Consider the following 140,686-nt stretch of genomic DNA (forward strand, 5'->3'; position numbering starts at 1 on the left):
CCTATATATAACTTGCAACTCTGCGTTACCTTCTTCCTCTACCACTGCGTGTGCGTGTGCGCGTGCGTGTGTGTTCCTGTGACTCACCACCAATTCAACATGTCTGAAAATCCCAGGTGACTCCTGCTGTGGAAAGCTGTCGGAGCATTTATTGATAAATTAATTAATTTGATATCCAATTTATGGTCCTTGTGATAGTAAGCACATTGTCCTCACAAGACAATTCCCCGCACTACTTGGGTGCACTAATAAAATTCGGCGCTACTCGTGCCACTCTTGCCCTCTAGTATACAATTAAAGCTTACTAGTAAACTATTGTGCTGAACTAGTAACATCCGTTTGAGCATTTATTCGATATCCATGATACCCAGCTTGAGGTCTATGTGTCAGTATGGTAACGTCTAGCACTTTACTAGTAGTGTTTAGATGTCAACTAGTGCAGTTTTGCCTCACTAATAATATGTAGTTGTTCAACTAGTATGCCAAAGTTGACCTACTAGTGTGCAGAAATGTCATACAGGCAATAATAGTGGGGCTTGGGGGACAACTAGTAAGACACAGTTGTTCTACTAGTGCGCTGAATTGTCTTACTAGTGAGGGAAAAGAGCATATTAGTGCATGGACCTTAAACTGGATATGAAGGATATTAAAGAAATGATCAAACAGCTTTCCATATCCTTCCGTATTGTACAATCCTTTACTTTGTCCCAAGAACGTCATTAACATGCAAGACCGCCCCCTAGTGGAATGTTAGACTCCAACTACTGTGCTCTAAATGAACATGCTGTTGAACAAAGGACAAATTTATTAGAACTGGGCGTAACCATTTGATTTTATTGCAGAATTGCAAGTCATAACAGGTCTGCATGGCCTTTAATTAATCACTCAAAAGAATTGGGCTGTCCTATGCCTCTGTGATCAACTGACTGAAAGTGTTTTCTGTTTTGTTAGATGTCAAGGGCATTATTCTATTTTGCACGGGTGCAATTTGTCCCTGTAACCTTTTTTCTACAAGTTGTTCAAATGTTTATATTGAAACTTACTGACCTACAACAGCAGAAGAGTGAGGAAAATATTTGAATGATAATTCCAAAAGATCATATGCAGCTGTTTTATCGTAATCCTTTATATTGATTTGTTTTGGGTTTTTTCATCCTGTTGAAAAATTTTAAATCCCCTTGACAACTTTGTGATTAAATATTAAATTCAATCCAAATGGTCACTTTTTTAATGCACATGAACAATATACACAAGAGCATTGATTCATCCATTTTCTATTGCGCAGTTGACTTTACTTCTCTTTGTTTACGTCTTTATGTTGTCATCTGCAGAGGTTGAAAAAGTAACAAGCCTATTTTGGGAACGTAGCGAGTAAAAGTAAAAAGTCATCAGAAAAATAAAGACACCAGACCAGATATTTGAAAATTTACACTAGCACATCAAATAAGTACAGTAAGTTTGCCTGTGAACAAAATAATTTTTTTATAGTATAGTACACTATAGAGTGTACAGATGTCAAACTCAAGGCTCGCGGCCCAGATCCAGCCTGCCACACTACTTTGTGGCTCACTAAAGCAATTCAAATGTGTCTACTTCACGTACCTTGCTAAATATGTTTGTTCTTTTCATGCAATCTTTCTTCACTTTTAACAGATATTACAGGCATTTTCTTCACCAAATAATTTCTCAACATAAAGTAAACAATAGTTAACATTTGTGTGCCACATTTTTTCATGAGTTATGATTTTTAAATTCAATTCATTGTTAATAATATAGGTAACAATCAATTGCCAGGAAAATTGTGTTTATGAAATTATATGGTGAGGTGATTATACATGTAGTATATGGTTTTCAAAGTCATAAGGGCCCTCAGAGGGAAACCATAATGATGTGGCCCGTGAACAAATGAGTTTGATACGAGGGGCCGTTAGGGACATTATTTAGGATTAGCTCTCACACTTACTACTCAAATGCTTTCACACACACAAACTACTGAAAGTCTCTCATAAACACTAATCCAACACTCTCATACACACTACTCAAACCATCTCATAAACACGAGTTATAGGCACGAGTGAATAATGTCCCTAACGGCCCCTCATAGTTTGACACCCCTGCATACATTCTGTATCATTCAGTGGTTTGAATTGCACTCAGCGCAGACACACGCCAAAGATGCATTTTGCAGGGAATCTCATTTCTTTGCATGTACGTCCTGTACAGCCAAACATAAGACGGCCACCTGGGACATAATTCAGCATTACCTCTCATTCACACTGCTCAAACCCGCTCATACTGTACACACTACTGAAACGCCCTCGGGAACACTGATTTATTTTATTTTTTTTCGCTGCTGAAACGCGCTCATACACTACTAAAATCCCTGTGTATAATATACTGAAATGTGTGTTTCAGTAGTGTGTATGAGCGTGTTTCAGTACTGAATATGAGCAAAGGAAATCTCTAGTGTGTATGAGACCATTTCAGTAGCACGCATGAGAGTATTTCAGTGTATATGAGAGGAAACAAATCCTGAGTGTACACGAGAACGTTTCAGTAGTGATTTGAGAGTTTCAGTAGTACGAGCAGGGGAAAAATCAGTAGTGAGACTGAGAGCATTTCAATAGTGTTTTAGAGCATTTGATTAGTGATAGGCGTGAAAGAAAATGAGTAATGTGTATGAAAGTATTTCAGTAGTGTATGAGAGTGTTTCAGTAGTTTATATGAGCCGGGGAGACTACACAACACTCCAAACGGTTGTCCCTCGCTCTCTCACGCCCGTTCGTGCATGTTGTGTTAATAAGGTGGGGCCATGCCAAGCCATAAACTCCCCCCCCCAGTCGATCTCAACTGTCTTCCACACACACACCGTAGTAGTGTAAAGTGCAAGAATGTGTGTGTTTGTGTGCCTGCGGGATTAAAAGAGCCCAGAGGTCATCACCTTTTCGCCGTTTGAACGCTGCCTTGATAAGACTGCAAGGTACCGACGCGTCGCTGTTTAAGCAGCACCAGCTGCTATTTACACAGCGTTTCCTCTCCACCACAAGAATACCGGACGTATTTCTGAAAAAGTAATATCCGCTGCATTTTGAGGGGAAACTAAAAGAGCAGTTTTCGGGTTTTATTTTATTTTTTTTGGTACGGTTTTTGCTGCGTTGCTTCTGACAGGAAGTAACAACGCCGTACCTCTCGCGCGTGACGATTTAACTAGCTATTGTCCTCTTTTACGTTCTTTTACTTTTAACTCGTCATTTAACACCACCCCCCACACCAACTCCCGAAATGTGAGTAGTAACGGTGATTTGTGTTTGTTTGACTAAAATTGAAGTAAAACAGGTGGCGGGACTTTTTTCTCCCCCCCAATGGTGTTGGGCGTGTCGAATCGCAGGTGAGTGATTAACTTAATGTTGACTGTTCACATGCTCGGATTAATGCGCTCTCCTTGTGTAGAGGATTTCTGTATGTGGGTCAGTCTGAAAATCACACAAACTATTTCCTGGATATAGTAGCCATTCCCAACCACATTAATGTGCCGTGAGAGATCCAATTTAACTTTATTGGTCTGGAAATTTTTTGAAATTCATTATTTTTATTTTAATTAACCCTTGCTGCTTATCACTCCTCAACTCCATTTTGCAGTTCCTTACAAATAGCACCTAAAAAGTGAATTGCGAAGCAACAGGCTGAATAATGGCAAACACATAGCTATGCCCGCTCGAGGCCAAGGAGATGACGTCAAACTGTGATTGAAAGTTTAATAGATACTCAGCAAGAACTATCACCTCCTGCTCATTTCATGACATAGTTTCTTCCACCAAATTATGAAAAAAGGCCAATATTTCTGAACTGTTGACGACACGGTTGCATCTCGCCATTTTAACACGGCACATAAATCATCGAATGCACAATGTGGGAGCCAAAATGCAGTAAAGCTAATGTGTAGTTATTTTCTTTGGGTAAGTCAGTTGATATTCAGTTGAGTTGTTTATTTTGAGGGTACATTTTACAGTTCTGACCTATGACTTTGTACTTGTATCATTATACTGTATATCCTGAATTTATTGATATCATCTCTTAACAAGTCTGCCTGCAAGGAGATCTGGGTTCGAATCTCTGAATATTTCTCTGTAGACGGTTTTCTCCAGATACTCCGGCTCCCTCCCATATCTGCTAAAAATGCATGTTAGGTTAAGGAGGATTCTAAGGTCACCATTGTTTTGAAAGTGAGAGCTAGCTACCCCTTCTGTGCTGATTAACAATTGTTTTAAGGTAGGAAACAGATCAATCATTATACAACAGTTGAAGTGAAATCAGTTGTATTTGTATTGTGCCATTCCACAACAGAAGTGAACGCAAGGCACTTAGCGTCCCGGGTTTTTAGCTCAGCGGTCACTTCACTCAACTTCCAACCGCTGACACAGGTGCGGCTGGATGGCGCACGATTGCCACTGTTACATTTACACATTGAGCAGGTCAAGAACCACACTCCTCATAAATTATATAGCTATGTACAGTATATAAGAAAACCAACTGAACCCCATATGCGCTAGCACTTGCTGACAGAAGCGAGAAAAAAAAAATCCCTCTGAGGAAGAACAATCGAACAGAACCCAGGCTGTGAGAGATATTAAACAGGATAGAGGGATGGACGAGAGAACAATGGGCGCAACAACAGCCAGAGTAATAAGCCCATTTCTATCAGTTTCTGCAAGTGTTTACGTTTTTAAATGATCACCTACATACAACATTACTAGGAAATCACAATGTCCCATCACTGTTGCTATTTTTAGAACAGGTCAGCAGGCTACTCATGTGGTCCTTGGTGTCCGCAAGCACCATGTTGATGACCCCTGCTATTAATTAGTTATTTGTCATAATTGTCGTAATGTGCCCTGTGATTGACTGGCTACCAGTCCAGGGTGTACCCCTTGTCTCACCCAAAGTCAGCTGGTATAGGCTACAAGCACTATAGAATTTTATAAATGCATTTCTCTCAATACAATATGTATTTAAATTTGGATGCTTACCTGTCAGCATTTTCTTACATACAGTATTTTCAATGTCAACAAGCACATAGTTCTTTTTGCTCATGCCTTAGGACATTTTGAGTAACGAACATGGAAGACAAGGTTGTGCGCGTGTGTGTTCAACAGGGCTGTCTTTGGCCCAACGCCGTAAAAATGTGAACCTTCTTATCAGAACTACATTCTCCGACATGCTGTAGCTCATCAGTGCACCTCTTGGGACAGGCGCCAGCTCACACCCACGCAGCAGGTTGTCGTAATCAGTCAAGACACAGTCACTAGAAACCACATTACTGATTGGCCAACAAGAACTGTGCCTGGGCTTGCACACTCAAATGGAGTGGAATAAAAACAACACAATACAGGAAACCACGGTTGCAAAAGCGCTGTTTCAAACACGCCTCTCACGTATCCTCCAAGCCTTGGCTCGGTGTGTGTGTGTGTGCGTGTGTGTGTGTGTGCGCGCGCGTGTGTGTCTGTGTGTGTGTGTGTGAGAGTGAATCTCTTATTGTGTGTTGGTTTTGCAGGAGAGCTCAAGTTGACACCCTCCTGAATGCTTTCCATTGCCCTGCATTAACATCACTATGGCACTGACAGAATTACTGCCGCGCTGGAGCCTTTCTTTCTTCCATTGTCTTCCCTTTTCCATCTACTTTGTTCGCACGTTTTTCTGTAGATAATTTTTCAGTCCCTGTGTGACAAGAATTGGACGCCTGTACAACTTTGTCTTTCACACCTCCTCAGTCTGCCTCTGTGGTCTGTGCCATCCATCTCACCATGGAGCGCCTGCTGAGCGGCGCCACTAAAGGGGCCCTTCACTCAGCACGGACGTCACCGCTTCACAGATGACACTAGTTGCCTGTAGTACAGGCTGAGTGGAACAGCACAGCTTAAATTGTTCTCACGTGACGAAGCCATGCACCCCCTACTCTGTATCAGCCTTTTTTGGTTCCTACCGCTGGCCTTGATGCTGGATGATGACACGCCCTTGGACTGCGTTCCCCGCAGATATGTGCCCTATCACAGTGAGTGTTGTTGCTGTCTTGTAAACAATTGGAGTACAAGAGTACAGTGGAGCCTCCAAAGTCAAATGCTGTATGTTCAATGGCGCTGGTCAAAAAAAATCCCAAAGGAAATACAGTGGTGCTTTGCTTTATGATTTTACACAGTATCTCAAATCATCTTTCCACATTGAAATGAATGGAAATGACATTAATCTTTTCCATCGCCTTGTGTTCCTTCTGGTGTTGCCCACCTTGGCCTTCAAGGAACTGTACTGTACACAAAGAAGAGTTTCACAACTGACTCGGTAAACTGTGGTAATGTTTTTCGTTTTTAGGGAAGGGAAGAGGATAAAGATTAGGGCTATGCCCGAATGGGTGGTGATTCAAATTGGCATTAGAGTGTGCTGAAAAAAACGACTGTCAAATCAGAATTTTCGATTCAAAGCGCAATGAATCAAAGAATAACATACCTAAGGTACTTTCTGTATTATGACATGAGCTGCAACTGCTGCCGCGCCGGATTTACTTAAAAAAAAATATATATATATTTTACAATTTTTAGCCTTTATGGCCGACACCATTTGGACTTACTGCTCATAGTTTCTGCGCATGTACGCTGTTAGCTGTAGCCCTGCACCGTGATCTCTGTGGAAGGAGATGTCCATTACCCAAGCCCGAGGAGCTGCACGGATATTCATGGCAGCGGCACAACTGAAGCTGAGAAGGAGCCATCGCCGAGGTGGACGGCAACCGTGGCAGAATGAATGGGAGAAAGTTGGTCCAACACAACATGGAAAGGTATCCAGCCAGCTAGCGAGACAGGAGGCAGCTGGTCCAAAGCAGCGAGGATTTATGGCACCGACGGGCACAAAAGCAACCCAGGTTCTACCTTTGGCCACGGTACAGCAAGGGATCCTAGTTAAAGTAAGCCATAAACTAAAAAGAAAAATGAGAAGCGGCAGCCAAAAACACGTCAGCGTACTCTTTCCGGTTCAATGGTTTTCAAATAATCAAACTGGATTTTTCATTTGTTGGACTATTATTTCAGAATAGTAAAAGGAGCAACGATTCGGAAGTCATTCATTACTGTCAAAAGAAATAACGAATCGAGATTTAGAGGGTGAGTTCGAGCCCTAATCAAGAATATATGCATGTATATGCACTTTGCACTGTGTGTTAGCATCATATCTTGAAAAACCCGTATGTCGGGTCACTTGCAAGTCAAGGTACCACTATATTGTAAATTTAATTAATTTATTCCAGACTTAAACTGTTGCAATTGTAAATTGTACAGTAAATGTTACAAGTAACATTTTAACATTCTTAACAGTTACAAAAGTGTGAAGAGAAGCCATGACATTCAAAAGGATAATTTGAACTCCAGGTTTTGTGTACATTTTTTTTCAGAGCATCAACTCGAAATTGGGGCATTTGACTTCAGAGGTTCTACTGAAATGAAGAGAAATGAAACGTGTTTGAGTTTATCCCTATGCATCAGGCAACAACGCTCGCCTTTTTCACGAGGAGGGGGTGTCAAACTACACTGTCATGCTGTTGTGGGAGGACCTGAAGCTACTGCTGTTGGGTGCCAGGGAGGCGCTGTACGCGCTTGACCTTGATAACATCTCCAAGAAACGTGCCTCTGTAAGAACAACCTATGCAGTCAAAGCTTTGATGCCCGTATACTGTTGTCAGATCTATGTCATAAATCTCAATCACTCATTTTATTTTCTCACTCATATTTTCGGAATATAAGTGATAAAGAGAAATCCTTTGCATGACCAAGAGGGTTAGAATTTGAGAAGGTTCTAGCTTCAGCTAGTTGTAAAACACACACCTTGCTCAGTGGAAGCAGGGCAGATTATGCTGATAGTTTGTTCTGCACTCTTGATTTTGAAGCCTCAGTAAAGAATAGTTAAGCATATTCTGGACAAATGCTTATTTGTCTAGTTAATGTAAATTCTTATTCGTTGTGCGTTGGGAGGCGGCACGGTAGACGACTGGTTAGAGCGTCAGCCTCACGGTTCTGAGGACCCGGGTTCAATCCCCGGCCCCGCCTGTGTGGAGTTTGCATGTTCTCCCCGTGCCTGCGTGGGTTTTCTCCGGGCACTCCGGTTTCCTCCCACATCCCAAAAACATGCATGAATTGGAGACTCTAAATTGCCCGTAGGTATGACTGTGAGTGCGAATGGTTGTTTGTTCCTATGTGCCCTGCAATTGGCTGGCAACCAGTTCAGGGTGTACCCCACCTCCTGCCCGATGACAGCTGGGATAGGCTCCAGCACGCCCGCGACCCTAGTGAGGAGAAGCGGCTCAGAAAATGGATGGATGGATGGATGTGCGTTGGTATTGACAAATTATTCATAACCCTGATGCAATGGACAATTTTGGGGGAAACATTCTTTTGCTGCATTCTAAAGAATACTGGTAACTTCTAGGATAATCTGGAGTATTGTTATCAGCTATAAATTCAGAACATTGGAAATGCATGTATTTAGAGGGTATGAAATATTGTTTTGTCGATATATGAAAATAATTTTTTTTAGATAAAACTTGGATCATTTTGAGCTAAGAGATGCACATTAAACAAATTAAGTTCACACAAAAAATCTGGCCAGGGTATGAATAGATTTAAATGTATCACAGATTATCATACCATATACCCATCTGATACCATATTTGAAGTGATGGCCCTCCACCTGATATTAATATTTCACTATTTTCTAAGGTAAAATGGGAGGTGACAGAGCAGCAAAATAATGACTGTCAAAACAAAGGAAGAGATCCTGAAGTGAGTTTAAATTTGTAAGTTTATTTTTGCTTATTTAAAGTCCCTAAAATGTTGAGCTGACATATTTGTTGCTTTTTTTAATACAGAATGATTGCAAGAACTATATCAAGATTCTGCACCTGATGAAGGATAACAGGATCTACGTGTGTGGAACGAATGCTTTTGATCCAGAGTGTGATTACATGGTGAGACCAATTCATATTCCCGCTTAAATGCAGAATGTCTATATGAAAAGAACAAGTCTGGAGTTAAATGATGTGATTATCAATGTAGTCCTATTCAAATGGGAAACTGACGCTGGAGAAAGCGGCTGAAGATGGGAAAGGGAAATGTCCATTTAATCCTTTCCAAAGACATGCCTCCATTATGGTTGGTGAGTAGAGATTGCACGTGAGTGAGAGAAAAGCATCACAAAAAAAATTCCGTGTAAAATTTTGTGTAAATTGTTAATGTATCTGGTTTTTTTGCCAGACGATAACTTGTACTCTGCCACTTCAATGAACTTCCTGGGCTCTGAACTCGTCTTAATGCGCAGCTCTCATCCCATTCGCACTGAGATTAAAACCTCCTGGCTCAATGGTGACATGTGCTTGACCAGTTGGACCTTTTATGTATTTATTTTTCTAAACTGATCCGCTGCCTAAAACTCATATTGTTTTTCTTTTTGTCTCCATGCCAGAGCCCAACTTTGTCTCCCTGGCTCAGATGCCAGAAAGCAACGAGGGCGATGGTGACAAAGTCTACTTGTTTTTCAGTGAGACGGCTGTCGAGTACGACTGCTACAAGAAGCCAGTAGTGGTTTCCCGTGTAGCCCGTGTCTGCAAGGTGAATTAGGAAATGAGCATTGCTGATCTTGTTTCCTAAAACAGTTTCTCAATTTTTTTCAGCTGTTTGGTAGCGCAACCTAGTTTCATTTTTTTTTCCTCCTACTTGGTTCTACCTTGCTTGAAATTCTCTGATTGTTGCAATGATTGTCCTTACATTTTTCTATGCAAGGCTTTATTTAATTAAATCATACGTGCAACAAATAAATCCTTAGCCTAATAGCGTAATTGCCTAAGTCAATTTTTAAACGTTTTCAGAAAACTTGTCCAGTGTGCCTTGATTGGACCCTTGTGGATTACCACAACCTGAATGGCTAAGCCTCTTAACTGTCATAAACAAAAAAAATATTTATAACACACAGCATGTAATTTGTATTTTTTGTTGTTTTTGGTTTTGTGACAGTAGGTTTACAATGGCATAGGAGTGAGTTTCATGAGATAATTTCTCTTGGACTGTTTCATGCTAGTATCATATTTAATGCTCACTATCAAGTACATTCTAAGCTATTAGCAGCAAGTTACTGATAAATAACGGGCGCTGAGATGTTTGAGAACGTATGTGAAAAATGACGAGTTCTTGATTACATTAATGGGTATAGGCTTGTGATTGGCTTCAGTGGAGATGATGGTAACTGCAGTAAAATGCTTGACACTTGTCGGTTTCTGCAATACAACCTTTAGTTTCAACGAGTTTCACATAGTAGGTGTTTGGTTATGCAGTGTTTGGAAATATAACAAACAATTGCATGATAGGTAGGCGTGGCTCTATTTTTGCCCAAATGGCGCTTGTTGGCTTTCGCATTTGAACTCTTCAGTTGTGCAAATCTAAACTTACAAATTACAAAAGAAAAAGTTTTCAAATCTAAACAAATTGAAAGGGTGTTCAGCATCCTTCTTTGCAATTTGGATACATAAAAAAAAAGCTACATTTGGAGATACAAGCTTTTTAGCAACAATATGTGCATGGACCTAAGTGTTTTCCTTTTTAGATTCTACTTTTTATGAAACATAATTTAGATGATTAATAGAATAATACAATACCTTGTGATGAGTGAAATATGTGATCTACTATACAGCTGTAAGGTAAAAAGAAAAGCTAATGTCAGTACGGTGGACCCTCGATATTTGCGGGGAATAGGGCCAGACCGCAAATAGTGAAAATCTGCAGATAATTGACGCTTATTGTAATGGCACTGGGGGATATATATATATATATACATATTCTTTTTCTTTTTTTATTTTATTTATTTATTTATTTTTTTCTTTTTAAACCTGAAAATTCTTGAATAAGCACCATGGCATACCGCCAGTAAGTGTTTTCAGGGGTTTGTTCCCCCCAAACAATAAAAAAAAGAAATTTGGAAAGAAATTTGGAAAGAAAATCTGCGAATAGGTGAATCTGCGGGTGCCAAACCGCAAGTGTGTGCAGTGTGGAAGTGTTGTAGTCCTATGAGCTGCATTTGTGTTCCCAGGGAGACATGGGTGGTCGCAGGACATTGCAGAGAAAGTGGACATCCTTCCTGAAGGCCGGGTTGGAATGTCCTGTCCTAGGCTCACAGCTGCCAAACATCATCCAGAATACATACCGCTGGTGTGAACCCCAGACGCACTGGGAGGATTGTTTGTTCTACGCCATCTTCACCACACAGTCGTATGTTATTTTATTTAGATGGAGTGGTTTGGTTGAGTCTGCATCCATTGGAACGTCCCCAACTTGCTCATATCTTTGTGTATTTCTTCTGCAGCGCCACGTCCGAACTGTCTGCCGTGTGTGTGTACAGCATATCTGACATCAACCGAGTGTTTGCAGAGGGGCAGTTCAAGACGCTGGTCCCTGTCGAGACCTCCTATATTTGGGTGGCATATAGCGGGGAGGTGCCTGACCCTCGACCAGGATCTGTGAGTGCACACAAATCTGTTTGTGCATGTTAGTTCTTTAAAGACTACATACTTTACCAGTGTGTGGTTTTTTTTTTTGTCAGTGTCAAACTCTGTCTCTGGATCTCCCGGACAAAACCCTTCATTTCATCAAAGATAGGCCCCTCATGGACGACATAATCCAGCCAATAGGCAAGAAACCTCTAATGGAGAGAAGGGGAGCCGCCTTTACGTGCATTGTTGTCAACCAAGTGCAGGCTGCAGATGGCCAGAAGTATCATGTGATGTTCATAGGCACAGGTGTGTGACTAGTTACAAGTACCAACTAACTAACTTTATTTTACAAGAACACATTATATATAATTTACGAGAAAAAAAGTATCATTTATTTGAAGGGTGGCAAAAAGTTTAAATAGAATGAGAGTAAAGTCAGATGACGCAAAATGTAAGTCTGCCACCAGCAGCTCCTGTCTTACTCGAGAAACCTGACAAGTATTGGACAGTTGAAGAAACCCAACAAAAGAAGCAATTCCAATCCACGAAGTCTGTGATTGTTTGTGAAATTTAAGATACTCATTAGTTTCATCTTAGTACAGTTAGCTTGGTAGGTTTTTATTTATTTATGTATTTATTTTTTATGATTAATTCGAGTTACGTCCAGATGCAGACATTTTAGGGGCTGGAACACCTTAATGTTACTTCAGTTCATTTTGATTTCAAAAGTAATTTGATATAATAGTAAAATTTAGGAGAAATTAAACTCTTATGTCAGATACCAGTGTATTATGACTACGACTATTTTGTTTTATTGTGTGTGGCGTTAATATACTTTTGTGTCCTGTAAATACAATTATTTTCTATGTTTTCATACAGAGGATGGTACCCTTCTGAAAGCGGTAAACTATGACGGTGAGATATTCATCATTGAGCAAGTTCAGCTCTTCCAATCCCCCGAGTCTGTTAAGGTCCTGAGATTTTCCGACGTCACGGTAATACACAGCTCTGTCATTAGGTGTTTAATTGTGTGTGAAAGCATACATGCATTCATCCCAATCCCATGCTTGTGTCACATATCCATATTCAACAGGGGCAGCTTTACGCAGGCTCCGACTACGGAGCAGTACAGGTGCCTCTCGCCACCTGTGGGAGGTCCTTGTCCTGTATGGACTGCATTCTAGCCAGGGACCCCTACTGTGGATGGGACGCAGATGCTGGAAGTTGCGTAGCCCTTTCCAGTACACCGAGGTAGACATTTTTCCTCACATAGAGTATTGGGACTGCTGGCCAAATCCCAAACTAAGTGAAATTATTATGATCTGCTTTAGACAACTAATCCAGAGTGTGAGGGAAGGAGACGGCTCTCTCTGCCCACCAGCTGGTGAGTTGGTGCATAATGGTGTTGGGATGTCCTTTTTTTCATGATTTGTGTTGTGTTCTAATGAGCTTCAGATACGCCACCACTCGAGTGAAATGAAAAAGAGAGGCTAACATGCCAACTTGGGCATGTGAAGTTTTTGATAGAAATGATATTTCTCCATATTGGCAAATAATTCACTAACAGGTGAAGGAGAGTCATAGAAAACCAACCAAGCCAACATGACCCAACGTATGCATTCTCGTGCGTCTGTGTAATTGTAGTGGATGTGCTCAAAATAATAGCAGTGTGGAGTTCAGTTAGTGAGGTCATTCGTTCTGTGAAAACACTGGTGTAAATCAAGTGGCCTTTGTTGAAGGATGGATCCAGCACATGTTGAACATGCATTTGTTTTCTCTCTCAAACCTGTGAGAATGGGTTGTTCTAGAGATTTTTCAGAAAAACTATACCCCAAACGTTGAATGTTGACTGGAAAGGGGAAAACATTTAAAGAAGTGCAGGAAAATGACTGTTTGGCTAATGAAGTGATTTTTTTTCTGCAGACATTTTTTTGGGTCCAGAACTACACATTAAGGGCCCATATTCACCGCATTAGTTCGAAAACTTATAGGGTGATAAAAATGGCTGTTTCTGAGGCAAAACCAAGAAATGCAGAGGAATTATAGAATGTTGTTAAATCATCCTGGGCTGGAATACATGTTAATTTCTACAGTATTATTTTGAACGCAATTTATTTAATTTAAGAGTAGTTTATTTTTTTTATGTGTGGTTGCATTCAAAAAAGACCTTTAGTTATTTTGTTTTCAGATCCTGTGCACGTTGTAAACACGTCCTTCTTGCCTGGTGGAAGTGTGAAGCTTCTCTGCCCTTCACCGTCCAACCTGGCAACGACCAACTGGGAGCAAGACAGTCGCCGTGTGGCCTCTTCCCTTCGTCATCAGCTCCTACAGGACGGACTCCTCATACTTAACGCCTCAGATTCCGACGCCGGCCGCTACCGCTGCCTGTCGGTAGAGCACTCCAAATCTGGCGAATACACCGCCACTCTCGCAGAGTATCAGCTCAGCTTGAAAGGCGAACCTAGATTACCTCAGGCGCAAAAGGAAGGCTCCTCCACGGTCGGACTGCACGTTGTCATTGGGCTTCTGGTCGTTTCTCTTGTGGCCCTTTTGGCCTGGAATTTTTACAACGGTCATCTTCCTCTTCCCTGGAACTGCAGCAAAATAATGAGAGGAAAATCTTACGACTCAAATGCCCAGGAGGACCCAGGTCCACTGTGAGCCACCGAGATGCACTGGGACCTGGACACCACCAGAAACACTGTTACCATTCGGCAGTTTATCCAAGTACCATATTTTCGCGACCATAAGGCGCACCGTATTAAAAGGTGGAGTCTCATTTACGGGGTCTATTTCTGTATTTATTTAACACATACATAAGTCTCACCGTATTATTGGGCGCAGGCATGGTAAAACATACGGTAGCATGTAGCACACTAAAACATACGCTAGCATGCATGCTAGCGTATGTTTTTAAAAAGGCAGCGGGTGCAAAACTGAGTTCGGTTGTACATTATAGAAGTATTTAACAATGTACTCACGTTTTTTGATCAATCCTCATCCACAAATCCATCAAAGTCCTCATCTTCTGTATCCGAAATGAACAGCTAGGCAAATTCTCCATCAAACATGCTGGGTTCCCTCTCGTCATTGTCTGAGTCAGTCTCGTTGCCGGGGGGGTGGGGGGGGCTGTTCAACAATGATGCTTGCTGGCTTTTGTGAAAAGCAGTCAAAGCAGATACCTTAGCCCAGGTATCCACTGGATTCGTTGAATTCTCTCGCGGCTGCTCGATTCCCATGTTCCTCCGCGTAACTGATAGCTTGCAGTTTAAACTGTGCTTCGTAAGCGTGTCTCTTCGTAGGTGACATTTTCGATGTTATTTTGCACAATGCCCATACTGGGGGCGTGCCTTTAGCGTCCTATTTCACCCGCACCCTTTACGTCTGCATGCTGTCCTCATTCACGGCTGCCTTTCCTCTATATAAGCAGCCTGTCGGCAGCAAATGCTCCCAGTCAGTCAAGCGGCGCGCTCATCAAAGTCACAACAACATTTACAGATTTTGGAACTCAGTGCACACATAAGGCGCGCCGCATTATAAGGCGCCCTGTCCATTTTGGAGAAAATTTAAGACTTTTAAGTGCGCCTTATGGTCGGAAAAATACGGTAGTCTAAACTTTTAAAAGACAATTGCTTACTTGCTCTGGGAACATGTACAGGTGTGAATGTGACTTTTCCAAAAAGCCAAAAGATCAACTTGTGACATTTCAGAACAAAAAAAGGTCAACGCTGGATAAAATTGGTTCTTGGTTTATTGTTTCATGCTATTTTTCTTGGGAAAACTCTTAGCTCCCATGTATTTGTATTGTACTTGTATTTGTTCATGACGCTCCTGGTAGCCCTAGTCTTAATTATTGCAAAGTGGCATTTCCTTTCACAAGATATGTTAAACTTGTACAGTAAACATGGCTAGGGCAACAATGGCCTGTTCTATTTTTATTTTCTGAGCATATGTCTGTATTAAAGCTAATGTTAATTTTTTGGGGTCAGGTCATTTCCGATTCTGTTCTGTATTTTACAGTGTAAGCCCACTGGAGAGAAGGGAATGTGGCGCTAGTAGAAAAATACATTACGCAGATCTAAACTGTTTGGGTTTGGCTACGCTGCTTGGTGTGTGGCGGACTTTATGCTACGTTCATCAGAGACAAAGAACTTTTGCCTCGCGTCTCTTGCGTTTGACCGCCGATTATGTACGTCGAAGGCACATTTGCGTCATTTGTGCTACATTGATACGCTCTTCCCACCTCAAACCTCTTCAGCGGGTCGTCGGCGCTTGCGTCTGTAAATGCAGCCACGGCAGGAAACATCGTACAAGCTATCAGCCGTCATTATGTTTGATTCCTTTTGGCGCATCCATTTGACACGCCCACACTGTCTGAGAGGTGGGGCTTATTATTCAAGTTTTGAAACCAGATTTTATATACTGTACTTAGTGATTATTATTATTATTTTTTTATTCATTCAAATTTGGCAGGCTTGTTAACATTACTCTTGTCTGTGGTGTGTCGAATTTACATGACATTTTTTGGGCCTATTTTGTGGCACTTTAAAGTTGCAGAGGTACACTGAAATGTAAATCTTCCATCCATCTCTTTTCTGAACTGTTCATCCTCACTAGAGTGGCGGGTGTGCTGGCGCCTATCTGTGCTGACTTTGTGAAATAAATAAATAGCAGTTCCAACAGACAGCATTTGAAATTTGCTGCGCTTGACCCAGACATGTTAACAAAACATAGAAGTGCTGCGTGCATAGAGAGCCTAGACATTGGTGTCTATGCAGACATCTGTGGAGCCCGAGCTGCGATATTCGGATGTGACGTCCGTGAGTTTGGGTGCTGGAATGTGGCGCCCCACCTTGGCCCTATCTATTTCATTAATGAGATACTGTGAATGTCAAACCTTTAACCAGTCAATGAATAAAGATGTTTGCGCCCCAAAGCAGATGTTTTGTCACTAAAACAGACAACAGGGCTGAATTAATCGACTTTACTCATCATTACCAATATACTTTTATCTATATAGTTTACAGATATTTTTGTGGTTGTGAGGAGACTTTGATTTCGACTTAACTGTTAACCCAACAATGACCTGCCTTTGGCTTTTTCCATTGTGTTTTCACTTTTACCCTTAAATGAACTGAATGTCTCAGAGGTACTAGATGAACTAGTCAGAAAAACAAACGAGGAATGGTATATATAAAAAAAAAAAGAATATCTCTTTAATGTATGATTTTTTTACTGAACAGATTGCATTAATAAGCACTTTTACAGAGTTGTGGACCCATAACCACCAAGAAAAGAGGTGGGCTTGATTCCATTAAAACAATTACGATAAAGCTACGTGAGCTTCACCGCCTGTAGCGGTACCTCTTGAAGTGGAACCACAGCTGAAAGATCCCGTTAGCGAACTGACAGCGGAAGCCGTGTCGGTGCGAATACTCCCACTCTCTGTTTACTATCTTAAAGGCGATGTCCTCATACGGCGGTCCGGCGTGGAATCTTAGGATCCCAAAGTCCTTGTTATCAGGACTGGGCTCAAGGAAGTACTGCGGGGTGGAGCGCTTGTCTATCAGGTCCGGGTAGAAAATATTAAACTTATAGCCCTGGACGATTTTAGGGGGAGGGTTGTCAAAGTCGTAATGGGTCTGGTTGTATTTGTTCCACTCAAAACCAGTATGGACCCTGTTGAAGAAGCGAGGTTTCCGTGGTCGGTATTTGTCTGCCCACAGGTACATCTTGCCGGTGACGGGAATCTCCACGCTGAACTGGGCCTCGTCGTTGCCCATTCCCTCTTTGGCGCGACGCACGAAGGCATCCTCTGCACTCTCGCTGGCGTCACCTAAGAGAAAGATGAACACTGTACTACTGCCTTCCATTTTGACTCAATTGCTTCAAGATGTGATTAGCCTCCAAACAATCACCCACTTTCATGTGTTGTTCTTGCTCTCATACCTGTGACCTGCAGCTGCCTGCGCGCTAACTGCAGCCTTTGCGCGTCTTCCTCAGGGGTGATAGTGTGAGTGTCCAGTGGCAGCTCAGACGACGTGAGTAGCGTGGGACTGTAGCGGCCCGAATCATACTCTGCCTGGCTCTGCTGAATCAGATCCTCCTCCGTCAAAACGGCCTCAACCTCCTCGCCCTTCTCGTCATCCTTCTTTTGCCCGCGTTTTCCTCTGTCCTCATTCTGGTCGCCGCCTTCCGACGTAGATGTGGACGGGCCGTCTTCTCTTGCTGGTCTCTTGCTGGCGTTTTGGGCTGAGGAGGAAGATGACTGGCCGGGATCTTCTGATGTTGACTCTTCTGATCGGCCTCCTGCTCTGTCATCACTATTGGAAGAAAATAGTGTTAGGTCCTTTAAATGTGTATGCAAATGTTGCAGATAACATGGAACACCTGCCCCAAATGTTCAGCCAAAAATTGCAGGAAAAATTTCAGTCTGAAACATCAGCATGTCAAATTGCGCGAGATGTCAGTTCAATGAACAAAAAAATTACCTTGTGTCTGTGTTTTGCCTTTTCATTGGTTTGTTGAGGATTTTTGTTTGGGGGGCGGGGGGACTTACCAGAATTTATCGTGTACAATGCGCATCATTTTCCCCCCCAATAAATTGTCAAAAGTCGATAGTGTGCATTATACATAGGTTTAGGGGCAAATGGAAAAAAATCTTTCACATTTTATAAATGTATGTCGCCATCTAGTGATTATGAAAAAGCTGTACACTTTCATTCCAAAATGCCACCGCCACCTAGTGGTTATAAAAAAGGTGTAGCCTACACTTTCATTCCAATATGACAGGGGTATGTATGACTGCATAATGTGTACAGTTGTGCTCATAGGTTTACATACGCTGGCAGAATTTGTGAAAATTATTATTATTATTTTTTTAAATATGACTGAAGAACAACCATCATTAATTTCTTTATGGTTATGTTTTGTTTGATGATAATGCTTTTCTGAAATGCTTGACGGTTTAATTTCAATCCCATTAAAATAAAATTTAATGTGTTTTGCCTGGCCCTTCATGTTTTCTTTTAAGAATTGTACCCATCTTACAAATTCTGCCTGGGTAATCAAACACATGAGCACAACTGTGTGTTTTCTCGTTTACTAAATAAAAATAGGGCTGTGAATTTCAAAATAAGAGCAAGTAAATAAAAAAAAAAAAGGATTACGTGTTCAAATAAAGTGCTTAACGTCAGAATAATTCCTTGAAAAAAACTAACAAAATACAGATAATACTTCATTTTGGTCATATGGGTAGAAGCAAAATCATGCATTGTAAAAATGCATTATACATAGGTAGAAGGGTTTTCCAGAATTTTCAGGTCAACTTTGGGGGTGCGGCTTATACATGGGTGCGCATTATACACGAGAAATTGTAGTATTCCCAAAAAAAGTTCACATAATCAGACGGACTGTAGCGATCGATTATTTTAGAATCGATTATGCTACCAATTAATCAAATTATTGAATTCAAAATTTGATTTTGGTTGTACAGCAAAAGGGAATAAAAATCAGGACTTTCTGTATGCCAAATGCCAACGTGAAGGGAGGTATGTTTATTTTGTTACTGTTTGTTCAATAAAGTGATTGTAAGCGCAGCGGCGGCTGTGTCTATCCTTGACCTCATGCAGGGGCATTACAATACGTTCTAAGTAGCGGTGGTAGGCTATATGAAATTAGCTAACATCGATACCTTGTTTTGGCGATCGAAGACTTGCTTTTGTGGTACTTTAATTAGTTCTGCTTTGCAGTAGACACATTGCATATTGTCATTTTTCTTTTTTAAGTGTGAAATGATTTCAAACTTTGAACAGTCGCTATCTTTTACGCACTATTTTCTCCTCGCTCACCGCCATTGAGCAAACTTATTTTTACAAGGAGTAAAATTAGTCCATGTAGAAGAATTATTGCTGCTAAGCTTCGGGGGGGAAACCACTGGTCACGAAGCTTCGCAGCAATAATTTCATAATAATAAATAATAGTTTCAGGCCTCAGCCTACTTTATTCAAGCTTGATCACATGCGTCGTCACATTATCAGAAATCAAGGCAATGTGTTTCGTTGTTTTCTCTCTGTACAGTGGTTAAACGTGAATGGTGAATTTGTGAACAGCAGACTGCGAATAAGCATGGCGGGTTCACTGAGTGGTGACTGACTGTGTGACAATTACTAAAGCTAAACGGAATATCGTGACTCACCTTTGTTTTCTTATTTTATGGCAGTTAAGAATGTTAAAATTGTTAGCCTAATAACATAACTGCCCAAGTAATGTTTAACTTACTGTCAAAATAATTTAAAAAATACTGATTTGCTTGCTAAAAATATAGACAAAATTTTTTTTTGTCTATATGTCAGTGTAGATTCTCAGTCAAAGGTTGAATTGAGGCAAATTTTTTCCCGGTTTTCCGAAACCATTCAAAAACGACTTTTTGTCAATAATGCGCTTAGGCTAATGAAATCTTACTTATAGAGGTTTTGAAATGGGGACAGTTTGACCACAGAATGAAATATTTATTTTGTGTGACAAATTGTTTTGAAATAAGAACAAATGGGAGGTTGACTAAAGTTGTGGGATGAATTACGTCACACATCAGAGATTCAACTTTTTTTGTTGTTGTTGATAGAGTCCACTGATTGACTTACATGTCGTCGCTCCTTGGCTCCTCCTTGATGATGGGGAACAAAGGTTCGCTGTCTACGCCTTGTTCCTGCTTCAGCTTAAACAACTTCTGACGCAGCACATCCTGGTGTCGCTCTCTCAGCCTGTCACACAAACAGATTTTGATATTGTGTGATCATTTCATTTCAGCTGCATAGGGGGAAAAAAAGGAACAACGTCGAGGTCACATTCATACCTGGCTCTTGCCATGTAGACCCGGACCTGCTGCAGCAGACTCTCCCAGTAACCGATGTCAAGGTTGGATCCTCCAGCCCGGATCTTGGTCTCTATGTTGAGGTGGAGAGCCTGCAGCTGGCTGTATGTCTTTCCTTTGAACACGGTCTGGACGTCACTGCTCACGGCTGTGTTGATGCCATCACGGCGGTCACCTGAGGGTCATTCAAACAAATGATACTGAGCTTCTTTTTATACGTGGTAGCTTGTCATACTGCTGTAAAAATATAAAGACATATTCAGAGGGGAAGAGCGGTGAAAAAGAGGAAATAATGTACCTGGTCCCTTTCCAGAGGCCTCCAGTTTCCTCAGCTTGCTGATTTCATCCTCAGTAATGGTGGTCATGTCACGCCAAAAATCTACATTTTTGCCTTGTTCCAACTCCATATAAACCTGCACTTATGATAATTAAGTGTTAATACAGGGTGCCCAGAAAGTCACTACACACTTCCTTTTTGTCTATTTCGTTTCAGAACTCATTCGGAAAGACGCGAGACCATCTGCATTTAACAGCCTAGGCTTTGCAGTTTTTGTAAGCATAACTATTATTCATTCCCTTGTTGCTTGCCAAATGAGATTTGAGCATCGTTGCAAAAGAGGATTTTCTGTCTCTGATTGCAGTTCACTGACAGTTTGAGAAGATTTTTGGCCATCACTACTCCACCACGTAGTTCAATTTATGCTATCCATGGCAAGTTTCTCGAAACATGATCTTTCCTTGACAAATCATGCAGCGGAACGCCTACTATTACCACGACAAAACTACTGCTACAAAACCCTGAACTCTTAGAGCAGGCGTTTGCGCAAAGGCAATTAAGTCTAGCCGGAGGGCTGCACCGGAACGCAGAATCAACAAAAGCTCGATTCAGCGGATGCTTTGGAGAGTCATGAAGCTTTACCCGTACTGACTTCTGGTTGTTGAACATCATAATCTCCCGCTTGAAGCCTTTGAACAACCTGAAGTTGGCACAGGTAAAGTTGTCTTACTCACTGTATCATCCGCTGAATTGAGCTTCTGTTGATGCTAAGTTCCAGTGGAGACTTTACTTGGCTTTGTGTGAATGCCTGCTCTAGGGGTTTAGTTGACATCAGTAGTGGTAGTAACAGGCCTTCAACTGCATGGCTTGTCAAGAACTGATTCTCTTTCACAAAACTTGCCGTGAATACCATAAACTATACAACACACATTGGAGCGGTGTGACGGCCATAAAGCTTCTCAAACTGGCGCTGAACTGCAGTCAAGGACAGAAAAACTTGGCAATGCTGTCAATTAACGGGGCATGCGTATGAAAATGATATGCTTACAAAAACTGCAACCCCAAAGCTCTCAAATGCTGATGGCTTCAAGTTTGCCTGAATGATAACTGAAAGGAAATACAAAAAAATGAAGTGCATTAATGTATTTGTAAAGAAGGGATTTCTTTTTAGGCTCATGTATTTGATCTATTTAAATTCTGCAGGTTTAACTAATATTGTGATTGGTCTGTGGGAAATGCGCAAGAACTGTGTGATTGTAGACGACCACACTGTATCCCACCAAGCATCCTCCGATCGGTTATGATTGCGTAACCCTGGCACCCACCTTAATATCCTCCAGAAGATCATCCATGTCTGTGACTGTCAGCCCATTAAGGAAGGTATACGGTTCATGCATCTCAACAGCGAGATCGTCATCTTCTGCACTGATGTACTTCGCCAGCAGGTCAATGGGCTTTGCGCGGCCATCACGGATTCTAATCTTAGACCTGGCCACAAATATTTTTTTATTACGTTCTTTTGGTCAAATTATTAAATTCAAGATGGATGTTTATTTCAGCTGTGAAAGCTACATACCGTAGTTTGGCCTGATGCAAATGGAAGTTGTCCTCCTGTTCGGCCCAGGTCTTGAAATGCTCCGCTTCTTTCTCTCTTTGCAGCATCTCCAGCTCGGTTTCCCTCATTGCCTTCTCTCGCTCACGCTCCAAACGCAGCTGCTTTACCTACAGCATATACAGACACACACTGGGGTTACAATCAAGTTGAAATAAAACACTTTGCCGTTGTCGCCATGTCCCGACTAAAATATATTGTATCAGGGAATTCTCCAAATTCTGGGCAAGATCTGGTGAGTTGATTTTACAGAACCAGAAAGGTAACTGGCTCAGTCTTTGTAGCTTGGCCATAATTTTAGTTAATTGCTTCTAAGGGGCAACAGTAGATCATCTGTAAGGATTTAGGCATGCCATTAATTTCAGCCCCCCACCACCCCAAAAAAATGGTGAAAAGTAAAATAGCGCTCTAATGTATAAAAACACAATAAATTAGAATGTAAAGAAATAAACCAGTTTCATAAATTGCAATTTCTGTACATACTGTAGTATTTGTGTGTTGGATGTGTGCCTTATAAGGCCGTGGCCCAGTGAGTGACATCAGGAGCTGGAGTTAGTCAGGTTGGACGCGTATTATTTTTTTTTATAAGCTTTGATGTCCGTTTTTCGGTTTTGCAAAATAATTTGGATTGAAAGTGCCCAGAATGTCCTTTCTCAAGCTATTCTAGTTACTTGTTTGTTTTTCCACCTGGCAGTTGAGAGGGCTTGATTTCTCATCAATATGCAAAATGTAAATAAGCTTTACTCTGATTGGATCGCTCATCTTCTCAATGTAACTGTGGAAAACAGCTTCACTCTGATTGGCCATTGTTTTTAATTAGGTACCTTCTGAAGTTCTCTGCGATTTTCCTCCTGGATGCGTTTGTTCCTCTCCTTAAGATCTTTCTCTCCGAGGTGGCCGATACCTTTCTTATCCAAAGCCTGACAAAATACAAACAAGACGAGAGAATAATATATCACATCATAATCATAATAATAACATTAATCATATCCCCTCGGCTTCGAAACATACCTTTTGCCATTTGAATGTACCCAGTAGGTTATTATCACCGAACGGGTTGTCTGCATTGGTGTATCCCATGTACTCTTCGCTCCAACCCATCTTTTCTCTCCTCTTCCTTTCCTTCCCCTCTTTCTTGGCCAACCTCCTGGCCCTCTTCTCTTCTGGTGTCTCCAGAGCCTTCATCATCTCCTTCTGTTTCTTCTTGTCTTCCTTGTCTTTGGTGGTCCTGCTTTGCCGATCGGAGCCCGAGCTGTCAGAGGAGTCTGCCGAACTGGACTGATGCCTCCCTTGGTCTCTGCCTTTCTCGCTCCGCCCTCGCTCCCTTTCGCTACTCTTTTCCCTTTTGTCTCTCTCAGGTTTCCTCTCTCTTTCTCTATCCCACTCCTTCTGTCTCTGTCTGTCTCGGCTGAGGCTTCTCTGTCTTCCTCGCTCTCTTTCACTGCTTCCATCCCGGAAGCCCGAAGGTGATCTTTCCTTCCTCCTTTCTCGAGATGTTCCTCTTCGCATCTTCATGTCGCTTCTTCCTCCTCTCTCTTTAGGATGATCAGAGTCTGATGAACTGAGGCAAAACAAAGGATTAAATAAACATGTTGCATGTTTTAAGAGCTAAAGTCTAAAAATGTTTTCTTGTAATTGACGGGTTTTAGTAACGATTCATTCAATAGGACTTATATTAAGGGCTGCTTGCTGACATGCAGACTTGCCTTCTCAACAAAGGGAGATAATATCAATTACGAGGAAATAAACAGTATAGTTACCGAGACGAATTTCCATTAGATTTGCTCCTGGCACGTTGTATTCTTCTCCTGTCGGTTTCCGAGTCACTTCGGGAACTTGAAGGGCTCCTATGTTTAGGCCGTCGTTTGTCTGGGGAGCTGCTCCCGGAGTCACGGCTGTCGGACCGTCCACAGTCCTGGGTGGAACGTCTTGGGTCCGAAAATTGAGAGCGATTCGTCCTTCTCTCTGGCGATTTAGACCTGCTTGCTCTGGACCTATTTCGCCGGTCCCGGCTACGACTTTTGGACACGGAGCGGGAACGTCGTCTCGATTTCGAACTCATCATGAACTTTACGTTGACGCAGGGTCCTGTTAGGATTTTGTCGCGTTAATTTACCGTAATACACGTTTGTTTTTCTTTTCAGAGTTTATAATAGTTACGCGTTCACACAAATATTAAATATACGAACCAAACGTTAATAATAAAACATAATTCACTAATTTGATCTATATAGTAGGTTGTTATCAAACGTTACATTCAGGCAAAAGTGGGGCAGCTATAAAGGGTACTTTCTGTAACAGTGTCGCATGATAATTACGTTGGGAAAAGCTCGACTATTATAAATATAAATGTAAAAGTTGACAACGCTGAGATTTACACTATTTCACTTCCAAGATCAACTATTCAACACAAAATTTATTTATTGAATAAAAATAATTTCATTGTCAAAATAGGTCAGTGCAGCTTTTCAGAAACGCAAACAACACTCGCGTTCGTACGACATCCTGTAACTGGTGAATGTAGTTCCAAGCGTTATTTCCGTAATGTAAAAATTACATAATATGAGGTATATTTCACTCAATTTAAGTTTGTTCTATTTTTTTGACATAACATAGTATTTTATTGACGGTTTTGTCAAAAACAATGACTGTTTGTAGCATACGATGCAATGTTTACAAACACAAACCGGACTACAACTCCCATAGCAGCCTATTGCACAATTGCCTGTTTTCAGGGAGAGAAAGGACTTCTTTTCAACAACATTCTTCGCTCTGTCCGCATGACATTAAGCTTTAGAGCGCTACATGTATACTTCATAACAGTTTAAAATCGGTCGCTGTGTTTTGTTTTTAAACCTGCCACTCATTTTCGACAACCAGCGCGTTGTTAATCTATTCGCGACAAGGTAAAAAAAAAAAAAAAAAAAAAATCGGCTCCCCTCTGGTTGTGAGGTAGTCTTCGTTAGCTAGCTTATTTAGCCAGGAGCTACCAGTAGATTTACGGCTTATTATCCACGACAAATTTTTCGAGTAGATCACCTAAAGCTTCTGTTACTCGGTGGCCACGATGGTTTGGTTAGTTAACGATAGTGAGCAATTGGACACGAAATAATTGATCCGATTTTGGTAACAAATCAACACAAGTCGCATTCGATCCCGGTCGGGTTGGCCTGTTTTCATTGTATCCTCACAACGTCGGTAGCGTCGGGTTTGTTCGACCGAGTGCGTGCGGCGTCAAATTTAGCTGCGCTGCTGCCGTAAACAAACGAGTCAGCAGCTGTCGAGTGGAGAGCTAACTTCAGGGTAGCCAAGTGTCAAGTATGGCGCAGCACGATTGCTCTCATGTCGCCAGTTCGCAGAAAGCTCTCATGCTGGAAATGAAGAGCCTTCAAGAGGAGCCCGTCGAGGGTTTTAAAATAACGTTGGTGGACGAGGCGGATATGTACAACTGGGAAGTGGCCATTTTCGGACCCCCCAATACTCACTATGAGGGGGGTTATTTCAAGGTAAGACTCATTTCAAGTCTACTTGAAAATACACTTTTAAAAATATGTTGTGTCTATGAAACTTTAAGTGATGTACTTTTTGTTGGCGCTGTATGCTTTAGGCTCGGATCAAATTCCCCATGGACTACCCATATTCCCCACCTTCCTTCAGATTCCTCACTAAGATGTGGCATCCCAACATCTATGAGGTGAGACAATATCACAATAAACAGGCATTGGTGTCCTCATCTGAATCACTCAGTCATCATGAAAATGTAGAATAATGAAACTCTGAGGTCTTGTTAGAAGTAGCTAAACATTTCCACTCAATCGAGTACAAAGATAATACTCCTCATCTGAATCACTCAGTCATCATGAAAATGTAGAATAATGAAACTCTGAGGTCTTGTTAGAAGTAGCTAAACATTTCCACTCAATCGAGTACAAAGATAATACTCTTAAAATATGTAAACATTTTTCCATCGGATCATGTGCGTGATTTAGCATGTCTCATACACTGCTCTACTGACTACAGTGTGTATAATAAGTGATGATGATGATACTAAATCGAGATTGTTTTGCATGATATTGTCTACAACAAGTAATAATGGTGCCTTGAGATAGGACTATAATTGGTTCCTTGACCACGCTCGTAACTCAAAACTAGCAATGGGCCAGTATCGATGCTGATATCGATCTTATTTCAAGGTATCAGGTACTCGTGAAGGCTGCCAATAATATCACCCGCCAATACTTATGGAAAAATTATCTGACATTGCATAAGTCCTCCTTGCCACTAGTTGGCGGTACACTGTGGCGGTTTGACGGATCGGCAAATCATCATGTGCGTCAGGAAGAAAGAAAGATCTTTGTTCACAATTGTGTCAGTTAAAATGTTATGTATTAAAAGTACTAGTGGTATCGGTACTCTGTATCGGTGAGTACTCAAGAGTGACTACTCATACTGGAATTGGTCCAAAAAAGAGGTATCGAACATCCCTACTCAAAACACTTGTATCCAACCCCCTGAAAAGAAACTTTGAGATGTTTTTTTTTTTTTTTTACGAGGAAATATAACACTCTAATTTTCCAATGATTGTAAAAACATCCAAAACATTCAATGGAATCAAAAGCAATTAAACTGTTTTTGTCTCACTTTCATGTTCAATTCAATGCACATTGGGCTGCTCATTCTGGTCTGCATGCCTTGGCCACCCGGAGACAATATAAAGGCCAATTCATGTTTTCCGTCACACTTACTCTCCTGCCTGGATGCAGCTGCCAATCATATTTCAGCAAGGCGTGTCCTGCCTACTTAATACAATTAATATCTCTGTCTCTCTCTTTTTTTTTTTTTTTTTTTTTTTTTATGAAATGGGGAAGTCTCAAAGGCACCTTATGGTGATATTGACTCAGGTGAAGCATCACACACTGTTCACGTATTTGGTTAGCCTAATAGCATAATTCCCTAAGTCGTTTTTGAATGTTTCTGAAAACGAGAAAAAAATCAACAAACAAGAAAAGTCCAGTTGCCTCTATTCAACCTTTGCGGATTACCATAACCTGGAACTGTTTTACTGTTTATCATGTAATCGTGTTATTCAAACACAGTGGTGGGATGTAACAAAGATGATGGATTGTGATCTTGGGGTCTCCAAGGTGTAAAAAAAAAAAAAAAAAAAAAAAAAAAAACAGGGACAGCAATGACATGGAGGAATGTGAACCAGGGAGCATTAGGGTTGATGGCACAACAGTTTCACTGATTCGAGATGTTCCCTATCCATGGCCTTATTCAAGAGAATTATTTGATGTTGTCAGCTTCAAGTTGTAAATGCATTTTGTCTTGTGCCAGCCTAAAAACCAGCAGTTTCTGGCATTCAAGTATCCTCCGTCTTATCTGTAAAAACCTATACAGTAAGGTATATTTTTGTAATTTAGCATTTTTTGTTAGTCACTTCACAACGTACAATGTAAAAAGTAGAGCCATCGCTAGCTAGCTCGTAAAAACACCATCATGAGACAGCTAACTTTATTTTTTTTTCTTTTAAGTACGAGCAGTATGTAAGTTAATAAAACAAGAAAACTTTTGTGTTTGCAAATATTTTATGGTGTTTGTACCAAGTTATCAAAACAGATATTTTATATAATTGACAGTAAAAAAATATTTTTTACTTTCCTAATTAATTAAATTTCAGTATTTTTTACTTAAGTCCAGGAGTTGAATCAGTACTTCTTTTACCAGAAGTTTATGGATTTATACTTGAGTACAAAGTGAGAGTACTTTAGCCACCTCTGATAAAATGGTCTCTGTTAGTTACATGACAGTCTTATCAGTGATCAATTTCCTCTGTTTCAGAATGGAGACGTGTGCATTTCTATATTGCACCCTCCAGTGGATGACCCACAAAGTGGAGAACTGCCTTCAGAGAGATGGAATCCCACCCAGAATGTCCGGTTAGCATGAATTGTCATTATCTGGTTACTGTCTTTGTCTCATACCCTTATCACATGACATTTGTCTTCAGAGGAGTCCGTTCTCATGAGGCGCATGTTGACACCACATCTGGTGATTCAACACCCTCTGTTGAAATCTGATCCCTGTCTCTCAGCTAACGTCTTCTTTTTACCTGCACAATACAGTGGTGCCGCTAAAGTTAAACACAGTCATTTCCGAGACGCTGCTTTCAAAACGCTCCTTTATTGCCCTAGGGAATATTTATAGTAGAAATTAGAGAGTCAAGATGCTGCCATCATAAAACCTTTTATGAACTGTACAGGCAATATTTTAAGTAACATTTTAAGATTAAAAACTGTCATGTCTAGCTGTAAATTAATCTTGAATAAGATGTTAAACCTAGTGATAGTTATATTACATTTGAGTTCACAACTTAAGTTTACAAGCCTGGAAGAATTTATAAGATGTGTACCATTCTTTCAAGAAAACTTATTTTTAATGTTATTCAAATTAAACTACACAGTATAAAGCATTTCAAAATAGCACACGCATTAAACAAAACATAGCAATAAAGAAAATAATGAGACAGTCCCCATTCTGGCATCAGTTAAATTTCCCCAAAATTGCCAAACTTTCACAAGACTCTGCCAGGGTGTGTAAACTCAGGAGCACAAATATAGCCATAAATTGTTAACTTGTCGTTAACTCAACTCACTGCCAGCCTTCCCAGATAACATGGATATTTGACTTCTAAAGCCGCCAATGGCAGTGAATGTATTAAGAATGCTGATTAATCGAGTCTTGAAGCAAATTAGGAAATATGGAGTGCACTACTTGACTGCAACAATCAAGGTGCAGTTGATTCAGTCTCACTCTCAAATAGTTAACTTGCTAAAGAATATCAGCATGACGTCAACTATGGGAAGTTTAGCCAAATCCACAGAGATCACGCAGTGCAATTATCTGCTCATTACAACACAGACATCGAAGCAGGTGTTCGGAACATTTAGCGAGAGATTCAAAGTAGGGTTTATTATGTATTTTATCCATCCGGTTTGTCTTTTTAAAATAAAACACATTTTCATTGCAATTGCAAGACGTAATGGCCTTATCAAGTGTCAGAACTCTTTATCGGCGAGTACTCAAACATAAGTACTTGTACCAATAATCTGTCTGGGGAAAAAAGTGGTATCGGCGCATCTCTACTTTTAATAATGTTGAGATATCACAAGCAACTTTTTTGTTACCAACCCCCTTTTTCAAAGAAATAAAATAGCGTGTGGCCCGTGACAAAAATGAGTTTGACGCCCCTTATTTAGTCTTCAGCTAACCTAACATGCATGTTTTCTAATGTGGGAGGAAGCCGGAGTCACCGGAGAACAGACAAAGTCCGGAGAACAGAAAGGCCAGAGCTGCGATTTAATCCCAGAACCTCTGATCTGGGAGGTTGACGTGCTAAACACTAGATCACCTTGCTGCTCTTTATGCAATTGTGTGGTAAAATCCCTAATCCTGTTCTATGCATATTGATGATTGACAATAAAAGATACCATACCACAGTAATTTCATAGTCAGTTGTAGAATGACATTTAACTAGTGCAAATAATTTGCAGTCTTTGATTAAAAATTGGCTCACATATGCACTTTAACAGTCCAGATATTACATCATAAGTATGTCAAGGTATAATGTTGTGACCCTCCTTTGTGCCTTCAGAACCATTTTGCTGAGTGTGATCTCACTGCTGAATGAGCCAAACACCTTCTCTCCTGCCAATGTGGATGCCTCTGTCATGTATCGCAAATGGCGGGACAGCAAGGGCAAGGACCGTGAATATGTCGAGATCATCAGGTGAACAACCAAATAGTATGAGTTCACGTTAAAACCAAATTTAAAATGGGTAAATGTTGAAAATGTGAATTGGTGTCTGTTTTTGGAAACTAAGCGCGAACACTGGTAGTAGTGTTTATTCGATAATATTTCAATCGGCAGTCATTTCAATGACATCAATATCCATAAAGAAAATTCTAATTTCAGGAACAAAACATGAATAAAGGCACAATGTCACCGCAACACTATTTAAAATGAAAATAGTACATTGGTTGGTTTTATGTAGTTTGAGAGATTGATAATTCGTATAGATCTTTTTTTGTAACTTAAAATGGAGTGAGTGTTGGTTTCATGTGTTACCCCATACCTCCACACAGTAAGTCAAATATAGAAGTAACAGAGCAAAGTGTATACTGTATAATGAAGTATTAGTCAGGACATCCTTAGTTATAGTATAGTATATGAAAAAAAGCTATGGTTTTTGGCATTTGTTTTTCACATCATCTATACGTGGCTTCCAACACATTTTCACATCAATTTTTACTCCAAATATGTAATAACATACACTCCTTCTATTTTAATGGCATTTACCACGATTTTCACAAGTTATGCACCAATTTTTTGGCCACCGAAAATGGCCCAAAAGTCAATTTTCAGTTTTCGGCTGAAAGACTTTCATCGCCAAAACAAAACCGTGTAGAGTTATTTTGGTGTTGTAAAGTCTGTAGCATGCACCCTCCCCCCACACATCCGAAAACAACAAACAAATTGTATCGCAAAAGACACAATACGAGTAACCACGGTTGAAAACAAGGCATTCAAGTGCATGATTAAATTAATGGACCCTTGTTACCAACTTCCTGGGTGTAAATTGGAATTGTAAAACTTGAAAGCTTTTGCATAGTCAGATTATATGTTTATGAATACATACGTTTTTTTTTAATCTTACACAGTTGTATAATTTTCCATGTCATGTTCAACTTTTGACGGAAAACAAACATTTAAATCAAAAGGTTAAGATTAACAGGGAACATTTAAGATTATATTGATATTGACTGATTAAATTGATATTGATTTTGCAGTGGTAAATTGTACATATGTCATTCAGGTATCTTTTCATTCACTTGTATGCCAAACTTCTGACTCCGTATCACTCTAATTTATTCATTAATACACAATGATAAATAGTGCCAAATGCTTTTTTTAGGTCTAAAGTTGCCTAATGATATCTCCTTATAAACTATTAATGTTGAATGTCTCTTGCAGAAAACAAGTATTGGCCACCAAGGTGGAGGCAGAACGTGATGGCGTTCAGGTACCCACCACGCTAGCTGAGTACTGCGTCCGCACACGTGCCCCGCCTCCCGACGAAGGCTCCGACCTCTTCTATGACTATTATTACGACGACGACGACGTGGAGGACGGGGATGGCGACTGCTGCTACGATGAAGACGACTCGGGCAACGAAGAGTCGTGACATGGCTTTTTTCACAGCGTGACCAATCTTTGCTGACATGCGACGACCCCCTTTTACTGCCCGGGTCGTCTGAGAGGTCTGAGGTCTGCAAGTGAGAAATATTTGATGCCTCCTGTTTGTAAACCAATGAAATAAGATGATTTTACCTTAGCTTGCGTGCTGTTTGTTCAAGCTGAATTGACGGGCTCATGAGGATTTGCTGAGATTTGCACCAGCAAAAAAAAAAGAAAAAGAAAAATAAATCATTTTGACTTGAAACCAGAGAGGCTAACTTAACTAGTGCTTCTAATGTCAAAGGTCAAATGGTGGGGGGGGGGGGGGGGGGGGGTGATGCCACTTTGCAATGATGCAAACACAAATCATTCACTTAACAACTTCTTTCATTGTAACTAGTTTCCCTTTCTGATTGTGTTTTCTGCTTACCGGTCGGTATAAAGTCTCAGCAACTTGCTAGAACGGTGAACTACAAAAAAAATCAAAAATGGGATCGGACTTTCCTCAAACTTCATAGTCTGCATGCCAGAAAACCTTGGAATATTTTCTTCCCCCCTCTCTTCTGGGAAACTTTGCAAATGGTGATCTGCTGACAGCTTTGATAACAAAAGAATGAAATTAGAGAGAACCTAGCGAGTTCTCTGAAGTGGACTACTGGTTGGTTCAAACTACCGTTCACCATTTTTACATTAAGAAAATAATCTTTGCTGTGTCTCCTCTGGTTACCAATGGGTGTGTTTTGTCATTTTGAGTGTGGAATTATGATACTTAAGGCTGCGAGATAGTGTAGGATGACCATTGTTTCTGGGGGAGGATAGTACTATCTCATCAGAATTTTTTCTCCTCAGGATTGAAGCCTGACTAAACACTTTTTTTTTTTTTTTTTTTAAATGCCCCTGCAATGTATGCTGTTGTATTCTCGTCTTTATTTTCTGCTTCTTGCAAGCAATATTAGTCTATTTCTATATGGTTAGACTTTAATGCCTGCAACCTTCGCTTAAGAATGTTTTATGTGATGAGATTATTAGGCTTGACAACTAAAACGTGTGTAGAAAATGTGTCAGAGAAATGATGTTGCGGTGTCAGTCAGGATTATAAAAGGATTTTCAGCCCTTGGAAGTCTGTGGAAATGAAAAAGGACAATTCCACCACAATTTATTTTATTGTTTGTGTTAGTAGTGAGTTTAAGTATTTTGATATATTTTTAGTGTTGGTGTGTTTCCTCGTGTGTATTTTTCGTCACCAGTATTGATTGTTTCATCTGCTCAAATTGGACTTCACTGAATTTCTCAGGATTATTCAATTACAGTCCACATATTGGGTCGTTTTCAGAGTTACAGACACCTTGACGGATATGCACATGTAGCTGTACGGATGATCACCTTGTTTTATTCACCTGTTTATTTTTTATTTTTTGGCTATTTAAAAGTAAAAAAATAAAGATTTATTGGAACAAAATCGACGTGGACTAAAGCGATACTTTAAATGTCCTCTATTTCCCCATTCCATTGAACGCGCCTTCGCCTTGTTGGACGCGGAATTATGACGTCACATCACCGAAAGCCAGTCGCTTCAGAGCTGGAAACAATTCTTCCCTGCAGTTTTTTTAAAGCAATTTTATCAAAGAAACAACTGCAATGTCTGTGAATTATGCTGCCGGACTCTCACCGTACGCAGACAAGGGCGTGTGCGGACTTCCAGAGGTAACGTTAAACTACATATCGGCAGGTAGTTTGTTTTCTAACGAGCTTTCGCGAGCGGGTTAGCCGATTTGCTCCTGTAGAGTCTTACCTGGACTTGGTGATGAATGAACTATTTGAAATAAACCTGTGCATTTTTCATTAAACATACAACTATGACAATTGACACCAATTCACATCTGACTTAAAATATTTTAAACAGTACAGTAACCGTAAATAATTTATCATTTCCATTGTCTACCTTACTAAGTGCTGGCGCCTGTATTTACCTCATGCCCCATTCTACATGTAGTTTGTATTTAAAAAAAAAAAAACAGTCGGGATTTTTCATTGTATATTATACTAAAATGTTTTAAGCAAAGACTAAAAAGGGGTAAGACATATTGCATTTATATTTACTCCTTCCTTAAGATGACAGGCTATTTTAACACCGTCTTTACTATGCCTCTTAAAATGCTCCCCCAAAATCTGAACAAATTTGATATGATGACACAGGCATTTGATAGCCCCGAAGAGCTGAAAGCGAAGGTGGCAACCCTTGCTAACCTGGTAAAAGAGTCCAAGTACATGGTCGTGCACTCTGGAGCAGGAATCAGTACTTCAGCGGGCATCCCTGACTTCAGGTAATAAATTATTACTCTAGCGTTTGCATTTATATTTTTATTCATTGACTCCACTTTCGCACACAAGCATCAGTTTTCTCATTTGCAGTGCAAATGTACATGACATGCACTGCTGTTCAAAAGTTGGGGCTCACATAGAAATGTCCAGAACTTTGAAATAAAATGACTTTTTAAAAATATTTTTTGTAACACATTGAGATATATATATATATATATATATATATATATATAATTATTATAATTTTTTTTTTTTTTGAGGACATTTGTAAATGACCTCAAACTTTTGAACAGTAGTGATTTCCAAAATAAGGAGTTTACCATACAAATACATTTTGAGATTTATAATTACAGCTGTCGGTTTATAACTGTCCGATATTTTTAATTCCAAATATTCATAGCCAAACGAGCATCAAGATAATTGTATTTATACAAAATCAATACTATACGCGTTATATTAAAAATATATGACAACACCTAAAATCTAATAATCAAACAGCAATCCAGCCCCTTGTCAGTGCAAATGAATATCAGCTGGCTCAGTACTAATTGATGGCCTACAAAAAGGTGTCATTGCCAAGGTGGGATATATATATTTATATATCCATCCATCCATTTTCTGTACCGCTTTATCCTCACAAGGGTCGATGTGAGTAAATGCTGATGTGTTAAATACTTTCAGCCACTGTGTGTGTAGTATTATATATTAATATGATGGGTTTGGTATTGATTTTGTATAAATACAATTATCTTGACACCCTTTTGGCTATGAATATTTGGAATTAAAAATGTCTGAAAGTTCTAAACCGACAGTTATAATTATCCATCTTCTGTACCGCTTATCCTCACTAGTGTCGTGGGTGTGATGGAGCCTATCCCACCTATCTTCGGGCGAGAGGTGGGGTACCATGCATGATGTTCAATCAACTGAATTTACCACAGGTGGACTCCATTCAGCATCTTAAGGATGATCAGTGGAAATCAGATGCAACTGAGCTTAAGTTTGAGTGTCATAGCAAATGGTGTGAATACTTACAGTATGTACCTATTATGTTTGAATGTTTATTTATTTTTTTATAAATTTGCACAAATGTCTGAAAATGTTTTTACTTTGTCATTATGGGATATTTTATGTAGATTTTTTTAAAAAGAAAACTATACTCAAATCAGTTTAAGAATAAGTCTGTAACATAGTACAATGTGGAAAACGTGAAGGGGTGTGAATGTTTTCTGGTAGCACTGTACATGGGCTTCGTCAAGTCTAACGAATGTGTTTGACCATGTGGCATAAATAGATTTTTCTTTGCTGCAAGTTTTCATTTTCAAATGTTCCTCTTGAAGTTCCACAGTTTGAACAGAAGAGGGTAGCAGATGTTCGATACACACTCAACTAACGATGAGGATGCAGTTTTTGATTACCTCATTATTTTCAGAATCCCAGTCCATTTAGTTGACCCTTCACTTTTCTCTTGAAAAATCACTTATAAAAACACTTTTTAATCCATGTTTACAATTGTCCTCCACCTCTGCTGCTACTCGTACTGGACCAATAAATATTTGAATTGTCCACCTGCTACTCAGTTTGACCTTGGACAGCAACATCATTAAAGCAACACACTCTACAGTATCTATTAGGTCGTCTAATGCTAAATACAGTTGAATACTCCAGTAGAGCGACTAAACAAATTAGCAGCCTTTGAGCATTCTCTTACTAAAGTTGCCAAATGACACAAATGTGGCCCTCACATCGTGTCACATCTCCCTCATGGTGATAAGCAGTAATAAATCAAAAATCAGTTTTGAACTTGAAAGAGAGAGTTGATCTTCAAATGCAAAGACATCAGATATGTTTGCGTTGTGAGGGTTCACATAATGAATTCTCCTTTCTGGTGCATGAAGATAAGTTGTAATAAATGAGCACCTGTGGGGGATGTTACAGTGCAAAATCTTCATTTGAGATGCATGCTCTACTGCTACTTACAGTACAAGGGATGGGACAACATCGATGCGCAGTAAATTATCTTTCTACTACAGCCAAATATAGATTTTTTTTTAAATTATTATTTTTCCCCTCTTAATATGCAATTGCTTATTCCACTGACCTTGTTTGATATATATATATATTTTTTTATTTTTATTTTCTTTTTTGGTGATTATTTTAACGCAGTTGCATTTTGGGCAACACAATGCGGTAGTGGTCAGCACATCTGTCTCACAGTTGAGAGGTCCTGGGTTCGAATCTCAGCTTAGGCCTTCCTGTGTCACGTTTACATGTTCTCACCATACTTATGTGGGTTTTCTTTAGTTACTCTGGCTTTCTCCCACATTACAAAAACATGCCCATCATGTCAGTACAACACTCTAGTTGTCAATAGGTGTGAGTGGTTTGTCTAAAAGTGCCTTACGTTTGGCTGGCGACCAGCTCAGGGTGCGGCCCACCTCTGCACCCGTGACCTAATCGGGGCAAGCGCTGTAGAAAATAGATGGGTTAAATTTTGAATGAAGACCTTGGGCCACTCCGGAAAGGCAAAACCTTCCTCAACCCTTGTGATAAACGTCAAGGTGAGATGAAAACAGACAGAAACAGACAGCACTGTTTAAAATGAATTTGACTCCACTTGTCCTAACCGACCATATCGTGTGACAGCGAGTACTGCATTCCTTCGATCCATGCATTCTTGTCGTATTTATTGCAATTAGGATGTCGCCAACAGTAAGAATCACTTAAGAGGGTAAATTTGTTGTGTGGAATATTACTGCCCTCAGTAGTCTTTCTGAAATGTAAAATAAAATGGATATTTTCCCTGCTTCTTACTCTTGAGCAACTTGCATAGTTGGTAAACTAAACGTTAGTGGCTTGTTGCTTTAAATATTGCTGCTGGAAAGGATTATGGGTAGTATTTTTCATAAAGTAAAGGTTGCACTGTGGCACCTTTTCTAAGCTGTTTCTGAAAACAACTTTTCCTTCTGGGTAATCTCATATGAATAGGAATGGAAGGGAAAGTTCCTAAGCAAAAACTAGAATCTAAAGAGTTCCCTTGTGTGATTGTGTTCCATCTTAAATTAGTTTTTGACACCTTGCAATTAATTGATTGACACATCATATTGTGATACAGTGAACCCTTGCATAGTCATGACTCCACATTCACAGATTTGCATATTCGCTAAGTCTTTTTTTATTTTTTTATTGCAACCAATTAAAAGCAATAAAAAGTATAGTTTTGCGACCATGTAGTGGTGTATGGAAGTGAGTTGAGCGCTTCTTTCAAACAAAAGTAGTGCTTTGCCACCATCGTGTCACATGTATGGTGCCAAGGAACTATGTGGAAATGCTTTGGAGTTTCATTTAGACAAAAGCAGTGCTTTGCCACCATCTTGTGGTATCTTGGTACAAAGGAAATATTCGGAAGTGAGTTGAGGAGCTTCATTTAGACAAAAGCAGTGCTTGGCCGCCATCAGGTGGCATCTTGGTACCAAAGAATTATGCAGAAGTAGTGCCTTGCCACCACCGTGTTGCATATATGGTGCCAAGGAACTACTGTGTGAGTGTCACACGGTCAGAATACTTATGGCTGTGATATTTTGGTTTTTCTTTTTTAATAAATCTGCAAAAATTTCAACAATTCAGTTTTTTTTCTGTCAATATTGGGTGCTGTGTGTACATTTAAGTTACCCCCCCCCACCTCCCCCCATTAATGATTTTAGCAAATGGCTGCAATATAACAAAGAGTGAAAGATTTAAGGGGGTCTGAATACTTTCCGTACCCTCTGTATGTGGAAATGAGTTGAGGAGCTTCATTTAGATAAAAGTAGTGCTTTTCTACCATCTCGTGGCATCTTGGCGCCAAAGAATTGTGCGGAAGTGAGTTGAGGAGGTTCATTTAGACAAAAGCAGTGCTTTGCCACCATCTTGTAGCATCTTGGTCAAATGAACGATGTGCAAGGGAGTTGAGGAGCTTCATTGAGACAAAAATAGTGCTTTGCCGCCTTCATGTGGCATCTTGTCGCCAAGGAACTATGTGGAAGTAAGTTGAGGAGCTTAATTTATTCAAAAGTAGTGTCATCTAAAAGCAATTATAAGCCTTTTATAGAGGAGTAATTCACAGATTTTCACTCTTCGCAGCAGGGCTCAGTCCCTATTCCCCTTGAATTGCGGAGGTTAATTGTGGTTTCCTTTTCACGGTTGTCAAAATATATTTTCTCTCAGGGGTCCAAAGGGTGTGTGGACCTTGGAGGAAAAGGGAGAGACGCCTCATTTTGAGACAACGTTTGAAGAGGCCCGACCCAGCCTGACTCACATGGCCCTGCTGGGACTCCAGCGGGCCGGATACCTCAAGTATCTCATCAGCCAAAATGTGGACGGTCTGCATGTGCGATCTGGTTTCCCAAGGTGACTTTGGTCATAACCTTTACATGCTCAGCAATATGTGGGGGAAAAAAAAAAAACAATTTACTTTTTTGTTCTCCAGTCTTGGTAGTTAATAGTAGCAAACTGGGGATTCTCAGTTTATAACGACAGTTCGTTCATACGCTTGCAATTTAATCCATATTTGTATATGCAGGTCAGAACGTACAGTCATCCAACACTAACCTATGCTAACACAGTATTAGTCATAATTACAGTAAATAATTGTATGAAAAGCACTTCTAGCCCATGATCATAAAACAATCACGCTTTAATCGCAAACTAAAAGTGAGTGTTGAATGTCCCTCTCCTGTCGAAGCATTCTGGCATTCCCTTTCTTTCGGCTTTGATATGGTTCAGATTAGGGCTGCAACTAACAATTGTTTTAATGATCGACTCATCTGTCAATAATTTTTTCAATTAATCAAATGAATCGAATTAAAAAAATAATTTCCATCCCTTTATTACAAAACAGGACATTATTTTAAATTGGCAGTGCAGAAAATGCCAAAACTCCAGTTCAGATACAGTACTACCTCTGGGGCAGGGTACTGCCAGGATGCCATTTATACAGAAGAGCGACCTGGAAAAAAAGGCACATAAATCCTGCCTTTTAAAGGGACTTTCGATGGTAATCCAGTGGTAGGTATTCCAATTAAATTTAGGTTGAAGATCTACATAATGCTGATATAGAAATGTTTTTTTTTTTAACTGCTCAAACAATGGCAGAGAAAGTCTGAAAGGAACAGTTATTGTATTTTCACGACCATAGGGCGCACCGTATAAAAAGGCGCTGTCTTAGTTACGGGGTCTATTTCTGTATTTAACACATACATAAGGCACACCGTATTATTGGGCGCAGGCATGGTAAAACACGCTAGTTTAAAACATAGGGTAGCATGCATGCGCGCTAAAACAATGTTTTTAAAAAGGCAGCGGGAGCAAAACTGAGTTCGGTTGTACTTTATTGAAGTATTTAACAATGTACTCACGTTATTTTTTTGATCAATCCTCATCCACAAATCCATCAAAGTCCTCATGTTCTGTATCCGAAATGAACAGTTGGGCAAGTTCTCAATCAAACACGGCAGGTTCGAGTCAGTCTCGTTGCCGTGCGAAAGCTCGAACAACAGTGCAAGGAGACCCGTTAGCCCAGCATCCACAATCCATTCACAATTGGTGGCGTAACTCGCCCGGCGCTGCCTCCTAGTCTTAGTAAAGCTGTGTTCGCCATCTGTCATCCATCGCTTCCACGCCGCTCGCAACTTCACTTTGAACGCCCTGTTTACACCGATGTCCAGCGGTTCGTCAACCCTCCCGGAATGATGGCAAGCCCTGAGTTATTCTTTGCTCATTAATCCATTGCTCGAGTTGGTCTTCCAAATCGCGCCACCTCGCCTTGTTTCCACGTTTTGTTTTTCTTTTTTTTCCGTGAAAACTCAGCTTCGTCTTCTTGACTTGGCAAAGCTCGTTTTCCTGCTTCCTCCACTTGCGAACCATGGATTCATTGATCTTAAATTCTCTCGCGATGTTGTTTTGCACAATGCACACCCCAGAAATCCTCCCAGTCAGTAAAGCTGTAAAAAATTAATCAATAAATGAATAAAATAAATAAATAAAAAACACCCTGGCGCTGTATCCCTACTGGGGGCGTGGCTTTAGCGTCGTTCGCCTGTCCTCAGCCATGTCCGCTTTTCCTCTGTGTAAGCAGCGTGTCGGCAGGAAATGCTTAAAAAAAAAAAAAAAAAAAGTCTCGCGGAGCGCTCATCACACAACATTTATAGATGTTGGAACTCGGCGGACACATAAGGCACGCTGCATTATAAGGCGCCCTGTCCATTTTAGAGAAAATTTAAGACTTATGTGCGCCTTATGATTGTGAAAATATGGTAAATTTCCAACTTTTATTCCTTTGCAATGCACTGATCAAGCAGCGAATTCAATTTTCCATTCAATCCGAGCATCCAGCCTGTAATGGAAGACCCGCTCTCCCTGGCAGTTCCATACATCTCCTCTTTCCTCCAGTTCGTTTTTCTCCATCTTTTCTAAAAACGAGCACATACAAGAAGAGTGGCTGCACCCATCGGCCTGGTGGAGCGCAGAAATCAATCCTAACAGCGCACAGAATATTCATGAAAGAGCCAGCACAACTGAACTTGTTCGCAGACCTTTTCATATCAAATTTACACACTGTGATCCAAGGGAATGTTGTCTCTGGCTCTTACAGGGACTTGTTGTCAGAGCTTCATGGAAACATGTTTGTGGAGGAGTGCGAGAAGTGTTGCAGGTATGTGCGCAAACACAAAGTTCTTTGATTCTTGTCTTTTTTTGGGGCAGTTTAATTTGATTGTGGCTGTTGCATAACACACGGTTTGTTGACACAGGGTTTCAGTGCACTTTACATTTTACAATTCTCTGTACTAAAGATTTATCGGTTAACCTCACAGGCAGCAGCATAGAGTTATATCTTTAATAAATCAAATTTATGAGACAAAGTGAGGTGGTGTGCTTTCCCAGGCAGTTTGTCAGGGAAAAGGTGATTGGCGTGATGGGCCTCAAACCCACGGGACGGTATTGCGATGTGGTGCGCTCCAGAGGACTCAGAGGCTGCAGGTAAGCACACAAACCAGTATGATCTCCGTTACAAATGAAGCACTTCACTTGTTCAACAGCGTGCTTTGTGTGATCTTCATTAAAACAGAGGGAAATTGATTAGCACTATACTGGACTGGGAAGATGCACTTCCTGACAGAGATCTGAACAAAGCAGACAATGCAAGCAGGTAAAGTTTTCTTCCTTCTTCATTACAATTGTACGTTAATTACCATCGGCCAGCGCTACTGATTCTGAAGGCCCTGGGAAGATTTGATTGACATAGCAACACACAGGCTGAAATCTGATTGGGCAAAAAATTCAGCATAAACACGCCGGAAGCAATGCACAAGAGAAACGCTACAACATTAAGAGAACAGACTGTTGGAACTAGAGTATTACAATTTCATGGAACAAATATTAGAATTTAGGTTTTAAATGTAGGTCAGTGCTTAGAATGGTGTTTAGGCTGGCAGAGAAGGCTTTGCTTGGCTCTGTGAGCTTACCACTGTAAAAACCTTCTTTGTGGTTAATGGATATACATTATCCTATCCACATTTACCATCTGAGTGTCAATATTCAACCTTTTATCCTGGTATAAGTTTTATGTGTCGATAAAAGTGAGTGAGGAACTGTGGACTATTTGTTTGTCCCACTTTATTACATGCACATTTACCAGAAGATGAGTCACACTCCAGCAAGTTCATAAAAATCAAATGTGCAGTTTTTTTGTTTTTTCTTCGGCGCTCCAAATACAACCACTACGTTGGTGTAAGATGGAACCACTTGTATCTGTTGTGCTCTGTATTCTCTAGACAAGCTGACCTGGCACTGACGCTGGGCACCTCCATGCAGATCAAACCCAGCGGAGACCTTCCACTCGTCACCAAGCGCAAAGGCGGCAAAGTCGTCATTGTCAACCTGCAGCCCACCAAGCACGTATGTTTCAGTGCTGCACACTCTAACCTAGGGCTAACAACCATTTTTAAAACTGAAAGCTACTGATATAGAGCTAATTATGTTGTTATTAATAATTAATTATATTCATCTACTGTATGTGAAGACACTTCATGTTAATGGGGTGGACTCCAGATCACCCATGACCTAAAGGACAAGTGGTGTAGAAAATGGATAGATGGATGGGTTAATAATTCATTATTTAACTAACAGCAGTTCAGAGTACCCACCCTTTTTGGAGTCCTTGGAGGGGGTGCTGGAGAGTGCTTCCGCTGGGGACTGCATCGTTCTGCTGGGGGACTTCAATGCTCACGTGGGCAATGACAGTGAGACCTGGAAGGGCGTGATTGGGAGGAACGGCCCCCCCGATCAGAACCCTTCTGTGCTCATCACGGATTGTCCATAACGAACACCATGTTCAAGCATAAGGGTGTCCACAGGTGCACTTGGCACCAGGACTCCCTAGGTCGAAGTTCGATGATCGACTTTGTGGTCGTGCCATCGGACTTGCGGCCGCATGTCTTGGAAACTTGGGTGAAGAGAGCGGCGGAGCTGTCAACTGAACACCACCTGGTGGTGAGTTGGCTCCAATGGTGGGGGAAGATGCCGGTCCGACGTGGCAGGCCCAAGCGTATTGTGAGGGTCTGCTGGGAAGAAAAATTAAAATCACCTTTATTGTCATGAACATGCATGCATGCACAGGAATTTTTTTCTCTGCATTTTACCCATCACAGTGAACACATGCACATGTTAGTGGAACACACTGGAGCAGGGGGCAGCTAAATCGCCCGGGGAGCATTTTTTTTTTAGGGTATCAGTGTCTTGTTCAAGGACACCACAGCCATGCGTCCGGGGAATGTTGGAGGATGCTCCAGTCGGGGTCTTGAATCTAGGTCCCCCACGGTGGCAGGCGATGATCTTATCCGTTGGGCCACGGCTGTGCAAGTGCAGAACGTCTTGCAGAATCCCCTGTCAGAAGGCGTTTCAACTCCCACCTCCGACAGAACTTTGCTCATGTTCTGGGGAAGGCGGGGGACATCGAGTCCAAGTGGACCATGTTCCGCGCCTCCGTTGCTGAGGCTGCCGACTGGAGCTGTGGCCGTAAGGTTGTCTGTGCCTGTCGTGGCGACAATCCCCGAACTCGTTGGTGGACACCAACGGTGAGGGATGCCGTCAAGCAGCAGAAGGAGACCTATCGGGCCTTTTTGGCTTTTTGGCCTGTGGGACTCCTGAGGCAGCTGATGGGTACCGGCTGGCCAAGCGGAATGCCGCTTTGATGGTCGCTGAAGCAAAAACTCTGGTATGGGAGGAGTTTGGTGAGGCCATGGAGAAAGACTTCCAGACAGCTTCAAGGAAATTCTGGTCCACCATCCGGGGTCTCAGAAGGGGGAAGCAGTTCACCATCAACACTGTGTATAGTGGGGATGGGGCACTGCTGACCTCGACTCGGGACATTGTGAGTCAGTGGGGAGAATACTTCGAAGACCTCCGACACGCCTTCCCATGACGAAGCAGAGTCTGGGTTCTCTGAGGCAGGCTCTCCTATCTCTGGGGAGAGGTCACTGAGGTGGTTAAAAAGCTCCTCGGTGGCAAGGCCCCGGGGGTGGATGAGATTCGCCCGGAGTTCCTAAAGGCTCTGGATGTTGTGGGGCTGCCTTGGTTGACACGCCTCTGCAACATCGCATGGACATCGGGGACAGTGCCTCTGGATTGGCAGACTGCGGTGGTGGTCCCCCTATTTAAGAAGGGGGACTGGAGGGTGTGTTCCAACTACAGGGGGATCACACTCCTCAGCCTCCCTGCAGCATCTGCAGTGATGCGGAATTTGTATCGGTCCGTTGTGGTAAAGAAGGAGCTAAGCCAAAAGGCGAAGCTCTCAATTTACCGGTCGATCTCGTTCATACCCTCACTTATGGTCACGAGCTGTGGATCGTGACCGAAAGAACAAGATCCCGGATACAAGCGGCCAAAATGAGTTTCCTCCGCAGGGTGTCCGGACTCTCCCTGGGTGAAAAGCTCGGTCATCCGGGAGGATCTTTGAGTAGAGCCGCTGCTCCTCCACATCGAGAGGAGCCAGATGAGGTGGCTGGGGCATCTGATTCTAATGGCTCCCAGAATCCTCCCTGGTGAGGTGTTCCGGGCACGTCCCACTAGGAGGAGACCCCGGGGACGACCTAGGACACGCTAGAGAGACTGTCTTTCGGCTGGCCTGGGAATGCCTCGGGATCCCCCCCGGAAGAGCTGATGAAGTGGCTGGGGAGAGGGAAGTCTGGGCGTCCCTGCTAAAGCTACTGCCCCCACGACCGAACCTCAGATAACCGGTAGAAAATGGATGGATGGATTTAACTAATAATGAATTGTATCGCTAATATTGTATGTCACACTAAGTTCTGTTTACTGTTCCTTGGTTATCTTCACATTTTGCCTTGATACACTTTTGTGACACAAAAAAAATAGACTACAGAAAAAGCAAAACATACAGTAGTTAATTCCAGCGGTCCCCAACCACAAGACCGTGGACTTGTATTGGGGCCGCACAGAGACTGGGGGGGGGGGGGAAAAAACTGAAAGAAGTTTTGTTTTGAAAATCATTCGCATCTGCTTTTGCCTCTGTACACGAGTCTAACCGTGATACAGTTGTAAAAAAGGGAACCCTAAATGTAGCAAATGAGTAAAAAAAAGAAAAAAATCAGCGTCTGTGGAGAACCTCTTCAAAAGAATGAGACAGAAGAAGAGCCTTCAACTTCAAAGAAAAAGAGCTATATTCAAGCGACAATATCAGCAGTCCTACTTCAAATATAGGTTTATAGCTGCAGGTAATTCACACACACACCAAGCCTGCTCTGTGTACTATGTGGCGACAGGCTCGTAAGTGAGGCATTGAAGCCTTCAAAACTTACAAAAAAAGCACTCAATACCTTGCTTCCATTTCTAACATCCTATCTTTTTGAAGTGGGATTTTGCAATGACTGTGGCCAAAATAAAATTCCAGAGTAGACTGGGCATAAGTTATAAGTTACGTAACTATCATTGTCAAGATGGGAGCAGCTCATTGAAGAGAAACAAGCACAGAGCTCCCACTAATTACAACTACATTCAGTGGAATGGTGAGTTGTATTTTTGATTTTTTTGTTTTTTCTTTTGTTGTTTTGTTGTTGTTTATGCCAGGAGTCAAAATATTGCTTTTTTAAAACCGGAAACCGAACCACTGCTTTAGATCTTCACTGCGTCCCATGAGATTTGTTGTTTTGACTTTTGCGGTAGGCTATATTTTTAAGTGGGTGTTTGACTTTTTGGTGCCAACCTTTTGGGGGCGTTCCACACTAATAACACATTGTTTGCTCACTATGCTCCAACGTGGTGTCTTGCAGGACAAGCATGCACACCTCCGCATCAACGGCTATGTTGATGATGTAATTAAGCAGCTCATGGAGCACCTGGGGTTGGACATCCCAAAGTGGGAGGGGCCAACTGTGTGTGAGAGCTCCACTGCCGCACTGGAGGGCACGCCCGACATCAAGCCCCCGCACTCGCTCAGTCCGGATGTGAAGTTCAAAGGTGAGCTCATTAAGAAGAAGAAACGAGATGCAGAAAGCAACACCATCAAAGAAGAGACGGTTTCGGTAAAGAAGGAGAGGAAAGATCCTCCAGTGGGGATAAAAGATGACAAGTAGCCTCAGGTGCTGTCCTTATCAAAAATATTTCCTGCCTTGAGAAACAAGCTTCTCACCAGTTTGATCACAAAAGATGGAGGTTCTAGTATCCCTTTATGCCCACTGGAGCTTACTATCTTGATCTCCATTCTCCCTTCTCTCAACATTACTTAAGTGAGGACTCCTCAGCTTGTAGCATCATAAAATGACACTCATGGGAGGCAAATACTGTTTGATGGATATAAAAAGTCTATACAACTCTTGGTCAATTGCCAGGTTTTTGTGATATAAAAACATATGCCAAGATAAATTTTAAAAATACTTGTTCACCTCAATTGTAGGGTGTGTAAAAATACAAAAACACAAAAAACTGAGATTGTTGTTGCACCAATGTACGGACCCTTTTATATTGAGGATGCGGCTGTGTTTGGAATTAACCAATCACATTCCAAACCCATGTTAAATGGGAGTTGGCACACACGTGCCACCATTTAACCCTCAGGTTGCGTTGGAATTTAGTAGCCAAATGAAGTTATTCGTTACAAAAAAGACGCAAGCTCTTCAAAGCTCTTCAACCTCTCAAATGTTCAGCAGCTTCTGATCTATCAATAAATAGGTATATATATATATTTTTTTTTTGTTATGCCCTATATGGGAAATAAAAGGAGTATTGTGTTATGACCATAACTCTAAATATGGCATATTTAAAAAAAAAAAAAGAAAATTTCAAAGTGGAGTATTTGATATGAGGTCATTAGAGCCTTGAAGGAGTCAGTAAGTCACAACATTTTTTCCCCCCCCCCCATTATCATTTTGGAGAAATGGCTGTTTAAAAAAAAAAAAAAAAAAAAAACTCCTTAGGACACGTTTGTGGCAAAAAACACACAGGCACTTACATGTCATAACTAAGCCATATATGCTTTATTTTATTTTTTCTTTCAATCTCTCAAAATGTTCAGCAGCTTCTGACCTATCCATAAATAGTTTTTATTTTATTTTATTTATTTATTTATTTTTGTTATGCCCTCAATGGACAATAAAAGCTGTATTGTGTTATGACCAGAACTCTAAATATGCCATATCTTCAAATAAAATTCATTTCAAATTGGAATATTTTATGAGGTAATTAGAGCCTTGAATAAGTCAATAAATCATAACACAGATTTTGATGCAATAAGAAATATTATGTGAAAACAACAACCAACTACAATGAAACAACATGAATAAACAACAGGAAATGAACAAAAGGGAATTAACAACAGGCAATTAACTATTTCAACTAGTTTACAGTTTATTTCTCAAAACAATCCCCACACACCTTTTGTGTGTTTTTTACAAATGTGACATGCACCAATTGAAGACTCTCAGTGGTTTTGCGCACTTTATGCACTGCTTGCGCTTGCTGCTGGGCTGCTGGTCCCCCTCATCAATCTGCTCCTCCCCACGGTGAGCTTGCTCCACCAGGCTGGCTGCAGCCTCTTGCCTGGGGAGATACGTTCACTGCGCAATTGTGGGCGCGATGAGGGCTTTCCCCAACTCCTCCAAAAATAGCCGGCTCCTGTATGTTTTTCTCTCCTTCCATGTAGGTTCCACTGACGTGAATAGGACAAATGCATTGATAAATATATGATAAAACAGGGTCAAGGGCCACCTGAAGGACCACCGGTGGCAGGAGTAAGTGCCACAAACCTGCCAAAAATAAACAAACATCAGATGACAACTACTCAAAGAAAGCTTTGACAGAGACATATTTGACAAAAAAAACAAAAAGTAATTAATGCATAATTGTGCTTACCTGGTCTAGTTGATCCACAGCGCCTTTGCAGGCGTTGTAGTCATCTGGGGCTTTTTCTTCCCATTTTCCTCGACCTGTGGCTCGCGATGCCTTGTGCTTAAAGCAAGTAAATTTTTTCCCCTTTTTAGGGCCATATGACACCAATGTTCTGTTTTTCGTGAATGCAAAAAGTGTTGAAAGAGGCTGTCGATGTCCAATGCTGAGAAGACTTGTCCTCCTCCTCTAACTTGCAAGTGGCTGATGGAAAAATGTAGTCCTCATCAGAAGTTTCTTCTGTTGAATTGCCTGACAAGGAAATTTCCTCATCAGTGTATTCGAGAAGAGCATCTCAGGCTTGCTCACAAGACAGTGTGCGTCGCATGCCTTCTGATTTGAAAATTAACTGACCAAGGTGTTGATATTTGAAAAGCCCAGGGCAGAGGGACATATTCAAACCGGTACACTCTCCTCCCGACCAATGAAAGAAGAACAATACAAACCGGTTTGAAAATAAACACATGCAGAAAATATAGTCATATCTACACACACAATATACTTATCTGCATACTAAGACTTTGTAAGTGTTGTGGTGAAATAAAACTGTAGCTGTAACACAAAAAAGGTTGTCATAATGGTGCCAAACACACACAAGCGCACATACAAGACTGGCGATTGCATTTGGATGTTTTGTTTCTAAATAAAACTTTAAAAACAAAAAACAAAAAAAAGTCCCTCTGCAGCAGTCCAGGCCTGAAAATTATGTCGCGGTCTCTGGCGCCCCTCAGTGGGTGAAAAGTTTAAATATATGCAAATCTATTTCTTTTTTTTCTGGACGAAAACAATCAGAAACGTTGAGAAATAATAGGCAAAAGCATTGTAAGACATCAGCTTTACAGGGTATTAAAAAATATTATTTATAATGGGAGTCAATGGGGCAAAAAAAGGACAGAATCCTGTGTACTGGTGTAATTCATGTAACTCCTATTTCTAATGACTTGGAAATTCGGTGATGGTGCCATTTTAAAGTTTAACTTGGTCAAACATTTGTGGCTAAATTTCATCCCAGTAGCCTTTGTCTTTAAATATGTTGTCTTTGATCAGAATGTCGTCATCAAAGTGTGCTAAAAATGTCATCATTGCAAAGGAAGGGTTTTAAAATGATTATAATTTTTAGTTTTGCTTTCTAGCAGAGGCTTTTGTGCTAACACTCACTGCTATTTAGAATTGCTCATAATTCTCTCCACATTGACTAGAAGGCCTCAGTTCCAACTGACGAAAAACTGCCTAAAGGAATCATGCTGCTGCCACCATACTTCACTGTAGATTTCATTTATTTTTCAATTGAGTTGTACATATTAATATTATGTTGAAAAACATTTTGAACTGATTTATCTTACTCTCATTTTTTGTATGTCAAAACCTAGCATTTGTACAGGGGTGTGTAGACTTTTTGTATCCACTGCATACGAGGAGCTTGGCTCTTTAGATATGGTCATGTTTGCCATGAAGCCCCAACAGGATCCAGAAAACCTGTAAACAGCTTAAAAATGTAGAGCCCCTGGGTATATAGTGAATAAAATTTGTAATCAGCTGCATTGAGGTGTCTGCAACGTATTAAATCTGTTTTAACATTGAGCTCTACTTTTCACTCCTCTGAGAAAAGAAGCATCTTCTTGTATGACCGATGTCTACAGTACAGCCTTAAGGTCAATATTACATTGTAATATAAGATGAAGAAATGTTTTTTTGTTTTAGTTTTTTTTTTGTAAATAGATTACTGTTACACAGCATATTTGTATCTCAGGAAACTTTTATATATATATATATATATTTACACTGTGTCTTGGCAATAAATCGAAGCACAACCTCTACAGTGGTTATTCCGTATGTGCTGTCTGTAGAGGGTTGCCAGTCAATCATGGCCTGCTTTGCACTGAGTGGGCACATTATCAATTATTCAGCTGACATAATGGTATGATTTTTATTCCTTTGCATGGAAGCATCATTAACATGTCTTAGGTCAATGTGTCAACTCTGACATGAGCCCATTATGCACTAATATCACATGACAATCACAATATGCTGCCGTCGTTGTTTTCTAAAATGTAATTTCACCTGACATGAAGAGCACCGGTGTTTCTGTAAGGTTATTGAGTGTGGCTTTTGAATAAGTCATATTTTTTGTACCATTAAGTCAATCATAAAGACTTATAAAAGATGAAACAGCTGGAGCTCAAACACAATCAGTCCGCTGTGCTCTGTAAATGGGTCATTACAGAGTCGTCATTAACATGCAACCGGTGGAGCGTTGGCCAAGTAAGAACATTAAATAGAACAGATTTTGCACAATGTATATACACTGCTGTTCAAAAAATTTGGGGTCAATTAGAAATTATCTTTTTTTTGAAAGAGAAACTAGTTCTTATATAAATATATATACAGTGATGCCTTGAGGTTCGAGTGACCCAACTTACGGGTTTTTCAAGATTCAAGTCATTTGGATGTTTTTTGTCAAACTAAACATAAACTAAAGAATTAAACTTATTTCAAACAACCACACAACTTTCCCTACTGCTAGCTTAATGCCAACACACAACGTAAAACACATTTGACGGGCTAACCAATAGCATCGTTCTGTTATTTCCCTTTAAGCAACAGATATTTGAACACAAACATTGCATCATCACATGGAGACAGACAATATAATAATACTCACAGCTTTATTTTCTTTATCCTCTGGGGTGGAAAAAATAATATTGCAGTTTACTGAGGCACGGTGGAAGACTGGTTAGTGAGGTCCGGGGTTCAATCCCCGGCCTGGCCTCTGTGGAGTTTGCATGTTCTCCCCGTGCCTGCGTGGGTTTTCTCCGGGCACTCAGGTTTCCTTCCACATCCCAAAAACATGCATGGTAGGTTAATTGACGACTCTAAATTGCCCGTAGTTGTGAACGTGAGTGCAAATGGTTGTTTGTTTATATGTGCCCTGCGATTGGCTGGCAACCAATTCAGGGTGTACCCCGCCTCCTGCCCGATGATGGCTGGTTTAGGCTCCAGTACGCCCGCTCAGAAAATGGATGGATGGATGCTGTTTACAGAGTCACACTAGTTCTTAGTCTTCATATGTCTTCATGACTGTATTAGACTACCCCCGGTGGCAAAACACACCAGAAGACGTCACAATGAATTAATCATGATGCACAAAGTGTTTAATTCTTTACATTCATCCATCCATTTTCTGAGCCGCTTCTCCTCATTAGGGTCGCGGGCGTGCTGGAGCCTATCCCAGCTGTCATCGGGCAGGAGGCGGGGTACACCCTGAACTGGTTGCCAGCCAATCGCAGGGCACATTCAAACAAACAACCATCCGCACTCTCATTCGCACCAATGGGCAATTTAGAGTCTCCAATTAATGTAATTCTTTACATTCTCTTTATGTTAATACAATATGTTTTATAAAGTAAATGTAGTTCTATTTTCCTAATTTAAAAAAACTACATAAAATGTTTGGATTTTTTGGGGGAGGTTGGAACGGATGAATGGCATTTACATTCATTTCATTATTTGAGAGATGACTGTTTTGAGTTACAAGTGTGGTCATAGAACAAATTGAACTAACCTCAAGGCACCACTGTACTGTACACTAGAAATGTCCTTATTTTTCAAGATGAGCGTTTTGTTTTTTTTCCAGTGAGGATAACGTTAAAGTAATCTGAAATGCAGTCTAGACCAGTCTTTCCCAACCCTTATGCAGCCAAGGCATTTTGCATCTCAAATTTTTGTATGAATGGCAACACGTGGCTACACAGGTTAATCGTACCTTTTGCCATCTATTTGAAAAGCATGTAATTGTTCTGCCTGTCACTGTACTGTATGTCATTAGCATAGATAGATGAACAAAGAGACATTATTTGCAGCAAATAGTAATTTCTGGTCAAATTAAGTAAAATTGGATAATTTCCCAAGGCACACCTGATGATATGTCATGGCACACTAATGTGCTGCGGCACAGTGGTTGGTAATCAGTGGAAAAGGAAAAATTTTATTTATTTTTATTTTGTTTTTTAATTTATTTTCCCCCTCCCTTCTTCTTTCAAGAATCAGGACATTTCTCAGTGATCCCCAAACCTTTGAATGGTAGTGTACCTTTCATTTGGGATTTAGTTCTCTACGATTTCGCCCTCTTTGCAAGGTTAAGTAGAGAAGGACATTTAATAATAGAGAGCTTTGGCGAAGTTTAGTACTGGAGTAAATTTACTTAATTGTTGTCTTCAATTCATCAGACACAGTAAGACACAGTAAGGCCGCTGAAAACCTGAGCTATTAACTAATTTTTTAAATTGTTGTATGTCTATAACAGTCAAAAAGTCTGTGCATCAGAGTTAGTGTTTCGTCAAGGACGTCAGATTTTCCAGTTGTCTGCAAAGAGACGGATGGGCACAGCAGCTCATTAAACATTTAACAATGCCCACGCTGTGAATTGCTGAGATGGCGGCTTTGTGGTGTTTGCAAAGGCTTTGCTAGCAGCACGTTGCCAAATACACAAAGTTGAGTTGAACCAACAAGGTCAAACAATGTGCTGCTGAGTCAACCACCCTGCTTGATATTGAAGAAAAGTTTCAAGCACAACATGAAGAGCAGATGCAAAGAACAGAAAGCCAGCATTAATGGCACAACCGTGACATAACCAAGAACTGTTCTCCCTCCAAAATTGACGATAAGACAAGAAGGTCAGGGAAGCTGCCAAGAGGCTGACAACTACAGTGAAGGGGCTGCAGATATTTCTGACTCCCAAACCCGTGGGTGAAAATGTTATCGTCCGATGAAACCAGTATTTAACTTTTTGGCCAAAAATCCAAAAGGTATGTTTGGCGCAAACACAACTCTGTTTGTCACCAAAAGAACACAATACCTTGTACTTACAATGAATCATGCTATTGGCAGCATCATATTTTGGGGCTGTTTCTCTTCAGCTATAACAAACAAGGTGGAGGGAATTATGAACAGTTCCAGATATGAGTCAGTCCATCCATCCATCCATTTTCCTCCGCTTGTCTGAGGTCGGGTCGCGGGGGCAGCAGCCTAAGCAGGGAAGCCCAGACTTCCCTCTCCCTAGCCACTTCATCCAGCTCTTCCGGGGGGGATCCCATGGTGTGCCCAGGCCAACCTAGTGATGTAGTCTCTCCAGTGTGTCCTGCCTCATCCCAGGGGCCTCATCAGTGAGTGAGGAATCAGTGTTTTCACAAAACCTCCAGGCTTCTGCTAGAAAGCAAAAAATGTCCATCAGGCTTCTTCTAGAAAGCAAAAACAAATCAGGAAAAGCCTCCTAGAACAACTGAACTTTATTTGGGGTTAATCAGGGGCACTTTAAATGGTGGCAGGTGTTCACATTCAAAGTTTTTGAATTTGATTAGTAAATTCTGAGCGCATCCTCATTTACGTGGGTCTGCACACTTTATTTTTACTTCCCCTTTTTCAACTGAGTTGTACAGGTTATGGGTCACATTCAGGGTGGATCAGATTTTCAACCATGGTCTGATTTTCTTACATCACAAACATCTTGCATTCGAATAAGGGGTGCGTTAACTCTTTTACCACTGTACAAGCATTTTAATTTTCGTGGAGCCGCTTTGTGTGGAAAACTACCTAATGAAATAAAAATCGCATCTGTACATAATTTATTGCCAAGATCAACAGGTCAGAGCTAACCTGAGAATTTCACAGCAGAAGACTGTTGAAGATGATTGTCTACTGAGGCACAGACTGTCAGTCACGCCAGAAAGATGAAACAAATTGCTTCTTTGCATCCTGAACATCAAGTTGGTTTATTTAACCCTGATACTGAATTACATTTGCATCAAATATGCTCTTGTGTGCCGCTGTGATCAAGTTTTCAATCAGCTACATAAAATGCAAAACCATCACTTGGGCATTAATCCCTTATAAAGGTAAAAGCAGGATGTTGTTTTTTAAAAGACTAAAAAAAATCAAAATACTCTGTACACATGAAAACTCATTAACAGGCTGTCTAACGTAAGATGATGCACAGTGTGTCCTCCAAAAGACAAAAAAATAAATAAAAAAAAAACTTTTCCCTTTGTCACCTCCTGGATGAGACGTTGCTGTGCCCTTGTGGTAATTTTTGTCGGCCGGCCATTCTTTCTTGTTTTCTCCATTTGTGGATAATGGCTCTCACTGTGGTTTGTTGGAGCTTTAGAAATGGCTTTCTAAACCTTTCCAGACTGGTAAATGGCAATTACTTGATTTCTCGTCTGTTCTTGAATTTCTTTGGATCGTGGCATTTTGTTGCTGCTTTTTTATATTTTTTGGCCAACTTCATTTTGTCAGACAGGTTCTATTTAAGTGATTTCTTGATAGAAGAAGTCTGACGAGACAAGTTGGATTGAAGTGAGTGAGGTGTGGTTGAACTCTTCATTGGGCATAAAAAATGGTGAGCGATATGAAGATCAAGATTGCAATCAGGAGACTAACTGCATTGGTTTGTAATGAAGCGCATGGGATTTAGGGTAAGATATTGACTGTGAGATAGAGTTGAACTTTAAACCTCAATTCATCTTCTGGCTCGCTGACAAGGTGAGTGTGCGTCCCGACTACAGAGCTTTTTCAACTCCCAACTGATGATGGAAACAGAAGGCGCAGCATTCACTCATCATTTTTATAATACAGCACTCACCCTGTTCTGGGTCAGTGGAAGCTTGAACCATACTGATAGGCACAGAGATACAGTGGGTACGGAAGGTTTTCAGACCCCCTTACATTTTTCCACTCTTTGTTATCTTGCAACCATTTGTTAAAATCATTTAAGTTCATTTTTTTTCCACATTAATGTACACACAGCACCCCATATTGACAAAAAAAACCCATAATTTTTGAAATCTTTACTGATTTATTACACAGCCATAAGTATTCAGACCCTTTGCTGTGACACTCATATATTTAACTCGGTACTGTCCCATTTCTTCTGATCATCCTTAAGAGGGTTCTACACCTTCATTGGAGTCCAGCTGTGTTTGATTGGACTTGATTAGGAAAGCCACACACCTGTCGATATAAGAACTTACAGCTCATAGTGCATGTCAGAGCAAATGAGAATCATGAGGTCAAAGGAACTGCCTGAAGAGCTCAGAGACATAATTGTGGCAAGGCACAGATCTGGCCAAGGTTACAAAAAAAATTCTGCTGCACTTAAGGTTCCTAAGAGCATAGTGGCCTCAATAATCCTGAAATGGAAGACGTTTGGGACGATCAGAACCCTTCCTAGAGCTGGCCATCTGGCCGAACTGAGCAATTGGGGGAGAACAGCCTTGGTGAGAGAGTTAAAAGAAGAACCCAAAGATCACTGTGGCTGAGTTCCAGCGATGCAGTCGGGAGATGGGCGAAAGTTCTAGAAAGTCAACCATCACTGCAGCCCTCCACCAGTCGGGGCTTTATGGCAGAGTATCTCGATGGAAGCCTCTTCTCAGTGCAAGATACATGTAAGCCTGCATGGAGTTTGCAAAAAAAAAAAAAAAAACACCTGAAGGACTCCAGGATGGTGAGAAATAAGATTCTCTGGTCTGATGAGACCAAGATAGAAATTGTTGGCCTTAATTCTAAGTGACGTGTGTGGAGAAAACCAGGCACTGCTCATCACCTGTCCAATACAGTCCCAACAGTGAAGCATAGTGGTGGCAGCATCATGCTGTGGGTGTGTTTTTCAGCTGCAGGGACAGGGAGACTCGTTGCAATCCAAGAAAAGATGAATGCGGCCAAGTACAGGTATATCCTGGACGAAAACCTTCTCCAGAGTGCTCAGACTGGGCCGGAGGTTCACCTTCAAAAAAGACAAATGACCCTAAGCACACAGCTAAAATACCGAAGGAGTGGCTTCAGAACAACTCCGTGACTGTTTTTGAATGGCCCAGACAGAGCCCTGACTTAAACCCAATTGAGCATCTCTGGAAAGACCTGAAAATGGCTGCCCGCCAACATTCACCAGCCAACCTGACAAAACTGGGGAGGATCTGCAAGGAGGAATGGCAGATGATCCCCAATCCAGGTGTGAAAAACTTGTTGCACCATTCCCAAAAAGACTCATGGCTGAGTTCGCTCAAAAGGGTGCTTCTACTAAATACTAAATACTTTTTTCTGTCAATATGGGGTGCTGTGTGTGCATTAATGTAGACAAAAATGAACTTAAATTATTTTAGCAAATGGCTGCAATATAAAAAAAGTGAAAAATTTGAGGGGGTCTGAATACTTTCTGCACCCACTATATGATTTAATGTAAAAGTAACTTGCTCGTCAGTTACTCCCCTCCCCTACTTAAGTTGGGCACACAGTTCACATTTGAAAACTGACATAATGATGGTGGTAGTAGAAGTAGAGCATTTAATTGCTATGCCTGTCACTATATGTCACTGGTATAGATAGATGTACAAAGATACATTTGCTGTATCATAATTTTCAGAATATTATAATAGTGCCATGAAAAGGGTTTTAAAGGTGACATTTCTGAGCAAAATTTTCATGTTGTTCCTTTAAAGAGGGGGGGAAACTGGTAATTGTACATAAAGTTAGAGCCAAGTAATTGTCCAACGTTTATTCTTTTCCTATGAGGAAAACCTGCATCATAAATTGCTGCATTAATGCAGTTCCACAAATTTCTACAAATGATTGTCATCCTTCAACTTTATAGATAGCATCCATGTGGCTGTACAGGAAGTTACTGTTGCAAATTACAAAAAAATCAGTCCAAAAATTATCTTTGATCCATCGTTGCTGGATCGTCAGTTGTTACTGTTTATCATAAAATACTGAGCATGATAGAATTTGGGTGGCACGGTGAACGACTGGTTACCACATCTGTCTCACAGTTCTGAGGACCCGGGTTCAAGTCCGGCCACACCTGTGTAGCGTTTGCATGTTTTCCCTGTGCCTGCGTGGGGTTCCTCCGGGTACTCCGGTTTCCTCCCACATCCCAAAAACATGCATGGTAGGTGAATTGAAGACTCTAAATTGCCCGTAAGTGTGAATGTGAGTGCGAATGATTGTTTGTTTATATGTGCCCTGCGATTGGCTGGCAACCAGTTCAGGGTGTACCCCGCCTCACGCCCGAAGATAGCTGGGCTCGGCTCCAGCACTCCCGTGACCCTTGTGAGAATAAGCGGCTCAGAAGATGGATGGATGGATGTCTTAAAGATAACTTTATCTCAGGAATGTAGACATTTATGCACCGTAAACTGATTATTGAAATGTAGGTACAACTCTGTGTGAGTAGCGGCCAAGTACAGCATCAGGTACAGGGTGGGGTCGTTGCGTGGAACTAAATGCTCACTGATATGGAATTTCTTAAAACTTAGCATTTCGCACAGTGGCGAGTACACTGGATAAGGTGGAATTTTAGTAATAAACGAATTTCCGTTACAGATGCGGGGTTGCGACATTGGAAAATGCATAAGCTTGACCTGGGAAATATGCGTAGGCGTTAAACCTTTGCAGGTGCCTTGTCATGGCTCCCGAGGCAGGGCGTGGTCGTAAGTGACATTATTTAGAGGAATTTGCGAAGACATGTACATGACCTGGGAAATATGTGTAGGCTTGAATCCTTTGCAGCTGCTTTGGCAAAGTCCTCAGGGTGCGGTCACACGCACAATCGACGCGGGGCATGGCCCGAAGGGACAATATTCACTGGTATGATCAGAAATTACCTTTTTTGTTGTTGCCGATATGACATCCCTTGTTTTCCTTTGTTCCTACAGGCATTGGCTTGGGTCCCAGCTGTTCCCAAAGATGCAACATCAATGCTGAGGACAGGCTATCATGATGTCACTTTGTTATCAAATACTACCGGCTGTGGACACAGGTGTCCCTAGAGGTGACATCATCGGGCATGTGCGCTGGCAGCGTGCCAGGAGGTGATGTTAAACGCAAGCCATCATTTTGACTAGAGCAGCATTCTAATCTAGAGCGACATTCTATTACTCTCTAATTGGCTAGCAAGAGTACAGAGTGCACCTTGCCTCTTGTACCTGGAGCTTGAATAGGCTCCAGGTCGCAAATGAAGCGGCATCGAAAATGGATGACTGGATGGATAGAATCATAGAATACAGGTTTTATGGAAGTTCACTCCAGTCTCTCTTCCCTGCATATTATAACACAATTTCACCAATGCTTTAAAGTGATTGATTACACCTTCATCTTTTATTAATTCCTCTGAGGTTATGAAAATGATTATACAAGTATTTAATCCCTTGGAAATTATTTTGTACTCTTGACTGATACCTTGAACAATGAGATCCCTCTGATGCTGTGGAAGGTCTCAGCGGACCATGGCTTGTGCTCTAAGATATGACAACCAAAATGTCAGGAAAAGCCTCCTAAAACATCTGAACTTAACGTAACCATAAATCAGAGGCATTTTAAATGGTGGCTCGCTGACTCCGATTTAACATGTTTGAATGTGATTGGTTAATTCTGAGCATAGCCACATCCCAACCTCTAAGAGGGAGTGTACACTTGTGCAACCACATTATCTCACTTGTTTATTTTTACTTCCATTCTCTAAAGTAATTATTTTTTTTTTCTATTGGGTACAGTACAGGTTTTAGGTCACATTAAAGGTGGAAAATGTTTTGAAAAGATTTTTCTTGGTTTCATTTTTTTGTATCACAAAAACCTGGCGTTTGAGGACAGGCTTGAAGCGCTGTGTGCAGACTTCTCTTGTCCAATGTATCTGTCAATAGTGAACAATGTTTTACGAGTGACCTGACTTAACAGTTGTGAAGAAGGACACCATGATGACGCCATTTCAATTTGGTCAGGTAATTATAGCCATAGTGCACACAATGGAGGAGCAGGCGGTGTGATGTGTGTGTCTAGGTGATATTTACATATCGGCCTCTATCTGTGGGGAGCTATCGACGATTATCCACGTTCAGACTTGAAAGGTTGCAAAAGGGAAATGATAGCTTGGAACGGCTTTCTGCGGACAGAGCGGTCCTTTTTTCCCCTGCTCTTTCGTCATATGGTGAAATCAATTTTCATCACAACACTCGTTTGTCCTTTTATTTAATGTCACGATACATATACATACTCTATGTTTTCACAGGACAAAATCACAGTGTCACGCACGCACACAAACACAGACCAGCTCTTGCCTGCAGTCTAGTATGCATGAGGTAAATGAAGGAGTCAGAGGTCAGACTACAAGTCACACATGTAAAAGCACCATAAAATGCAGTTTTCATCAGGAGTGTTTGAGTCTAAAATAAAAAAATGAAGGGGTGGGGACAACATTCAAATACCTTGAATTTTGCATTTTGCTTGATTGGACTGAGGAAAGAAAAGTGATTGCATTGTTTAAGATTATACCTGCACCTGTAAAAATTGTTTTAATCCAGAACTGGTGAAATGTGCATAGCGACACAAAAATGGATGTGCCAAAGACTAGGTCCCTCTTGAGAGTTCAAACTGATTTTATGCATAAAACAACCAATGGCAACATTAAGGAATACAGTGAACCCCAGCCTATATTCATGGTTTTCTGTTCATAAATTCACATATAATTTTCGCTGTGGAACCTACACTGAAAAAACATCTACTCGGACCGAAGCAACGTCTAATGTAAAAATACAACTTTGATGCCAAGGAACCTCTTTGAAGTGAGGGGACTAGCTTCATTTCGTCAGGCCAGAGCCTTTCTAACAGAAGAAGTACTTTGTTGCTATCTTGTGGGATCTATAGGCAATTACCTATGTGTGTGTCTATCGCTCACAGATTTTTACTGTTCGCAGCATTTCTATAATGCCACAAGATGGCGCCAAACCCCTGCTGATAGGAAAGTAGGAAGTCTACGAAGTACAGTGGGCCCAAGAGATACAAATGACCTGACTTAACAGTTTTTTAGATACAAGCTGTCTTTTGGACGATTTTTTTCTTTGATGTGCGAGCAAAAAATGTAGATATGAGCGCTGTACGGTGGCGGTGAACTCAACAACAAGCAGAAGTTCGGCAGATAATGAAAGGTTGTTCAGAAATGAGGCTTCAAGCTTTTTACTGCCACTCCCAGTTGAAGTTTACTGTCAAACTAAAAATAAAATAAAGAGTTGCACGTTGTGTATTTAAGACAACCACATCGCTTTAAGTCCGCTTAGATGAATGCTAATAAACAATGCAATGTGATGTGTTTTTACTGTGATTGGCTGGCAACCAGTTCAGGGTATATCTCGCCTCTAGCCCCACGTCAGCTTGGACAGGTGCCTGCACACCCGAGTGAGGAGAAGCGGTTCAGGGAATGGATGGACTATGTTTTTAGAAAGTACTATTTTATAGAGTGCTTTCTTATTTTTTATTTAAAATTTTATTTTATTTTTTTCTGGGAGGCTGGAACGGATTCATGGCATTTCCTTTCATTTCAGTGGGGAAAGATGATTCAAGATATGAGTGTTTTGAATAACAAACGTGGCGACGATGCAAATTAAAGTCATATCTCAAGGCACCACTATATGTTGAAGCAATACATCTTGACTGAGAGACTAAAATCTTTGTATGTCGGCGAGGAGGCTAAGTTTAGCCCGAGTTGTTAGCAGAAGTTAAGGTGAGTTTTTGCTCCATCTGTATGCTTTTGCTGTGCTGTTTATTTTTAAGGGGAATGTTGTAAAATGAGTTTGAAATTATATGAAAGTTTCAAGATCACAGTCAGTTTGTGCTATATTTGTGGTTTAGAACTTTATACTATTAATACAGGCAATTATAAAAAAATTCAATTCAAAGAGCGGGCATCAGTTGCGTTTTTTTCACTATTCAGAGCAGGGCTCAGTCCCTATCGCTTGCAAATGGCAGGGGTTTACTGTAGTCCCTTTAAAATAAACCCACTTAATTACATATTGTCTTTATTTAACATGACCAAGCTTGTGGGAGCTACCTCCACTCTCCTCCCCCTCAGAGCCTGGGTGAAAATGTTTTGTATTGGGATGGACACGCGGAGCAGAAGCTTCTTGAGTCCAGCACGATATTCCTGGCGGATGAGGCAGTAAAGGACTGGGTTGAGGCAGCTGTTTGCCTGGGCCAGGCACACGGTCAGGGGGAAGGCATAAGCCTGCGTGTTGTAGAAGGCTTTGCTGAAGGGCACCAGGTCAAACTTGATCAACACGCCCCATAGGGTCAGAGCCTGGTTGGGCAGCCAGCAGACGAAGAAAGACAGAACTACGATGGTGATGGAGCGGGTGACTTTGGAGCGGCGACGGTGGCGACCTCGCTCGCATTCGGACCTCTCTGCGACACCACCGCCTATCACGCTGTCCACCGCACGCTGGCTCAGGATAAATCTCAGGAGGAGGAGGTAACACACGCTAATGATTATCAAAGGAAAGACAAATCCCAGAAGCACTTTTTGCATTTGATAGAGCCCAAGGAGTACTTGAGGATCCAAGTGACCTGAATCTGATGCGGAGAACCTCACCAGGCAAAGCTCATCGTCGGCAGACACCTGTGAACACAAAAGGTGTTGGTGACCTAAATCTGAAATAATGGACACGTCTGTTTCCAACAAGAAGTATAGTTTGATCCATCTATATCTGCAATGTTTTGCATTTCCAACATCCAAACCTTTGAGGACTACCAATATAGCATTTGTTTTCTTGGTATTGTACCCAAGAGGTAAGTCCATTAATTGGTCAATAATTCCTAACCATTGTCCCACAGCTATGGTTGCAAAGTTTCAGTTGGAAACTTTCATCCATCCATGTTCTTCCCCTTATCTAGTTTCGTGTTGCGGGGGCAGCAGCCTGAAACGAGAAACCCAGACTTTCTTCCCCTAAGCAACTTTGTCCAGCTCTTCCTAGGGCATACAGAGATGTTTCCAGGCCATCTGAGAGACATAGTCCCTCCAGCATGTCCTGGGTCTTCCCCGGCGCCGCCTCCAGTGGGATGTGCCAAGGAACACCTCTCCAGGGGGCATCCTAACCAGATGCTCAAGCCAGCTCATCTGGCTCCTCTCGATGCAGAGGAGGAGCGGCTCAACTCTGTGCCCCTCCCGAATGACAGAACCTCTCACTCTACGTAGCTCACACCCTGCGGAGGACACTTGTTTCAGCTGCTTGTATGCGCCATCTTGTTCTTTTGGTCATGACCTACAGCTAGTGACCTTTGGTGAGGGTGCAAACATAGATCAACCAGTAAATCGAGAGCTTTTCCTTTCGGCTCTCCTCTTTAACCACGACAGACCGATGTAGCATCCACATCACTGCATATGCTGCACCAATCCACCAGTCGATATCCCGCTCCATTCTTCCCTCACTCTTGAACATGACCCCAAGATACTTGAACTCATACACTTGGGGCAGGATCTCACTCCCGACCGGGAGAGGACACTCCACTGTTTTCCAACTGAGGACCATGATTTGGAGGCGCTGATTCTCATCCCGGCGGCACGGTTTGCCGACTGGTTAGAGCGTCAGCCTCACAGTTCTGAGGACCCGGGTTCAATCCCCGGCCCCGACTGTGTGGAGTTTGCATGCTCTCCCCGTGCCTGCGTGGGTTTTCTCCGGGCACTCAGGTTTCCTTCCACATCCCAAAAACATGCATGGTAGGTTAATTGATGACTCTAAATTGCCTGTGTATCCACCTATTCCCATTCAAACGACATAGTAATAGGTTTGTGTTCACCTTAACAGGCTCAGCTTTCACATGAAGTAAATTTGTTTGCTGTGAAAACACTTAATTAAGTAGATTTTAGATTGTATGGTGTTTACTACTTTTACCAGAGTCTATTGCACAAGTATCTATACTCATACTTAAGTACACAGTGTGAGTACTTTTCCCACCCCTGACAAATAGGTGAAAGCAAGTTAGGTCAACAAACCTGAACAGTGGTGGAGTAGATGGAATGAGGCAGTGTGACCACCAGCGAGACCACCCAAATAGCCAAACTAGCCCATTTAGCCCGAGCAGCCGCCATCCTCGGAGAGGCAATCTTCAGTGAGGTGACCAGGGAGTGGTATCGGGTCACGCTCATGGCAGTGAGGAAGAACACACTGGCGTACATATTCATGGTGGTGACCGAGCTCACGATCTTACACATGACCCTGCCAAAGGGCCAGCGGAAGTCCAGCACCGTGTCCACGGCCCAGAAGGGCAAGGTGAGGACGAACTGTAGGTCAGTGAGCGCCAGGCTCATCACGAAACAGTCGATGGAGGAGTAGTGGTGACCTCGGCGACGGAAGTGAAGCAAGAAGAGTGCCAGGAGGTTACCCACGAGTCCCAAGACACACACCACCAGGTAGACCAGAGCGATGAGGACTCGTACCTAAAGTACCAAACCAACACATTAAAAAAGACAAACATAACAACCATCTATTTATAATGATCAAAATGTCATGTAACAAATATTTATTTGTACAGTGGTACCTTGACTTACATTACGAGTTTAATTCGTTCAGAAAAATAGCACCATGGTACAAAACAATGAAAGAATTAAAGAAATAAACAGATTTTGTCCAATTGGCCGCTTACTTCAGTGTGAGTGTCTGGGGAAGAGCTGTGGCCTACAGCAGCTCTTTTTGAATGTTCTCATTTTGAATTTGTGTGTTAAACTCTTTGTCCCAGTCGATAAAGGCGCATTGGCGACTGTGGCTCTCCTTGTCCACATGAAAGGGCATCATGGTACCGTAAATGCTCCAGTTTCGCTTCACTTGAGCAGCAGCATACCTGAAGCCTGCTCGTAACTCATTCGGGCTCGCAAAAGAGCCAACAACAACAACAAAAAAACACCAAACAATGATTTGCAACTCAAAATTCATAAGTTGAGGTACCACGGTATGTTGTACCGTCAAACCAACTTCAATTTCATTCTGATCCACATTGCATTTGACGGCAAAGTTAATTTAACACATTTATATTATGAAGTTCAGATACCTAACGTTGAATCGTACTCAGTTTGAACTTCATTGTGTCTGTTGCAGGATCAGAAGCTGTAAAGTGAGAGCCAGGTGCCGGCAAGCTATGCTACAAAAATATGTGTGTTCGGCATGAATGTGTTGCTCTTGTTCCAGTAACCTTGTTGACCCAGGCAACTCCTAATGATTTGAATCGCTCATCCAAGGTATTGGCGTTAAGCGTGAAGGGGCCGGGTCTACCACATCGGACAGGACCCCAGGTGGAGACAGTGGAAAGAAGCCTCAGAGACAGCGCAGCACATCACACAGCAAGGTGTAAAATGCTGGCACGCAAGGCATACATGGAGCGGCATAACCAGGTAACAGGAATAGTGTACCAGAACATCTGTACCAAATATGGACTGGAGGTCCCAGAATCAAGATGGCAGACACCACTGAAGGTGGTTGAGAACAATCAGGCAAATATCCTGTGGGACATCCAGATCGAGACCGACAAACTGGTGATGGCCATTTACAATAATACTGACCTCTATTTATAATTTCATAGGTACCTGTGGTGAAAACGTAAAATCTCGTGTGCAGTCAGTGAATGGGGCAATTGTTCTGGCCTATTTCCTATGCGCTGCTTCTTTGATAAATGTGCCATGTGTAATACATTATCGTATATTGTATGCGGAGCCTCAATACCAGGGTTGCGGTTTTTCCATTGCAGGGTGCCAGTAAAGGTATGGTGTGCGGCTAGGAGCTGCAGACTATTTTTCTCGTTCCCCTGATGGACCACTTTAATCGCATTCGGTCACGACACTTGGTGTGCGGCGCAAAGTCGTCATCTGCAATATATAACCAAGTTTACATTTGGGAACAAATGAAAATCCATTGTGATATGTTTATACAAATCTATCAAATCAAATTATACTAATCTTGCTATGTTTTGTCAGGTCACAATCTGTAACTGGTTTTGATCTGGATCAGAACCAGATTGAGCATTTTGTAGGAAATTAACAAAATTTAACAGCAACTTTGGCAACGGAAGCAAGGAGCTGATTTAAATCCGAACGTTAATCTTTAGTTAGTTTAATTGGATCTATGATTTTTAACCAATTAAAAAAAAACTCACCACCGTGTTGGCACTGTCTCCATGCAGATCCACAGAAGGTTCCTTGGAGAGGATCTGGAGCCAGCAGTTGAGGGACAGGTTCAAGGCAGCCAGGTTGGACCCGGCTCCGCTGGGGTTGACCAGTTTGGAGAGTTCACGCTCATCTTCCTCTCCCCCGCATGCGCTCAGCGCACCAATGGGTGCTGATGTGGAGGCGCTGCTGTTGCTCTGCATGGCTCGATCGGTGAGAGACTTTTAACGCAACTTGGCACCCACCATCTCCTCTTTAGGAAGGTTAATTTCCAAAGTGTGTTCCAGTGGGAAAGAAAAGATCTCCATAGTCCTTGGCATATGTGTAGTGAGTCATTTCTGACTCATTTAATCAATATAGGCAAATATGTAATTACTAAGTGACAGCCTATATAGGAGCATTCACAACTGTTGTAGTCACCTCCTCGCTTCTCGAGTGACGCTCACGCCTTTCAAGCCTTTTATAATCACTCACGTTCCGCTTTTGGTCATGAGGGGGCGCCAAGGCACATTTTACATGAGAAACATTCACGGCCCCATGCCACCAAACAAAAATGACACAATGTGGTTACACACAGGTCAATTATGTACCTTCTGGCATCCAATGGAAGAGCATTACATTGTTATGCCTGTCACTATATGCTGCTGGCATTCATAGATGAACAATGATACATTATTTGTAGTAATTGATTAGTACATTTCAGACCAAAATAAGTGAAAGTGGATCATTTTCCATGGTTGGAGATCACTACTTGTTCTCTTTACTTTTGTGCTAAATGGCCAAAATAAAATTTTCAAATGGACAGATGGGCCAGTTCATTTAGTAGAATGAACGTTTGAAATCCACATCTAAAATATTTTTTTAAATAATCAAATACATTGATGCCTTGATGTACGACTGCCTTGACTTACAAGTTATTTGAGAGACAAGCCGTCGTTCAGCCGAATATTTGCTTTGACTTGCGAGCACATACTTGTGATATGAGCGCTATATAATGGCAGTGAAGTCAACTCAACTCATTTCACAATAAGCAGCAGTTTGGCAAATACTGAACAATTCTTGGAAAAGAGGGGCTTCAAGCTGTTTAATGCCACTCCCAGTGGACGTTTATTGTCAAACTAAACGTCAAACAAAGAGAATTATACCTTTTGTATTCAAAACAACATAGCTTAGTCTTTCAGTCTGCTAGCTAATTTTAACTCTAAATAGCATGTATGTTGTGGTGCTTTAACCCTTTAAGTAATGGATTGAACACCAACAGTGAGGCAGCACATGCAGACACACAATTTAACAGTACTCATAGTAAAAAAGAATGACTAATATTAGTGCCATACTGATTAGCTGAGAGCTCAATCAACAGTATACAGTGATCCCTCGTTTTTCGTGGTTAATGAGGACCAGAACCCCCCGCGAAAGGTGAAAAACCGCGAAGTAGGATTTGCCCCCACACCCCCCTCAGGAATTTTCGTGTATGTGGGTACCAGAATGTTTAAAATATGTAAGCAGTATTTATACTTTACATATTTGAGACAAAGACTACAACAGTACACGTATTTACTTAAATCTTTATTTATAAAACCTTATACAGTAATTAACATTCATCAACATTGCCTTCTGAGAGAGCCGAAGAGGCTTGCGTTGGTGGCGGAGGAGAGGCTCTCACTTGACTCGTAGAGGCTTTAGGTTCACTCGGAGACTCTTCTGCTGGAGGCGCTGATGGTGTAGCTGGGGGTTTAACTTGGAGAAAAACATGGTGATGGGTAGTTGTTGTCTTTGTTTTTTCTTTTGCTTCATAATTCCCCCGTACAAGGACATAACCCCGTCTCTTATTACACTGAGTTACCACACGTTTCGCTTCCTTATTGAAGCAGTTTTGTGGATGTTTGCTTCCTTTTTCTTGATGTAGCGCACTGTAGATTCATTCACACCATAATGGCCTGCCGGGATGCATAACTTCTGCCCTCTTTGATCATATCTAAAAATTTCACTTTTTCGCGAATGGTCATCATCTTCTTCCTCTTGGGCGCCCCGCAGGAGGCTTTTGCAGGGGCACAGCGCTTAGGCGGCATTGTAAGGGCTTAACTAATCAAAAAAGGTTATCGCTTAAACAAAAAAAGTTATCACAAACACAACACTATGATACAGTATGCGAGACAGTCAACAGCGTGGACGAGACTGGCGAGACACAACAAGGGAAGATGCTGGGTGAGGCTGCGATGATGCGCAGCCAATCAGCTCACGGGATAAATCCACTCGTGCTCTCATTGGTCGATGTCGCGCCGGGAACCAATCACGCGCCTTGTATGAGTGCCCGTGGCATGTACAGTCCAGTACAGGCATGTACAAAGCCTCTGAGTCAACCCATCTCTTTGTTTGGCATGCAGGGAAACCTTCTCTCTCGTGCATCAACATGAAACAACGCGTCTTTCCGCAATATGGCTGCTGATATGGCTGTATTTTTTCATTTTTATTTTTTGATGAATTATTTTATTTTTTTGATGAATATTTTGTAAAAACCCGCGAAGCACCGAAGCCGCAAAACGTGAAGCGCGAAGTGTCGAGGGAACACTGTATATCATACTGTCCCCAGGTGGCCAAGGCGGGCACACTAGAAAGAGCAGCACAATGGCCATTCAATTGATGCAGTGTAACAAAAACTGTTTAATTATTTTAATTCTATTTAATCTAGTCACATTGCACAAACTTTTGATTAATTGAAAACTAAATTGTCTGGGATTGACTGGGTAAACAGTCCAGGGTGTGCCCTGCCTCTTGCCAAAAGTCAGCTGGGATAGGCTCCAGCTCACCCTTTAACCTAATGAGGATAGCGCTATAGAAAATGATTGGATGGGGAAGCACTGCATTGTATCTTTTCAGGGTTCCTTGATGATTTGTATCAACTTATCTAAAAAGCTGTATCCAAAATGTCTGCCTTTAAAAATATAATCACGCTGTGTTTTGATTGACACTGTCGAGTAGTTTGCAGGGCTAAATCAGGTCACCAAAGTATTAAAAACATCCATCCATCCAATTTCTGAGCCGCTTCTCCTCACTAGGGTCGCGGCCGTGCTGTAGCCTATCCCAGCTATCATCGGGCAGGAGGCGGGGTACACCCTGAACTGGTTGCCAGCCAATCGCAGGGCACATACAATCAAACAACCATTCGCACTCACATTCACACCTACGGGCAATGCAGAGTTTTCAATTAACCTACCATGCATGTTTTTGGGATGTGGGAGGAAACCGGCGTCCACGCAGGCACGGGGAAAACATGCAAACTCCACACAGGCGGGGCCGGGGATTGAACCCCGGTCCTCAGAACTGTGAGGCTGACGCTCCAACCAGTCGGCACCATGCCGCCATATTAAAAACAATGCAATGCAATTCTACACACACACAAACACACGCTCATCACACACACCACACACACATAATGGAATATTATTATCTTTGTAGAGGCTGAGTTGTTTTAATTCTGCTCTTGCACTTAGTCCGACCGAAATTATGCAGGTTTCCCTAATGTTTCTTTTAAGCCACCAGTTCTCAAGCTTAGTACACCAAGTACAATCTAAAAAAATACTTAGCTTTCCATGTATCACCGTCATGACCAACATTAAAATACAGTAGTGTAGTAGGCTTTATCTCTAAAAGATAAATGGAGTATTATTGTAAGCTCCTGTAGCATGATGCCGTTTGAACATTAACACTGCACTTAAATATAGAAAAAATTTAAAACTGTACTTAAACGATGATCTTAATTAAAAGTTACAAATTTTACCTAAATAAATGTTTGAAAACAAAGAATTCTCAAATATTAAATGCAACTGGACGTTAAATACTACTAAAATGTACTGAAAAATGTATTGCACTTGGTTAAAAAAAAGTCACTAACACTATGCACATTTTTAACATTTAATTCAGGGATTCCTTCATAAATCACTCGTGAAAGCCCACATGCAACTCTGTGTACTTGTCCCACACTTTAAGAATCATTGCTTTAAGCAAAAGCAGTGATGTCAATTTTTTCCATACGCTTGCAGTCTTTGTTCACCCATGCTGGTATTATGTCCAAATATCATCATTTACATTTATGCATATGATGTGAAATCAGATTTTGCAGGGTGGTATTTGTACAACGGCATTCTTTGGACTGCAAGGTTTTGTAACGTCAGTGCGAAATGACGCTTATCAGACGTATTTCAAATACGTTGAGTCAAAGAGAGAGCAAAAAAGAGAGCGAGAGAGAGAGACGTGGATGTGGACTATTTGCATTTCTTACAAGGCAGTGTTGTGTTTTTAATTAACACAGTCAATGCACCACTGTGTCCGAGGGAGGAGGTTGCATGGACACAGGTGTCAATTTCCTCCTGAACTTGCTCATGTTGCCCTGATGTAGAGTTTATTGTTTGTTTGTTTTCCTTTGAACAAGCACTGACACCAATGGAAAGGCAGTCAGACAGATACCGAATCAAGCTGTGAAGCTGCTCATTTGTATTCTCCAGAAGCATTCCAAAGCATTTTAGTCTACTATTGACCTAATTTTGTGTCTTGCACCACTGATTTGCAAATGCATTCCCCTAATGTCAACCCATGCGCTATAAATGAGGCAAAATGTGAACGAAAATAACGCAGAAGTTCATATGCTGTTTTTGTTTCTGTGTGAATGGCTGCACACAAATTATTATGAAGGGAAATGGCTTTGAGTGACTAAAATTGCTCTTTATATTAGCGTTTCACTTCATTTACCTCACTCATGCATTAATTACATTTCTCAGGACTGAGAACATTGGGTGAGTTTGAATCTAATGGTGAGAAAGATGCTTTTTATTCATCTGTGAATGACCTTCACATGTCTTAAACTTAGTAGAGAGTGGAAAAAAATAATGTGTTCTTGACTCCAGTGTACTTTCATATAAGGGATTTGGAATAAAATTAAATTTAATGCAGAAATTTAAAAAAAGAAACTCAAAATGCAGATTTTAACACTACTATCTGCTCTCTCCTGATGCACCAAGCTTCTCTCCCTTTTCTCTTTTCTATATCCTACTTAGCTCAGCAGAATCTATTTAGTATGTTACTACCTTTGTCTTTCGCTCCGCCACCTATGGCTACTGTTTTCTGCTTCTGGAGGGAGTATCATCGTTGTTGCAGTCACCATGGAACTATTACTGTGGTTGATATAGCTGTTGTTGTGCCCATTGTTCGCTCATTCCTCTTCCAGCTATATTCTCTCTCTATCTACCCTATGTCCCTCTGTCTCTTCATCTCAAACCAACTAGCTGAGGCAGACAGTGGCACCACAGAACCCGGGTTCTGTTCCATGTTTCTTCCTTAAACAGAGTTTTTCCCTTGGCACCCACCCTGGACTGGTCACCAGACAATCTTAGGGCACATATAGACAATACGAAAACAGGGGGAACCCCAAAAAGTTTTGGGAAAAAACACTGAGGTTTTCCACAAATTACGGATCGGTTTAAAAAAAGATGAAAAGGCAGTCAGGCAAGAAGTTTAGGGGCAGGGTTCAAATTATTTTATCATGGTGTAGATGGGAAAAGAAATGGAGTAGGGCTTATTTTTAAGGAAGAGTTGGTTAAGAATGTCTTGGAGGTGAAAAGAGTATCAGATCGAGTGATGAGACACTTCCTACCTATAAGCAGACTCGTCGTTGCCCTTGATAAGGCCGACCAAGGTGGTATTGTCTGCAAATTTGATCAACATGATGGAGTTGTTGGTTGAAGTGCAGTCACTGGTGTATAGTGAATAGAGAAATGGTGCTCCCCTTAGGTGCTCCAATGTTGGTGGACTGGAGATCAGACATGTAACGGGCAAGCCGCACCTGCTGTTGCCTGTTGGTGAGGAAATCCATAATCCAGCGGCAGATAGAGGGTTCCACCCCAATCAGTAACATCTTCCCCTGCAGCCACTCGGGTGTGATTGTATTAAAGGCTGCACTGAAATCCACAAACAGTATCCTGACTTAAGAGCCAGGATAATCAAGGTGGTCCAGAGCAAAATGCAGGCTAAGGTTAACTGCATCATCCACTGAGCGGTTTGCTCTGTATTTGAACTTCAGTGGATCAAGATGGGGAGCTGTGATGGATTTGAGCTGGGACAGAACCAGCCGCTCTAGACATTTCATGACCACAGATTTAAGGGCCACGGGTCTGTAGTCATTGAGGTCCTGGACACAGTTCTTCTTTGGGACTGGGATGATTATGGAGGATTTAAAATGGGCAGGAACCTCATATAAAACAACAGACTGATTCATTCATCCATCAATTTTTCCATACCGCTTATCGTCACTAGGGTCACGGGCGTGCTGGAGCCTATCCCAGCTGAAAACAATGTGAAAAAATGTGCTGCAGTTATTTTGAAAATATTCAACATTTTCCAAGGAGTGCCTCATTTGAACCATTCCAAAAAGCCTTGTAAATCACTCATCTGTGTGATCACCAGCAACACATTTAATGTAGATAATAAAATTATCCTAGATGGCTCATAGTGCACAAAACAGGAAGTCCTATATCATCACCACAGTACATAGCAGCTGTTCCAAAGTGGCATAAGAGTGACATCTGACCTCTATCAACTTGAACATGTTATTTGTGTGTTATGACAACCACTTGATGACTCCTCTTTCCCGCCCATAGAGAAAGCCGTGCTGAAAACCAGTGAGACTCATTTGGATGCTGCGCCTGAAAGCCTTTGCTGTGTATTTCTTCCCGAGGGTCCGCAGACATCAGTGGTCGTTGCTCGGCCTGTGATCATGCTGCTGGGATGCTGGCAGCTTCGCCGTTGGGCAGCCTTTTCAAAAGCTTCTCCGCTACGCTACTGAGGGCTGCCATGCTCCCGGAGAACGAGAAGGGAGGACGAGTAGAAGCGACCTCTTTCACTTCGTCGACCGACTGCAGAGAGCGTGACGGCACTGAGGGACATAAACATGGAGGGGGGGGTACGTCATGTTTTTTTCATAGTGTGTGGAGATTGGAGAAGGGAAAGTCAGGGCCAGTTCTTTTCTGGCCTTAGCAAAATCTGAAGAATTGACCTTCATTTACAAATTAAATTCTAACATTTGTTCCATGAAATTTTATTTTCATAATAATAAAATTTAATAAAAATTTTATTATTATGAAAATGACTAGAACAGTCTGTTCCAGTCATTTTGTAGTATTTCTCTGGCTGCAGTGCTTCCAGTACATTTTTTTTTGTCCAATAAAATTTCAGCCTGTATGTGTTGCCGTGTCAATCTAATCTGCCCAGGGCTTTCAGAATCAGCAGTGCTGGCCGATTTAATGTAAACTATGTGATATACTATTCTGAATTTTAGGTTACTCGCTAACGGACAAACTAACAGCTGTTAGAAAAGTGCAGTTGTTTGTTTACATTCAACCTTCAGCTGCTGCAGCCAACATGAGTGACGTCATGCAAGCTGTGATCGCAAGATCACAATTTCAGGATCCCGGGACACTCTCTTTGACGAACGTGTATATGGTGCAGCGTGAGTAAAATGAGCTCTTGTATATTTGAGTGAGAAAAGAATATTTTTGAAAATTTACTATGATTTTATTCACTGTTATTTTATCTTTATCTTCCACCATGTGTACAGAACCTTTGTAAAGGTCCAGTTGTATTTTTTTTAAATAAAGCTGAGTTGAGTTGTGAGATGAGTAATAGAGCTGTTTCTATTTTTCCTTTTCCACAACAATGAGGCGCTCTAAAGTGGCCCTGTTAGCCCGTGTCCACACACTGGCTGTCACGTCTGGCTTTTTTTCGCCCTCTCGCTCTCCCGACTTCTCTCTGTGACGTGCGTGCACTCTTGGCTGACAAAGCAGACATGCCAGCCCGAAGCCCATCCATTCACTGGCTGTCAAGTCGGACTTAAAAAAATAAATAAAAAATAAAAAAATCACTCTTCCTTCTTTCCCTGTGCCATGTGGGCGCACTCATATCTGATAATAATTTGAGAAGGGGGAGACGCAATACTTTTTCATGGCACTGTGTTATGCATTTAGAAACATTTCTGAATTCACTTTATAGGGTCTATAATGGGCGGCACGGTGTGCGTCAGCCTCACAGTCTGAGGACCCGGGTTCAATCCCCGGTCCCGCCTGTGTGGAGTTTGCATGTTCTCCCCGTGCCTGCGTGGGTTTTCTCCGAGCACTCCGGTTTCCTCCCACATCCCAAAAACATGCATTAATTGGAGACTCGAAATTGCCCGTAGGTGTGACTGTGAGTGCGAATGGTTGTTTGTTTGTATGTGCCCTGCGATTGGCTGGCAACCAGTTCAGGGTGTACCCCGCCTCCTGCCCGATGACAGCTGGGATAGGCTAGTGAGGAGAAGCGGCTCAGAAAATGGATGGATGGAGGGTCTATAATGATCAGCGCCTCGCTTTTATTTAAATGATTTCTTTTTTTTGTCATGTAAGTCGATTAATATCGATTCTGAATGGCTCCAGTTGAGATGCATGGCGTAGTTGCGTGCCTATATGTTGCATTTTTGATGGTTTCTGTAATTGCAAAGTGACAGTAGTGGTATTAAGAGGTGGATTACGTTCTCACTGAAGGCCCAGGTGCCAAATATACGACCCTGCCTCATATATATATATATATATATATATATATATATATATATATATATACACACACCTGAGGTCTCTTTGTACTCTCCTTGGCTTGGTTGACTGTAGGGATCTGGCTTCATATTTGAGGAAATAATGAGAGAGAAGGAAATGAGCAAAACCTGCAGCGAATATAAACAGAAGACAAGAGGAGAGGGAGAAAAGGCTATTAGAAAGTTATTAGGTACAGCAAACGCAACCTTTTACCCAACATGCGACCCTAGGTGCTTTACAAACCTCCCATTTGATTAAGATCTAAAAGATCAATACAACAGTGCAGTGGACCACAGGCAATGCTTGTTAAATCATGTGCATTGGCACTCCAGCGCATTTATTATTTAGATGTTGCCAAGAGTGCGGTGGCGACAAATTAATGTAGAGTGCGGTTTAACTCACCAGGAGGCAGGTCCCTCTTTGTGTTGTTTTGTTGGAGCTGTTAGGCAGGAGAGCTTGGAGCTGGCTCAGCTGCTCCAGCAAAGCGCTGTTATGCAAAGACACACAAGACAATGACTGTGACAATTACCAAGCTGGACTACGGGCTACCAAGGGAAAGTTGGCCTAACAGAACTTTGTCGGAAATTCAACTTGACTCTTTTTCCTTTCTTTCTTTCTTTCTTTCTTTATTTATTTATTTTTCCTTCTTTCTTTATTTATTTCCTTCTTTCTTTCTTGCTTTCTTGCTTGCTTTCTTTCTTTTTTCTTTCTTTCTTGCTTGCTTGCTTTATCTCTTTATTTCTGGCTTTCTTGGTTTTTCCTTTCTTCCTTTCCCCCTTGCTTTATTTCTTGCTTTCTTTTGTCATTTCAGTCTTCTCTTCACTATGTTCCATGGTATATTGAATGCCTTGGAAATGTGTTGATTGATATCTTTCAACAATTAGATCCCTCTGATGCTTTGAAAGGTCTCGGAACCATACAAAACTGTTGGCTAACGCATACGAGAACATCTGAACTTTATTTGGGGTTAATCATAGGCACTTAAAATAGTGGCAGGTGTGTGTGCTGATGCTCATTTAACATAAGTTTGATTGATTAGTTAATTTTGAACACAGCCCACTAGTAGAGGTTGTGCATACGTGTGCGACCACATTATGTTAGCTGTTTATTTTTATTGGTCACATTAACAGTGGAAAAAGTTTTGAAATGATTTATCTTGGCCTCATCTTTTATATCAGACAAACCTGGCATTTGAACCCAAGATGTGTAGACATTTTATATCCACTGTAAATGTTGTCATATCTTGATTATTGTAAAATGACTGTCATGTCATCTCTTAAACATTGAACATCTTCATCTTACTTGTTTGTCTCCTCCAGTCTGTGGACCTTCCTCTGCAGCTGGAGGTTGTGAGCGCTGCATGCAGACATCCTAGGGAAGGAGAAGGGAAAGGCAGATACAATGAGGGAAAAGGGTATCCAAAATCTCAAGATAGAACAGTGCATTGTCTCCCCTTTTTTTCCCCTCCCTTGCCAATATATGTTTGAGTGTTATCTCTGTCTTCCAATGACTCCAGCCCTCAGCCCCTTCTTTCTTTCTGCTTCCGCTGCTGCTGCTTCTATTGTTTCTCTTCATCACCATGAGTCATCCACCATGATGGCCCTCTGACTGAGCTGAGTCATGACTAATAACAGCACACCGGTGATATTCTCTGGTTGTGGCTCTCTAAATTACCAAAAAAATGCCGATTCGGCAACAGGGAGTGTGTGAAATCTTACTGGCCATTATGTTTTCATTTGATCATAAAATGAAGAGGTGTAGATCTGTGTGGACGTCTCCAAATGATAGTTATTGTATTTGAGATTAGGAATTGATTGCCGACATGTTCAATGTTTTGTAATTTTTCAGATTCATTTGGTGTTGAGACCTTGTAACATAAACAAGTCACTTGAGTGTCACAGAGTGTCATTTCGTCAGTGTTGTCCCAAGAAAAAAAATATAATAAAACGTACATAAAATGAGAAGTATGTACTCACTTTTGTGAGATTGTATAAATATACTGCAACACAGAGTAATCCATCAGTGACTTCAACAAAACAAAGGACAACATCCATCTGGGCTCCCTTTGTCTGAGACCACTTACTGTATTGCTGTGTGTCTAGAAAGAACTGAACTGAACTAGTTAATGGCATAGGAGACCAGGAGTCGAGCGAGTGATTGTTAGAAGCAGCGGTTTGAAACAATGCAACACATATGATGATGATGATGTTTGCAGACGTGTTGAAGGGCCAGGCCTGTCAACGTGTGGGAGGATGGTAGCAGCGATTAGGTTTAGTGTGTGACAAAGGTTAGCTGTGTAGATAGATTGCATTTACAGTACTTCCAGCATGTCCCTGCGGTGTGACATGATGCCTTAACACATCTTCAACACTTCAGTTGCCGTGACATGAACTGACACTTCACTGTCCATTTTCCCAAGTGGGGGGTTACCAAGCATGAGGGTAGAGCCTAAAATAAGTACTGTAGCTCTCTCTCTCTCTCTCTCTCTCTCGCTCTCTCTCTCTCTCTTTTGCCTTAATAATAAACCAAGCCGCGGCACGGTGGCCGACTGGTTAGAGCGTCAGCCTCACAGTTCTGAGGTGCGGGGTTCAATCCCCGTCCCCGCCTGTGTGGAGTTTGCATGTTCTCCCCGTGCCTGCGTGGGTTTTCTCCGGGCACTCCGGTTTCCTCCCACATCCCAAAAACATGCATTAATTGGAGACTCTAAATTGCCCGTAGGCATGACTGTGAGTGCGAATGGTTGTTTGTTTCTATGTGCCCTGCGATTGGCTGGCAACCAGTTCAGGGTGTACCCCGCCTCCTGCCCGATGACAGCTGGGATAGGCTCCAGCACGCCCGCGACCCTAGTGAGGAGAAGCGGCTCAGAAAATGGATGGATGGATAAACCAAGCCACTTAATTATTGAACAAGGTGTTTTTGTAATTGAGGGAATTGCTTCTTTTGTGACTCGGAAATGATTGTTTGTTGTTCTAACAGTGTTCCAGTCACATTCATTCTACCACGTTCACTCTCATTAATGTGTGGTCTTTGTTTCTTTCAGGTCAAAGTGAAATGTTCTCTGCTTTGTTCTATGATTTGGGTTGGCTTCTGTTTACACTTTTGCAATTCTTTTCACACACACAATTTTTGACTCTCATTTTGTTTTAACAAGTGAGTTTATGGCAAAATATATTTTTTTATGTGTGAGAGGTTTTGGGTATACATGAGTGTGTGAGAGGTTTCATAGTTGTGTGTGTGCGTGCGCATCTGTGTTTGTGTGAAGGGGAGGTTTTTCGATGTGTGTGTATGTGAGAGACGTGTGAGACATTTGTTTTGTTTGGTGTGTGAGAGTTTTTTTGTTGTAAGCGAGAGTTTTTTGAGTGTGTGTGTGTGTGTGTGTGCTAGGTATTTTGGTGTGTATGAGGTTTCTTTGTTGTGTGTGAGAGTGTTTTTGTTGTGTGTGACTTTTTGGTTAGTGTGAGAGACGGGTACCTTTCTTCCAGACTATCCACATATTCCCTCTTCTTTTTGCGGCTCTCTTGAGCTGAGTGCTTGTTGCGTATTTTCCGACGGATCTTCTTCAAAACACGCTCCTCACACTTGTGATGAAATACAAGGGGGGGGGGGTAAACGTGAATACGTTTTAGCTAACAGCAGAGGTTGCGTAACTTATGTGTACGTGGCGTGCCTCGTTCACCTTAGATAGAGGCAGTTCGCTGGGCAAGTTAATGCCTTCTTTTGCTAGAAGTCTCTTCTCATCCTCATTAAGAGCAAGCTCTTGCAGAGGATGCTGGGGAATTATCTGTAATATTGAAATAGACAGAATGCGTATTAAATCATCATATAAATATAATATGTTAAGAGGGGGCGGCGCAGTGTGTGACTGGTTAGCACATCTGCCTCACAGTACTGAGGACCGGGGTTCATATCCCGGCCCCGCCTGTGTGGAGTTTGCATGTTCTCCCCGTGCCTGCGTGGGTTTTCTCCGGGCACTCCGGTTTCCTCCCACATCCCAATAACATGCGTGGTAGGTTCATTGAAAACTCTAAATTGCCCATAGGTGTGAATGTGTGTGCGAATGGCTGTTTGTTTCTATGTGCCCTGCAATTGGCTGGCGACCAGTTCAGGGTGTACCCCGCCTCCCGACAAAAGATATCTGGGATATGCTCCAGCAGCCTGCGACCCTAGTGAGGATAAATGGTAAAGAGGATGGATGGGTGTTAAGAGGGCAGCTCACCTTAAGAGTGCACTAGATTTAACCATCCTTCCCCATTTCATTGTGCAGTGTACGGTATAGGTGCACACAGCCTGAAAAGGAACTCAATGAAAGAAATATAATTTGATTTCAGGCCTAGAGATGTATTGGAATCAAATTCAAAACTTTTTCACCCTTTTATGTTATTCTTAGAATTATTTTATTATAATCGTCCGCGACCCTAGTGAGGATAAGCGGTTCAGAAAATGGAAGGAAGGATGGATAATCATTCCCCTTTTCTATCGGGTCACTGATGGCATACATGCGCCTGATTTCCATGCAGGCTGCGTGGGTTGAAATCACACTGAATGGTTGTCTGCCCTGATACTGATACGAGTGAGTTTTATTTTTTTTTTTAAAAATTTTGAGACACAAGGCGTTGTTCAGTGGTTTTATGTTTTTTTTTTGTTTGTTTGTTTGACTTGCAAGCAAAAAGATCTCAACTCACTTCACAAGAAGCAGCAGTTTGGCAGATAGTGAACAATTCTTCAAAAAAGAGGCTTCAAGCTGTTCATTGCCACTCTCAGTTGAAGTTTACTGTCAAACTAACAAACAATGCAAAATGCCGTAGACGGGATAAGAAATACCATCGGTTTTGCTGTTTATAAACATTTAAGCAACGGCTAGTTAAACACAAATGGTGGCGCAACAAATGTAGACAGACACTATACCAATATTATTATTGATATTCTTTATTCTTGGCGCAAAATGACTAAATTTTCTGCAATGTTACTGAGTCGATTGTGAAGGAAGGAGCAACACATTGTCCATTGAATTGAAGAAAAAATGTGGCAATAAAAGTTCAATTCTTTCCGTTCTATTGAATTGTCCAAACTGTATGTAAGTACAATATTATAGTGTTATTTTTGTTGTTAAAAACACTTTACTTTCTGTGTGAATTAGACACAAATATACAGAATGACAACAAATTTACTACAGATGTTTCTTTGCTTACTTTCTTTCCCAGATTGGATAAGAGCAGGTCCTTCACTGTAAGCGTCTGACTTGATGACGTTGTGGAACTTTGATTTGATGTGCGGTAGTACGCCATTCCCAGCTTCTCCTGGAGGCCATCAGACTCCCAGCCTTTAAAAACATAAGAAGTTAAGTAACCATTCAGAAGATTTTTTTAAATTAATTAATTAATTTATTTTTTTAAATTAAACCTAGGTCACTGATGCTATGGACCTATCGCTCCAAAATATGAATGCTGCCCTTTAAAGTAGCCCTTGATTGTGAAGGGAACCAAATTTGGCAGCATAAATAGTAAAAATTTTATTTATATAATAAATAATTTATATATTAAGCCTGACGTTTTTGTGCTAACACTGACTGCTATGTTGAACTGTTCATAATTCATTTCACCAAGTATCATCCATCCATTTTCTGTACCACTTATCCTCACAAGGGTCGCAGGCGTGCTGGAGCCTATCCCAGCTATCTTCGAGCGAGAGGCGGGGTGCACCCTGAACTGGTCGCCTTCCAATCGCAGTGCACATATAAACAAACAACCATTCGCACTCACATTCACACCTACGAGCAATTTAGAGTCTTCAATTAACCTAAAACGCATGTTTTTTACGATGTAGGAGGAAACCGGAGTACCCGGAGAAAACCCACGCAGGCAGGGACAGAAGATGCAAGCTCCACACGGGAGGCCGGCTTTGAACTTGGGTCCTCAGAACTGTGAGGCAGACGTGCTAACCAGTATGACACCGTGCCGCCCCCAAGTGCCATTCCCCAAGATTGAAAAGAAATTTAAATCTTATCTGAACTTCAGAAATTTACTTTAAACTTATTACTCTACAGCAAATGTTATGACAAGTTACTATAAAATTGTAACCCAGCTTGTGACATAGATATCAGACAAATTGTGGTTTGTGTCAAACAGTCTGGTGACAGCAAATTCTAATCTTTTTTCCATTACATGGCATCATCACTTTTAAACTGGAAATGAAATCCTACCCAGATCAATGTAAACATCAGGCGTAATTTGATTTTCATGTTTGCAGGGTGGAAGCTGCACGGATGTGAAGCCTGGAAATGAAGCGCAGGAGGGCAGTTGGAGTTCGTCGGCCAAGTCGGGCATGTCGCTATCCGGGGTGAGAGGGGACCACGGAGGAGAGGTCGTAGCTGAGGAAGACTCACTGCCAGCCAGCAGAGAGTCCAAAAAGTCGTCGGGACCTTTTCCGTCTGGGCTCTCCGCCTGCAGAGGACGTTATATTTAGTACAGTATGTATAGAGATAACAGTGGTGCCCTGGCTTACAAGTTTAATACCTTCTCAAATCATCTTTCCTCATTGAAATGATTGGAAATTAATTTGTTCCAACCTCCCAAAAAAAACTCAACAATTTATTTTTTATTTTTTTTAAATATAGCACTCTGCAGTATTCTACGTACACAAAAATAGTAATAATATAATTAAATAGAATGTAATGAAACAGTTTGTGCATCATGATTTCATGCTGCAATGCCCATTGATGTTGTGAAAGTTCTCATGTTTTTTTCCGATATCAGTGAATTTACAATGTTTCATTGGCAATACTGATGGGATCCTTATCATCCCCTACAAACAAGACCATATAGCAGCCAGTTCATTTACTTGTGATACAGCCACGAGAGAGCAATTTAAGTACAGTACATGACGCAGTGCCTTTATTATAGTCCTGTTAGAGTGCTCATGTTCAGGGCCGCGCTGCAAAATGACCAGTGTACTTACGTCATACATGGTGATGGGCCACGGTGGGTTGCCATGGCAGGTGCTGGTTTCATCTTTGGTTCTGAAGAGCAGGTCAATGAGATCCATCCCGCCTTTTACCTGAAAAGAGGAAAATTAGAGCCAACAAGTACACTCTAATTACTTTTTAGACTAAACAACTCACAAAAAATGGTTTGGACACTGGACAATGATACTACAGTTTTTTTTTCTTTACTGCTGTAGGCCAGTGGTTCTCAAACTGGGGTCCCTGCACCCCTAGGGGTCCACAAGCTGTAGTTTGGGGGTCTGCTAAATAATTTTCAATCCACTATTATGTTGTATCATTTTTTAAAAATGCATACCTACGTGTCACGATCGACGTGGCAATAAAACAAACATGATAAACTAATTACTCCTCCCTTCCTTAGCTTTGGGACAATAAAAGCTCCGATATGAATGTGACGGATCATCACATAAATCTTACAAACCTGCATGAATGAAGTCTGGTTTCTTTTTTGTAGAGCAAAGGCAGAATATACAGGAATAAAGTCCTAAAGGTGCATGTTTTAAGAATATAGTCCAATTTTTATATATAAAAAAAAAAACGTTATTACAGAATAAAGTACTATTTTTTTAGAACAAAAATGAATGTATTGATGTATGTAATTATGTAATTTTTTTAAGGATATTGACATATTTTCCAGAATAAAAGGTTTAATATTAGAAGAATAAAGTATATATTTTTAAATTCACTTAAATAAAACTTTAATTAAGAAGTCATTTTCTTCCCTAGTTAAACTTTGACTTTAATATTAGATTTGTATGAGTTTCTCTTGGAAAAATACAACATTGTTCTCGTAAAATTACGACTTTTTACCTTGGCAAACCTTTGTTTTTGTAACATAACATCTTTTTTTTTCCTTTTTCCTTTTAAATGTTTATGCTTATAACATTACAACTTTTTTCTTCAAATTTAAATTTGTTACCGTAATATTTAGACTTTTTTTTCTCTGAAATAGCCAACTCTTTAATTCCTATGGCATTTAGGGCTACTGTGCATGTAGTCGCTTATGAAGGGGTTCCTCGCAAAAATGTCACCCCTGTAAAGGGTCCGTGGACTCGAAAGGTTTGAGAACTCACTGCCCTAGAATCGCTTCTGTCACTTTTTACGCAAACTCCTGTTTTGAGTACTTTTAAGAAGTATATTTCATATTTACTATATGCTTAAGATCCCAGCATTTGTTGCAAAATGCATTCAGGGGGGAAGGAGGTTGCTAAAAGGCACTGTGAATAAATGAAAAGAAAGAATTGTATATCATATGAATAGATTATTTTTTTAAGCATTTAATCTACTGCAATAATTAAAAGTAAGAATTATAAATTATTTTCAAGTAAGAAATAGTACTCCCCTCCCCAAAAAACAGTATATGTCAGCACAAACTGGCCAATTTTTTCATCCACAATCCCCATCCACAGTGCAAAAACAGATCCGATAATGATTATTCACAGCCACTGACGTATATATTCATCCACTCAAACCCAACAGTTTACTGCCACCGATATACTGTATATGTTCGGCAAGTACGTTTTTCAACGTGTAGGCGTGGAAGAGGCTCTTGCCCATCTTGTCTTTGAAATTTAGGATTGTAATCCACTGCGGCGACTAACAAATCCCTGTAGATTACGACGTGGCATAGGTTTGGATTTGAGTTGAGCACAGCTTTTGAGTTGAAGATAAAGTTCAGGCGGTGAATCTCAGCTTGTCACGTCGATTATGAGGGAAAGGAATGCCAACACGTTAGACAGGTTTAGGCTCCTGAAACTCAAACAGAGTTCTGGTAGGTAGTCGGAAATGTGTGTCACGATGAAAAAAAACATCAATTGTTATCGACTTTCAGTTAAGTCTGTTTTTTTGTTTTGTTTTGTTTTTAACTGAGGTTGTGCTGTTCATGCCATTTTTGACACAAGATGGATTTTTCTGACATGAAGAAGCTACACACTTTAAAAACAAAAATAATAATAATAATAATCAAAATGTTGAACTGCTGTTTAGTATGTACTTACTGCTGCTCTCCGCTGAAACCTGCCTAAAATGTTTTCGTTCTCCTTTCAAGCTGAAGGCAAGAGGGTTTCACCTTGTCCAAGGCCGGTGTTATTAATCCAACAAGCTGATCAAATGTTAGTGAAAGAGCGCAGCAGCAATCAAAACACTCGACCTGATCAATGCACTCCTCTGTGTCTTGAGCATATGAGAGGAACTTCTAAGTATGATTCAGAGGACAAAGTTGAAGTTCCATATCACTCATTCCACAACCCAGCTGATCAGTGTCCAATCCAATGTTTAGTGGACAGCTCAGTGAGCCAATCGTAACAAATTGAACCAAAAGATCAGTCAAGGCAGGTGTAAGTTCTCCATGTGGTTTCACATTCATTATTTTGTTGCCTCCATGTACTGTTTATCTAAATCAGGCGTTGTTTTACACCAAGTACCCCCTAACAAAATGATTAGTTCTCCAAGTACCACCATAATGATAACATTAAAATACAGTACTGTAGTAGGCCCAAGTGTTCATCCAAAAAATGACGCAGAGGTTTTATTCCTAAAAAGTCTATTTCATGTTATTTAAAGATGCTGTAACATTACGCAGACTTGTTGTGATGGAATATAGGAACATAATAAACTAATGATTTAATTGGAATAATAAAACAATAAATAATCCTAAATAAATGTTTGGGGGAAAAAAATAAAATGTTCCAAAAGATTAAATGCAAATGTGTTTTATGTAAAAGTCTAATTCAACTTAACTGTCAAACTGTCTTCAAATGTACAGTAGTGGATTAAAAGTAAGATTAAACCACGATAACACTATGCAGATTTTGAACATTTGATTCAGTGAAAAGCTGCTTTTCGTAAGTAGTATTGACCACTTTTGACTAACACTGTCAGAGAGGTAGATTGTTTTTTGTTTTGTTTTTTTGTGTGTGTGTGAAAGTACATCCATCAATCCTACCAGTGTGCTGCAGTTTATTATTCATCTTAAGCGACAAAGAAACCTCCAGGGCACAAACCTGGTTTTGCAGAGCTTTTCTGCACTGGATAAAGTTAAGTCGTCTTACAGTCTGTGGTCTACAACTGTTGAGGCCTCAAACAAACGCGTTCTGTTAGAATTACACCAACAAGTTCCCATGTACTCCCCAATCACAGAGAATATGTCAGATTTCTACTCAGTCCGTCAGTTTCATTTTCCCTGTGTATGTCTGTGTATCCTCCCTCAGTCAGAGCTAACACACCATGTATCATCTTTCCTTATCTTTACTGCCATAATAAAGGCCATCTGTCTCAGGTTTTTATTAAGGATAAACCCAACTAAGGCTGGAATTACATAAGATGTTCAGGAACATGTACACTTGCAAAGATCTATTATCTTCTATTGAGCGTGACAAACAGAAGGATCGAGGCGTTTCCATGCACAAATTATCATCTGCAACACGTTTCCATGACTGAGCTTTAGTTGAATGCATCATCATTTCTTTCATATTATTACTTTTGACACAGAGTTCAGCAGATATATAAAAGAAATCTTATTAGGCTGCTGTGTTGGGAAGACTACTTTGGAAATGTAGTGGGTTACCCTGTTGAAAACAGTAAGTAATAGTAGTGTAACTATTTCAATGACTTTCTCAAAGTAATATAACTAATTACATTTGATTACTTAGTTTTGAATGAATGTATCAACAGGACGCCTGGATCTCCATCCATTTTCTGTACCCCTTATCCACACTAGGGTCACAGGTGTGCTGGCGCCTATCTCAGTTGACTTCGGGCTAGAGGCAAGGTACACCCTAAACTGGTCCACTGTGCCGCCCATCTTAAAATTAATAAATCAAATACATTGAGTTACCCTATATCACAGGTAGGCCGTGACGCACCCTTGGAGATCATTATTTCGGAATTAACCACATATTGGTTCTTTGCACAAATGATAAACTACGAACAAAACATGATGAATGTAAATACATAATATAGAATGTGTTTGTTGCAATACAAACGGCATGTGGAAAATAACAATACCATACCATGTTGACCCAATGTACACAATTGAGACAATATCGCTAAATATGACAACCCAGATATGTAAATGATCCATAAAAAGAATTCCATAGTAATAAAGATGAAACTCTTCAATAGTTATTTTGTGTTTAAAAAGTCTAGCTATGAGTCAAACCTTTTGAAATCTCAAACAAATACATCGCACCAAAGGGTGGTGCTTCAAGTTCATATTTGGAAAAATATGTCATGTTTTGAGACTTAAGGCAGAATGTTACATGACTAGAGAGAGTCAATCACAAGCATCAGCTTTAGAAGAAGGAAGTGATATGAAAAAAAATCTGAGCTTTTGCAGTTATTTTTCAAATGTAACTAAAATTGTAATTGCGGAAATTTACCAAATGAATTATAGAATTTCTCCCACTAATATAATTGATTACAATGACATAAATGTTGTAATTATGTTATTGATATTGAGATTTTCGCTTAAAATATGAAATGCCATAGTTGTATGCATGTAGTATACTGTAAATAAACACAGTTTTAACTGACATTGGTGGGGTTGTTGAGGCTAGCTACGTTGACTAGCCAAGTCAAATGTTATTGTTCTATGACAGGTAATTTTGCTTCATATACAATGTTAACACAGTTATTCTCAAACTTTTGTTGTTGTTTTGTTTTTCATACGAAATACCGCCTCAAAACAATATCTGGCTTCAAGTACTTACCATAACAACCAAAATTCAAATTCGGTAACGTAGTAGGCCCAAGTGCTCGAGGCAGAGGTTTTATTCCTAAACAGTGTATTTATTGTTGTTTTTTTTTTTTGGAAGATTGTAAGACACTCTCACATTATGCACAGTTTGAACATTAAGACAGATTAACTACTTGTTTTCTTGTTTTTTTTTTAAAGTGAAGGATGTTTTCTGATTTGTAAAATTGTATTACTAGATGAAATTGACCCAAAGTCTTTGATTTATGAGATTAATTTCACAGCTCATGTGAGTCTAAGCAGAATATATATATATATATATATATATACTGTATAATTTCAATTGAGAAGTCATGTTCAAAAATACTTGAAGTAAAAGAATGTAAAACAAAAACAAAAACAAAACAAAAACATTGAGTTCTTTATTGCCTAACAAATGGTTATTGCCTATCATGAAGCAAAACTGATTACATCAAGGTGCCCACTGTATGAACTCTATTTGATATCATTCAGTCTACCGGGTACTAAATGTTTTGGCTTGCATTAAAAATCCATTTATATGGATCTGTTTATTAACAGTGCAGTAATGATCATAATAACAAGGCAGCATGGCTGTGCTATCTTTATTGTAGCGCTATCTGTAGTGCAGTGTCTCAAAGTACATGCAGATATGAACGACCTAACCAGGACATGTCAAGCACATCTCTCAATAGCAAGAATATCACTGATGACTGATGTTGTGCTGAAGGTGCAATCTCATTTTTTTTATGGGTGCATGTGTATATTTTAAATCTCCCTTTAAAGGCATTACAGTATAATGGAAGTTTAACAAAGATCACAAACAGTACAACAATTGGTTTAAAATAAGAAAATGTCTTTTATAAATATACAAAAACCATCACTGCATAAATGGTTATCACTAATAGCCCTAAAATTCATATTGTCTTGTTCTATTAATGAGCTATAAGGAATGTGATCAAAATCATTGCTTTCTGTCCCAGCACCTTGGGGGAAATGTACAGTGATGAGGGGAATTGAAAGTAATTCGGAACTGGATTAGGATATTATTTGGATGCTTTGGAATCAGTAAAAATCACTTCTCTCATCCAAGCAGCACTGCGTTTAATCTAAATTGCCTGTCCGATGATAACAATTAGATGAGGGGACTCCTTGGACAAATATTACTCCAGAAGACTCCTCATAGTTACAAGTGTCACATAATTTGCTTCTTGCAATGAGCTTGACAATGAATGCAGAGTTACAATTGGGAATGTTTGTTTATGTGTTTGGTGGCCTTCACTTTTCTAGCCAAAGCTTAACCTGTCATGGCCCTAGTACCACCATTGCTTTGTCCTGCTCTGCCCTCACATGGTGGAGGTGTGCTGCTGCAGCATTGTTAAGCTAAGCAAGGTCACGCACATCCTGGAAGTGATTGTATTGAAGGGTCACTCAGGGTCAGGCAAACATTGCTCTATCAAAAAAACATAATCACACATTATATATCTGATGAGGGGTTAGTATGTCTGCTTCACAGTCCTGAAGTTCGGGGTTCAAGTCTCTGAAGAAAATAGACTCTTGGGAGTAGATCAGTGGTGGGCTGGCAAATGTCATATTCACCCCAGTCACGGGCCACAATAACGTCAGCATTTTCCCACCTTCTGATTGGTTGGTCAGAGCAAAGCTTGTTTATTGCATTCACAGTTAAAGTTAAAACATAAAACAAAACGAATTACATGCAAACTCTCATAACGTATGAATGTCCACCAGCTTAATCCTAACACACAATGTAAGATGCCATAAACGGGCTAATGCTAGTTGCATCAATTTTGCACTCGTTATATAACCCATCATGCAATGGCTATTTGAACACAAATGGTGCATCAACATGTAGACAGACAATAGCAAAACTCACCGACTATATATTCTTTATCCTCTGCAAAAAAAAAAGACAACTAACATTACTGTGGCTTAGTTGCGAAACTCATCATACTGTATAATACTTCCCCCTAGTGCACAGGTGTCAAATTCAAGGCCCGGGGGCCTTATCCGGCCCGCCACATCATTATTATATGTGGGCCGCTAAAGCAAATCATATGTTTAACTTCAATGATTCTTGCTCAAATCTGTTCCAAATGTTTGTATAATATTCATATGTAATAAATAGTAATGAACTATTGTAAGCATGTTTTGCCTCCAAACCCCTTTTACAGTTACTTGAACAATAGCTGAACAAACCATTATCCTTGACTTCTGATTTCAAAACTAGTTATCCATCAATTTGTTGTCTATGTGTAATAATATGGTGAGGCGATCAAACATTGATATGGTTTTACAATCATAATGGCCCTCTGAGGAAAACCGTATCTACAATGCAGCCCGCGACAAAAATGAGTTTGCCACCCCTGCCCTAGTGGGCACGCCAGAAGGAGCATAGTTTCAATGGGCATTGAAGCATGAAATCATCATGCACAAACGATTGAATGCTTCAAATTCTATTTAATTATGTTATCACTGTACGTTTTTATAAAGTTCGATACTGTAGAGTGCTATTTTTTTCGTTGGTGTTTGTTTTGGGGCGCTCAGTGGATTGACTGCATGTCCATTCATTTCAAAGAAAAGATTATTTGAGATCAAATATTTGAGAGATATGGGCCTTTTGTGACTACAGTAACTTTTTATGTTTTTGAGTTCAGTGTTGCGTCAATATTTGTATTCGGCGCACATAGCTTTCCGCATGCCCCAAAATGTTGTACGCGTAGGCGCACAGCAGCGCCCTCTGCTGCTCGAGCGCCTCACCGCAGCCTGGCTGAACTGCGGCGTCTCTGCACGCACTTTTGTAACGCGGCATTCCGCAGCGATTTCGTGACGAATACACACAAATTGCCAAAATGGTGAGTCCGTGTCGAACCGTCTTGTTTTGATGAACGCACTGATGAATCTGTCGTGGCTAATCAGAAGTTGGATTTTGTTTTAAAAATAATAATAACCTCCACGTTTTTGTTGTATGGACGCAACAAGCGTCTATCGAGCCCGTTAAGCGTGTGTATTTACGGACGTGTGTGTGGTTACATGAATGCCTTTGCCTCATGGTATGTGCGCCTGTGTGTGTCGGATCCAGCGATTTAAAAAAAAAAAAAAAATCATACAAACAGACAAAAGCGTACGAGGCTGTATCCTCGGCCTACTTTCCGCACTGACGTCCATAGCAAAGCGTTATTATTACGCCGTGCAGCTCAGCGTCCTATCCAATAAACGTGTGTGCTACTCAACAGAATCCTGGGATCGCACCGCGTATGGGTAACAAAACGCGATTCAAATCAAATTAGACGGTTGCGTAAATGCAGCAAGTAGCAAGTGCTGCGCATTTCATTTCCCCCAGTGAATGAGACTTTATTCGCAGTTAGCATCATTCGGTAGACTTGCACATATGCAATTCTGCCTACCTTTGCCTGGGAGTTTTTATTGACACTATTCATTTCATCTTATGTTTCTAATTGTCCTCGTGAGTGTCAAACTCGTGGCCTGGGTGCCAGATATGTCCCCGCTACCTCATTTTATGTGGCTCCCCCAAGCAAAACTTTGTGCATCTATTTCATGTTTCTTACGAAATTGCAACTTGTCTTCTAATAACTATTCCGAGCACTTTTGGGGAACCAAACCCACCTTTAAACATAAATTGAACAATAGATAAATAATTTTCCTTGACTTCTGATTTCAAAAGTAGTTATCCAACATTTCATTCTGCATATGTAATAATATGACTAGGCGATTATACATTTACTACACATGGTTTGACATAAAATGGGCATAGTGGAGGGAAATCAAAGCTACAATTTGTGGCAAAAAAATAAATAAAGAGTTTGACACCATGACTGTACAGGATTGAGACACTCGTGCTTATTGGCACATATTTTAGATTACAAAAATCACATGAAAACTCACTAAACCAAAAGGTCACAAAAACTATACGCACAGTACTGAACTATGTAATATAGTATGGTCTCGTCAAAATGTACTCATAAATGTACGTACTCTGGGCTGTACATATGTTAACTGTACTTGTGCAATCCAGTGGCTGTAAGAATTTCTCCTGTCGCTGTCATAGATAGATGAACAAAGATACATTATCCATCAGTCCACTTTCTATACTGCTTATCCTCAACATGGCCACGGGTGTGCAGCCTATCCGAGTTAACTTTGTGCAAGAGGCGGTGTACACCCTGGACTGGTCGCCAGACAATCACAAGGTGAAAATTTGTCCATATGTGTGAATATGAGTGTGCATGGTTGTTTGCCCAAATGTGCCCTACCATGACTCCGGTCCAGGGTGTACCGTGCCCCCAACCCCAATTTCAACTGGAATAGACTCCAACTCCCCTCCGACCCTACTGAAGAGAAGCGCTATAAATAATAGATGAATAGAGGGTCAAATATGAGAAACAGCTCTCAGTATGTTACAGTGCACTTTTGCACCACTACGAACTACAATAATAAACATATTGTGACATTAACACCTTTCTGGCAATGTCTATCAAAAGTGAGCATTCGTACCTTTGTAAGGAAAAAGTTTAAATGCACCTTGTGTTTTTCTTTATTTACATACATGAAATGTGAATACTAAAGGCAACCCTGTGCACGGTGAACAGTAAAAAAAAAAAAAATTACGATGGTCAAAATCACTGTTGTTTTTTAAAATTGTTTCTCGAATTTGAAATTTCATGAAGAACTTGAAATGAGTTGATAAAATTGGAACAAAATAATATATCTAATATAATTTTCAATGTGCCTTTTAATGTCAAATAAGCTTACAACTAGCCCACAAGTGTGACATGATGTGGACTTTGGAATGAGTGTAATATAGTTTGTTTATTAATGTATTTTTAAGACCTACCACAACAGTATGACAGTAACTACAACACCCACAACAACAATAGTAAGCAAACATTCAGAGACGGTACTGTATATACTGTTGGGGGCTGGGTAGTGATTAGTGATGACCCCAGCCATTTCATGTTCTCTGTCTTTTATAACCCATGCTTTTGTATTACATGTTGTTGTGCTGCTTATGTGTAATAGATCAAATTGGGTGAATTTAAGGCTTGGTGTCGTCTGTTTTGGTGTAAACATTTTCTAATAATTGCCAAGGCTGGTCAGACAGCAACAGTCTGCAGCCACTAAATGAAGGTACAATATTTGTCTTAGTCGTCATTGCCAGCCTGATAGATTGAGCTTCAAAATTACTTTCTTTTTATAACTCTACTTGGAACAGTTGCAGACCTAGTGGACATGAATTAAGAGATCAGGAATTGAAATGCACTTCCATTTGAAGTAAATATGAAGTGAAGTGAAGTGAAATAAATATGTGTCACTGTCCTACCAGGTTAACTTCACCGTGGACCAGATCCGAGCCATCATGGACAAGAAGTCCAACATCAGGAACATGTCCGTGATCGCCCACGTGGATCACGGCAAGTCCACGCTGACGGACTCGCTGGTGTCGAAGGCGGGCATCATCGCTTCATCCCGGGCCGGAGAGACTCGTTTCACGGACACGCGCAAAGACGAGCAAGAGCGTTGCATCACCATCAAATCAACGTATGTGGCTCAAGTTCCTGAAGTAAATACTACACAAAAACATCCCTACTTGGATATTACAGTGTTCCCCCCGCTATATCATGGTTCACCTACCACAGCTATGTTTACAACCCAGATTTTTTTTATGGAACATATCTACAAATCCCCGCTATATGACTGAAATCTGCTCGCGACTTGAAAAATTCATAAATTCAGGCACTCGTAAATCGTCGCGTGGTGCTGGAGCCTATCCCAGCTGACTTCGGGCCAGAGGCAGACTACACCCTGAACTGGTCGCCAGTCAGTCACAGGGCACATCTAGATACAGACAACCATTCGTACTCACATTCACACCGTCACTTGATTGGGAACTGAACCCACACTGCCTGCACCAAACTCAGGCAAATGTACCACTACACCATCACTGTTTAAAATGGATCAAAAATATATTTCATCTATTACCCAGATCTGAACAGGTTTTTCAAGATACAAGCCGTCATTCGTCTGTTTTTTTGTTTTAACTTGAGAGCAAAAAACTTTATATACGGGTGATGTATGGTGACAGTAAAAACTCAATTCATGAACAAGCAGTAATTTTGGCAGATGCCTGTCAACAATTATTCAAAAAAGAGGTTTCAAGCTGTTTATTGCCACGCCCAGTTGAAGTTTCGAACTAACTGAACTAAACTGTCGAACTAATTATAAAACAAAGACAATTACATATGCTCTATATTTCAAAGTACCACAGAGCTTTGCTTTAGATAGTCTGGTCGCGGTATAGCGGGGGCAACGCGATATACCCGTCCCAAAATGAATTGTTGTTATCCTTTCCTGTTCTTGCAGGGCCATCTCCATGTACTATGAGCTCGGCGAGAAAGACTTGGCCTTCATTAAGCAGTGCAAAGATGGAAATGGCTTCCTCATCAACCTCATCGATTCACCAGGTCACGTTGACTTCTCCTCTGAGGTTACGGCGGCCCTCAGGGTGACCGATGGAGCCTTGGTGGTGGTGGACTGTGTCTCCGGTAGTCTCCTTAAAACCCCTCATCCACACATGAATCTTCTACACTTCGGCTCACTTCTCATTTCCTCTCTCAGGGGTGTGTGTGCAGACTGAGACTGTACTGCGGCAGGCCATCGCTGAGCGCATCAAGCCGGTTCTGATGATGAACAAGATGGACCGGGCCTTGCTAGAACTTCAGCTGGAGACAGAGGAGCTCTTCAGGACCTTCCAGCGTATCATAGAGAACATCAACGTCATAATTTCCACCTACGGAGAGGATGAGGGTGGACCCATGGGCAACATCCTGGTAGGGCGCCTAAGCAACTCTGACACACTTTTTACATGTTACATGGGACCCTAAGCAAAATTTGATTCTCGGGCCCTCTATTTCTATCAATAAGAATAAGATTATTAAAGAATCACACACCTACAATTAATCCAGTGGTGCCTTGAAATACAAGCCTTACAAGTTCTTCATAACACGAGCCGTTGTTTGGCAAATGTTTTGCTTTGACTTGCGAGCAAACATTTGAGAGATAGTACTGTATGGTGGAAGTTAACTCAACTCACCTGAAGCATTAGTGTGGCAGATAGTGAACAACTCTTGAAAAAAAAAAAAAAAGAAGAGGTTTCAAGCTGTTTAAAACTACTCCTGGTGGAAGTTTACTGTCAAACTAAACATAAAACAAAGAAAATTTTGTGTGTTTAAAACAATTAAATAGCTTTGCCTAACAATAGTCCGTTTAGCTATTAAACAATACAAAACTCCATACATGGGCTAACAAATAGCATTAAAGGCGTTATAACCCTTTAAGCAACCGATATTTAAACACAAACGATGCAGCAACACAAAGACAGAAAAAATAACAATACTCACAGACATATTCTTTATCCTTTGCGAAAAACGACTAATACTGCTGCAGCTTGAGTGCACAACTGAGTCAGTTGTAAGATTAATTTTTGCACGTGTCTCAATATCTGTTTTATACAGACACCAGAAGGAGCATTGAATTGAAGCAAAAAAAAATCATTCTTTACATTTTTATGAAATACAATATTGTAGTGGGGTTTTTTTTAAATTAAAAACACGACACATTTTTTTGTTGGCTTTTTTGGGGAGGCTGGAATGGATTAATTGCATTTCTATTCATTTCGGTGGGACGAAAGATAATTTGAGATGCAGGTGTTTTGAGTTCCCAGCATGGCCAATGGAACAAATTAAACTTATTTCCTCATGTCACCACTGTACCTAAATAATGATGTGACCGAACAGAGATGCCGAGATACAGAGGACCCTGAGCAGGTGCTTAGTCTGGCTACAGAGATTACGTATTTCTAAAAAAACAACTGTTTTTGTTCTCAGATTGACCCTGTTATAGGCACAGTTGGGTTCGGTTCTGGTCTGCATGGCTGGGCTTTCACACTGAAGCAGTTTGCTGAGATGTATGTGGCCAAATTCGTTGCTAAAGGAGAAGCTCAGATGAGTCCAGCAGACAGGTGTAAGAAAGTAGAAGACATGATGAAGAAACTGTGGGGGGAGAGGTAAAACTGCTCAAGAAACATATTAGTCATGTATTTAACAAAGCGGAATTTAAAAATGTGACAGGAAGCATGGTACCCTAGTGGTTAACGCCACTGATTCTATGTAATAATTCACGTGCTACTTGCAGATATGTTGATCCAAGTACTGGCAAGTTCACCAAGACTCCAACAGGTCCTGATGGCCAGAAATATCCTCGCTCTTTTTGCCAGTTTGTTTTGGACCCCATCTTCAAGGTAAAAAGCTGCCGCTTGAAATCTCTAAGAAGAGCCTCGTTCACCGAATGAAATAAAGAATTGACATTCAAACTGCATGTGCAATTGCCTCCGTCAGGTGTTTGATGCCATCATGAATTTTAAGAAGGACGAGACGGCCAAACTCATTGAGAAGCTGGATATCAAGCTAGACTCTGAGGACAAAGACAAGGAAGGGAAGGCTCTGCTGAAGGCGGTGATGCGTCGCTGGCTGCCAGCTGGGGAGGCCCTGCTCCAAATGATCACCATCCAGCTGCCCTCACCTGTCACCGCTCAGAAATACCGCTGTGAGCTGCTCTATGAGGGCCCGGGAGATGATGAAGCCGCCATGGGTAAGTAGGAGTACTCACTAGGCATGGGCTGGTTTTAAAAAAGTCACGGTTTCAAAATCGAGCAGTCAGTGAGCCCTACAACCTTTCGGTTTGTTCGAAAAGTCGGCTCTTTTGGGATATGTTCAGGTACCGTGACTTAGTAGAGGAAGGATATGCAAAACGTATACGTTCAAAGTGGCTGCCATCACTCTTCGACAAATTCAAGGTAGTGTAACGCGGTCTTGAACGTTTGCAACAAGCTATGAAGGTTAGCATGTCTGCAATGGGTGACCGCAGACAACTAGCTAACTAGCATGGCTAACTTCAGTTCATTGCCACTCTGACGTTACTTCACAAAGCGTCTCCGCTTTGTCTTTTGCGGAGCCGATCAATGACGTAATTGATCGGATCGGCGAATTATGACATTAAAGCCGATCAGCGTAAAATGCTAATCGTTAAGGCCGATAAAATCGGTGTAAAGTTTAATTCTGACTGCTTTATTGTGTTATCACAGGCGTTAAGAACTGCGATCCCAAAGCTCCTCTGATGATGTATATTTCCAAGATGGTCCCGACCAGTGACAAGGGTCGCTTTTATGCATTTGGCCGCGTGTTTTCTGGATGTGTGTCCACTGGCCAGAAGGTGCGCATCATGGGGCCAAACTTCACTCCTGGCAAGAAAGAAGACCTCTATATCAAACCCATCCAAAGGTAAGCAGGTTTATTCAGGACATTCGTTCCAATATACTGACAAATGTTCTCAACATGACCTAAATGTTGTTATCCAGGACTATCCTGATGATGGGCAGATATGTGGAGCCTATTGAAGATGTTCCATGTGGCAACATTGTAGGTCTTGTTGGAGTCGACCAGTTCCTGGTGAAGACAGGGACTATCACCACTTTTGAACAAGTACTATTTGCTTCCATGTCATTTTTTTCAGTTTGTATTTGCAAGTACTCGAATTGCACAACTGGTAAACAAAAACCTTCTATGTCATTGGACTAAGGCAGGGAGATTGAAAAAAAAAAACAGGGTAAACAACTTGAAAGATTATTTTAGCCTTCTACCACTGTGGTTTGAACATGTGAAGTGTCAGTTGAAAAGATGTTACATGACATAAATAGCTTTCAAGGGAGACGGAATGCCTACCGTAATTTTCAAACATTACAACAGCTAAGTTGTTTCAAAAATAGATATGATATAAAATTCATACATAGTTAACATGATCAGTGAGGAACTGGCTAATTCATTGACTTTTCTGTTGCTCGGATTAATGGCTCAAACGTGCTCCTTTGATGCTGAAATGGAGAGACCGCTATTGAGCTGTTAGCGAGCAGGCTAGCCATTATGTTTTGTTAGGTTAGACACTTATCTCACTGACCTGGAGACTCGTTGGCAACCTAATGACGACTCGAGTCAATTCACGGACTGCGGATGCATGTTTATTTTCCTTACAACAGCATCAACAGGTTCGTATTGTCTTGGTGAATCAAGTCACCACATGCGCGGTGAGATAAACTAGTACATTGGATGAGAAGGAAGGAAGGGGAGCAGTTGAAATGCTCGTGATAGATTAAGTGTTTTAATGAATTTTTGCGTGAATTAAGACTAAAACCGGTTAAATCAGAAAAGTTTAGTAATTTGATTTATTTATTTATTGAGTTGGCAGCATGGTGGATGACTGGTTAGCACACCTGCCTCCCAACTCTAAGGTTGTGGGTTCAAATCCAGGCTCTGCCCTTCCTGTGCCAAGTTTGCATGTTCTTCCCTTGCTTGCATGGGTTTCCATTCATTCCACAAACATGCATGGTAGGCTAATTGAAGACTCTACATTGTCCGTATAGGTTTGAATGTGAGTGCGAATGGTTGTTTGTTTATATGTGCCCTGCAACTGGCTGGTGACCAGTTCAGGGTGTACCCCGCCTCTCCAGCACACCCACAACCCTAGTGAGGATAAGCAGTACAGAGAATGGATGGATTTAATCAATTTTGTTTTTATGTGTGGGGGGCCCCTGGAAATCTCTGGGTCAACAACAGGCCTTTGTTTGTCTAATGGTAAATCCACCTTGAGGAGGCAAAGTGCTGTCTGCCTCTGCGGTTTTATGCAATCAGCAAAACTAAATATGCAGCACAAAAATATTAAATACATTAGCCTGACTGTGAAACATTTGAGTGCATAATACAAGTGTCTGAAAACATTATCCTGGTGACAGAAACAGGCAATTGCCGATTACAAGCCTCTTCAAGCCAGTGGGTTGCTCGGCCACCCATGTATTTGAACAGGAAATACTGTATGCAATTTTGCATTTTTGACTATGAAATGACATATTTGGATAAAAAAGAGAAAATCAATATAAAGACCAGAGAACTAAAATTTTAAAATAATTTTATTGTATCATTACTTGCTTATTTTCTACTCCTCATGCACGTCCCATGTCTATAGGTAATCCACCCATTAATTATTGCTTGGTCCAAATTTAGCAGCATTCCAGCTGAGTGACTGTGTGCCTCTGTAGGCCCATAACATGAAGGTGATGAAGTTCAGCGTCAGTCCTGTTGTCAGAGTTGCCGTGGAGGCCAAGAACCCGGCCGACTTGCCCAAGCTGGTGGAGGGCCTGAAGCGCCTGGCCAAGTCTGACCCCATGGTCCAGTGCATCATCGAAGAGTCTGGGGAGCACATCATCGCAGGGGCGGGTGAGCTGCACCTGGAGATCTGCCTGAAGGACTTGGAGGAGGACCATGCCTGCATTCCACTGAAGGTAAGGATGTCCACCTATGATCAAATGAGATCAAGGTAGGATTGTTGAGACGTAACGTATTATCCAATGCACAGCATTTAACATTTAAAAAGACATTTTACTCACGTTACTTTCTTCTCTTCTTTTTGCAGAAATCAGACCCAGTTGTGTCTTATAGAGAGACGGTGACAGAGGAATCTGACCAGATGTGTCTCTCCAAGTCTCCCAACAAGCACAATCGTCTCTTCATGAAGTCTCGTCCTTTCCCAGACGGCTTGGCCGAAGACATTGAGAAGGGTGACGTCACGGCTCGTCAGGAGCTCAAAGGTCGTGCGCGTTACTTGGCCGACAAGTACGAGTGGGAGGGGACTGAAGCCAGGAAGATCTGGTGCTTTGGTCCTGATGGAAGCGGGCCCAACTTGCTCATAGACGTGACAAAGGGGGTCCAGTACCTCAACGAGATTAAGGACAGCGTGGTGGCTGGTTTCCAGTGGGCTACTAAAGAGGTGTCCATCAGTAAATTTAAAACCATTCAATCAATTAATTGTGTGTTTCAGTGTTCCCCCACTATGCCCCTGTTAAATTGCAAATTTTTAACGGTGCGTTTTTTTTTAATGCATTTTAAAAATACAGTGTTACCCTGTACTTGTGATTTGCTACTAGCCGAGTTACCTAGTCCAGGGATGTCAAAAGAATTTTTGATGTGGGCCAAATTGTTGGCATGGTTTCCCTCAGAGGACTGTTCTGACTGTGAAACCATATGAATTTTTCATCACCTCGTCATAATATTCAGTGGGAGCTGGTCAATAGAGGGCGCTAAGGCAAAAGGACAAAAGTGAAATAATGAAAATTTTAAATATAAAATAATAATTGAAATTATCTAAACATATATGTAGATCTGTTTTTAGAATAAATAGTATAAAGTTTATGATGAGTAACATGGATTTGTTTATCTCTGGTTGTCTCATTAAATGACGCAACTTCCAGTTTAGGGCGCATTGACGTTTTCCCAATCACTAAATATTTGACATACATAGTCGGTCCTCGTGAAATACAAAACATGTTTGGCGAGGTAGGGCGTTGGATTCCATTTAACGTTAAACAGCATTACTGTTAAACCCTCCCACCCCCGTCGAGTTACTGTAAGAAGGGGTTTGGAAACAGAAAAAAAGGCTTGCAATATCTGGTATTATTTATTACATATGATGATTTGAAATATTGGCTCAGATTTTAGCAAGAATCGTGGAAGTTGACGCAAATCAATTGTCTGCAGATTTTCGCTTTTTGCGCTCCGGCCCAGGCCCTATTCCCAGAAGTCTACTGTATATATATATATTTATCCTCTGTGAACAACGACTAATATTACAGCAGCTTCCCCATGTATGTATTATACTGAGGCGGCACAGTGTTCGACGGGTTAGCACATCTGCCTCACAGTTCTGAGGACCGTGATTCAAATCCGGCCTCGCCTGTCTGGGGTTTGCATGTTCTCCCCATGCCTGCGAGGGTTTTCTCCGGGTACTCCGGTTTCCTCCCACAGCACAAAAACATGCATGGTAGGTTAACTCAAGACTCTAAATTGCCCATAGGTGTGAATGTGAGTGCGAATGGTTGTTTGTTTATGTGTGCCCTGTGATTGACTGGCGACCAGTTCAGGGTGTACCCCACCTCTCGCCCAGAGTCAGCTGGGATAGGCTCCAGCTCTCCCGCGATCCTAGTGAGGAAAAGCAGTATGGAAAATGGATGAATGGATGGATGTATTATACTGTCCCCAGGTGGCCATGGCGTGCACACCAGAAAGAGCAGCACAATGTCCATTGAATTGAAGCAAAAAAATGGGGCAAAAACTGCTTAGTTGTTTACATTGTATTTAATTATGTCATTACTGTCTGTTTTTATAAAGTACAAAAATATAGAGTGCTTTTTTTTCTGGAGGTATTTCCATTCATTTTAATGGGGAAAGCTGATTTGAAGTGTTTTGAGTTATGAGCCAGGTCATGGAATGAATTAAACTCGTATCTCAAGTCACCAGTTGATGTTGACGTGAGGGGAGCAGCTTCATTTAGACAGGCCATCGCCCTGTCGTATAAAAAAGTAATGTTGTGCTGCGATCTTGTGGCATCTGTAGCCAATTTTACACCTTTTGGGGGTGTATCAATTACTCGCAGATCTTCACATAAGGGAAAGGACATCACTATACGTACAGTATTTTCTACACATTGTATGCTTGATTTTTTTGGGGGGTTCAAATACCTTTACAATGTCTTTAAAAAGTGTGGTTTTTTTGTTTTGTTTAAATTGGTTTAAAGGTTATGGGGGTTAAAACTATTTTTTAGTTTGTTTTAACATGGTCTCTCTTTATCGCTGATTTTCACATTTCCGGGTGGGTCTGGAATGTATCCTCGGCAGTAAATTGGGGTTCACTGCATTTCTTGATGATGAACTGTAATTTGTGATTGCTCTTGCAGGGTGCGCTGTGTGAGGAGAACATGCGCTCCATCCGTTTTGACATCCACGACGTGACGCTGCACGCTGATGCCATCCACCGCGGTGGAGGACAGATCATTCCCACAGCTCGCAGGGTTCTGTACGCCTGCCAGCTCACCGCTCAGCCCCGACTCATGGAACCAGTGTACCTGGTGGAGATTCAGGTGTGAATGCATTCTGCAGGTTTCCTTAACAAATCTTCAGCTGTTTAGTGGGGAACTCTCTTTCTGCAGAATTTGTACAGAATTTATAAGCTAAAACTGGGGTGGGGGGGAAGCTACAAAATGAGAGAAGTAGAAGAAATGAAGACTTAAATATAATCTCATGGAACAAATATAAGAATTTATGGTTCTAAATGTCAGTGTTTGATGCTGTAATTTTTCCATTCAGTGCCCTGAAGCTGTGGTAGGGGGGATCTACGGTGTTCTGAATCGGAAACGAGGTCATGTGTTTGAGGAATCTCAAGTGATGGGAACCCCCATGTTTGTGGTGAAAGCCTACCTGCCTGTTAACGAATCCTTCGGTAAGTGTTTTAGTCTGAAAACTGGAATCACCACAGGGAGGCTTCATAGCCATCTGTTGGTGGGTGTCACGTAAGATAATTTATTATTATATTTCTCTCATATACACTACTGAAATGCTCACATTGCTGAAATGCGCTCTTAGTTTCAGTTGTCTATGAGTGCATTTCGGTTGTGCGAGTGAAAATAATTTTAGTGTGTAATAGAGCGTTTTCAGTCATTTTAAGGGCTAACAGCCTATCGTCGTTTAATCTGCCTTTTGCCCGATATTAAATAAGGAATAGCATTTCTATTTTTGGTAGCTAAAACGTGAATGTCATTTCCTTCAAGGGTTCACCGCTGACCTGCGTAGTAACACTGGGGGGCAGGCCTTTCCACAGTGCGTGTTTGACCACTGGCAAATTCTCCAGGGTGACCCTCGAGAGCCCACCAGCAAACCCTCCGAAGTTGTTGCTGAAATTAGGAAGCGTAAAGGTCTCAAGGAGGGGATCCCCGCGCTGGACAATTACCTGGACAAATTGTAACAACTGACCCTGGATTTACATATACGTCCAACTCTATCACTAAATCTTAACCTTGTGGGCACTTTAATAATCTTTGCACTGGCTTAAGTTTGCACAACGGATTCACCTTAAAGTCTCCACTTTAAATAAAATACATCCATCCATCCATTTTCTGAGCCGCTTCTCCTCACTAGGGTCGCGGGCGTGCTGGAGCCTATCCCAGCTGTCATCGGGCAGGAGGCGGGGTACACCCTGAACTGGTTGCCAGCCAATCGCAGGGCACATAGAAACAAACAACCATCCGCACTCACATTCACACCTACGGGCAATTTAGAGTCTCCAATTAATGCATGTTTTTTGGGATGTGGGAGGAAACCGGAGTGCCCGGAGAAAACCCACGCAGGCACGGGGAGAACATGCAAACTCCACACAGGCGGGGCCGGGGAAATAAAATAAAATTTAAAAAAATCTTAAAAATAAAGCTTTTGCGCGTGTTGTTGTAGGCTAATGGGGATAATAATGCGTACCTTTTAATTTCACAACAACAGTACACCAAGTGCCTAGGTAAAAGGTTCTGGGGGAAATTGGAGTAAAGCTGTTGGATGATCAATTCCTTAATTTCCTTTTTTACATCCCCCGTCACTCCATTTCATCTGGCACTACGGCTCTATAAGGAGCACTGTGATCCTGCTGCAATAATGTACTAAGCGAGCAAGAACGTTTCAGGATTGGTCGAGCTCTCCATTAAACTTCACTGATCATAATGAATAAAATATTTGACTGCAGGTGAAGTGGCTTTTTCTTTTTTTAAATTTCTTAAATCATCGGGTAAAGCACCAGTGTCCTCATTGAAGTTTCCTAATTCAAAACTGATGTACACTTTTTTCCTCTTTATTCACATTTTCTCAAGTTATATATGTAATGTTAATAAATGCCTGATTTTTAAAAATGCAATCATTCAATCCATATTGAATCAATTACAGAATGACAGTCAGTGTTTATCGAGAACACCTGAAATGCTTTCTGAAAATAGTCACCAAATTCTTAACTTCATACCTTTTGCAAAAATGTTTAATGAGCTGATATCAAAGCAGGGTTCTAGCACACCATCTTAACATCACAGCATTTTGTTTCAATGACAAACTATCATGTCAGATATATTGCTTCTTTAAAGTATTCCCTCAATGATTATTATTTTATTGATGTGATGCAGGGATCAATTTCTGAAGGCATTCGGTTTTACCAAAGCAGGTGGAACTTTAAATATGTTGTTCATGTTTGCACTTTCGTCTACTGAATGTAGGATGGATGTGTGGGTGGGGGGTGGGGAATACAAATCAATCTCTTTAACTGACATTATACAGAGCAAATTTGTGGGAGTTGAGGTTTGTACAACAATTAAACGTCAACACCGCCCTGGGCCCACATATTTACAACAAAGTTAAAAGGAAAGGAAAAAAAAAAAAAAAAGATATGAGAAGAGTTAATGTGCATCCGTGAAACAACCCAAAATGCAAAGGCCAAGAAAGGTCTTTTGGATATAGGCAACCAACAAGCAAAGCTACAAGAGCAAACAGTTTGTACTGAAGTAACTAAAACTTGCTTATTATGTGGTACTGTTATAGTTAATAAGTTTGGTTTGAATATGGCAAGAATCCATAAAGCCTTTAAAATGTGCAGATGGATGTGACGAGTACCTGCTGCCATGTAGTTGTGAAATGCTGGTCTGACTAGCTTGGGTAACATTCAGTGTCAAGCTGTTTGTTGGCAACCCACAGCAGCGATATCTACGAATGCCAATAATATCAGCAGATACGCCTTATTTTAATTTTGGTCCGCTGTGGAGTCATTGACAGTCATCATTTTCAGAAAGATCAAAAGAGAGTGCATCTCAAAGGACAAACTACACAAATTATTGTGACCCATCGCCTCATAGGTATTTGTCTTCCAATGTGGCCAACAGTACTGTACCATATGGAGGGGACAGTATTATGACACGAGCCCCGAGCCACAGACCTCCCCCCCACCCATCCCTACGGCACTGCTTCCAGGCTGTCACATTTGATGGAACATCACCACAAAAGTTGAAGTTGACTATGTGTAGAAGATGACCTCGGGAATCTGTCCGTCCTCTACAGAAGTGCCATTGTTGTTACCCGCCGCGTAGCAGAAGGTGAAGCAGGTCTTGGTGCCGGTTGTTGATGACTCATGTGTTATCTTTCGCATTCCCTTAGTCCCATAATGAGAGTCCGGGCCCTGGAGGAGAAACACAGAGAGAAGGAGGGGTGACTAACCACTGCCAGAACAGACACTATATGGCGATGGAGTTGATTTTACATTCTGTTGATCTATTTTCTGACTTGTAATTGAACATAAGCAAAAGTTACACCACACTTTTTGACATCAAATCTGTCATAAAATCATATTGGACAACTACCGAACACTAGGGGTTAAACGACTAAAGATTTTTTTGTAGTCAACTGTAATGTGATGAAAGTTGTCCATGAATCGATGGCATCATTATTATCACAGGACAGCGGTACCCAACCTTTTTTGTGCCACAGACCGGTTTCACTTAACATATTCCGACTTACAGGCATAGAAACTACTAAAAACAAAGGATTAAAAATACAACTCACCATTTCGCTAATTGCAGTTGTTGTAATTAGTACGCATTACTTGGAATTAAGACGACTAAATGCCAAAAATGTGATTAGCGATTAGTCGAGTACGCATTAAACGTAGTAAATTCGACTATTCGGTTCAACCCTTACCGAACATAGTTGTGACTCAAATGTTGTGTAGCCATTTCCTCAATTACCATAAACTTGTTAGTATCCAGAGGCAAGTTTTTTCCCTGTTTATATGTTCAAATAAAGCAATCAATCACAAACGGGAAATAGTTTTGAAATGCTGAAGAAGCAAAGTCAATGAAACTAAATAGCTGAGTTTAAAAGGCCATAAAATCTACATCAAGGGCCCCATGCACAGCTGAGCTCAACTTAAAAACATTGGTGTACAATACATTTAATTTCATAATCTCTGTTGTTTAACTTTTATATGGTGTAAATATAGTTTTTGGTGTCATGATAGGTGAAAAAATATTTTATTAATCACTCCAATATGTTGTGACTGAGCTAGATTGTATGACTTGACTTATGACTAGCTTGATATTTTTTTTTTTCAACTGTAACTTGACACTTGCTTGAAACTTGAAGGTTAAGACTTGAGACATGACTTGCATGTAGTATGTGACTTACACCCACCTCTGCCATTTACACAGGACTGTTATCAAATTAACAGATTTTTTTTTTCTTTTAGTCCACTCAATGGCATTTTAACGACTCGTAAAAATGGATCTCAAAATAAATGTTTCGCATCATCCCCATTTAAACACTGAAAGACTTATCTTGCATGTATATCAAATAGTGAAACACGGGGCTGTTCTTTCGCGTGTGCCCCTCCCAGATAATTAGCTAGATAACGCTTCTTCAGCGAGGTGTTTACTGTGACCAGTGTGACATGACTTCCATAACTGAAATTCTCAACCCCAATCAATATGCTGTAGGCTATTGTTCCATGTGTCCCTACAGATAATGAGCTTGATAACACTTCGCAAGTATTTACTGGGACCAGCAGAGACATAATAACCCCATAACTGAAAATCTCAACCCCAATATATGGCAAGTTTATTTTCAAAATACGCTTTCAGCATAGTCACGGACTACAAATTAACCACCTTTTTTTGCAGCTCTGATATTAAAAACTTTAGGGTCAATACTTGAAATGTTTCAATAATGCAAAGAAAAAACATACCCTGAACTCCTCCACAAAAATGAATAAATAAATCACTGCATGTATCCTTTCATATGAATGGGAGTTGTCAGAACAAACCTTGAGTGTAGCACAGGCAGTGTAGTTAACATTGGGCAGTATCTCCACTGGTTCTTTGAACATGACTCGGAAGGTGTTGGCCGACCCGTCGCAGCTGAAACCTGTTTCATTCTGGCCCAGTACAGTGTTACTGTCTGTGTGAATAATCTGCACAAACAGAGGGGAGATGCAGACATGTCAGAAGATAAAATAACATGGTTGAAAATGGCAAAACATCTGGATCGTACCTGAATGTTGACTTGGTAGTCCGTCGGTCCGTGTATAGAGCCGTACAGGCCGAATCCAACCACAAATATCCTTCTGTTTACTGAGAACCTACAAACATTTAATATTACCTTAAGAGATGTAAAGTGGTACCTTGACTTATATGTTTAATTTGTTCCGTCACAGAGCTCGTAACTCAATTGACAGTGTTCCCCTCATATTCGAAAATTGCAGATTCATCGATTGGCAGATTTTTGTAATCTTCTATTCGGGCGTTTTGTAAATGGTAGCACAGTGAACGACTGGTTAGGACATCTGCCTCGCTGTTATGAGGACCTGTGTTTAAACCCGGCCTCGCCTGTGTGGAGTTGCATGTTCTCCCCATGCCTGCATGGGTTTTCTCCAGGTAGTCCGGTTTCCTCCCACATTCCAAAAACATGCGTGGTAGGTTGATTGAAGAGTAAATGACCGTAGGTGTGAATAGTTGTTTGTTTCTAAGTGCCCTGCGATTGGCTGGCGACCAGTTCAGGGTGTACCCCGCCTCTCGCCCAAAGATAGCTGGGATAGGCTCCAGGACGCCCGCGACCCTAGTGAGGATAAGTGGTACAGGAACTGAATGAATGAATGAATGAGTGACTGTACATAGTGTAAGGCATGTGGCCTAATGAATGACATCAGGAGCCGAGTCGGATTGGTTTGCTTGATTACGTGTGAGTGTTTGGGCGTGAGTTGTGGCCTACAGCAGCCCCTTAAGAGTGTTCTCATTTTGTATTGTGTGTTTGACTGTTGTCGCCATTCAATAAACACCTAAAAGTACAGTACATCAGCAACAGTGGCTCTATGTTCCATTAGAGTACCTTTATTGCTGCATGTCTCTTCACTTCACTTGAGCGGCAGTGTATCTGAAGCTCGCTTGTTAACTCAAATTTTGGATCACGACACAAAGCAAAAAATTAACTGACTAAGCGACAGCTGCCTTGTGACTTGAAAAAGTTGTAAGTTGGGGCACTCATATGTCAAGGTACTGCTGCATATGAGCCACACAAGAACAACATGGAAAACATTTCAACAGCTCGTGGCTCACCGTATGCGGTCACTTGTCCCACTGTAGCCCCAGCGACTCTCCACCTGTCCAAACCGCGTGATGCTGCACTCCTTCCCTCGGAGGCAGCAGCGAGGCCGATCGATGAAGTCTACACGCGGTTTAGGGTTCACTGTGAAGTGGAGGAAAAGACTCACCACCTCTCTGTCAGTTAGTATGCTGGACTGGGCTGGGCCTGATAAAGAGAAAAGCTTTTAAGAAATAATTAAATTGAAGTGTAGAAGGGAGGTTTTGCTGCGTTTCTGTTCACCTGCAGCAAATTCTTCAATGGTCATGAGAGGGAAGCGGATGAGTGTGAGGGCTTTGCCCAGCACTTTGCGCTTGTTCTCTGGGGTGGGCTGCAGCTGCTGCCTGTGGGCCTCCGCCTCCGCCCAACGCACTGCAGCTCCAAACAAACGCACCTCGCGCACGCCTAAAGTGTCCCTCTCCAACACAGCAACCAGCGTATCTAAAAGGAGAGAGAGTGGGGTAAATAATCATCAGATGCAACACAATATTAGCTATGAATGTCAATATTAAAAGGTGAGCAGGACAACATACCAAGGTCAATGTCTGTGAAGCCTTCAGCAGCGAGAGCATCTCCTGTGTTCTTATCGATGTTTTCTAGACAGAGGCTGGCAAGCTGAGGCTCATCAAATAAACGTGCCTGAAACAAGAATACACTCACTCGTCAAAACATAAGGTAGACCTGCATACCTTTTTCTATTGCTGGACCCCCCCACACACACACGTATTACACTATGCAAGCAGTTGTGTGTATTTGTACATCCACTTTAAAATCAGTTGCATATAAAAGACTTGTCTGACTTGTGTGAGCAGCATGAAAGCATTGTCCGCTCTCAGGTTCTTCTTGAGGAACTCCACACAGTGTGCCTCCAGGGCTGGGACGGCGTACTTTTTGGCGGTATAGAGTGTGGTCATCACGGTCTCAGGCCCGATCTGAACTTCATCCGAGTACAGAAACCTGCATGGGGTCAAAGTGTACCCTTTAGTAGCATCGCAAATGGATTTTATAGGGGCTACACTTAACACACAGATGTACACTACAGTAGGTAATATATTATAATCATCCACTCATCTTTCATAGGTGACATATAAAAACTCAATTCTAATTAATTGTGTAAGCCCTACGATTGGCTGGTGACCAGTACAGGGTGTACCCCGCCTCTCGCCCGAGGACGTGAGAGGAAACCGGAGTACCCAAAGAAAACCCACACAGGCACGGGGAGAACATGCAAACTCCACACAGGCGGGGCCGTGATTTGAACCCAGGTCCTCAGAACTGTGAGGCAGATGTGCTCACCAGTCATTCACCGTGTCGCTTACTTAATCATGAATACATTAATATATATATATATATATATATATATATACACACACACACACACACATTAGATTAAGATATTAGCATACTGTTGTGGGTTGTCAGGGCCAACAAGGCTTTCACTGCTGGCCTTCTCAACCTAAATTCTAATATTTGCTTCATGAAATTGGAATAATTTATTCCCAACAGTATATTCTCTTCAATTCATAGGATTTCTCTTGGCTGCCCTGCTTCCAGTAAATATGTATTATATTTTTTAGGGGCCAATCAGATTTCAGCCTCTATCTATGTGCTCCCATGTCAATCTAATCTGACCAGTGCCTTCAAAATCAGTAGCGCTGGCCAGTGTAACAAACTATATGAATAATGTGACTGGTTCTTTAACCAACCAGTTAGCTGGCCCACAATAATGTCAGCATTTTTCCATCCCCTGGTTGATTGGTCAGAGTCAAGTGAAATTCAACTAGCAAAACACAACTCTAAGGATCTGCACACATTAATGCATTTAATAAACAGCATCTCTGGCAACGATGGTGTATTTTATTTAATGTTTTTGTCATGTTTGGATGAATATTGATTCTGTACTGTCCCAGATGATGTACGTGGCACAGTTGTCTGCTGTTATACTGCATTTTTGGATAGTATTGATAGTTTCCATAATTACAACATGACAGTTGTAGTATTAAGTTGGATAAGTGGGCACGGAAGGCCCAGATACCAAATACACCACACGCCGCTAATAAGAACTCTAACTCTGAGTGTTTGCAATTAAGAGTGGGCCTGTGTGTTGGCTTTTGTGACATCAGTGATTGAACAAAGGAACACTTCAATTGAAATATCAAAAGGCACATTTAAGCTTGAACATTGGCTCAAGTCAGGGAGTCTGTGTGTGGAGTGCTTGGGCAGGAGTTGTAGCCGAGAGCAGCTATTGGATGCATGTGCATTCTTTTACCAATCGTGGTAACAAAGCATACTGAAGTGGCTCAGCGACTGTGTCACCACATATGAGGGCAATACAGTATTAATTATGTCGTCGTTTTTCTCAAAGTATAAATTAAAGAGACCTAACAGTGCCCTACATGAACAAGGAAACACTGGAGAAAGAACATCAGAATCAAGAAGTATGATGAGATGCTACCTTCACAGGTTGAAGAGTTGACAGAATAGGGTGGATGTAGTAAGAAGGAACAATGCACCGAGCAACCATTGCAGCAATACTATACTATGCAATGTCATTTACTGCACAGGTTGTTGGCTGCAACCCTGGTGGCACAAGCCCCTGCCCTCGACAATAAGACAACATGCACACCATCATCGGTCTCACTGCTCCTCCTTACTTCAGCAGCGCCAAAAAGGCGGCTGGTTCCACGTCAGGGAGCTCGATTTCCGTTGATGTCGTCGCCATTCCGCCGTTGAACATGGCATCAAACACGGCGCTTCCAACGGCCAGGACAAACCTAATTATTCGAGTAATAAGCAGCCAATTAGTTAGTGAAGTGCCACCGTGAGGATTTGTATCATGAATCATCATTTGACCTGTGCGCAGGTATCCTCTGAACCCCCATTCCTTTGCCCACCAAGAAGTGGACGTCGCTGAGTACTTCGTTGTTGAACAGAAACGCAAACCTCTCCTTCACGGTGCTCTTTGTCGCCTGCCAGTTATACACCGGCTCTCGGTACACCAACACGGACGCGGCAGCCGGAGTGGCGGCGGGTGCCGCCGCCGGGGTCGCGTTCGACGGCGCGATTGTTGCCATGTTGGATGCCGGGGTGGCCATGGCTCGGGCGGCCGCTGCACTCGCCGCGTTCGGTGGCTGAAGAGAGCTCTGGGCTGTCGGTGGCGCTCCGGAGGTCAGAACTTCGTTGCCGTCTACACCGCCAGGCCCCAGCTGCGGGTTGGAACGCCGAGCAGCTCCCTGGGCCCCGCCAGACGAACCCACCGCGCCGCCATTGGAAGCCGGCATAGAGAAAACGCTGTTGCTGGGTTGGCTGTTTCCCAGAGGACCCGGACCAGCGAAGTTGAGGCATGGAGGCCTGCCACTGTTCTCTCCAGCAGCCATCTTACATGTAGCATAGGCGTAAACAACACGCTTCTTCGCCTCGTTAATTTGTAGTAGTATTAATGTCAAAAGGCTACGACAGCGCCCCCTACCACGCGTGTTTTCAACGGTGTGTACAGTATTTTTTTGTTTTATTATTATTTTCCATCCATCCATTTTCTTTACCGCTTATCCTCACTAGAGTCGTGGGCTTAGTATTATTTAATTTTGTTGTTGTTGTTGTTGTTGCAGCGACAGCGAGCAATTAAAGGAAACTTGACCAGTTTTAGCTAACAGTAATTTGAAATGAAGCTTTGGTGAAGCACTGAACCATTTGGGCCAATTGTTTTGAAAATTGGTTAATTATTTGAAGCATCAGTAACAGTGACCTCTCCTGGTGAAAAGCAAGGCTGCAGTTGATTTAAAACCTGCATTAGACAGAATATCATGTTTTGTTTACAAATAAAGATTGATATATGTGAGTGTTGTGTTATTGATGAAAGAGTCACAGCGCGTCATCCTTTTCCATGTAAGCCTATCTCCTGCATAGGCTTACATGTCCTCTCGAACACCAACTGCCCTCATGTCTTCCCTCACAACATCCATCAACCTACTCTGTGGTCTTCCTCGAGCTCTCTTGCCTGGCAGCTCCATCCTCATCATCCTTCTACCAATATACTCACTATTTCTCCTCTGGACGTGTCCAAACCATCGAAGTCTGCTCTCTCTAACTTTGTCTCCAAAACATCGAACCTCGGCTGTCCCTCTGATGAGCTCATTTCTAATTTTATCCAACCTGGTCACTCCGAGAGCGAACCTCAACATCTTCATTTCCGCCACCTGCAGCTCTGCTTCCTGTTGTCTCTTCAGTGCCACTGTGTCTAATCCGTGCATCATGGCTGGCCTCACCACTGTTTTATAAACTTTGCCCTTCATCCTCTTCTGTCACATAACACACCTGACACCTTCCTCCACCAGTTCCAACCTGCTTGGACCCGTTTCTTCACTTCCTGACCACACTCACCATTGCTCTGGACGGTTGACCCCAAGTATTTAAAGTCCTCCACCCCCCTTGCTGTCTTTTCTCACTGTAGCCTCACTCTTCCCCCACCACCCCTCTCATTCATGCACATATATTCTGTTTTATTTCGGCTAATCTTCATTCCTCTGCTTTCCAGTGCATGCCTCCATCTTTCTGTTCCTCCACCTGCTCCCTGCTTTCACTGCAGATCACAATGTCATCTGCAAACATCATGGTCCACGGGGATTCCAGTCTAACCTCATCTGTCAGCCTATCCATCACCACTGCAAACAGGAAGGGGCTCAGGGCTGATCCCTGATGCAGTCCCACCTCCACCTTAAATTCGTCTGTCACACCTACAGCACACCTCACCGCTGTTCTGCTGCCCTCGTACATGTCCTGTATTATTCTAACATTCTTCACTCCAGACTTACGCATGCAGTACCACAGCTCCTCTCTGGGAACTCTGTCATAGGCTTTCTCTAGATCTACAAAGACACAATGTAGCTCCTTCTGACCTTCTCTGTACTTTTCCATCAACATCCTCAAGGCAAATAATGCATCTGTGGTATTCTTTCTAGGCATGAAACCATACTGTTGCTCCCAAATACTCACTTCTGTCCTGAATTTAGCCTCCACTACTCTTTCCCATAACTTCATTGTGTGGCTCATCAACTTTATTCCTCTATAGTTCCCACAGCTCTACACATCACCCTTGTTCTTAAAAATGGACACGAGCACACTTTTCCTCCATTCCTCAGGCATCTTCTCACGCACTAGAATTCTATTGAACAAGCTGGTCAAAAACTCCACAGCCACCTCTCCTAGATGCTTCCATACCTCCACAGGAATGTCATCAGGACCAACTGCCTTTCCATTTTTCATCCTCTTTAATGCCTTTCAAACTTCCCCCTTACTAATCATTGCCACTTCCTGGTCCACCACACTTGCCTCTTCTACTCTCCCTTCTCTCTCATTTTCCTCATTCATCAACTCCTTGAAGTATTCTTTCCATCTATCTAGCACACTACTGGCACCAGTCAACATATTTCCATCTCTATCCTTAATCCCCCTAACCTGCTGCACATCCTTCCCATCTTTATCCCTCTGTCTGGCCAACCTATAGGTCATTTTCTCCTTCTTTAGTGTCCAACCTGGCATATATGTCATCATATGCCTCTTGTTTGGCCTTTGCCACCTCTACCTTTGCCCTGTGTCACATCTCAATGTATTCCTTTCGCTTCTCCTCGGTCCTCTCAGTGTCCCACTTCTTCTTAGCTAACCTTTTTCCTTGTATGATTTTCTGTACTGTGAGGTTCCACCACCAAGTCTCCTTCTCTCCTTTCCTGCCAGAAGATACACCAAGTACTCTCCTGCATGCCTCTCTGATCACCCTGTCTGTAGTGGTCCAGTCTTCTGGAAGGTCCTCCTGTCCACCGAGAGCCTGTCTCACCTCTTCCCGAAATGCTGCACAACACTCGCCCTGTCTCAGCTTCCACCACATGGTTCTCTGCTCTGCCTTCGTCTTCCTAATCTTCCTCCCCACCACCAGAGTAATCTTACACACCACGATCCTATGCTGTCTAACCACACTCTCCCCTACCACTACCTTACAGTCGGTAACCTCCTTCAGATTACACCGTCTGCACAAGATGTAATCCACCTGCGTGCTTCTACCTCCGCTCTTGTGGGTCACCCTATTTTCGGGCCTCTTCTGGAATAAAGTGTTCACTACAGCCATTTGCATCCTTTTTGCAAAGTCTACCACCATCTGTCCCTCCAAGTTCCTTTCCTGGATGCCGTACTTACCCATCACTTCTTCATCACCCCTATTTCCTTCACCAACATGTCCATTACAATCTGCACCAATCACGACTCTCTCTGTGTCTGGGATGCTCAGAACTACTTTGTCTAGCTCCTTCCAGAATTTCTCTTTCACCTCTAGGTCACATCCTACCACTAATCACATTATACATAACACCCTCAATTTAAAGTTTCAGCCTCATTACTCGATCTGATACTCTTTTCACCTCCAAGTCATTCTTAGCCATCTCTTCTTTAAAAATAACCCGACTCCATTTCTCTTCCCATCTACACCATGGTAAAATAATTTAAACCCTACCCCTAAACTTCTAGCCTTACTGCCTTTCCACCTGGTCTCCTGGACACACAATATATCAACCTTTCTCCTAATCATCATGTCAACCAACTCCCAAGATTTTCCTGTCATAGTCCCAACATTCAGTTCAAGGTTTTGTGCTTTCCACTTCTCTTTCTGCCGAAGAACCCGCTTTCCACTTCTTCTTCTTCGACCCACAGTAGCTGAATTTCCAATGGCGGACGTTGTTAACCCGGGCCACGACTGATCCAGTATGGAATTCTTTGGACGTACGCTCATATTTGTTTGGCAAAGTTTTAAGCCGGATCCCCTTCCTGACGCAACCCTCTGCATTTATCCGGGCTTGGGACCGGCCTACAATTTGCACTGGCTTGTGCCCCACATAGGGCTGCATTAAAGAATTTCTCCACGTCGGGGAATCGAACCCCAGTCTTCCACGTGACAGGCGGAGATACTGTACACTACACTAACAAGGACTTATTGATGACACTCAAACACTCAAATTTGGAAAATACTCGCTCACAATAGTAGAGTAATAAAAGCAGTGGTTCTATTGAATTGGAGTTCAGAGTTTGTAGCACGACGGTCCCTGGGCAGGTAGACAATTTTAAAAAAATCGTTGGTCATGGCAGTTTTGAGGAAGGAAAACAGGAAACATGTAACTGTTTTACCTGATGCTGTTGCTGACTCGATTATGCTTCTTTCCACCACACCAGTTGCCTACTGTTTGTGTGTGTGTGGTTTTTTTTTTTATTGTTTGTTTGTTTGTCCATCCATCCATCCATTATCTGAGGCGCTTCTCCTCACTAGGGTCGCGGGCATGCTGGAGCCTATCCCAGCTGTCATCGGGCAGGAGGCGGGGTACACCCTGAACTGGTTGCCAGCCAATCGCAGGGCACATACAAACAAACAACCATTCGCACTCACAGTCATGCCTACGGGCAATTTAGAGTCTCCAATTAATGCATGTTTTTGGGATGTGGGAGGAAACCGGAGTGCCCAGAGAAAGCCCACGCAGGCACGGGGAGAACATGCAAACTCCACACAGGCGGGGACGGGGATTTAACCCCGCACCTCAGAACTGTGAGGCTGACGCTCTAGCCAGTCGGCCACCGTGCAAAAATGAAGGCTATATAAAATAGAAAAAAACTAATCTGACACATACTGTACAAACATGGCAGAACGGTGGTTAGAGTGTCTGCCTCACAGTTCTGAGGTCCGGGGTTCAATCCCCGACCCCGCCTGTGTGGAGTTTGCATGTTCTCCCCGTGCCTGCATGGGTTTTCTCCGGGCACTCCGGTTGCCTCTCACATCCCCAAAACATGCATGGTAGGTTAATTGACAACTCTAAATTGCCCGTAGGTGTGAATGTGAGTGTGAATGGTTGTTTGTTTGTATGTGCCCTGCGATTGGCTGACAACCAGTTCAGGGTGTACCCCGCCTCCTGCCCGATGATAGCTGGGATAGGCTCCAGCACACCCGCGACCCTAGTGAGGAGAAGCGGCTCGGAAATTGGATGGATGGATGGATACTGTACAAACATATTTGAGTGATAGCTGATGTTTAGCGAGGTGTATTCAGCAGACACGCCCACAGCGTCTGACAGCTGGGAGGAGGTTTCTCTCGATTTTGGATCCTCATTTTATATACTTGCAGCTTTTTTTTTATCCATTCAAATTTGGCATACTTGTTATCAATACTCTTCTCTTTTGTGTGTCGTTTGTATTTTGACTTTACAGGTACTTTAAATATACTTTAGGAATAAAAACAGCTCATTTTTCTTAACACTTAGGTCTACTGTGCTACTGTATTTAAATGTTGCTCATGATAGTCCTGATGCTTGGAGAACTAAGGTTTTTTTTTTTTTGGGTGGTTACTTGACTGCTAGCAATATCTGCTCCCCAGTATATTTTGAATGAAGTTGCTTCCAGTCCCATCACGTTGTCGATCATGGCCCTCTTCCTGCTCCTCATCCCAGTGACGTCACAGCCGTGAGAGGAGCTGCCCTGCCGCTGAAACAAGATGGCTGTGCGGGCGGGCGGAGCAATGCAGGGGAGCTACCAAAGTGGACACAGGGTATCACCCCCGTGCCGAGCAGCACACGACAGCCGCGCGTAGCGAGCGAGGAGCTCAGTCGAGATACCACGTCGTTTTTCTAAGTCCTCTTCTACAAATCTGGCTTTTAAGTGGTGGGACGGAGCGAGACTACAAATCACGGTTCGGTTCGGCCAGGTAGCGGCGGCTCAGCGGAGGACAGCCGGGAACCCTCACGCCACGCAACAGAGATGTCCCTACTATGTGTGGGAGGTAAGAGTGAAGAAATGTTCTCTATTTTTAACAAGCTTAATTACAGCTTTTTTTTGTACTGCACCTAGCTGTCTGACGGCTCCTCCGGTAGCGATATCACGCTGATAGAAAACTCTCGTGGCAGCATCTCTACAAAGGACCACCGTTCTCACGCGTACGTTTTCTTTGACCCACGGTCGCTGGTTGGCGTGGGGGCAACGCGAAAGTCTGAACCGGTTGTGACCGTCAGTCGTTAAAGTACCGAAAGATATAGTTAGCTGAGCGAACGTGTATTAGACCCTTGAGCAAGTAATGTTGCGGTTGCTTTCGGAGTGCGTGGCTTCCACTCTGCTCATTCATGCGTGGGCAGACGGATGAGCAGGACGTGGAAAAGCCCCTGCCGTTGCCGCGTTGCTACTGCCGCCTCCCTCCTTCCGCCGCTCGACTGTAGTCGTGAGGGAATACTCGCCTGCTGCGCGTCACTTCTCAACGTTTCCCCCTCCTGAGGCGATGCGTCATCTCCTCCCACCACACTTCCCGGAAAAACAAAAAAAACACACCTGATGCTGGTGCCTCACACAGCCGTGATTAAGCCCCTGTTGCAATTGGCCATTAAAAGAAAGGCTGGGTAGCAGAACTCAAGTGGGCGTCATTCATTGATTTGATTTTGGAGTGTTAGATAAATACCTAGGTGACGTGTTAACAGGTGGGACCTTGAAGACGTCATGGAAGCCACGACTGCTTTGTGTGCAGCCCACTCACTCTTGTTGTATCTCTCCTTGTAATGCCAATCTCCATTGAAGTTTACTGTCAAACTAAACATAAAATAAAGAGCAATGGAATGGCCACTTCAACCCGTGTACAACGCACCAAGAATTTTGAAAATAGGATGATGGGTTCCAGCGAAATAAAAAAAATAAAAAACATTTTGTAGAAAAAAATGGCTATTTTAGGGAATGTATTTTTGTGTTGGCACCTATATTAAAAAAAAAACAAAAAAAAACAAAAAAAAACATCAAATTAGCGTAAAACAGTTTAATTTGATTATTTCTCCACATTGAGTATCTCCTCGACCCTTTCGTTTTGTCTGCTATTCGGGGAACTGCTTCTCCGATTGGCTGACAAGTTTCAGTTAAAAGTATCCAACAATAAAATGACAGTCCGAAATTGCAAGCAGTCAACGCGGGAAAATTTGCGTGGCGTTTCAAACGGCGTCACTTGCCCTAAAAACTTAAATAGCGCAAATGGAACATTATTCTTGAAAAGAGCATTATGGGTAGTGGGATAGGTCATCTACTTTAGTAATCAGTTTTTTTTCTGTGAATTTATTTGTTATGGAGGATTCTGGAGGCATTTGGCCGCTTATTTCATTTTCTGTTCTGTTTTTTTAGAAAATTCCACCAACATGGCGGCAACTTATCACATTGCTCTTCTACGTAACTGATTTTGAACACTTGTCGACAATAATTGTAATGAATTAATTATGATGCACAAACTGTTTCATGCTTTACCTCACCACTATCACTATTTGATATAAAGACTGTACATAAGGAGGCGTCTTGAAAAGTGTCCTGACTTAAGACTTATTGGGAATGTAAGTGTGAATGGTTGTCTTTCTCTACATGTGCCATGTTATTGACTGGTGGACAGTCCAGTGTGCAGTCTGCCGTTCGCCCAATGTCAGCTACAATAGGCTCCAGCTCCCAGCGACCCTGAACAGGATGAGCTGTATAGAAAATGGATGGATTGATGAATCACCAGAAATGTTTTCTATTCATTGTCAGCCGATGTACAGGTCTCCCTGCTCTAAATGTGAGTAATCACTGTAGTGTGTCAGAGCTCACGGCCTATGTCGTAGATGTAATGGCGGGCATGGAGAGGTAAAGGGGCTTCAAAGTCACCTCTTAATGCGTCATTGTTGATGCCAGCCCACCTCATCTCATTCTACCAGGACTGCCCACAGACAGTCCCTGCACTGAGTCAGTCCCGGGTGTCGTTAAAGCCCTCAGAGTTATCCATTCATAAAGGCCGTCTGCAGCTGCAGTCAGAGCCGTAGACTACGAGACTTGGCAGAGTGCCTCGCTTCTGTTCCTCTTATATCATTCATGCTTACCTGACTGGAGCTATTTCTGGCCTCCACAGTACTTGCACTTCTTCAAGAGGCTGCGTTTCTTCACTGTATCTGTCGACAAAGCAGAAAGCAGTCAGAGAGATGGATTATACTTGAAAACACCGACTTGTTTTTAGGCCAAAATTAAGATCGCAATTAAGTTCCTCGCTCTTGCTTTACCACTCATTCTCCTCAAAGTTTGTGAAGCACTTCTGATTGAGGCTTTAATTTATTGCAGTAAATCAGTCACTAGTTCTCAGCCATGAATATGACATAGGTTTTAAGTTCAACCTAAATTATTATTTTTTTACTTTTATACCTTGTTCCAAATGTAATCCTAATGAAAGGGCATCTTGGTGTGCTTGATCTACTGTACTTGCAAAGGCTCAATTCCTTTTGCGGATGTGCCAATAAATCCATCACTGATCCAGATTAACTCAACACATTTTTACATTTTATGGAGTTCTAGTTTGCTGTTCTCTCTTTCTGATCCCAAATCCGTGACTCCCTCTTTTACATTCCTCAACAGTTCATAGTTTGTGTCTGTTGACTTAGCATGCTGCTCAATTCTCAGATGTCAAAGTTTGCTGTGTCAGGGATTGAACGAGTGACAGCCCTGCAAATAAAAATGGGGCTCATGCAAATACATGCATGGGGGCTGCATCCTTAAATAAGATGGTGAAATACAGTGGATTTTCAAAGTCTGCATATGATATAAAAAAATGAGACCGCCACAAAAAATAAAATAAATAACAGCCCCAACAGCATGATACCGCCGCCACCATGCTTCACTGTTGGTATCGTGTTCTTTGGTGATGAGTTGTGTTGTCCCAAAAACCTGTCATTTGAGCAGGGGTATCTGGACTTTTTATATCCACTGTATAGTTGTAGCTTTGACTGCGTTTTCAGTACAGGTCCTTTGTATGTGTTGGCCGTTGTGGTTTCTGCTTGTGACGTGACAAAATGCTGTTCGTGGAGTCTTGAGGACATTTCATGTGACAAACCAACCTGTCACAGAGATTTGTCATCGTTGGCAGTAGCTAAGCTTCAGCCTTTCACGGTCGAAAATCCAATTTCAGTTCGTATTCACCCTCCTCTTCATGTGTTGAGATACTTTTACTTTACTTTGTGATACCCAATACAGTAGAACTTGAAAGTCAAACGCAATCCATCTCATGACATTGGTTGACTTCCAAGTTGTTCTCATTTCAAAACCATTTTGATTATGGAAAATAATGTAACGTGAATACCAGTCCAGGGTGTGCCTTCCCGACAGAGTTAGCTGGGATAGGCTCAAGCTCACCGTAATGAGGAAAAGCGGCATAGAAAATGGATGGATCGATGGATGAAATTATTTGTTCCAGACTCAAATGTTATCATAAAACTTTGAATAACTCTAAAGGAAATGTTTTAAATTCAGTATTTAACATAACTGCCATACCAGTATAATGAGAAGTTAGCTACTGTATAATAGTAGTGAACAGGAAGGTGTTTGCAATGCGATACTGTCATGAAGGGGGGTCTTTTAATGAAATGAATAAAAGTGTCTGTCAGTAGGCAGCCTAAGAAGATTGTTTACAATTTATATTTTCAGTGTGAGTGTGCGAGTGTTTACATAAACAGTGCTTAGCAAATTTATGAGAACATCTGTCATAAAAATGAGAAACCAGCAAATATTATTAGCTTAACAGCATAACTGCATTGTCATTTTAACTTAACTTTACCAAATCAATAAATTAAAAAAATATATATATCAATACAGTGTACTTGCTAAAAAATTTTTTTTCTTTTTTTCTCTCTCACCATTAAAAAATATAATTTCAGCTAAATAGCTGGTACATATTGGTGTATTAACCCTTACAGAAACATAAAAAATGATGTAATCTCACTGACGTAACAGCATTGCACATAACACAAAAAGGGCCTTGCTGACTCAGGGCGATTTTACATAAACGTTTCATTTTTTGCTGTGGTTACTATGGCGACGGGTATTAATGTAGCAGCACGTATCCCTAGAGGTAAAGGTTTAGTTCATTGGGTTCGCTTTGGATGTCGTTTGTATGCTTGCATTTATGTGCATGATGCGGAAACTCACACAGTGAAAGTGGCGTGGAGATCTTGTAGCGCAAGAGTGTGGTGGAAAGCAGCATAAAAATAGTGGAGCATTAAAAATGTATGCATGTGCTTCGTACAAAGCTGGTAAAACGGTGCTGCAGCGAGGGCTGTCACTATAAAATGAAAAGTCTACCAACATGTTATGTTTGACAAAGATAAAGAAATGTTTAATCATAATATTTGATATAGTATATCCCTCAGGCTCTGTGAATTTTGTAAAACACTGCAACATGACTTCCCTTCTACACACAACACTGGAAGTAATCTACTACATGCTGCTTAGTATTTTATTATATTCCTGTACTTGCATGTCACATTGACAAGGCGTAAATGGTTGCTGATGATGTTCTTCCACTTCACTACCAATGTGTGGACAAGTATTCAGCACACTTGCACTGTATCTGCAGTTTGTTTTGGGCTTCCCCAAACAGTTCAGCCAAAGAAATGCCAAACTGTCCTAAATAAGAATTAAGAGTATTTTGTAAGTATACTGTATGTGATACTCTTGGATCTTGTGTTGTCTTTGTAAATTCCATAACATTAGCAACGTGACAAGATCTCCCCAAAATTATGCCAGTCAAAAGTCTGGTTGGACTCACAACTTCAACCTGATTAGAAGGCACCAAGAAATTTGAAACTCAGATGATGTTTTCCGGATAAATTGAGTTTCTTGTGTGTGGGGAAAAAAATTGCCTTTTCTGAGAATATTTTTGAATCATATAGCCTATATAAAATTTGGATAAGAATCACCTTCAAAACAGAGTAAAATAGTATAACTGGTACTCGGGGAACCCCTTTCTCCGATTGGTTGACAAGTTTTAGTTAAAAATATCCAACATAAGCTTGTGTGGGCCAAGATTCTCAGGGGGTTCTCCAAGTCGACACATCAAAATGACCGGGACGTTTCAAACGGCGTCACTTGCCCTAAAACCTCCACTTAAATGTAACATTATTCATGAGAAGAGCAGTGTGGGTAGTAGAATAAGTTGTGTACTTTAGTAATCAATGTTTTTTTCCTGAATTTATTTATGAAGGATTTGAGAGGTGCTTTTCAAAGGAAAACAGATGGCATTCCTGTTTGTGATTGTGTCCCTCTGTGTGTTTCCACAGTGAAGAAAGCCAAGCTGGATGGACCCCAAGGTAAGTCATCAGGTCGATCACCTGCAGAGGGATTGGCTGCTGCACAATATGGTAGAATTGTGTTCTACAAACTGCTACAATCTACTGTGTGTCTATTAGGTCATAGTATTACAATATTTTAACAATGTTTTATATTCTTTCTGACAGAGAAGTTCAACACCTATGTGACTCTTAAGGTACAAAATGTGAAGAGCACAACCATCGCTGTCAGGGGCAACGTGCCCAGCTGGGAGCAAGACTTCATGTTGTGAGTCTGTCTTCACTTCCCGACTTGCTGTTTTCTCCTTTTTTTCTGCTCGTCAGTCTCCTTCATCTGCTTGAACGCATCAGTGGATTTTTTTTCCCTCTCTGACTTCCATCTTTCCTTTTCTCGTCCTTTTAACTCCTCCGCCCCAGCTGTCATTCATTTGTGGGTCCATGATAAAGCTTTTCCCCTCCACATCGTTAACTGCCTCATTGTTTCCCTTGGCACTTTCCTTCCCTCATCGTTGTTCTCAAGCTTGGGTCTCACCCAAACCTCCTTTCCTTTCCCTAAGTCACTTCTTCTAAACACAGCTTCTTGATCTTCATCTGCTCTGCCCCTCATCCTCATCCCCCTCCTACATGTTCTTTCCACACATTATTGGCATCCTTTTAAATTAAGATTGTTTGTGCTTGCATCTCTACAACAATCAGAGTAATTGAAATCACTAAAACATTACACAACGTGGTTTAGTGTGGTATTGACATCACAGCATATGTGTGATGAATGGTGAGAACCATTTACTGTAATACGTGGGTTGCAGCAAACGGGCTGAACGCAAAGTCCTGTGCATTAGTATTACTAGATGCTTGGAGGCGTTGAGCATTGTTCTGGGGTTTGTATCACCGAAGTTCTGTTATTTAATGTTTGGGTAGCAGAGATACGCTCTGCTGTCCTTCAAACTGACTTAAAGTGACAACCCCCCCAGCCACCCCCCTACCTCGACAGGCACCGGCCCTATGTCTTAATTAAAGTTCCACCTATCTCCCTCCAAGCGTGTGATACCATCGCCTTCTCCACTGACTACATCATACTCCTTTCTGCCTTCAGTCATCACCCTCTTTCTCGTCTCTCCTGGCACCTATGAATGCCCTATTTATTAATTAGATTTAGGTTTGCTCCCCCTGTGAAGGTTATTTTGTTTGTTCATCATTCATCATCATTTCAAATAATTCCCCTCATTCCTCCCTGTTTCTCTCCCACTGTAGTGAAATCAACCGCTTAGACCTGGGTCTAACTGTAGAGGTGTGGAACAAAGGGTTAATCTGGGATACTATGGTTGGCACCGTGTGGATTCCCCTCCACAGCATCAGGCAGTCAAATGAGGTTGGCCGCCAACTACTCTCACTCAAAAAATATTGTTGATGATCAGTGTTTACCTGATTGTGTATCCCAGGTCGTTTTTTGGTATTCGTCATTCAGTTCTTTCCTGTCTCCTTTGTGCACAAAGGAAGGCCCAGGCGAGTGGCTCACATTGGACTCTCAGGTCATCATGACTGATAATGAGATCTGTGGCACCAAAGACCCCACGCTCCACCTGGTGCTGCTTGACACACGGTTTGAGCTGCCCCTTGGTAAGTGCGTTACTTCTGCCTTTTTACACACGGTTATTCACCAGACGGAACCTCCAGTAGATGGGAGATGTGGGGAATATTCGACTGTATCTGTAGTCACTCAGATCATTGCTGAACATATAAATAATGATAGTGTAAATCACAAAGCATTATCATGCCTTCAACGATTTATCGTCATGACCTACTTTTCCCTGTCACATGCGAGACTGTGTGGATGTGTGTCAGAAACCGTGTGTCTTTTCCCTCCCATCGATCACACTGTGTTCCTTTTAGCACTGATTAGGTGTTATTTTCCTGCTGTTTCCCCTTCCTCCAGGCGATATTGAACATCCGATTCCTTCGTTTGCAGAGCTGTCCTATTTATAGGTTCTACGGTGCCAAGTAAAATTCCATCGTCCCTTTATTCTGCTCAAGCAAATGGCTTGTTTTAGCTCGACCAGATAAGAAGAAAAAGACCAAAGCTGCTATTTTTAAGTTTGATGAGGTGGTGAAAGCTCCATTTCACTTGTCTCACCTGAGTGTGTTTTTGCCTTTCAGACATCCCAGAGGATGAGGCCAGGTACTGGGCTAAAAAACTTGAGCAACTTAATGCAATGAGGGACCAAGATGTAAGCATTTACTGTGTTTACCATACCAACAATCTCACACATTTGCGTTCTGAAAGCATGGCAACATGATTAGTTGAGGCTATAACTGTTATCATTTGTCTCAGTACTCATACCAAGAAGAACAGGAACGCCCACTCCAGGTTCCAAGCACACAGTGCTGTAAGTGACCATTCATTGTTTGTGCCATTTCTCATAGCTAAACAAGAGAATTATGGGTTAGTGGCAGATGTGATTAGATTGCTTTAGTGAACATTATGTACAACCGCACACGGGTTGTTGTGTGGTGGAGTGCAAACAGTCAGCGTTGCCACAGTGTAAGGAATCAATAGCGGGATCAGGTGTCTGGAGGCAAGCTCCTGCAGGATGCTGCTCTACTTCCAACGTCGTCTCAGTCTGTTGAATCTGCTGAGCCAACAGTCTGCAGCTGGTGGAAAGATTTCCAGTGTCAGTGCTCATTCTTTGCCAGAGAAAGCTAGAATGCCTGCTTTTGTTTGGATAACTTTCTAATTTATAAGTGTTCCTTACAGCATTCTCTTTCATTTCAGGTAATTGGAGTTTATGGGGAGACCAACAGAGTGAGTGTGCATGCATTATGTGGAGCACACACACACACACACGCCACACGTAATACTCACATCTTGAGTCAAACATTGAGTGGAATGGAGCTTGAATTTGACTTGAAGTGTCTATAAATGTATTAGACTGTAAGTAGAAAAAAGGCAAGCTGGCCCTTTCTTCATTCTCTTGTGGTTTTCATAAAACACCTCAGAACCAAAAAAGTCAAACAGTTGAAATTACAGATTGCGCAGACAAACATTTTATGCACAGTAGCAAGGTCAGTTTTCCAACAGAAACCCAACAGCAGAGGTTAGAAGAAAAATACAAACATGCAAAGAAGGACATTTCCAAATGTCTTTTCAAATATGCTAACCTCTAGCTTTTTTATTCTTGCAATTTGCTATTGTACCTCATATTGTATGTGTCTGCAACATCTCTTCTGGACCAGTTCTTCTGTCACCATGAAGAGGAATAAGGAAGGAGATTCACATTTGATAAGATGAGGAGAGAGAAAGAGAGACATGATTGGACATAGTTCAAGGGGGCCAGAACAAAAGCTCTTCTTGTCTTAAAATAGTGTTTATGTGCCCAAACAGTGAAAGATGTTCTACTGCTGCTTTCTTCAGTATTTGAGACTGATTTATAATGATGAATTATTATTAGATACTGTACCCAATTTTGACCAAATCAGCACTATTAAAGTCTCTCAACACTTCCCTAATGATCATAATTCTCCAATCTGAGCAGGAATTGATTATGCTCAGTTGCAAAGCAAATGAAAACGAAAGTGTTCATTTTTATCCTGAGGCAAGGTCACCTAAATCTGAATCAATTTCTACATTATTTTTATATGCATATGCTTTTCATCAATTAATTGTCCTTTTTGTTACCTGTCCCACATGTCCCGTTATAATTGTATCATCATGCCGTTGTGTGTCTGTCGGTGTAGATGATGACCCAGACAGTGCTGTGGATGACAGGGACAGCGACTATCGCAGCGAAACCAGTAACAGCATCCCCCCTCCATACTACAGCACATCTCAGCCCAATGCCTCTGTCCACCAGTACCCAATCAGCCACCAGCACCATAACTCCAAAGGCGTCTCGTACCCGCACACGACCAACAGTCATGATCTTGACTACCATCATCAGCGGACTGTTAGGTGTGTACCTTTCCTTGTGTTGTAATCTGCTCATTGGGTTGGGTCAAGTTGTATTTATATAGCCCTTAATCACAAAATAGTGTCAAATGGCTGCACAAACCCACATCTTACAAAAATCAATGACATCCCATGGTTTAACCGTGCATCCAAGCAAGGAAAGACTCTGCGATAACCCATTTGGGGGGAAAAAGGTAAGACACCTTGTGAAAGATCACAGATGGAGGGATCCCCTTCAGGATGACCAGGTTGCAAAGGATGCCGTGTGGCCGACATTAATCACAGGTTATGATGCTATACAATGTGTAAACTGCATGAGAGTCAATTTAGGGAAATGAAGCGCCACAGGTAGACCTTCACAGCTCTTGTCCTGATACAGAATCCTCCGCAGCAAGTCTCGCTTCAAACAGATATGGTTTATTTAGATTTCGCAGAACATAAAGTTTATATTCTGCCAATATTAAGTTGATTCAAATTCGCTTTAAAATTGCATTAAAAAGGTGCATTTTCACATCACCCAACAAATATGGATTTATCATGATTATCATTTTATTGACAGTTGCACAGTTCAACTAATTGCATCTGCGGTAAACAGAGTGATGAACACAGCAAATCAAATTGTTATGCCTGAGTTCTGCTACTGAAAATAGTCAATGCATTTCTGCCATCTGGTATGTGGCTTTGTGAGCCTTCAATGGGTCAAGCAGACTAAATGTGATTTGTCTTTCATTGTTGTTTAGGCCCCTGTTACATTTCTCACAGCTTATTGACATATCTTACTCAGACTGGGAGTGAAACTGTGCAGGCCTCTGCCTCTCTCTTTATGAATAATTCAAAATGCAATCTAGTGGTCAATACTGCACAAAAGATTAGCTGCTTGTGTGAGAGTATTGGACAGGGAAACCCTGGCACATTGTTCTTCATTCCTCCTCTGCTACTTGGCCTCACTGTTCAGTCTTCCCTTCCTGTCTTTGCTCTCTCTTTCTTTATCACCCCACCCAAAACACCCTGATTCACTTTTTAGCTCCATTCGTCCTAGTGAAAATACATTTCCTTTATTTTGTTGTGTTTCTAGAAATGAGATGTTCTCTTGAGGCCTATCAGCTCTCTGTTCCAATCTACTTCCTGCCTACAGTATATAGTGCATTCTCTCCTCTCTTCTTTTTTCTTCTAGTCCCACTGGAAGCTATGCATCATCTGCAGAGTTGAGTCGATGCAGCAGTCAGCTGAGTGAGGAGGACTATGGTGGTGAATATGGAGAGAGGGACCCTTACGAAGAGAATGACTCGTACCATTCCTGCCACTCCTCAGTCAGCTACAGTAAAGGTTCCCCAGACTGGGACCCCGATGAGACTCAAGGGGCGTACAGTGACGAGGGTGGCTACAGCAAAGATGGAGGTGAGGAGGCAGCTCTGTATGAGGAAGAAGACGGTGGATTGTATGAGGTAGAAGAGGAGGGCCTGTATGAGGATGAGGACTTGATGTATGATGATGACAATTTATACAATTTGGATGGAAACCTCAGTGAAGATTTGGAACCTCCATTCACACCCACCCCAACATCAACTGCCCCACAAACTCTAGACGTACCAAGTGCTAGACCTCCACTGGAGAAACAACCCTCAGTACATGAAAAACAACCCCCGACACAACCTGCAAATCAAATAACCAGCCAGGGTCCGCCTGCTGGTGTTGCCCCAGCAGCACAACCTACAACTGGTCAACAGACTTCTCAAACGCCTAAACAGCCCCACACTCAAACACAGGCACAGACAGCTTCATCTGCCACTTCCTTCTTCTCAATGGCCAAACCCCTAACAGCCAGAGTCACAGGCCTCGCTTCCACTTTCCTGTCTTCTGTCCCCACTGCCCAACCTGCCCAGTCTCATCCACCGCCACCAGCTGCATCCGAACAACATCAGTCTGCAGCAGCAAGCAATCTCCCACCGTCCTACCCAGCCACCTTAGCTGCAACTCAGCCCCCCTCCACTGCCACAGGCCCTTCTTCCCAGCAGATTCCAAATTCTGCTCAGCCTGCATCTTTACTTAATGGTTCTGCCACTGTACAGTCAGCTGTAACTATGGACGAAGGTTCACAAATGGAAGAAGAGCCTTGGTTTGAGGAGGAAAACATACCGGAAGAGGCAAGGCTGTCCCCTACAAACCCAGAGGACAATCTCAGCTTGGAGCAAAAGGAATACATTGAAACAAGCAGACCACCAAGCCCTGAGGAAAAAGAGATGCCACCTGAGAGGTAAAGGAGGCACCCAACATCACATGTACAGAACAGGGTGTCCCAAAAGTCATGATGCACTTCTTTTTTTTTTTTTTTTTTGTATTTCGCTTTAGGCTTAGCAGTTTTTATAAGAATATCCATTGACATAGGAGCAGCACTGTAAAATTGCTGCCTGGCAAGAAGTTTTTCTGTTGATGAATGCAGCTCAGCATCCGTCTAATAAGCTTTATGCTCCAGTGTTTAGACAATTTATGCTATACATGGAAAGTTTCTTGAAACAGGATCTATTATTGACAAACCTACTACCACCACTGATGAAGACACAGAACTGCTAGAGCGGGCATTCGTGCAAATTCATGGAAAGTCTGTCAGTAGGGCTCCACTGGAACTCTGCATCAACAAAAGCTTGATTCAGCGGATGCTTCTCAGAGTGATAAAGCTTTATCTGTACTGACTTCATGTTGTGGAGCGTCATACTTTTCCGCTTAAAGTGAGAAACTTGCCATGGTTAGCATGAATTACTATTAAATTAATATTAAGATACAATGCATTGGAGCAGTGTGACTGCCATAAAGCTTCTCAAAATGGCGGCGAACTGCAGTTGGGGACAGAATAACTTCGTGCCTGGCGGCAATTTTGCAACGTTGATCCAATGTCAGTGGGAAAGCAATCGGCAAGTGTATGATACAGTGTGCTTACAAAAACTGCAAAGTCTAAGCTGTCAAATTCTGACGTATCCGAATGATACCTGAAAGGAAATTTTGCCCTTTGGGACACCTTGTATATCTCGCTATCTTCATCACCAGCGTTACATCCAAAATGTCTATGTCAGTCCTCCAGTTATAGAGGAGCTCAAAGAGCCAGTGGACCCAGCAGTCCGAGCCAAAGAGAACTGGCTAAGACTATACAACAAGGTCTTAGACCAGCTGCGGGAGGTAAGTGCGCAACTCTGCGGGGGTGTTCGGCCCAGTCCCTGTGCCGAGGTCCGATTTAGCTCCATCTGCAGAGGGCTACAAGTTCCATTAAAAAAAAAATATATATATATAAGTTCCAGAGACTCTAAAGCTGTCTACCAAGTCTTTGAAATATGCATGTTAAGTACTTTATTTATTTATATGCAAAAAAAACATGGTACATAAACTCCTGAGGTTCTATTTTATTTTAGTGTTTGCAGCTAGGAGCCCGAAAGCATGTATAATGTCTCATATTCTATAAATTAAATATTTTGGTTTTCTTAAAATAGAAATTGGTGACTTGGCAGACAGTAAACTTTTAGTTCATGATAAAGCACCAGAATGCTGTATGACTGCCTGATGTAGCTGCTAAGTATTGCTGCTAAATATTTAGTTTGCTTTATCAGTTTGCACTTGCATTATTCTCATATTTTGTTGCTATTCATTACTTTTTGAATTGAGTTGTGCACAGAATTAATCACTTGCTTCAATGTTTATGTTGATATTCTTACGTCACGTGTTTTTCTACCTACCTTTCTTTCTTTTCTTTTATTGTTATGTGTCAGCCCACTTTGTTTTTGTTCCAGTTTCATGTCATTGCCATAGCAAGTTTCGCATGCACCTTTCTCAGCCCTCATTGGAGCATGCTCACAGGTAGGTGCAAGCTGATGGTGGCTTGAAAGAATTAAGTCAACTCTGGTTAGATCTAATAGTTGCAAAAGTTGCCAATTCTTAGGAAGGTTCACGTATTTTCTCTTATGTATTTTTAGAACTGTTGTATTTAGTCAGACTTTACAGAGCTCTCACTAAATCACATACATATTTTCACAAATAAGAAGCCAAATTTGTAGGTCCCCTCAATCAATGGATTTTTTCAGTCTCATGTAAATCCTGTCTACTGATGCATGGGTTTTTGTTGATGTAAATCTAAGAAGATTAGTGAGGGATACATTCAATTGTCTTTTTTTTCCCCCAAAAAATTCTCTCTCATAAAATTCTCTTTTTGTCAGGCACGAGGAGAAACCTCCAGCTCGCTATGGTTTGGTAAAGGAGGGTGAGTGTCTGATGTCAGCTGCAAAATAACACAATATTCCAAACATTAAAATGAAAACAATCAGTGTATTGGGGTAATTATCACCGTTAAGATCAAGATCCACTTGAATAATTGCATACCATCAAGGAAATATGTCACAGCAGCTTTGAAATACACTTATAGAAGTCCAGGAATGCTCTGTTTTGCCTAAGGCTCATTCTGCTCAGAGTTTTTAGAAATAAGTAGAAGTGAGCTTCTTTGCCAGCATTTTACTTAAAAAGCAACACAGTTCTACTAATGTGTGTGTGGCAAGTCAGTGTTAGATTGGCTAAATTTTGGATTCATATTTATAATACAATTTACTTGGTATTCGTCATCAGAAAAAAAAAATACTTGTCTGAATTAAACCAAATGGAGTGGAGCAAGAATCCATTAAATTTAAAGGAAGATTCGATTAAAAAAATGTTTTTTTTACAAGGACCTTTGGTTTTGTCTCCACTCTCGCGTTGCACTTGTGGAAAATGTGATGATGGGTCTTCCCTTTTGTATGCAGGATGGGAGGTGCACTCTATAGTATTGACAGCATGCCAGACCTTCGGAAGAGAAAAGCCATTCCTCTTGTCAGGGATCTGGTAAGGCACACACACACACACATATTAATTTGGAGAAATATTGGACTCTGAATCAGAGGTCATTCCAGGACAACTTAATTTAGGATGATTTCTTTCCATGATGACTTTTTTATATTAGCTCCAGCTAAGTGAGTACACCTGAATCTTACTTAATTTAAGTCCACCTGTCCTTATATAGTAAAAGGGGAAAGAAAATGATGAGAGGAAGAATACTTACATTAACAACATCCAAAACATTACTAATACTGCCAGGAATCACAAAATATCTTTGTTTTTCTGACTTTTCATTTTAATTTTCTTTTTTTTCTTTTTTTTTAATCACCACTGCTTCATTACATCAGGCAATGGTAAGAAACCTTCCATCCATTATGCTTTTTGAACACTGGTGCTCCTGAAATAACCCCCCTTTTAATATTTTTATCAGTCGCTAGTGCAGAACTCTCGGAAGGCTGGAATCACCTCCGCAATGGCTTCCACCACTCTTGGCAATGAAGAGTTGGTGCGTTTCTGTGTTCATTTGTCACTTTATCATCTGACATTTGTTCCATTCTTAAAATTCTCATCCATGTCTTTTGCAGAAAAGTCATGTTTATAAGAAAACCCTGCAGGCTCTGATCTACCCCATCTCCTCCACTACGCCGCACAATTTTGAAGTGTGGACAGCCACGACCCCCACCTACTGCTATGAATGTGAAGGCTTGCTGTGGGGCATCGCCCGACAAGGCATGCGCTGCTCTGAGTGTGGTGTCAAATGTCACGACAAGTGCCAAGATCTGCTGAATGCCGACTGTCTGCAGAGTAAGTTGGTAGCTCGTGGCTCATGTGCAAAACCACATACGTACACTCACAGCCTCAACATTAGTTACACCTACACTACAGGAATTTAGCTCGTCCTCAACGTATTGTGGCAGTAAACTCTTAATAATTCTCTATTTTTTTCCCACTCTCTCTTCAGGGGCTGCAGAGAAAAGTTCCAAGCATGGAGCAGAGGACCGAACCCAGAACATCATCATGGTCCTGAAGGACCGCATGAAGATCAGAGAGAGGAACAAACCGGAGATTTTTGAGCAAATCCAGGAAGTGTTTGGCCTTGACAAATCAACACACGCTACCCAAATGAAACAGATCAAGCAAAGTGTGCTCGACGGGACGTCTAAATGGTCAGCAAAGATCAGCATCACTGGTGAGATGAATATAAATCACAATATTGGTTTCCAGTTCAATACATCTCATCTGACTGTGTAAGCTTCTGTTTTGTCTCTTGAACTCTTTTCCACAGTGGTATGTGCCCAGGGACTCCAGGCTAAAGACAAAACTGGTTCCAGTGATCCATACGTGACTGTCCAAGTGGGAAAGACCAAAAAAAGAACCAAGACCATCTATGGCAACCTCAACCCAGTATGGGAAGAGAACTTCCACTTGTGAGTAACATTATGACCGTTTTCAATACTGCCATATTCATGTTTCTTGTCAATCCGTAGTGTTTTCTACATTTAAATGTTTTTAGCATCAATGCGCTGATTCCTGCAGCGCTTTACAAATATGTTTATGTTTGCTAACAATATCTCTGGCTCATCCAGCGAGTGCCACAACTCTTCTGATCGCATCAAGGTTCGAGTCTGGGATGAGGACGATGACATCAAGTCTCGTGTGAAACAGAGGTTCAAACGTGAGAGTGACGACTTTCTCGGTCAAACCATCATCGAAGTCCGCACGCTGAGTGGGGAAATGGATGTTTGGTATAACCTCGGTGAGTTTCCATGCTGAAAGAAAAGGCAGTCAGAGGACAGTAACGTTGTTATGCAAGTAACACAGATAAAGACGCACGATCCAGATAATTGAACTCTTTGTCGGTTGGAGACAGAAGAGCCAATTAACAAAGCTTGTGCTGTATATCCTACTCGCATCTGACAGACAAGAGGACAGATAAATCTGCTGTATCGGGAGCCATCCGCATGCACATCAGCGTGGAGATTAAAGGAGAGGAGACTGTGGCTCCTTATCATGTCCAGTACACATGTCTTCATGAGGTCAGGCCCATTTTGTTGGAAATGTTACATTTGTATTTTAACATTATCAAAAATGTGGCACATCAATGTAGTATTTATATACATACTATGTAATCCACCCCATTGGATAAATTAAGTAGCTGTGTTGAACTGCATTAGGCAAATGGCAAAAAGGCACACTAACTGGTGTTCTAACCACTGAATACTACAGTAAAACTGCACATTTCAGAGTGGCAATTTATTGTGGACAACCTGAGGCACACCTGTGAAATAATCCATCTGTCTAATCTGCATTCATATATGCCACACCTATTAGGTGAATGGATTATTTTGCCAAAGCAGAAGTGCTCACTAACATGGATTTATGAACAATAATCTATCTATCTTTGCCTATCTGTCATTAACATCTTAGAAATTCACTCCAGAATGCTGTGTAAGCATTTTTTTTGTACCAAATCTTTTCCTATATCATTCATTCTGCTTCCTGAAATGTCATTGTTTCTTTTTTTTTTTTCTTATCTGAGAAATCACACTGACATATTGCTTTGGGTTGTGTGGGTTCTAATTATAACACCCCCGTAAATTAAATATGGTTCATTGCCTACTAAAGGACTAATCACCATAATTGTCAATCACTTTCGCTTTCTTTTAAGATTGCTGTAAACATTGGTGAGATACTGAGCTGTTAGTACATTTATTTTTAGAGAAATTAAAGGGAAAGGCGGAACTGTTCTGTGCTGTATTAAAATCTTAATTGCATCCAGCTTTGTATTGTTTTTAAGCTCAAGGCGTATCACAGTGATAGGTGAAATAGAGAAATTCTAAAGGGAGGTTTGTAGGATTGACCCCCCCTCCGAGATGTCCGGGCTATAACATCCCTTTATTATATCTGTGTTTAGCATCTGTTCCAGTACACCACTGAGGAACAGAATGGTGGCGTAGTAAAGATCCCGGATGCCAAAGGAGACGATGCCTGGAAGGTGTATTTTGAGGAGACCGCTCAGGAGATAGTGGATGAGTTTGCTATGCGTTATGGTGTGGAGTCCATCTACCAGGCTATGACGTCAGTGCTGCTTGTCTTCCGAGTTGATCAAGTCAAAATAATAGTTTGACACAGAAAAATGCATCATTCCTTTGCTAAATGCTCGTTATTGTCCCTTCCAAAAAAACAGCCACTTTGCCTGCTTGTCATCTAAATACATGTGCCCTGGAGTGCCCGCTGTGATGAGCACCTTGCTCGCCAACATCAACGCTTACTATGCCCACACCACCCAGTCGTCCAACAATGTTTCTGCCTCAGACAGATTTGCTGCTTCCAACTTTGGTGTAAGTCCCTGACACAGTGTTCTAAATGTCGTCTCCATTTAAAAAAAAAAAAAAAAAAAAAAAAAAAAAAACAGCTTTTGTTTTTTTGTTTTTTTCTAACCGCAATTCCCAGTCGTCGGGATGATCTTGTAAATGCACGTAAAAACTGCTTCTGGGTGACTGCAAAGACAAATAAAATGTGGCCCAGCCCACTTCTACAAACAGTCACTCTGCTGAGCTTCATCTGATATGGCTTGGTGACGTTAAATGACACTAACTCATCTGACAGCTGTGGTGTCTTTCTTAGCTCTTTTGTCCTTTACATTTTTTAGAAGGAAAGGTTTGTCAAGTTACTGGATCAACTGCACAACTCCCTAAGGATTGACCTCTCCATGTACCGGGTACTGAATACTGTCTACTTTTTTACTTGTCGTGTTGGAAAAGGTCATTCTTCATTACAGATCATTCACAATAAATTAAAATATTATAGAAAAGATCATTTATTTCAGTGGTTTAATTCAAAAAGTGTATATATAAAATGGAATTAAGCACAGGAAAATACTTTTCAGAATCCAAATGCAAATTCGTACCTATTTCTATATTAAAAATAATTGTGATTGATCCTATGTAATACATTATTAAAATTTCTTGAGCTGGTGAATTGTGCGTTTTTGTTAGCTGTAAGCTATAGTCATCCAAATTATTTTAATCATAAAATATGTGTCTAGTGAGTTCATATAGCAAAGAGTTTTACTTTTTGAATTGAACAATTTAAATAAATTGAGTTTTCTATGATATTCTAAAGTACTGATAATGTATTTACCTGTGCAGTGATGGATGTCTTTAAGTGTTTTCTAGATACTAGAAATCCAATGAAAAGGCAGTCAAGAAAATGTCTTCCCATTTGTTTGCAAATATTCTTTCAGAACAATTTTCCTGCCAGTAGTCCTGAAAGACTGCAAGATCTCAAGTCTACTGTGGACCTGCTGACCAGCATAACATTCTTCAGGATGAAGGTAAGAATGAATGCAATGTGAAGGAAAATGTTCAGTTTCTTTGGGATTTACTTTATGCAAACCCCAAAAAATCAACAAGACATCCATGCAAATGTCCAGCCCTTTCTGTCAAGAAGCTCGAGGGGTATCCTGAGAATCAGCTTACATTAGCCTATCCAAATGGAAACTGTTAGTGAGAGAAGCAAACGTTGTAGAAATTAGGTAACAGATTATTATGTTTGTATGTTGCATCATGTGGACTATATTCCACCAAAGATCACCTTGGCTGTGACTCTGTGTCTGACTGAATTTTGAGGGTTTTCGTTGAACTTTTCCATGTGTATTTTGTGTTTTTTAGGTCCAGGAACTTCAAAGTCCCCCCAGAGCGAGCCAGGTTGTGAAGGACTGTGTCAAAGCCTGTCTCAATTCCACCTATGAATACATCTTCAACAACTGTCACGACCTCTACAACAGAGAATATCAAATGGATCCTGTAAGTTTGCACACATAAAAGTAGAGCACCTTTAAACATTTGGCCCGCATTCTCACACTCAAGTGTTTTTTTACCTTTTACTATCTTAAAACTCTGTGAGGAATTCAAATGGGCTCCTCTTTACTAAAGTGAAGATGTGGCCTTTTCTGTCCCCAGTCAAAGGCGGTTCCTCCAGATGAGCAGGGTCCCAGTGTCAAGAACCTGGACTTCTGGTCCAAACTCATCACACTCATTGTGTCCATTATAGAGGAGGATAAAAACTCCTACACTCCTTGCCTTAATCAGTGAGTCTCAGTTGTATGTGTTTAAATTTTCTTCATGCCTCAGAAAAGAGTGTCTCTTTAAGACATTCTCATGGTGTACAGTATAACGCAGTGGTTTTCGAACCTTTTACACTAAGTACCACCTCAAAACGTTTGAGAGTTTGAACATTTAAACTGCATTTAAATTTATGAAAATAATAACAGTGCTTATGTAAATTATGATTTGATTATTTTTTTAAATCAAATTGTATTGTACTTAAAAGTTAAATACAACTGAAATATACTCAACTAATGTATTGTTCTGGATTAAATAAAAAATGTAAGGCACTGCAAAATTATGCACAATTTTTTGGGGCCGATGCCTATACCGATAGTGGGGGCTTAAAAAAAAATGTCCGCTATATCGGTGGATATCCGGTATTTTGACCGATGGCCGATATATCGACCGATTAATGAAATAAAAACGTTGATATACACGCTGTGCAAGAACACAAATTTACCTTAATCCGGCCCACCGATTTATCGGTTTTGCTCTAGGAACTATTCTATATGAATTGATGGATTTAGTCTGAGCATCTTGTTTCTTCTTCTAGGTTTCCACAGGAACTCAATGTGGGCAAGATCAGTGCTGAGGTCATGTGGAATATGTTTGCTCAAGACATGAAATACGCCATGGAAGGTTAGCAGGGATGGAAGGGACATTTTTGTGCCTGAAAAATGTAAAGCTTTTTCCCCTTATTTTTCTCTTTGTATTTAGAACATGAAAAGCACCGTCTGTGTAAAAGTGCAGATTATATGAACTTGCACTTCAAGGTGAAGTGGCTTTACAACGAGTACTGCAAGGAACTGCCCACATTTCAGAAACATGTACCTGAATATCCAGCGTGAGTATTTTTACACAGGGACCTACTTTTCGCATGAAACAAAGAATCATGTTTTTTCCTTCCGTTCCACTTCCACTACAGATGGTTTGAGCCATTTGTAATCATGTGGCTGGACGAAAACGAGGAAGTATCCAGAGATTTTCTCCATGGAGCTCTGGAGAGGGATAAAAAAGATGGCGTAAGCACTCACAAAAGAAAAAAAATTACACACTAGACTGCACACCTCATATTAGAAACATCTTTAGAATACGATAGCAGGCTATAGATGTTTGGAAAAAACTGTCCTGGGAAAGTTTTAATAGCGATAAAATGTGAAAGCCATTCAGGTTTGACACCCAATAATGTATTCATGCATGTCTCATGGAAATTCGAGGAGTTCACAGCTGACTCAGCACATTGGAGGCTTGGGCTGAAGACCCCGCGGCGATCAATACTGATTCGGTACTCTGTAGCAGAGGCAAATTGGAAAAGAAAACATCACAGCAGAGAGGCGCAGCTTCTATAGCACACGTCGATGCACACACAAACATATCATGAGAAAAACACACACAGATCAGCTCCATTTCGCACTACAGGTCACACGGCAAAAAGGCTGATACAAAGCAGCTGAAGATTGTTCTATGTCATATGTCAGGAATTCTTTGGGTCCAATTACTGTCGCCCGAGGCAACTTCTGCTTTAGCGTGTCAGCGAAAATGCAATCAGTGGCCCCGTCCCTGACCCTACCTTAACACTGAGCACTTTCAAGGATACGACAGGACTTTTAAATGAGGGCCCTGCCCCCCATCATGACCTTCTGATAATCTCTTAGATCGAGGCCACATACAGCAATGGGGAGAAGGAAGGATGAGAGAGCGAAAACCTCACTGAAGGGTCTGTTTAATTGGGTCATGTTAAGTGCTTGTGCTTTCCTCTTGTGCAGTTCCAGGTCACTTCAGAGCACGCTTTGTTCTCCTGCTCTGTGGTAGATGTGTTCTCTCAGCTCAATCAGAGCTTCGAAATCATCCGCAAACTGGAGTGTCCCGACCCTCAGATTGTTGGCAACTACATGAAGAGATTCGCCAAGGTGACCTTCGCCTCTTATTGCTATCGGCAGACATTTTCTGTAACATGACCTTTTTCTAACACTTGATTATCCATATTGTCTTTCTCTCTCTTAGACCATTGGCAATGTCCTGCTGTCTTACGCTGACATCATAGCGAAGGAATTTCCAAATCATGTGAAGAAGGAGAAGGTGGTAAGTGTCAAAACAGACACTCACTGGGGTTGACCCCATTAGTCGACTCGTCGGCGCATCAACTATACCACTCCGCAATGACGGTTATAGCTTGCGGGCGCTTAATCGGCAATCATGTGTTTTGGCAACATGGAAACATCGCTAAATTCAACAGATGGTGGGTTCACAGAGCAAACTACCAGCGGTGCCTCAAGCGTGTAGCTTTACTAAAAATTACTATATATGCAAGTCTATCCTCAAATGTAACAAAAGGACAAGTGCTATGCACGGCCATCTGAAGAGGCGCTCGCTGACGCTAGCTGACGAGCAGCCTTAAATCCTCACGTCAGCTGTCAACAAATTCATCAAACTCCCTCCTGTAGCCATGAAAAGACAGGTAATATAATTTAGTGTCTGCTTACACAATGAAATGGAGACAAGCAGTGGTCGATCAATAACCTCTTTATTGTAAAAATTAACAGGTTTGCCAAAGAAATCATTCAACTTACGTTTCTCTCAACCATCAGCATTCATCTCGCAGACACAGGCTCGCAATCTTTTTCCTTCCACTTTCCCCACACCCCAACTCACTCATCCAATCACAAATCAAGAGACACCTTCATTGTCTCACACACAGTAGGAACTTGTAAAACTCTTGCAACAATCCACATAACACAACTGCAGGTTTGCTATGATACATTATTGCAACGCATTCTCTCCTCCTGTAATTTTTTTTTATATACTGTAGTGAGTAGCAACCCTGTAGTTGCGTTACGTGAATTGGTGTTAGTTTTACAAGTTCCGACTCTCTGTGAGGCCATGAAGCTATCTGAATGTGATTGGATGGATGAGTAGGGGAGTGGGGCCTGTGGAACTGAGAAGGCAGGGAGAGTGAGTGAGTGAGCGAGCTTGTGTTCGGAGGTGCGCACACTAAATCGACAACCGAAAACAAATATCATTGATGTCATCAAATTAGTCGAAGTCGACTCGGCTATTATCGCGTTATGCCTGGATCAGACTACAAGACAAATTTGGTCTCACGATTACACTATGTCAGACTACTGCGATCAAATCTTGCCTTATCTCGGTCTGACAGTGGCTACACTACACATGTATTCCGATACCACCGTGTCCCATCTTTTACGATCACTGGGCTTTATCTTGTCAAATCAAACACTGTCGGAGAGGCGGAAACAGAAAATGTGTCACCAGTCAACGCGACCGGATATACCCGTTATCATAGTGATGACAACAACAATGGATCACGCCATTGTATTGTGTGGGGGGGGGAAAGAACAAAATGATGACAAACGTGTGGTGGTCGTCACCGGTGCTCAGGAGAGGACGTTCATTAAAGGATTGGTTTATGTATGTTCACGTTTTTTGAAATATGATACAGCTCAGAAGTAGGCAGCAGAACATTATGCATTATGTAAACATGCCGGCGTTCTGTCGAATCATGCGCTCAAGCTTCGTTAAACATTGGTTTATACGCATGAATAAATGTTGACAACGGCAAACAAGTATGTTGACAACAGCAAGCATGGGAGGCGATGCACCGGTCACAATATGCAATCCTATTGGTCGATGTCAAGGTGCGCTGTTGGAGAGTTGTTGTTGAAATATCACACTGCACGGAAGATATCCCAAAATCAAACATGCTAGACTTTTCATTTTGGCGTCGTAAGGCTATCGTAGGGCCAAATCGTTGGTTGTGGATTATGTCACACTACAAGAAGTTTTGTCGTTCCCGATAAAACATGTCCGGCCCGATCTGAGAAATCGCCCGTGATAGCTAATCAGGTCAATATCCTTTAGTCTGATCTAGGCATTAGAGTCGACTACAAAAAATCTGAAACCATTCAAACCCTTAACACTCACTGGACACAACGTTAGTTACACCTGAACAGTCCAGTCATTCTAAGTGTGGTACGTCTGTTCCCTGTCGTGGTACCTAAAAGAATCACTGCCTCAGTACAGTTCAGTTGTATTTAACTTTTTAGTACAAGACATTTGCATTTAATCCTCAATAACTGTTTACTTTTATTGAACTTTTATGTGCAAGGCATTAAATTGAATTCTAATTAAATTATTAATTAGGAAGCTACATTTGTTTTTATTATACTATATTTAAGTGCAGTTCAAACTGAGCATAATGTTACATAATATTTTTTAGGAATAAAACTGTCTCGTTTTGGATGAACACTTAGGCCTATTACGCTAATAATGTTAATATTGGTCATGACAGTGGTAGTTGGAGATTGAAGTACAGTATTTTCTTAAGTGGTACTTTGTGTAAAAGGTTTGAGAACCACAGCTCTAGGGAGATCCAGTAAAATGTTTTATCATAAATTCTGCCTTTAATGATAAGGCTGCTCAGATTATTTATTGACATGTATTATTTAACATTATTTATTGATAGTTGATTACGGATTATGGCGGTTACAGTTTGAAGCCATGTAGGATTTTGCATTGCTTTTCAGCAGACAACCCCCCCCCCCCGAGAGTAATTGACATGGCCAGTTTTGCGGTGTTTCAAAGTGAATTAAGGTTGTGTAATTAGCTGAATGTTGTATAAGCTGAGGCAAAGCGGGCGGCACTCCCAGAGCGACCAGAGCCTCAGAGGAAGATTTAATTAGTGAAAACTCCACAGCTTTTCCTGCCTCGCCAACTGTTTTAGCGACGACTACAGTAGACTGATTACAGCCAAATGCTGGCAGCAGGCAGATGAAAATAAGTTTGAAACTCAAAACGTGTGTGGAATGATTTTTTTCCCTGTTTTTCATCCGCAGCCATGTATCATCATCAACAATATCCAGCAGCTCCGAGTTCAGCTGGAGAAGATGTTTGAGGCAATGGGAGGCAAAGATGTGAGAAGCAGCCTGATTCACATAATCATCTGATTCTATAATGATAATAATATAGGAATAGTGTCTATTTATTCATTGTGTTCATATTTTTCTAGCTCAATTTGGAGGCGAGTGACTTCCTGAAAGAACTGCAAAACAAACTTAACAGCGTTATGGACGACCTCAGCCGCATCTTTGCTGTCAGGTTGGTGTGCCTCATTGATTCTCAGTCGTGGCAAGTAACAAAGTAATCCTCTTCCTTTGATTTTCAGGTGTCTGTACTTTATTTAACTTTTTGCTTTTATTCCTTACATTTGAAAACCGATCTTTACTTTCTACTCCTTATATTGTCAAAAATGAGCTTGTTACATTTTCAACCTTCACAGATGACATGTAAAAATGAAAGATTAAGACTTAATATAATTTCTCATCTATAATACATTTTTTGCAATTAAAAATCAAGTGATGGGTAAGTACGGCATCCAGGAAAGGAACTTGGAGGTACAGATGGTGGTAGACTTTGCAAAAAGGATGGACATGGCTGTAGTGAACACTTTTTTCCAGAAGAGGCAGGAACATAGGGTGACCTACAAGAGCGGAGGTAGAAGCACGCAGGTGGATTACATCTTGTGCAGATGATGTAATCTGAAGGAGGTTACCGACTGTAAGGTAGTGGTAGGGGAGAGTGTGGCTAGACAGCATAGGATGGTGGTATGTAAGATGACTGTGGTGGTGGCGAGGTATTTTAGGAAGACGAAGACAGAGCAGAGATCCATGTGGTGGAAGCTGAGACAGGGCGAGTGTTGTGCAGCTTTTCAGGAAGAGGTGAGACAGGCTCTCGGTGGACAGGAGGACCTTCCAGAAGACTGGACCACTACAGACAAGGTGATCAGAGAGGCACGCAGGAGAGTACTTGGTGTATCTTCTGGCAGGAAAGGAGAGAAGGAGAGTTGGTGGCGGATCCTCACAGTACAGGAAATCAGAAGGGAAAGTAGAAGAGGCAAGTGTGGTGGACCAGGAAGTGGCAATGATTAGTAAGGGGGAAGTTAGAAAGGCATTGAAGAGGATGAAAAATGGAAAGGCAGTTGGTCCTGATGACATTCCTGTGGAGGAATGGAAGCATCTAGGAGAGGTGGCTGTGGAGTTTTTGACCAGCTTGTTCAACACAATTCTAGCGCGTGAGAAGATGCCTGAGGAATGGAGGAAAAGTGTGCTGGTGCCCATTTTTAAGAACAAGGGTGATGTGCAGAGCTGTGGGAACTATAGAGGAATAAAGTTGATGAGCCACACAATGAAGTTATGGGAAAGAGTAGTGGAAGCTAGATTCAGGGCAGAAGTGAGTATTTGCGAGCAACAGTATGGTTTCATTCCTAGAAAGAGTACCACAGATGCATTATTTGCCTTGAGGGTGTTGATGGAAAAGTACAGACAAGGTCAGAAGGAGCTACATTGTGTCTTTGTAGATCTAGAGAAAGCCTATGACAGAGTTCCCAGAGAGGAGCTGTGGTACTGCATGCGGAAGTCTGGAGTGGCAGGGAAGTATGTTAGAAAAATACAGGACATGTACGAGGGCAGCAGAACAGCGGTGAGGTGTGCTGTAGGTGTGACTGCATCAGGGATCAGCCCTGAGCCTCTTCCTGTTTGCAGTGGTGATGGATAGGCTGACAGATGAGGTTAGACTGGAATCCCCGTGGACCATGATGTTTGCAGATGACATTGTGATCTGCAGTGAAAGCAGGGAGCATGTGGAGGAACAGTTAGAAAGATGGAGGCATGCACTGGAAAGCAGAGGAAGGAAGATTAGCCGAAGTAAGACAGAATATATGTGCATGAATGAGAGGGGTGGTGGGGGAAGAGTGAGGCTACAGGGAGAAAAGACAGCAAGGGGGGTGGAGGACTTTAAATACTTGGGGTCAACCGTCCAGAGCAATGGTGAGTGTGGTCAGGAAGTGAAGGAACGGGTCCAAACAGGTTGGAACGGGTGTAGGAAGGTGTCAGGTGTGTCATGTGACAGAAGAGTCTCTGCTAGGATGAAGGGCAAAGTTTATAAAACAGTGGTGAGGCCAGCCATGATGTACGGATTAGAGAAAGTGACACTGAAGAGACAACAGGAAGCAGAGCTGCAGGTGGCGGAAATGAAGATGTTGAGCTTCGCTCTCGGAGTGACCAGGTTGGATAAAATTAGAAATGAGCTCATCAGAGGGACAGCCAAGGTTCGATGTTTTGGAGACAAAGTTAGAGAGAGCAGACTTCGATGGTTTTGACACGTCCAAAGGAGAAATAGTGAGTATATTGGTAGAAGGATGATGAGGATGGAGCTGCCAGGCAAGAGAGCTCGAGGAAGACCAAAGAGTAGGTTGATGGATGTTGTGAGGGAAGACATGAGGGCAGTTGGTGTTCGAGAGGATGCAGGAGATAGGCTTACATGGAAAAGGAGGACGCGCTGTGGCGACCCCTAAAGGGACAAGCCGAAAGGAAAAGAAGTCAGTCAGTCTTAAGTTGGAAAAAAATCAACGCAACAAACTTCCCTGCTACTACCGCTTAATGATATTAATAAGTACAGAGTGTGAGTAGTTTTGTGAGCACTTTTGCCACCTCTGTTGATTCTCAACAGCTGCAGCTCGCCTGGCCCTAAGAGTTGATATCAATGTGTTCTTTGTTCGCTGCAGTTTCCAGCCCCAAATTGAGGACAACGTCAGACAGATGGGGGATATCCTGGCCCAGGTCAAAGGTCAGACTGTGCCAGCCAATGGCAGCGTAGTTCAGGAAGCAGACAATGTTCTGCAACCCATCATGGACTTTCTGGACAGCAAGTGAGTCGCACTGGGTGTCAAAGTTAAAACTTTTGTCAGAGAATCTTTTCATGGCATTGAAATCCTAACAGGAAGTTCTTTTACGCTTTAGCCTGTCGCTGTTTGCTAAAATCTGCGAGAAGACCGTTTTGAAGAGAGTGCTGAAGGAGCTGTGGAAACTGGTGATGAACACCATGGAGAAAACCATTGTGCTTCCAACACTTACTGACCAGACGGTGTGTGTGATCCATCACCTCTGTACTTCTCAACAGCGG

General features: G+C 41.6%; 10 protein-coding genes and 1 long non-coding RNA gene across 19 annotated transcripts in view; 7 read left to right on the forward strand and 4 right to left on the reverse strand.

Annotated features, from left to right (window-relative positions):
* Positions 1-1,210, forward strand: part of stap2a (signal transducing adaptor family member 2a) — a 9,861-nt gene extending 8,651 nt beyond the window's left edge. For all 3 annotated transcript variants that reach the window (XR_009791875.1, XM_061798305.1, XM_061798304.1), the window contains one exon: positions 1-1,210. This exon is cut by the window's left edge and continues 481 nt beyond it. The gene's annotated coding sequence lies outside the window, so the exon portion shown is untranslated.
* Positions 1,211-2,844: 1,634 nt separating this feature from the next.
* On the forward strand, positions 2,845-16,451 carry sema4e (semaphorin 4e). Of its 3 annotated transcripts, XM_061798504.1 has the most exons (16): positions 2,855-2,980; positions 3,329-3,388; positions 5,769-6,049; positions 7,527-7,672; positions 8,757-8,819; positions 8,906-9,004; positions 9,093-9,192; positions 9,291-9,398; positions 9,499-9,644; positions 11,116-11,294; positions 11,389-11,542; positions 11,626-11,821; positions 12,395-12,510; positions 12,609-12,766; positions 12,847-12,899; positions 13,704-16,451. In XM_061798504.1, the coding sequence occupies exons 3-16, from the start codon at positions 5,941-5,943 to the stop codon at positions 14,174-14,176; spliced, it is 2,100 nt and encodes a 699-aa protein (XP_061654488.1). In that variant the 5' UTR covers positions 2,855-2,980; positions 3,329-3,388; positions 5,769-5,940; the 3' UTR covers positions 14,177-16,451. The 3 variants fall into 3 exon arrangements, with proteins under 3 accessions (XP_061654486.1, XP_061654485.1, XP_061654488.1); XM_061798502.1 differs by lacking the exon at positions 3,329-3,388 and having other exon boundaries at positions 2,845-2,980; XM_061798501.1 differs by lacking the exon at positions 3,329-3,388 and having other exon boundaries at positions 2,851-3,284.
* A 249-nt stretch (positions 16,452-16,700) lies between these two features.
* cactin lies at positions 16,701-24,857 on the reverse strand. The gene is made up of 10 exons (XM_061798500.1): positions 24,037-24,857; positions 23,288-23,837; positions 23,101-23,196; positions 22,241-22,386; positions 21,990-22,152; positions 20,686-20,800; positions 20,370-20,562; positions 20,158-20,277; positions 17,465-17,838; positions 16,701-17,351 (listed from the first exon to the last, which is right to left on the reverse strand). The coding sequence occupies exons 1-10, from the start codon at positions 24,339-24,341 to the stop codon at positions 16,861-16,863; spliced, it is 2,553 nt and encodes an 850-aa protein (XP_061654484.1). The 5' UTR covers positions 24,342-24,857; the 3' UTR covers positions 16,701-16,860.
* A 185-nt stretch (positions 24,858-25,042) lies between these two features.
* On the forward strand, positions 25,043-32,977 carry cdc34b (cell division cycle 34 homolog (S. cerevisiae) b). Its single transcript, XM_061798510.1, has 5 exons — positions 25,043-25,782; positions 25,884-25,970; positions 28,118-28,215; positions 29,931-30,065; positions 31,311-32,977. Exons 1-5 carry the CDS (start codon positions 25,597-25,599, stop codon positions 31,519-31,521), a joined length of 717 nt encoding a protein of 238 aa, XP_061654494.1. The 5' UTR covers positions 25,043-25,596; the 3' UTR covers positions 31,522-32,977.
* Positions 32,978-33,015: 38 nt separating this feature from the next.
* Positions 33,016-57,859, forward strand: sirt6 (sirtuin 6). Of its 4 annotated transcripts, XM_061798507.1 has the most exons (9): positions 33,016-33,218; positions 33,711-33,838; positions 38,043-38,225; positions 40,468-40,527; positions 40,758-40,853; positions 40,942-41,022; positions 41,648-41,771; positions 45,161-45,347; positions 56,975-57,859. In XM_061798507.1, the coding sequence occupies exons 1-9, from the start codon at positions 33,153-33,155 to the stop codon at positions 57,037-57,039; spliced, it is 990 nt and encodes a 329-aa protein (XP_061654491.1). In that variant the 5' UTR covers positions 33,016-33,152; the 3' UTR covers positions 57,040-57,859. The 4 variants fall into 4 exon arrangements, with proteins under 4 accessions (XP_061654491.1, XP_061654490.1, XP_061654492.1 ...); XM_061798506.1 differs by lacking the exon at positions 56,975-57,859 and having other exon boundaries at positions 45,161-48,851; XM_061798508.1 differs by lacking the exons at positions 33,711-33,838; positions 56,975-57,859 and having other exon boundaries at positions 45,161-48,851.
* A 575-nt stretch (positions 57,860-58,434) lies between these two features.
* Positions 58,435-64,650, reverse strand: LOC133489433 (relaxin-3 receptor 1-like). The gene is made up of 3 exons (XM_061798505.1): positions 64,227-64,650; positions 62,077-62,520; positions 58,435-60,702 (listed from the first exon to the last, which is right to left on the reverse strand). Exons 1-3 carry the CDS (start codon positions 64,437-64,439, stop codon positions 60,094-60,096), a joined length of 1,266 nt encoding a protein of 421 aa, XP_061654489.1. The 5' UTR covers positions 64,440-64,650; the 3' UTR covers positions 58,435-60,093.
* Positions 62,360-64,390, forward strand: LOC133489436 (uncharacterized). The gene is made up of 4 exons (XR_009791903.1): positions 62,360-62,493; positions 63,176-63,230; positions 63,316-63,468; positions 64,254-64,390. It is a non-coding gene; the product is annotated as an uncharacterized LOC133489436 (long non-coding RNA).
* Positions 64,651-68,134: 3,484 nt separating the features above from the next.
* LOC133489296 (cyclic AMP-responsive element-binding protein 3-like protein 3-A) lies at positions 68,135-82,373 on the reverse strand. 2 transcript variants are annotated; one of them, XM_061798231.1, is made up of 10 exons: positions 81,846-82,343; positions 79,803-79,901; positions 79,048-79,288; positions 78,038-78,168; positions 76,525-76,629; positions 76,320-76,426; positions 74,151-74,219; positions 73,251-73,335; positions 72,883-72,976; positions 68,135-71,161 (listed from the first exon to the last, which is right to left on the reverse strand). In XM_061798231.1, exons 2-10 carry the CDS (start codon positions 79,887-79,889, stop codon positions 71,001-71,003), a joined length of 1,080 nt encoding a protein of 359 aa, XP_061654215.1. In that variant the 5' UTR covers positions 79,890-79,901; positions 81,846-82,343; the 3' UTR covers positions 68,135-71,000. The 2 variants fall into 2 exon arrangements, with proteins under 2 accessions (XP_061654215.1, XP_061654216.1); XM_061798232.1 differs by lacking the exon at positions 72,883-72,976 and having other exon boundaries at positions 70,994-71,161; positions 81,846-82,373.
* A 4,917-nt stretch (positions 82,374-87,290) lies between these two features.
* On the forward strand, positions 87,291-100,259 carry LOC133488512 (elongation factor 2b). Its single transcript, XM_061796452.1, has 14 exons — positions 87,291-87,432; positions 89,922-90,136; positions 90,959-91,140; positions 91,214-91,425; positions 92,482-92,660; positions 92,789-92,894; positions 92,992-93,244; positions 93,738-93,933; positions 94,011-94,134; positions 95,742-95,984; positions 96,116-96,469; positions 98,432-98,614; positions 98,841-98,973; positions 99,302-100,259. Exons 1-14 carry the CDS (start codon positions 87,430-87,432, stop codon positions 99,493-99,495), a joined length of 2,577 nt encoding a protein of 858 aa, XP_061652436.1. The 5' UTR covers positions 87,291-87,429; the 3' UTR covers positions 99,496-100,259.
* A 268-nt stretch (positions 100,260-100,527) lies between these two features.
* LOC133488513 (BTB/POZ domain-containing protein 2-like) lies at positions 100,528-114,015 on the reverse strand. The gene is made up of 10 exons (XM_061796454.1): positions 113,933-114,015; positions 107,535-108,058; positions 107,336-107,455; positions 105,482-105,638; positions 105,215-105,320; positions 104,925-105,122; positions 104,657-104,849; positions 103,596-103,683; positions 103,369-103,515; positions 100,528-101,730 (listed from the first exon to the last, which is right to left on the reverse strand). The coding sequence occupies exons 2-10, from the start codon at positions 108,056-108,058 to the stop codon at positions 101,569-101,571; spliced, it is 1,695 nt and encodes a 564-aa protein (XP_061652438.1). The 5' UTR covers positions 113,933-114,015; the 3' UTR covers positions 100,528-101,568.
* Positions 113,168-140,686, forward strand: part of LOC133488514 (protein unc-13 homolog A-like) — a 39,613-nt gene continuing 12,094 nt past the window's right edge. The window contains exons 1-35 of the mRNA XM_061796455.1: positions 113,168-113,484; positions 118,799-118,828; positions 118,976-119,075; positions 120,059-120,176; positions 120,301-120,424; positions 120,962-121,032; positions 121,137-121,191; positions 121,578-121,607; positions 122,540-122,753; positions 123,925-125,004; positions 125,819-125,921; positions 126,950-126,993; positions 127,526-127,604; positions 127,946-127,951; positions 128,029-128,103; positions 128,183-128,402; positions 128,560-128,787; positions 128,884-129,025; positions 129,185-129,354; positions 129,519-129,634; positions 130,513-130,676; positions 130,786-130,939; positions 131,251-131,319; positions 131,845-131,934; positions 132,272-132,406; positions 132,563-132,690; positions 133,263-133,348; positions 133,427-133,553; positions 133,635-133,731; positions 134,476-134,619; positions 134,714-134,791; positions 137,563-137,640; positions 137,736-137,824; positions 140,289-140,432; positions 140,524-140,647. Of these exons, the coding sequence (XP_061652439.1) occupies positions 113,463-113,484; positions 118,799-118,828; positions 118,976-119,075; positions 120,059-120,176; positions 120,301-120,424; positions 120,962-121,032; positions 121,137-121,191; positions 121,578-121,607; positions 122,540-122,753; positions 123,925-125,004; positions 125,819-125,921; positions 126,950-126,993; positions 127,526-127,604; positions 127,946-127,951; positions 128,029-128,103; positions 128,183-128,402; positions 128,560-128,787; positions 128,884-129,025; positions 129,185-129,354; positions 129,519-129,634; positions 130,513-130,676; positions 130,786-130,939; positions 131,251-131,319; positions 131,845-131,934; positions 132,272-132,406; positions 132,563-132,690; positions 133,263-133,348; positions 133,427-133,553; positions 133,635-133,731; positions 134,476-134,619; positions 134,714-134,791; positions 137,563-137,640; positions 137,736-137,824; positions 140,289-140,432; positions 140,524-140,647 (4,734 nt within the window). The 5' untranslated portion in view covers positions 113,168-113,462. The remainder of the gene's footprint in view (positions 113,485-118,798; positions 118,829-118,975; positions 119,076-120,058; positions 120,177-120,300; positions 120,425-120,961; positions 121,033-121,136; positions 121,192-121,577; positions 121,608-122,539; positions 122,754-123,924; positions 125,005-125,818; positions 125,922-126,949; positions 126,994-127,525; positions 127,605-127,945; positions 127,952-128,028; positions 128,104-128,182; positions 128,403-128,559; positions 128,788-128,883; positions 129,026-129,184; positions 129,355-129,518; positions 129,635-130,512; positions 130,677-130,785; positions 130,940-131,250; positions 131,320-131,844; positions 131,935-132,271; positions 132,407-132,562; positions 132,691-133,262; positions 133,349-133,426; positions 133,554-133,634; positions 133,732-134,475; positions 134,620-134,713; positions 134,792-137,562; positions 137,641-137,735; positions 137,825-140,288; positions 140,433-140,523; positions 140,648-140,686) is intronic.

This window comes from Phyllopteryx taeniolatus, chromosome 14 (genome assembly GCF_024500385.1).
Source record: "Phyllopteryx taeniolatus isolate TA_2022b chromosome 14, UOR_Ptae_1.2, whole genome shotgun sequence".
Taxonomy (NCBI): Eukaryota; Metazoa; Chordata; class Actinopteri; order Syngnathiformes; family Syngnathidae; genus Phyllopteryx; species Phyllopteryx taeniolatus.

Excerpts from the sequence above, each read along its gene's own strand:
- sema4e (XM_061798502.1), top strand. The coding sequence starts at position 5,941 with ATGCACCCCCTACTCTGTATCAGCCTTTTTTGGTTCCTACCGCTGGCC. Across the intron at positions 9,193-9,290 it reads ACATGCCTCCATTATGGTTG|ACGATAACTTGTACTCTGCC; the intron begins GTGAGTAGAGAT and ends TTTTTTTGCCAG. Across the intron at positions 11,295-11,388 it reads GCCATCTTCACCACACAGTC|CGCCACGTCCGAACTGTCTG; the intron begins GTATGTTATTTT and ends TTTCTTCTGCAG.
- LOC133488512 (XM_061796452.1), top strand. Across the intron at positions 91,426-92,481 it reads GACCCATGGGCAACATCCTG|ATTGACCCTGTTATAGGCAC; the intron begins GTAGGGCGCCTA and ends TTTTGTTCTCAG. Across the intron at positions 92,661-92,788 it reads AAGAAACTGTGGGGGGAGAG|ATATGTTGATCCAAGTACTG; the intron begins GTAAAACTGCTC and ends TGCTACTTGCAG.
- LOC133488513 (XM_061796454.1), bottom strand. The coding sequence starts at position 108,058 with ATGGCTGCTGGAGAGAACAGTGGCAGGCCTCCATGCCTCAACTTCGCT. Across the intron at positions 104,850-104,924 it reads CATTGAAGAATTTGCTGCAG|GCCCAGCCCAGTCCAGCATA; the intron begins GTGAACAGAAAC and ends TCTCTTTATCAG. Across the intron at positions 103,684-104,656 it reads GGGACAAGTGACCGCATACG|GTTCTCAGTAAACAGAAGGA; the intron begins GTGAGCCACGAG and ends AAATGTTTGTAG.
- LOC133489433 (XM_061798505.1), bottom strand. The coding sequence starts at position 64,439 with ATGCAGAGCAACAGCAGCGCCTCCACATCAGCACCCATTGGTGCGCTG. Across the intron at positions 62,521-64,226 it reads GAGACAGTGCCAACACGGTG|GTACGAGTCCTCATCGCTCT; the intron begins GTGAGTTTTTTT and ends TTGGTACTTTAG. Across the intron at positions 60,703-62,076 it reads TCTACTCCACCACTGTTCAG|GTGTCTGCCGACGATGAGCT; the intron begins GTTTGTTGACCT and ends TTGTGTTCACAG.
- cdc34b (XM_061798510.1), top strand. The coding sequence starts at position 25,597 with ATGGCGCAGCACGATTGCTCTCATGTCGCCAGTTCGCAGAAAGCTCTC. Across the intron at positions 28,216-29,930 it reads AATCCCACCCAGAATGTCCG|AACCATTTTGCTGAGTGTGA; the intron begins GTTAGCATGAAT and ends TTGTGCCTTCAG. Across the intron at positions 30,066-31,310 it reads GAATATGTCGAGATCATCAG|AAAACAAGTATTGGCCACCA; the intron begins GTGAACAACCAA and ends TGTCTCTTGCAG.
- LOC133489296 (XM_061798231.1), bottom strand. The coding sequence starts at position 79,889 with ATGGATCTCATTGACCTGCTCTTCAGAACCAAAGATGAAACCAGCACC. Across the intron at positions 79,289-79,802 it reads GGCCCATCACCATGTATGAC|GCGGAGAGCCCAGACGGAAA; the intron begins GTAAGTACACTG and ends CGTCCTCTGCAG. Across the intron at positions 76,630-78,037 it reads TATCCAATCTGGGAAAGAAA|ATAATTCCCCAGCATCCTCT; the intron begins GTAAGCAAAGAA and ends TCAATATTACAG.
- sirt6 (XM_061798506.1), top strand. The coding sequence starts at position 33,153 with ATGTCTGTGAATTATGCTGCCGGACTCTCACCGTACGCAGACAAGGGC. Across the intron at positions 40,528-40,757 it reads GAGTGCGAGAAGTGTTGCAG|GCAGTTTGTCAGGGAAAAGG; the intron begins GTATGTGCGCAA and ends GTGCTTTCCCAG. Across the intron at positions 41,772-45,160 it reads ACCTGCAGCCCACCAAGCAC|GACAAGCATGCACACCTCCG; the intron begins GTATGTTTCAGT and ends GGTGTCTTGCAG.
- cactin (XM_061798500.1), bottom strand. The coding sequence starts at position 24,341 with ATGATGAGTTCGAAATCGAGACGACGTTCCCGCTCCGTGTCCAAAAGT. Across the intron at positions 22,387-23,100 it reads ATCGCAGAGAACTTCAGAAG|GTAAAGCAGCTGCGTTTGGA; the intron begins GTACCTAATTAA and ends TATATGCTGTAG. Across the intron at positions 20,563-20,685 it reads GGCCTCTGGAAAGGGACCAG|GTGACCGCCGTGATGGCATC; the intron begins GTACATTATTTC and ends AATGACCCTCAG.